The sequence below is a fragment of the Akebia trifoliata genome, chromosome 16 (assembly GCF_017979445.1).
Source record: "Akebia trifoliata isolate Shusen 1 chromosome 16, ASM1797944v1, whole genome shotgun sequence".
Taxonomy (NCBI): Eukaryota; Viridiplantae; Streptophyta; class Magnoliopsida; order Ranunculales; family Lardizabalaceae; genus Akebia; species Akebia trifoliata.
Window position 1 is genome coordinate 30,330,708 of NC_141390.1, and position 125,816 is coordinate 30,456,523.

At 34.3% G+C, this 125,816-nt stretch overlaps 12 protein-coding genes, 2 long non-coding RNA genes and 1 pseudogene across 20 annotated transcripts; 7 read left to right on the plus strand and 8 right to left on the minus strand.

The window, feature by feature from the left end:
• The first annotated feature begins 2,524 nt into the window (after positions 1-2,524).
• Positions 2,525-3,745, plus strand: LOC147383446 (ethylene-responsive transcription factor ERF073-like). The gene is made up of 2 exons (XM_086429285.1): positions 2,525-2,780; positions 2,858-3,745. The coding sequence occupies exons 1-2, from the start codon at positions 2,630-2,632 to the stop codon at positions 3,622-3,624; spliced, it is 918 nt and encodes a 305-aa protein (XP_086285411.1). The 5' UTR covers positions 2,525-2,629; the 3' UTR covers positions 3,625-3,745.
• Positions 3,746-7,020: 3,275 nt separating this feature from the next.
• Positions 7,021-13,423, minus strand: LOC147383447 (enolase (DUF1399)). 4 transcript variants are annotated; one of them, XM_086427583.1, is made up of 8 exons: positions 12,981-13,423; positions 12,778-12,895; positions 12,325-12,705; positions 11,550-11,813; positions 8,785-9,299; positions 8,343-8,467; positions 7,934-8,082; positions 7,021-7,846 (listed from the first exon to the last, which is right to left on the minus strand). In XM_086427583.1, exons 1-8 carry the CDS (start codon positions 13,178-13,180, stop codon positions 7,334-7,336), a joined length of 2,265 nt encoding a protein of 754 aa, XP_086283709.1. In that variant the 5' UTR covers positions 13,181-13,423; the 3' UTR covers positions 7,021-7,333. The 4 variants fall into 4 exon arrangements, with proteins under 4 accessions (XP_086283709.1, XP_086283711.1, XP_086283710.1 ...); XM_086427585.1 differs by having other exon boundaries at positions 11,550-11,810; positions 12,981-13,420; XM_086427584.1 differs by having other exon boundaries at positions 7,021-7,843; positions 12,981-13,418.
• Positions 13,424-20,769: 7,346 nt separating this feature from the next.
• On the minus strand, positions 20,770-22,920 carry LOC147383448 (F-box protein PP2-B15-like). The gene is made up of 3 exons (XM_086429364.1): positions 22,588-22,920; positions 22,118-22,236; positions 20,770-21,425 (listed from the first exon to the last, which is right to left on the minus strand). Exons 1-3 carry the CDS (start codon positions 22,840-22,842, stop codon positions 21,002-21,004), a joined length of 798 nt encoding a protein of 265 aa, XP_086285490.1. The 5' UTR covers positions 22,843-22,920; the 3' UTR covers positions 20,770-21,001.
• Positions 22,921-25,007: 2,087 nt separating this feature from the next.
• On the minus strand, positions 25,008-27,109 carry LOC147383449 (uncharacterized). Of its 2 annotated transcripts, none has more exons than XM_086428871.1 (3): positions 26,262-27,109; positions 25,481-25,653; positions 25,008-25,204 (listed from the first exon to the last, which is right to left on the minus strand). In XM_086428871.1, the coding sequence occupies exons 1-3, from the start codon at positions 26,892-26,894 to the stop codon at positions 25,177-25,179; spliced, it is 834 nt and encodes a 277-aa protein (XP_086284997.1). In that variant the 5' UTR covers positions 26,895-27,109; the 3' UTR covers positions 25,008-25,176. The 2 variants fall into 2 exon arrangements, with proteins under 2 accessions (XP_086284997.1, XP_086284996.1); XM_086428870.1 differs by having other exon boundaries at positions 25,044-25,218; positions 26,262-27,107.
• Positions 27,110-28,879: 1,770 nt separating this feature from the next.
• On the plus strand, positions 28,880-33,010 carry LOC147383450 (large ribosomal subunit protein eL19y-like). Its single transcript, XM_086428212.1, has 5 exons — positions 28,880-29,047; positions 29,893-30,015; positions 30,842-31,155; positions 32,640-32,686; positions 32,789-33,010. Exons 1-5 carry the CDS (start codon positions 28,936-28,938, stop codon positions 32,811-32,813), a joined length of 621 nt encoding a protein of 206 aa, XP_086284338.1. The 5' UTR covers positions 28,880-28,935; the 3' UTR covers positions 32,814-33,010.
• A 4,995-nt stretch (positions 33,011-38,005) lies between these two features.
• Positions 38,006-42,736, plus strand: MDO1 (telomere-capping, CST complex subunit). The gene is made up of 5 exons (XM_086429025.1): positions 38,006-38,164; positions 40,736-40,879; positions 41,109-41,262; positions 41,400-41,538; positions 42,545-42,736. The coding sequence occupies exons 2-4, from the start codon at positions 40,776-40,778 to the stop codon at positions 41,517-41,519; spliced, it is 378 nt and encodes a 125-aa protein (XP_086285151.1). The 5' UTR covers positions 38,006-38,164; positions 40,736-40,775; the 3' UTR covers positions 41,520-41,538; positions 42,545-42,736.
• Positions 42,737-49,732: 6,996 nt separating this feature from the next.
• On the plus strand, positions 49,733-53,081 carry LOC147383452 (Protein phosphatase 2C family protein). Its single transcript, XM_086427533.1, has 6 exons — positions 49,733-49,989; positions 50,346-50,596; positions 50,725-51,033; positions 52,045-52,162; positions 52,254-52,477; positions 52,671-53,081. Exons 2-6 carry the CDS (start codon positions 50,354-50,356, stop codon positions 52,887-52,889), a joined length of 1,113 nt encoding a protein of 370 aa, XP_086283659.1. The 5' UTR covers positions 49,733-49,989; positions 50,346-50,353; the 3' UTR covers positions 52,890-53,081.
• Positions 53,082-56,175: 3,094 nt separating this feature from the next.
• Positions 56,176-61,816, minus strand: LOC147383453 (putative ethylene response sensor 1). Its single transcript, XM_086427532.1, has 6 exons — positions 61,641-61,816; positions 58,750-59,688; positions 57,864-58,232; positions 57,506-57,772; positions 57,135-57,262; positions 56,176-56,639 (listed from the first exon to the last, which is right to left on the minus strand). Exons 2-6 carry the CDS (start codon positions 59,653-59,655, stop codon positions 56,489-56,491), a joined length of 1,821 nt encoding a protein of 606 aa, XP_086283658.1. The 5' UTR covers positions 59,656-59,688; positions 61,641-61,816; the 3' UTR covers positions 56,176-56,488.
• Positions 61,817-69,288: 7,472 nt separating this feature from the next.
• Positions 69,289-70,623, plus strand: LOC147383454 (protein EXORDIUM-like 2). Its single transcript, XM_086428994.1, has one exon. It carries the CDS (start codon positions 69,366-69,368, stop codon positions 70,332-70,334), a length of 969 nt encoding a protein of 322 aa, XP_086285120.1. The 5' UTR covers positions 69,289-69,365; the 3' UTR covers positions 70,335-70,623.
• A 1,633-nt stretch (positions 70,624-72,256) lies between these two features.
• Positions 72,257-74,246, minus strand: LOC147383455 (chaperone protein dnaJ 49-like). The gene is made up of 4 exons (XM_086429149.1): positions 73,933-74,246; positions 73,792-73,843; positions 73,644-73,711; positions 72,257-72,782 (listed from the first exon to the last, which is right to left on the minus strand). Exons 1-4 carry the CDS (start codon positions 74,071-74,073, stop codon positions 72,369-72,371), a joined length of 675 nt encoding a protein of 224 aa, XP_086285275.1. The 5' UTR covers positions 74,074-74,246; the 3' UTR covers positions 72,257-72,368.
• An 8,517-nt stretch (positions 74,247-82,763) lies between these two features.
• LOC147383456 (putative polygalacturonase) lies at positions 82,764-88,218 on the plus strand. Of its 2 annotated transcripts, none has more exons than XM_086428176.1 (7): positions 82,764-82,905; positions 83,107-83,180; positions 84,526-84,843; positions 85,832-85,952; positions 86,043-86,217; positions 86,381-86,451; positions 87,112-88,218. In XM_086428176.1, the coding sequence occupies exons 1-7, from the start codon at positions 82,830-82,832 to the stop codon at positions 87,789-87,791; spliced, it is 1,515 nt and encodes a 504-aa protein (XP_086284302.1). In that variant the 5' UTR covers positions 82,764-82,829; the 3' UTR covers positions 87,792-88,218. The 2 variants fall into 2 exon arrangements, with proteins under 2 accessions (XP_086284302.1, XP_086284303.1); XM_086428177.1 differs by having other exon boundaries at positions 82,834-82,895.
• A 3,555-nt stretch (positions 88,219-91,773) lies between these two features.
• Positions 91,774-95,689, plus strand: LOC147383457 (uncharacterized). 2 transcript variants are annotated; one of them, XR_015173719.1, is made up of 2 exons: positions 91,774-92,253; positions 94,463-95,689. It is a non-coding gene; the product is annotated as an uncharacterized LOC147383457 (long non-coding RNA). The 2 variants fall into 2 exon arrangements; XR_015173718.1 differs by lacking the exon at positions 91,774-92,253 and adding an exon at positions 93,702-93,792.
• Positions 95,690-99,167: 3,478 nt separating this feature from the next.
• Positions 99,168-100,886, minus strand: LOC147383458 (pathogenesis-related protein STH-2 pseudogene; annotated as a pseudogene).
• Positions 100,887-101,090: 204 nt separating this feature from the next.
• Positions 101,091-101,938, minus strand: LOC147383459 (major strawberry allergen Fra a 1-3-like). The gene is made up of 2 exons (XM_086428640.1): positions 101,637-101,938; positions 101,091-101,524 (listed from the first exon to the last, which is right to left on the minus strand). Exons 1-2 carry the CDS (start codon positions 101,818-101,820, stop codon positions 101,229-101,231), a joined length of 480 nt encoding a protein of 159 aa, XP_086284766.1. The 5' UTR covers positions 101,821-101,938; the 3' UTR covers positions 101,091-101,228.
• Positions 101,939-107,034: 5,096 nt separating this feature from the next.
• LOC147383460 (uncharacterized) lies at positions 107,035-110,173 on the minus strand. Its single transcript, XR_015173613.1, has 2 exons — positions 109,032-110,173; positions 107,035-107,470 (listed from the first exon to the last, which is right to left on the minus strand). It is a non-coding gene; the product is annotated as an uncharacterized LOC147383460 (long non-coding RNA).
• Positions 110,174-125,816: the final 15,643 nt, after the last annotated feature.

The window sequence follows — 125,816 nt, forward strand, 5'->3', positions numbered from 1 at the left end:
GAAAAAAACAAGGCCTGTCTCATTTAGTAATGAATTTTGTCAACGTGTGTCCTAAAGTGCTATAAATACACTTTGAAAATTGGATTTTGTACCTAAAATGCCTTTATTTTTTTTTTAATATCAAAATAGCCTATATTTCAATTTACAAAGTGTATTTTTTGCAATTTAACGTGTAGGACGCATGTTAACAGGATCTTTTATTTATTTGTATTTGTGAAATAAACTATAAACAAGCATCGGGAAATGGTGCACGAAATTTTACCCAACACTCTCGTATAAAAAATATTACCTTAAAATTTTGAAAATATTGTAAATGTAAAATTTGATATCTATGAAGTTTCATCTTGCAAAAGTCAAGAGTACGAATTTGTTAAAAAAATTATGTGCTAAGCTGATGAACCAATGCATGACGTCATGTGTATTAAAAAAACAAGTGTGATTGATTGATGGAGAGAAAATTACTAACTGGTTAGGAGTTCAAATAATTTCTTTGGATTTTTAGTATTTTCTTTTTAATACTTGCCATTGATTCATCAACTTAGTATGGAAATTTCTTAAAATTAAATTTGTATTCTTAAAATAGTTCAAATATTTTCATTTGGAATGTGAAATTACTACTTTTTAAGGAGTAAAAAAAATAGAAACACACACTAAAACCTTGAATGCTAATTTGGAGATAGCCTAGGATTTTTGGTTAAAATTAGAGATAAACCCTAAGTTTTTAGATTGATGACATACCCCTTGACTTCAATTGTGCATGAGAGACTAACCCAAAATGACCAAAACACTCATCAACCTCTCATAACAGAACCCTTTATTTTTACTAGGAATCTCATTTTCTTTAATCTCTCAAGTTCAACTTTTTAACCTATGGATATACTCAAATCATGCCCAAACCAAACCTATTTTAATCCCTAGATTAAAATATGTTTCATCACAAAATCATATTTATTTAAGATAATAAATGTTTAAATTACAAAAATCAATAATTTTATCAAAATATATAAAATCTAATTGACTTGATTAAATTTATTTACTATATTTATATTTTTCAAGTAATAGAGGAGTCATCTTGGACCTCAGTCAAGTGTAAATAATTCATTGACTAAATTCCTACAATAAATCAAACATTGCAATTCATTAAAGGGTTTATCATTTTCAAACACAATCTTAATGTTTCAAGATTATTTTGTTTTATTTTATTTTTTGAGATAATTCAATTTCTTATATACGTCAAAAAAAAAAAAAAAAAAAATATATATATATATATATATATATATATATATTCTATTGTCATTTTCAAAATTTGACATTTTAAAATTTATTCGTACAAATAACTATTTGACTGGACAACTTATCGATGAGAAAGATAAAGTTTGACAATATTACAGCACCGACATAACTAAATGTAATTTTCTTATCCTATATATAATATATAACAAAATATTGAAAGAAAATTTTCAAAAAATTAAAATTAAAAAATCGGTCTCTACAAGAATACATGCATGAGAGCACAAGACTTGTTTGTATCGTCCCATTAGCCATGCAAGACCATTGCCAAGTCAATTTTATTGACTAAGTCGATTGGGACTAGATCTAGGTTGGGTGGACCCTCTTTATGTCTTTAGAGATATCTACGCGGAAAACTGGCACCATTGGATGATATATAGGTGGATAGATCGGTCCAAACGTTGATGATTAGATCCAATCCAATTAGGCTTTGGATCGGATCAAGGTTCTCAGGTGCATGCATCTTAATTCGTTATCTAACTCAATTGTAACCAAATCTAAAGTGTTAAAAGGTAAAAATCAATCATATAAGGATCCGATCAAATTCAAGATTGATCTTTATCAAGTCGGATCAGATCTTTATCGAATTGAATTTTTAGTTATTTATTTATCGGAATTCAATATTAAGATTTAGATCCAATCCATTAACAACCAATCAGGCCAACCCCAATACCAAAATAAACTTCTTACGTCCTCAACAGATATATAATATTATTTATATACTTTCTTACATATTATCGAATCAGGACATAATTGATCTAGATCCAACCCAATAAGATATCAGATCGAAATCTTATTGGATTGGATTCTTAATGGGGTCTAAAACATCAATTCAAAATTGAAATTATCGGAACGATCAGATTTTGGATTGGATTTCGAGTTTGATCCTATCCATTGAGAGTCCTACCATGAATTAGAGAGGTTGTGTGTATGTGGGTTCAATGTGGACTGCTATCCACAAACCGACCTTGTGTTGGATCATAAACTTGGATCAAATATAGTAATCGGATTTAGATCACTAGCTAGCTAGAGTCCGATTTCAAAGAGGACAAATACAATTGGATGACAGTTACACTAGATTCTTCTTTAGGGTTGTCGGCCACGTAAGAAAAAGTTTGGTGATTGGTTTGGGGGTAAAAAGCCACACGAACCTTCGAATGCACAGCTGTCACCTCACACGTTTCCAATCCAAAGCAGACTACAAATGCCACCAACTTCGCCTTCTCTTATAAAGCTCAGTACATCTCTCTCTCTCTCTATCATTAATTTATATCGTGTATTTGTCTAATCTCTGTGCACTTGGATTTCCATCTTATAAACAGAAAGTTAAATTGCTACAATGTGTGGTGGTGCGATCATCTCCAATTTCATTCCTCGCAATCGTGGCAGCTGCAATTCAGCTTCAAACCTCTGGCCTAATTCTCAAGTCCACAATTTCGAATCCCAATTCCCAACTTTCAACCATCTCACCAAAAAGACTTCTCCTTTAAGTAAGTAAAAAAAATAAACTTTTTTCTCTCTCTCTCTCTCTCTGTTCTGATTTTCTTTGTGGAATTTATTCAAATAGATGATGGGTCTGATCATGAGAACGCTGGAAAGAGAAAGCGAAAGAATCTCTACAGAGGAATTCGACAAAGACCATGGGGGAAATGGGCTGCTGAAATTCGAGATCCTAGAAAAGGGGTTAGGGTTTGGTTGGGTACCTTCAACACTGCTGAAGAAGCTGCGAGAGCTTACGATAAGGAGGCAAGGAAGATAAGGGGCAAGAAAGCCAAGGTTAATTTCCCCAATGAAGAAGATGAATTGTCGCAGAATAATACCCAGATGCCCACTTATCGAAATCCAACTAATCTTTCTCATCAAGTCTACAGTGGAAATCTCTCCAAAAGTTTGGATTTTTTCGGGTTTTCTAATGATCCCAATTCTATCCCAGCGTTTTCTACTACTGGGTTGTACGGATTTGATGGGGAAATTTCAGGGTCTGGATCAAAGCTTGGAGATTCTGCGATTTGTTCCATGGGTGATGATGATGCTTGTATTGGTCAATCAAAAGTGAAAGAAGAAGAGGAAGAAAAAAAGCATGAAGTAGTAAACAAGGAAGCAGTGGTGGTGGTGGTGACTGAAGAGGAGGAACAGAAGGAAAATGAAGTTGAGAAGCTATCAGAGGAGCTAATGGCGTTCGAATCCTACATGAAGTTCTATCAGATTCCTTATCTTGATGGTGGTGTTGAGCCGTCCATGGCTTCGAATCCTGTTCAGGAGAACATTGTTGGTGGGCCTTTCATGGAGCTCTGGAGCTTCGATGATGTTCCCATGACTTCAGCTGTTCTGTAAATGACGACGGCCATATCTGTTCTTTTCTTCGTTTCGTTTCGTTTTTTTTTTTTTTTTTTGGTGGGATTTGTAAATTTCAAGGGTTTTATTTGCCGATTGATTGTTAATTCATTTTGTTTTTTCAACTTTGTTAAGTGTATCCAATAATCCAGGCTTGAGCAAATTCTTGCCTTTTTTATTTTCTTAATTAGTAAATTTTTTTCCTAATTTTTAGTTTGAATAAATTTTAAAAATCCTATTAACATACCAATTTTACTTGTAACACACCAGTTATTACCCCACACCATTAGTTCAATATCATACACATATATGCTCCTCTTTCCCTCTCCAAAATTCTAATTAGCAATCCTTTATATGCTTCTCCAAACAATCTTTAAGAAGATGAAGTCTGGTACTTATTTCATTTTCTGCTCACCTTTTAATTTATCAAAAATCTCTTTTATTTGTTCATTTTTAAATATTTTTTCTTGAATATTTAATCCTTTCAACTAGTCAAATACTAATCCTAATCAGTTTTTCTAGGTCATCAATGTAGGTTATGAATTAGTGATTGAGTTGAAAAATAATGATTTTGAATTTTAGGATTGAAAAGGTGAATTGTGATTTTAGAAAAAGAAGTTTGGACGATACTTGTTCTATGAATTGGGATGGGTTTCTCTCATCATGTATTTTCCAATGGAAACAATTTGATTTTAACGAGAAAGAATAGAATAGTTTAACAATAATTTCGAGTGTCTCCAATGGTAAAATTATGTTTGCCTCTCAATTTCATGCAAAAATATCATATTTGGCATTTGTCTCTTTAATACTTCATCTATAAAAAAAAAAAAAAAAAGTCATTGATATATTTTAAATGACAATTTGAAAAAAATAATAATTTTTTTTATTTAGATATTAATTTGATAAAAAAATTAATAATAATAATTCAGAAGACACATTATATAACCTAAAAGACACTTAATTTTTTTTTTTAATATATTAAAATTAATGTCCAATATAAAATTGATTTTAGCATATAATATATTAGAGAATCCATGTGAGATGTAAGTTGGAGAATATTTTTTATCATTGATGTATCATAGGGAAAAGTTGGTGTTGTAATAGAAGTTTTCTTATTAAAATTTTACTTCAGCAGAGAATTTGCATAGTTTGGAGAGGATTCCTGAGGGATTAGATTAATTTGTGAGGGGCATATAAGTCAGGAGAATGGTGGACCCTCATGTACCCATTTCCAAGGTTTGTTATTTGCAAGTTGGGATTTTAAATGCATGTATTTAAGCTGCGCCGCTGGTTTTGGATGTATTCTCCAAAAGACCAAACCAGTGGACGGGAAGCGCCCACAGATTTGCAACTGGAGCTCGTACAACATAGTACAAACGCCACATGGGCTTAATTTATGGCTGGTAATGATCCGAAATATATCCGAATCGATCCGATCGCAAAAAAAATAATATAAAAAATTGGAATTTTGAATCTGATTCGAATTGAAATTTTAAGTCCAAAATACTTTTGAATTGGATTCGATTCGGATCTACTCCAATCCGTTACGAAAAAAAACCGACTTGAATATTATTTTTTTTAATAATTTTTTTATTCTTAATTTTATATAAATACATATAGATAAAACGTTTTAATCTTTTTGATTTTTCTTTTGTATTTGTAGTTGGAAAGTAGATTTTATATTTTTAAATTTTTTTGAATATTGATCATTTAAAAATAAGGTATGCGTTCAGATCGATTTCGGATTAAGGATGAAATGAAACGGATCGGATTTAGTTCACATATTCATCAATATGTTCGGATCGAGTACATGTTTAAAATTTTTGGATCAATATTGGAGTGGTATTGATTCGTTACTGATCGATCTGTTGTCAGTCCTAGCTTAATTTACATAAATTTCGAGAGCTATTGCGGTCAAGCCAACTTTTGTTAATGCTACACCAATTCCTATGTAAATCACAAAAAAAAAAAAAAAAAAAAAAAGGGATAAATCTCCATTTCTTGTACTGAATATGACAAATTTAGAGTTTGGTACACTGTTCATTTTAATTCCCAAACATGCATTTGTCATTTTTATAACCTACGAACTCATGAGTTCGTCACTTTTAATATTTACGAATTCGTAGATATATCAGGGAATTCATTGATTATATAAAAGAGATGAATTCACTTGAAATGCATGTTTTGAGAATAAAAATGAATAATGTACCGAAATAAGAATTTGGACGTAAGTTGCACTGGTTTTGGGAAAAAAACCTAAAGAATTGCACATAGTTGAGTGGCGTTAGCAAAAGTTGGTGTGGCAATATGAGCTCTCTACATTTAGAGACAACTAGAGGCAAACTTGGTATGCCACGTCATTCTCCATCCAAAGCCTATCCTCAAACAAAGTTTGTGGCAATAAAACATAAAGTTTCTACCAGATTTGGTTCTATCACCATCTGCCCTTTTGATTGATTATGATTGTTTGATTTCAACTTTGTTATTCTTACGCTTTTGTAATCTAAGAAGTAAAAAAAATAAAAACTGGTAAGAGTAATTGTATAGGATAAACTAAAGAGTTAATCTAAGATGTACACATGCCCTATTTGTGTTGTATGGCTAATTGAGTGTTTCATTCCCTTAATGCATAAATCATATCGTCATGTGGTGTTAAAGTTTATATTTTTCTTAGTCTTGGGTGTATCATACCCCAGTTAAATTCCGTGGCCCTCTTATATTCATGGTTCTCCCCTTCTCCAGTGGATTGGTCTTTTGGATTAGTTAGATGGTTAACATAGTACCAGAGCACTAGGTTCGTATAGGTCACAGGTTCGATTCTTTCCTCTTTTATGGGTAAGAGTGTTAAGTGTAGATTTTCCTCTACTCTCAAAGTGTGTCATACCCCAATTAAGCCCCACGACCCTCTTTTATCCATAGTTCTCCTCTTCTCCAATAGATCGTTCTTTTGGAGTAGTTGATTGGTTAACATAAGGTGTGGAGCTTGTTTATGATATCTTTTCATATGAGAGAGAACTCTAGAATTTTACTAAGGATTTGATTCTATAATCTAGATGGTGGTTGAGTACATCACAACGTGTGACAATGGAATTCAAGGATCATATAAAAATGAATCCATATGATCTCGGAGAGGATTTCCGTGATAATTAAAAGGTGTAATACAAGAAAACTGTCAAACCGAGACATTGAGAGAGAATTACTATTAATAGATGTTGAGTGAAAGTAAAGGAATTTTTTGATCTTTTGATTTGGACACCTTTGATATACAAAGATTAATCCTTTGATCATTGTTTAACTTTGGCATCGGAGTCTCATTGGGAAACACCACATCAATACCATAGATTAGAGACAACAAACAAGTAATAAGGAACCACATCATATCTGATAGTTCAAGAGTGATCTCGAAGCTTAAATAATCAAGGAGAGAAATCACCTCTATAGTAACAAAATTATTTTTAGACAAAATTTTCCACCAAACCTTCCTATAGTTTTTCAAAGTTCTAAGTTGCATACGGCTTTGTCATGCATGTACAATATGTAGGGATTGTAATACATGGATGCTTAGTGTTTCATGGATGATCTTTTTTCAAAGATAATCCCTGTTGTGGGGCTTAATTATGGGTCCCATATCCCAACACCCTCTAATCCTTCAAAAATTAAGAACAAGAAAGATAAGCCCTCTCTACTAGTTATGTATATATGTATATTCTTAGGCTTTTGTTAGTATCCCTCTCTTATACAACTTATCTCCACCCTCAGCTGGTGAATAATTGAAGGTAGATTGCCTTGTAGTACTATCAGTTTCAAGAGAAGCCATCACTGCCTTAGCATTCAAATACCAAGGTTGAACATGAGGAGAACAATAAGTACTAGTAGAGGAAGTTGAAGGATGAAGTACTACTGACCCCCAATCTCTCATCCCAAGCTTTGCTTCCTTCAATCTCCTCCTCACCAACAAACTCCCCACATCTTCCCTCTCCATCTCCGACACGCTTCGAAGTATGGCTATACACACCAAAAGCACTAGCACCGCATCTTCGTCTGGCATCAACTCCACTACTAATAACCTCCAATTCATTAATGCTGTTGCTCTCCCATTTGGGTTCTCCGACGTGTACCGAACGAATGTCACAAACTCCACTTCTTCTTCTTCTTGTCTGCTCCCCGAACCAATTTCGTTTACTTGATACTGCATTTTCCTCCCCTTTAGCAACCTCACCTGCTATCAGTTATGCTCAATTTAGGTGATCAAGTCGTATAAAGTACACGAAAAATATAAAAGATCAATGGAATTAATACTTGGGTTTACCGAGTGAAGTGAGGATTGGTTCTGGAGGTGGAAAGTAAGATCCGATGAGTCCCAATGTATCGTAAGCTCATCTCCAGTCGAAAGAGTCCACGACGCTCTATTCTCTTTCAATTCTTCTTCTTTTGGCGTCGCTGTTCCTACCACCTTCTCTGCAACATCGGTGTTAATTTCTTTGTTTAATTAAGGATATTTGAGCCTAATATACATTCTTGATAAACACTAGCCTCAATTCAGAGTTGAAGCTCTCCATCAGACAAAAGGTTGAGATAAAAATATATCCCTTGAAAAATAATACTATTCCCTAGAAGGACAATACTGATCTCACTAATCAAATTTTGTTTTTCCTCTTAATTATCTCGACATTGTGTTTCATGGAGAGCATCAAACACTAATGAACATACATACATACCAGGAGCTCTACCAATAGAACTAGCAAGATAGGACCATGAACCTTCACGAACTTCAATAATCCTGTCCACCCATTTCACAGGCACAGGAGTTTCACCTCCTCTCCTCCAAATCCCACCTCCTACTCTGCAACCGTATATCCATCGACATAAATAAATAAATAAAAAACAAATCTAATCTAGGAAAAACAAGCATAACAGATTCTCTATTAAAAAAGAGTCGCGATCCAGAGCGGTGTCCCATTCCTATATAACAACATACGGTGTCTACATGGCACATTTGGTTGGAGATTAAACATGTCGGATTGCATGCAATATAGAAAATAGTTTTTTTAGGAGCCTGATGTTTTTTAAACTCCTACTAACACGTGCCACGTAGACGCCGCTCTCAATCCTGATTCTTAAAGAAAATAAAAAAAACTGAAAAGGGTGGGTGTGCATTACCGGATCCTTACAACAAAGCACCCCCTCCCAGCATGGTCGAGCACCGTGCGCGACAACCACCGCCCCTCTTGTGGTCGATACCGATTCATCCTCAATATTACATCCGATATCATTGCTCCTGAATCATCCGTGACCCGATCTGGCACACACTTTAACAGATACGGTACTTGAATTGGTGGCGTTATCGAAGCAATTACTTTCACTTGCTCCCCTAATTCTCTACCAAGCGAAAGAGATGGTGCGCGAAGTAAATCATTCCATAGAAACGTTATCACCCTTTGTGTAGAACTATTTCTTTTGAACCAGCTCCCACCGTGTCTACGAAGCTCAAGCATGAGGCCTTTTGTACTGAATTCACAGTAGAGATGCCATGTCTTTTGCCACGTATGGGATGGCACTGAGGTGATGGGCTTGTCTATTTTAAGCTCCCTGTGACATCGGACGGTCTGAAGGCGTAGAAACTCATCATGATTCTTCTCCTGTGTCTCCCACATTCCTCTTACGAATATGCAGACCTGAGATAGAATCCATCAATCTATAATTTGAACCACATCCCATGTGAGAAAATTATATAACCGTAACTGATGTTGGGGGTGAGATTGGAAGGGTATTCCTATGATTCTAAAAAATTATAAGAAAATCACGGATCCTCATGAAATCAGTGTTCTTCTTTTTAACCAAAAAATTAAATAGTACTTGTGGAGGTATAAAAGTCCCATCCAATTGGAATTGAACACATTTCGTAAGATCATGGGTATAGTGGTGCTCAATCGTATGACAATAAAATAGTGACTACCAAACCAAAAGCGTATACTTGATAATAACCACCTCATGATCATTAGAAACTCCCAAATCAATCCAATCAACTTTACAATAATGGATTAAGTTTATAGATAGAGAATATATGCATGCAATGATTCTCAATAAGTGAAGAACACAGAACAAATAACAAAGTACACGATTGGTAAGTTTAAAGATACTGTTAAAATATATTATAATTATTGACTTAATCGTTGGAGTGTAATCTACAAGATCACCTATAGTAAATTCAGGATTTTCTAGTAAGGATCCAATCAAGAAAGAGTAGAGATCCAGTCAGGTGTCCCGTTACTAACAAAGGTTAGGTGGCACCTCATTTTATGCCACATGGCATTTTTGTGACCCACTAACCATATGGATATGTGGTCCATCCTTTGGTGAATCTACACAGAAAATATCAGTTTGATTGGTGATATGCATTCACTGATAATAGCATTATTTTAAGAATGATTTATAATCTAATAGTTAGACTTAAATTCTTTTTCAAGAGATTAAATCTAGTGGATTCAAGTAATCAAACACTGATCTTCAGTGCATAGTGTTGTAATAATTTAACTATTTTAAGATTTTCAAATACAAAGTGATTTTAGCTGTTTTGGTTAAAAGTCATGTACACTTAGCTTTTATCTATTTTGGTGTTATCAAACACAAAAGTAACTTTTTTACTTGTTTAACCATATTGAGTATATCCAACACACAAGTGATGAGTTTTTAACTTGTTCTCTAAAATATATAGTCCCACATCAACTATGAGAAAGACTAACAATGTCTTTATAGAAAGGATAGGAGGCCCACACGCGCACGGGGGCCCAAGTTATCAAACAATTGATTTTCTACCTTGTTACTTGCATCAAAAAAATGTTGAACACCTATGTTCACCCATACGGTCAAGGTCCCCAAAAATGCCTTGTGGAATAAAATGGAGCGTGGGACATCGGACTCGATCCTTACCCATCAAGAAAAAAGAATTGAACCCCAACTTGTGAGAAAATTGAACAAAGTGAAGAAACGTGGATTAAAAAAAAAACAGCTTCTATGGAGAATATTTCTCAAACAAGTGACACGTGGCAATCTCGATGAATTTTAGCCGAAGGACCGAATTACATGATGACCTAACCGATCATCCGACCTACCAATAAGCCGGTTTGCTAAGCTTCAAAGGTGTGGAGCTCGGAACAAATCCCGTAAAGTAGGGAATATGTAACTGTTTTCACAAAAGTCAAGGCAAATCTCTAAGCGAGCATAACCACTCAGATGAGAATCAAGGAGAAAATCCAGAAAAATATAAGGGCAGAAACCCCTATAAATACAAGGATGCATCAAGCCAAAAAGGTATGCATTTCCCTCTCTGAAAATACTCTACACTACTTGTGCTAGAAATTCTAACTTAGGCGTTGGAGTGATTTTGTTACAGACCCTCTTAGGAGCACAGAAAAAGAAAAGTACTTTATCAGTGAAGATCACGAGGTAGAGCAAATTTTGTCATCTACAACTTCCATAATGCTGAGGTATGTTACACTAAATCAATATGAGACACGAGTAACTAGGTTTATAAACATGGGTGTCACAAACTCACAATGGATCAATAGCAAACTTTCACGTGTTTCTTAAAAAGAAAATGCTGGAATGACACAAACGGAGACACAAGTGTGACGTAAATGATGAGGTGGCACACACATAACCGTAGATGCTTTTTACTTGTATCTCGCAGAAAAGCATCTACGGTAATGTGCAAGACACCACGTCATTGTGTCTCCCCAGCACGACTCTTCTTAAAAAGTAAAAGGAAAATTATGCATTAAAGTCAGATTTTACTTTCGAAGGACACATGGAATTTTACATTGATTTAACAGGCTAATCAATCTCATTTGAAAAATACAAATTCCTACTAGGCTTGACTAATTCGATACGACTAATTAAAGGAAAGAAAAAGAAAAAGAACTGACCTCCAACAAAAACCTTGGTTCCATAGACTTGTATTTGGTGTTGAAGTCATCAACATCACAAACCTCCAAACTTATCGGCTGCTTCAAGTTCAATCCATCAATGGTCGCTCCTGCTTTCTCGTATGGTTGATCAAATATCTCCTCCCATAATTTCTTAGTTGCCTCCACATCTTCATCCTTCACTGTCTCCCAAACATCAACCAATTTCCCCAAATACCCTTCTACCTCCTTCACATCTTCTGCGTATTTCACTGGATAGCTCTGCTTCAAAATTCAATAACAAATCCTCAAACACATATATGATATAAGAGATCGAGAGAAAAAAAAAACTTTTATTAGCATCCCAACTTTTACCTATTACACTCTAATTTCTTAAAATATCTATCACACCCTGATCAATGATTAAAATTCACTGTTTAAACATTATTTCAACATCACATTAGTTTACAATTGGGATTAGGCCTATATAAAATCCTAAATCTACAAGAAATCCGGGGAGAGAGAGAGAGAGTTTCTATTGCCACCCCAACTTTTACCTATTCTAAATCACCGATTTATTTTTTAACTTTTGGATTTTGTTAACATGTACCCTAATTCCACATGTTAAGTTGCATTAAATAGATCATGGGAAGTGATTTTCCTTCCCTTAAATGCTTATTTTGATGGTGTATTTAATGCACCTTGAAGTGAGCGAAATCCTTTATTTTAATTTGGGTGTAATAAGTAAAAGTTTGGGGGTGTTAATAGCAACTCTAAAAAAGAATGAAAAACACACCTGATGAGTCATCCACATTAGTTGAATATCTGAAGTTGGTACAAATCGAGAACACCCATCTCTGCATCTCTGCAATAGATACATGAATCCTCTGTATCTTTGCTTTGCTGCAATTAAATAAACTATTTCCGACACGTAAGGTTCGGAGAATTTATAACATAAAGATTTATGCTTTGAAACCTCAGCGAAAACTTCCTCATTTGTAACAATTTCTTCTGTAAAATCCGAAAATGTTTCAATCTCAAAAGGCTCTGATGGATATCTAAGGCTCCATACATCTCTGCATCTGTTCAAAGCGTACCCTTCGTTCTCATCATCTAAGATCATCGATTTCTCTAAAATCTTTGAGAATCTTGACTCACAATATTGCCTATAATTTACCTGAAATTGGGATTGGTGAAATAATGGCCGAAATTTCGTAAAATTAAGAATTATAATCTGTTTGCTACGTACCGGATTGAGTGTGTGGCAGTGCCAGACCCATTGAATGTCTAAAGGAGGTTGAAGGATTGGTTGCGTTGACTCAACTTTAATTAGATCGGAAATTAAAGGCATCCAGAGCTCATCATACCTGCAAAAAAAATCTGATCTCAAATCTGCACCGTTGGATCAGATTACCTCAATATAATAAGTAAGAGGTTAGAGAATTAGAGGACCTTCGGACGGATTGAAGAAGAGTGGAAGTTTGATGGAGCCACTGTGACTGCGCCACTGTTCTTAGAAAAGCCACGTGTCTTCGGGCTACGGAGACCAGATCTATACTTACAGAAATGATCGCTTCCTCATCCGATATCTCACTAAGGCTTCGTATCGTTGTATCGTTTAGAACTCCGATACCGTTACGATCTAAAGTCATTCTTAGTTTGAGAGAACAAGATATACGACGAGAAAGAATCTCACGACACGGAGCTTGAGACGTTTTACGATTTATTTATACGAGAGAGAGAAAGAGATGTTGGACACGTGGCATGTTGGTTCGAGTTTTGAATGGAGTTTCGTCGTGGACTCGGAAGAGTCCAAGAAAAAGATATTTAACTAATTTAATGATGGCTTTAATTATTAAATTGGATTAAAAGAAAGACTAAATAATGAAAAGGCTTCATCTTATTATGAAGCTGGGCTTATTATGATGCTGGGTGGTGTCTCTGCTCCAAATTTGTTGCGGAAGTGAAAGAGAGGAGGGAGAGAGAGAGAGTGACAGGGAGGAAGAGTAGTTGGCGTGGGCCCCACAGAGGATCATGGATGGTTTCGTATGATGCTACGCTGGTGCGCACTACACACGCGAAAAGAGTTCCTGTGATTCGCGGGCTACCAAAGGAAGCACATGTTCATGACCCAAGCACACTAGAGTCACATTAGTCTGGATTTGAAATCCTACTCATGGTCATTGGGCCCACACGAATTACGACAGTAGCCATACAAACACCACAGCCTTTTAGATTTCATGATAAAATTCAAATTATACGAAGAATGTTATCGTCCAATACCTTATGGGGACATTAACATTTTCCAACATTTTTTTTTTTTTTTTTTCAATAGTACCTATATTCATTTTGTCATTTAGTAAAAAAGACAAAGGGTATATTAATCTTTTTATATAATAAATACTTATTTATTTAATTAATATTTAGAATTAAATATCTTACTGCAATAAATGATTTAGCAATCGTTGTAAAACCTAAGCCTTCACTAAGTCAAAAGTCGAACCTAATCAAGTCCAAATTTAAAATTCAACCCCTTATCTATACCCATACTCGTACGTCGTACCCATGGTGACTACCAATCAAGGTGCATGCAACCCTTAATCATCAAGGGAGACATTTGTCATCACCACTTCTCACCTCTTAAATTCTTTTATTCAACCCCATCATTTTTCTCAAAAAGTAAATCAATTCACACCCATGCCATAATTTACCACCATCCTTCCATAAAAAACAATTCAACCCATGCCCCTTTTTCCTTAATCAATTCACCTAACACACACCCACACCCCTTAATCCCACTTAATATTCAACCCATGTGAGTCAAGAATGACTCATTCCCATCACCTTCTATAAATATCCCTTTCCAACCTCAAAATAACAATCTTTCAATGCTTATACACCCCATTTTTGCATCCGCCTGATTAATTAACTTGTCAACCCGATTGCAATGATTCCCAATGATGGATGTTTATTCCAATGCTTTATTTTGTTACCAGATATGTTTTAGAAATCCGGATGAGGTATCTCGAACTGACAAAACTTTAAAATCACACTACACTAGAAAAATACGACTCCAAAAACATAGAAATCATCATCTTGCAGATCAAAAGGAAGCTTCACGATAAAAATCACTAAAAATGACCAAATTACTAAAATACCCCTAACATCAAAACAACCCTAGAGCCTACGTTACGATTAGAAAAACTCATTAAAACACATAAAATAACAAATCGAAACCAAATAAATCATTTCACCAATTTTCACAGAATTTAACAAAATTACGAAAATGCCCCTCATAAAGTTCATGACCATTTCACATAAAAATTTTCATAAATGACACAAACTAATATTTCTATTGAATTCTTTATGAAAAATCAATTTTAAAACATCCTAGAACATTAAAAACCGACTTAAAACGTGAAAAGTCCTCTCCGGGGGCAAAACGATAATTTCACAATTTTTATAATTAAAAATTTCGAAATTAATAAATAAAACATTAAATAATTAAAGTGAAACATTAATGAAATTAATTTAAAAATTAGAACTAAAAAAATCGATCAATCGGACTCTCATGAAAAATTGTTGAGGGTTCGTGAGATATTTCTTTAAGGACCCCTCCATTTGAGGGTCCAAAGAATTAAATATATAATATAGGAGGGTTCTCCAAAAAATTAAAGTCAATCAAGCAAGACTAAGGTCAAGGTATTAAAGTCAATCAAGTGAGACTAAAGTCAAAATTAAAGTCAATTAAGCAAGACTAAAGTCAAGGTATTAAAGTCAATCAATTAAGACTAAAGTCAAAATCTTAAAGTCAATTAAATAAGACCAAAAGTCAAAACCCTAATAGAGTTCTAATTAAATAATAACTCTATTTAATAGAGTTCTAACTAAAATACAATTCTATCTAAAATACAACTCTACTTAAAACAAGTCTAATTAAAACACAACTCTAATTAAAAGAGCTCTAATTAAACACTAACTCTATCTAAATCAACCCCTAAAAAAATCTATAAATAGATGTCCTCACACCCTATTTTCGTATCAAATCATAAACCCTAAGATAAGTATGTCAAAAAGTCTCCCTAACCTCTCATAAACCTCAATTTTGAAGTCCCAACTCCTTATCTAACACCCATACCTCAATTTTAGTTCAAAAAACACCTAGAAGCTCTTCAAAAACACCTCAAAACCCATAAACAAATCCGAAGAATTCAGATATAAGAAAGAGATACTTTAACTTGGAGATTAGAAATCAGATCCGGTGACAGAATGAAGTGATAAATACTGTACAAGAAGTTGTTCTATCAGATCTGAGGGAAAAAAACCATTGCGTTCGAAAAAGGTAAGTATTTTTTATTTTTTTATTGATTAGGTATTTTTAGCAATGTAGTTCTATTTGGGAATTAGTAGAGACCGACGTTTGCCGGGCGGGGTTGGTGCTTAACACCTTCCAACTCCGTAATGTGATCCTCGGACTTAGTTTCTTATTTTTCGTAGATTATTTTCTTTTGCCTTTTAGAGTCAATGTTTGGTTCCTAGATCGAAAAAAATTAGGTGGCGACTCCCAAACCTCAAGGGTCAAAAGTGGATCCGTGCACCCTGCGGATCGAGGGCGTTTTCAATACCCCATGCCATTAGCCTTCACCTTTGACAATTTTAAGCCCAAAAGCAACTCAAGAAACCTATAAAAAAAATTCTTCCCTCTAAAAAAAACTTCATGCTCTCAAACCTTACAAAATTTAAAAAAAAATCTCTCAATCTCATTTTACTCAACTCACCTTCTCTCTTGTTAACTTCATTTTCTCTATAAAAAAAAGAAATTTATATAAATCTACTAAGGATTTAAGAAGAAGAATGAAGGAAGAAAAGAAGAAGTCAAGGCCTCAAGGAGAGTTAGAGAAATATATCACATCCTTCTCTCCCCCCTTTTCATCTCCCTATTATATTTTCTCCTCTATTACTCTTTTTAATTTTATTTTTAGAAAACCTCTAAGATGTAGTGCCCACCCTCCCCTATCTCCGATAGATTAGACTTCGATTTGGTCGAAAGTGTAAAGGTTATAACCACTTTCAAAAGAAAGTCATTTTAAACCCTATAATACCTTTTGTACACACCTTACTCAGCTCGTTTTGAGGTAATCGATAATTGAACCCTTCTCAATCCATGAGAATGGATCCATGACCATTAGCTAATAATTTTCAAAATAATATTCTTAGGGCAAGATTTGGGTAAGGATAATCTCTTTCAATGAGATGGTCCTTATAAACCAAGTCGATGGCAAATTTCTTGTTTGTAAAGGTACAAATTGTCAATCATTTGACCTTTCTTTTTAATTTTTTTAATATAAAAAATAACTATACTTTTCGAGGTTACCATCATTTGATGGAGAGAGAGGGGTGCCATTCACCTTTCACTCTATCTAATTGAACCCTGACCTAAATCCTAGGTGGATCGGTGTCATAATCTGTACGGAAGTCATTACGATGACAAAACGATATTTTTTCTAAAAATACTTTCTGGGTGACCAGTCACACCTTTTTATTTAAAAAAAATGGTGGGAATTCCAGATCCTCATAGAAGTGATCTTTGAACTCGAAAATCACATATCTACACTTAATACTTATTTAACGATGTAATTGATGAAATGCATTTTTGCATATTTTGAGCCCCTTACAATTAAACTTGTATATAATTTATTTATATCATAAAACATGAACTAAACATGCTATAATCGTCTGTCAATCTGAACATAACACAACCCAACCTATTGGGTCACATGGCTTGTGTTGTGTAATATTTTTGATAAAATTGGCTAGGTTCAAGTTGGGAAAATAAAAAAAAAGAAAAATACCCTAACCTTAACATGACCTGACGCTCCATTACCCCTTATGTTAGGGCTTCTTATCTCAATCTCTCATTCGATTTGGTTCGCATTTGCCTCTGATCATCTCCTTCAATCATCATCACCTAAATCAAGGGGAAAATATTAAGTTTTTTAAAAATAAAAATCAAGGGGAAAATATTAAGTTTTTTAAAAATAAAAATAAAAAGATCAACAATCAGTTATTAATGCAAGTGATGCGATGTATCACCAATTAATGACTAAACATGACATATGATTTAATATTGTACACAATCCATGTTAACCTTTTGATAAATTGATCTTAGGGTTTAGAAATATCAAGATCATGTGATTAGTGATTGATCATTTGTTGCTTGAATGTGATTGGTGTACTTGAGCTCTGCTAATCTTATGAACGAAAGGTCAATGTAATTGAGTCTAGACTTACAAAATACCCTATATTTTTCTGTAGATTCAGATGTGGGAGAAACTGGAATTATTGGTTCGCATACTTCTTCGTATGTTTCGGCGAACTACGCTTCTTCATAAGAAATTGGAGGAATTTGCTTATTTCTTATTTCCACCCCTCAGTTAGGTTGAAAAACCTCTCTAACCCAACCAATAACCTCTTTATAAATAAGAGAAATTGTTGGAACCCGACCGAGCTGAAAAGAAAAAGAAAAAGAAAAAAACCTCCATTGCTTTCTTAATGCATCTTATTCCGTCTTCTATTGCGTTTGTGGAGCACTTTTGATGAGCTTATTTACGAGCCAAGCTGCTCTTTAAGGGAGGGGCCGAAGGAAAATAAGGAAGTCTTATCTCATCTTTAAAGGCAAAAAGGCTAATCATTTATAGTTTAGATGAATTTATTCTTAGAAAAGTTTTTTTAATTCTTAAAATCCCTAACCACGTGAGATTTGTGGTTAATATTAGAGTAATGTTGTTATTAATGATAAATGAATAATAATATGTGATTAAATTAACTGTGATTGGGATTAAAAATCACAGATCTATTTCATTGTTGATCATATGTGATACAAGATCTATGATTGATGTACATGATCTAAATTAATCAAAAAAATTTGATTAATCTTTAATTTCTTCTATATGTCATGTTAGAACTTTAATTAATCTTGAGATTAGTCATAGATCCATGAAATTTGTTGTTTGTTAGTATTTTTACGTATCAGAATGACACACTTAGGTCTAATATTGTACAATACTTCTACATTTTGGACAGCTTTTATATTATTTTTTGTTACTATATTGTCTTATTTAGATGTTAAATACACTGATATGGTTTCTAAAAGGACTCTCTATGGAGTATGGACAGCTTAATATGATAGCTCGTTATGCACTAGATAGTTTTCATGATGAATTGATATGAAATATAAAAATATGATTTATGGGATTTCTTAGTTGGAGGAATCATTTAAAAAACAGAAAAGGCCAAGAAAAATATCATCGGTGGTACTATAGGGTATTTAACCCATTATACCAAAATTTTGATATAAAATAAAATAAAATAATTAATTAAAATTAAAATTAAAACTAAAACTAAAACTAAAACAGCTGCATTTTAATCAAATTTTAGTACCATGAAGTCAAGGATAACTGTTGTGGTGGGGACGGCCATCTTTGTATGAGTTACTTGTTTGGCATTTCTTGCTTCTATTATCATAAATTTGGCAGTTTCATCACCATGAGTTTACATTTCTTGTAATCTATACGACAAGTGGCCAAAGCAATTGAGTGATGGAAAATATTAACCCAACACTTACGCCAATCCAATCAATTTTGATGGGCCGAGCACGAGAAGGAATGGTAATTGGTGACATGACCCAAGAACACATCTCGAAAACGATAGAGAGTTAATGGATTTAGATTAAGGCTCGCTTATTTTATGATTGTGGGACATTTTTTTGTTGTAGAACTTAATTTATGTTTTATGGTACTTTATTTATGTTGATGGACATGGGTTATAATCATTTTTTGGATCATAATCGTGTTCTTTCAGTCTTAATCATATCGTGATTGTTAGCAGGTTAAGCATGTCAATTTGACCAAAACACAATCCAACTTGTTTAGTAAACGGGTTATACGAATCGTATCATGAATGAATTAAGTTCAAGTCGAAGGATTTGAGAAGATTATTAAATAGTCGAGATCGAGTCAAGTAAATTTTCAAAACACCCTAATCTCAACACATGGGTGGAGTTAGTAAGGAGTCTGTTGGGGCAATTGTCCCCACAGAACTTTGAGATAATCTTGTATTTTCAACTATTTAGATGTCCTATTTGGCCCCACCCCTTCACCTTTCTCCAATTTTTGTCCTTTTTCAATTTTTGAAGATGGCATTGTCTCTTGATTGGGTTTTCTATCATAGAAAAATTGACAAAGACCTAAATATCCTTTTCTTCAACATCCAAATAAAAATTTCTAAATTTCTCTTCAAAATCATTCATTTTCAAGTTCTTGAATTCTACCATTAACTATAGTTTGCCCCCACTACAATAAAATCCTAGCTCTGACCCTGCTCAACACATGAACATGATCCAATCAACAAGACCTATTGCCACCTTGAACGAGGGTGGTTAAGCCATGATAAGCCAATCTATGCTCCAAATTCATATATAATTCAATGTTCTATTGATATGGACCATTCATGATAGGGCAACCTATGTAATAAGTATAAATTTGACATGGTAAATCATTTTGAAGGAAGGAAGTATCCATCAAACATGTGACATCTGTATCCAATCAATGTGGTCACTATGTCATTGATAGAGGACAGTTGGACTTTAGACGTGCACGGTTTGTCAAGAAAAAAAAAAAGCATTTTGTAGCCAAAACATCAGGGGACCAGAAATCGTGGTGTCATGGTCATATTATTTTGAGAGTAAGAATTTGTTGTTAAACATTTTTTATGTTAAGCTTATAAACCAATGGCATGATGCCATGTGTACTAAAAAAATACAAACGTGATTGTTCGTTGGATAGAAAATTTAAGGAGAAAACTTATGAGTTCAAATTTTAAGTACTTTTTGAATAAAATCTAGATGGTATGCACCCAAGGTGGAGAGTTTCAATCCTCTACCTTGGATGCATAGGGTCCAGACTCTTTTTTAATACATGTTAAAACATTCTATTGGTTCATCAACTTAGCACAAAAATTTCTTAAAAACAAATTCATAAAAAATTGATTTATTGAAAAATTGTGTTTTTTCCTCAAATCCTAATGGTTAAGATGAACGTTTGCCTCTATCATGGGTTGAGATTAGAAAAATCCATAATTGAGCAACACTTGGTGGTCATGACTTGCAAGTAAGCCAATGGAACTCACATCCAAGCAAAAAAAATAAAATAAAACTTGGAATGCGACACTCGATGAGCAAATATTTGAAAAATAAATTATATTAATAATTTTATCCTTGATAATGATTCAATCACTTTACAATGTAATTTCGAGTGTTTTCAATGTAATTAATAGCTAATAGGACACCTCATTGATGTTTGCTTGAACATTTGCCCATTTCTTAAAAAGGATCCAAATCACGTAAAAGTTCCAAAGAAAGAAACAACAAAATATAGAACAATTAAGCCCAACATTATCACTAACCGTGCTCGCCCTCAATCTTTAGGCCTGACTTCTATTCCTTCGATAATAAGTCCTCCTTTAAGGTGATCACCCTTAACCTCCATTAGACTCATCTTAACCTCCCCATCACCTCCATAATTGAAGAACTCTCCTAATTCAATCTCCATCCATCCATCCTTTCTATTACTTGGTACCCTTTCTCCCCCTTTCCATATCCCATGCGAACAGTCGACTTGTTCCGATGATTGTCGACGTAGATAAGCGTTACTTTTATATTGTAAGTTCTCGGTCTCAACAGAAACAATAGACGGTAGGGTGTCTAGCCCATATGCTCGATTAGCAATTTTCATAATAAGATAAGCTGAATAAGTTGTATTTGAGGATAACATGAGAGTGCTGATTTTTCCATAGATTTGTAACCAACAAATTATTCGAAGTTCGATGATCTCTGAGAACCTATAGGAATGCCATTCAAGCAAGATTAATGATCCTAAATGTGTTGTCGAGCAAATGTACCAACGAGGCCCAAGCCCAACCTGATAAAGTGAAAATGTCTCATTTGGAAACACGGTGTGTTCTGCAAAAGTGTTTCTAAAGACCAAATTGTATAATGATTAATGCTTTTCTGACACCCCCACACCTCCCATCACATAATCATACATCATTTGCCTCAAGAGACAAATGATGTATGCTTCTATGATGGGGGCATATGTCAAAGGGGGTGTCAGATCATCAGACTAATTTTGGATCAACCATGCCCTGATCCAATAGGGACCCGATCCAATAATGTGTTTGCAAATATATATTTCTATGTACTTTTTATCAAAATCAAAATAAATTAAAGTGGGATCAATCGGAACATTTCGATTTTTTGGATTGGAACAAGTCTAACTAGGACTGCTTGAAATTATCTGACCCGATAGACCTGAATCAATTAATTCGATTTTGTCGAATATGGATTCATGTTTAATGAAAGCAAAATAGTTCAGAATGATTTTAACTAGTATGATCCGAGTCAGATCCAAATAAAAAAATTGGATATGGATATGAATATAATCATATCTGACTTGAACCCAACCCTGTTTAAGTCCTAATAGAACCAATAATAAATAGTTTTGAAAAGTGGATGAAAATGAGGAACAACAAACCTTGATTCAGGTGAATATTTCCACGTCCAATACATTGGATCATCTCCCCACGTAATTGAAAGCGCTCTGGCGGACAACAAATAACATTTCTTACCCGTAGATTTCTCTAACGAAAAGATCTGTACCGTTAAAAACAAATTTCGTTATCATTATCTATCATCAAATTTGATGAGCAACTTATTAAGTAGGGTTTTTTTGACCCGGTATTCTGAAAACGGAACGATTTGACCAAATCGGCAATGACCTTTTTTTTTTTCCATTTCGGATACTGCTTTTGATTATTGATCAAAGCATTCAAAGGCAGCTCATCAACTATTTTGACCCGGCGTTTCCAAACAGGACCGAGTCAGCAATGACCTTTAGTAGTTTCCTCGTGATACGAGTCAACTAAGACTAAGAAAATAAATCTCTCTAATGGATGTACTAAAATCGAAGAAGAAAAAAAACACATTGAATTATGAGAAAATTACCATTTTACCCCCATTTATGTGAATTGAGTTACAGAGATGGAAATAAAGCTCTTTCTTTGACGAAAACACTATCGGAGACACTGATCTCGAGAGAATATCCTGATAATCGGACGGTAAGAATCTCTCCCACACGAGGTTAGATTCTGCTGCTGAGCTGAAGATGGAAGATACAAGAGATGATGTACACGCATCTCGAGGAGATGTGTGGGATATGATTTGTGATATACAACCTTCTGGCAAGAAATTAAGCTCCATATCTGGTTGGATTAAACGAAATACAAAATACAGAAATGAAACCTTCACTTCTGATTTCTGTGTCTTCGAAGCCTTTATATAATAACAATAATAATTGATTTTATATTATATTATATTATATTATCTAATTTTAGTGATGAATTTGAAGAAAGTAAACATATGACAACATTTTTGAAGAAACATGAGGACATCCTCTGAAAAGAGATTTGCTGTTTTGAGATGCCACGTGTATTATATTAAAAAAAAGTAAGTAAAATCCAAATACTTAAGAAAGCAATTCCCTTACCAACTTAGTAAGATTTCAAATCGTACAGGGTTTGTTGGGCCCACATGGATTACCACGTAGGCAACGACACTGCCTTTCATATTTCATGGAAAAACTCAGATTTAAAAAAAAAAAATTGAACTTCATCGAGGTGTTGAAAATGGACTCCCAAATTAAAAGGTAAAGTCCACTGGTAAATTTTTATTTTTATTTTTGTAAAATCTTTTTATTCAAAGTTCTTAAAATTTTGTTCTCTTCTAGTTCTCTCTAGCATCGGATCATGTTTTTCAATGCTGCAATGTAAGGTCATGACCCTTAAAAAGATTTAAAATCTCACGAAGTTAATCAGACTAGTCGGACTCATAGTTTAATTGATCATAAATTTTCCCTCCACTAACTAATATGATTTGCATCATTCCATTGGTTCATAAACTTAACACATTACTAATAGAATCGTGATAATCCGATTACCCCACGTTGTACACTCAATCGACTTTTTTGACGTAACAAGTTTGGGAACAGTAGATATGTATGCCTTGGGATACAAACTGCATTTTCCCATAAAAATGTGTATCCCAAGACATACAGATCTAGGTTCCTGAACTTGTCACGCCAGGAGAGTCGATTGAGTGTATCATGTGAGGTAGGCAAATTGTCACGACTCTAACTAATATGTTAGATCCACTGACATATCCTTTGTAGCACGTTTTTCTTGTAGCATTCTATAACTCATGGCCTAAATCAAATTTTTAGGGCTCAAGGCCCTCATTAGATTAGATTTTATGAATTAAAAAAAAAAAATTCATCAAATACCTTGTCAAAATATGTCATTCCATAAACAAGTTTTGTTGTTCGATGTCCAATCTTCTTTAGAGGTTTTTTCCCGATTGTTCTTCTTTTCGTGCTTTGTGTTTTATTGATCTATTAAGACTTCACATGCTTTAGAGGTCTTGCAATACTTGATATTTGGAGGCTGGGCAAGTACGGTCTAACTCTACAGAAGGGGTCGTGAGTCTAGTTTTCTCTAGGGAATGCTTCATTTCCAGAGAATTGCTTTTAATCTTGATATTTCATGAAGATGGAATTCGAGTTTTTCTTGGGAGAAATTATACCAAATAAATCTGGAGAAGAACTTGTGAGCTTCATCGTCTCTAGAACTAGAGTTTGAACTCTTTGAAGAAGAAAAAGATGAAAGACCTTATCTAATGATCCTAACTCACCATTATAAACCATCGGAAGGATAGATTTTTTAATGGGTAAATTCCCAAATAATTACTGAAGTTTTCGACATTTTTGAAATATTGCTAATGTTAATACAACTACCACGTAATATTGATAAAATGTTATCAAATAGTCAATATTAGTAACATTTCAGACATATCGAAAACTTTTGTAATTATTTGAGAATTTACCATTTTTAAATTATGCCATTGACTTAATAGATTTTTGTTAATTTGTGGAAAAGGTCAATTTGATTCTATTCCAATTTTATTCATTTAAGGATTTTTGGTTAGACCCATTCATCTCTTTGGGGGCATGGTGCATGACCCAAGTTATTTTGTTATTGACTCTACCCATTTGTTGTGGATTTGCTAATAAGACATTGGGCCAACACATTTTATTTGGTGTTGGCTCACTCATTGGTTTTGATCATTTGCACGGATATCTTGAGTTTTATGGAAAGTACATCCCAACAGTAGATCTCAAAGTTAGATGTGTGTGGCCGATTTACGATTTCAATCAAAGGGCTTATTTATATTATTTGAGAAAACTAAAATTCCTTTTAGAAGTTTACAATAAGCGAAATTGGAAACATAGAAAATGTAACGTGTCTCCTACATCATTGTGGTTACTTGCTTTGATACCATGTAAAAGCCCATGCACCTAACTCATCCTTACAAAACTGACTTGTAAGGTGACGATTGCCCCAGATTTATATATGGCCGAAGGTCATGATACCCATACGATGTGGGACTATCGCTCACAAAAGACAAATAAGTTATTAGGGTATAGCGTGATGTAGTTGACGTTGTATCCCCTCCTCGGTATCTTGTGTTTCTTCTTTCTCCTCAGTATCCCATAAGAAAGAAGCATATGCTGCAAGTACGTTGCTGCAATTATTCAAATACATATGTATCATCAACAAACAATAACACAAGAAAAAAAAAAAGTTTTCTAGAGCTCAATGTTGTTTTCTCTCTTAGTATGTACTTCCTATTTCTACAGTCACTTATAAGAGCCCACATTGATATCATTACAATGAGTTATTTATGCCATGAAGCCCATCTTCATAAAGAAATCAACATGACATCCATATAGGCCCAACAAGAGAGAGTGCAAATGGGGAGTAAATTGAGATGAGAGTGTTGTCACCTGTTCTCAGGGGAAGCTTGTACTGCGCTCTCAAAGTAGTTGGATGCTGTTTCTTCTTCTCTATTGATTTCCCACCTTAACCTCGCATACTCGGATAAGACTTCACCATCATTTGGATCTGCCAAGACTGCTCTAGAGTAGAATTCCTCTGCTTTCTTGTAATCTCTTTTGTTCTTTTTTTTTCACAATTGAAAAAGTTGGAAGTTAATTGAAGATCTAATGGAAGAAATTTTCATCCAAGTGGGACTAAAAAATGTTCACCTTTTCTACAACAAATTGCTTTTTTTTTTTTTTTTTAATGCATTAAATACTTTTAGTGATGTCATCTGGACCACCCATTACCCTTAATCAAAAAATAATTTTAGTAATAGAAAAATCAATCCGAAATTTCACGGAATCTAGATTGATCAATCATAGGACGCTGCATGTATTGAGGGCATCCTCTATTTATAAAAATATCCACATTAAGGAAGTCCTCGGTACACATGATGTCTTGTGATTGGTCAATTCTGGATTTCATGAAATTCTAGTTAGATTTTTCGTGTGATAATAAAAAATAAAAATCTTTTATGATGGTCTTCATTTTCAATCTCATAAATGAGGGCTCTATGTCCCCTAACTTATTGATAATGGCCCTTAATCTGTTTGAATCGAAGGGCTTAGATCCACGCTGGAGAAATCTCACCCTAATAATCTTTAAATTAGGACATGAGATTGTTTGTTATCAGGTTAATCCCACAATTGCAATGGACTCTTTTACACAGATTAATATGGGTCTCACCTCGTATAGATATCGAGCGTAATTTCTTAATATAAGTGGATTGCATGGATTCTCTTTGACAATCTTCTCGTAATGTTGTTGCATCTGATCATCAGAAAAATTATTTGCCTTGACCATTATTAGGTCAGGATTAATGCCTAACCCCATAGCCATATACAAAGATATAGGCTCCCGTAAATCGTGATCTGATGATTCCGAAAGAGTACCATTGATCCTCTCTGAGAATTCAAACAACTCGAATCCTCCACCAGCTTCCACGGTGTTATCATGACCACTTCCCGATCGAGGGAAGCTAAAATCATTTTTCGTATCATATTCATCCATGTTTTTCACATCTTCGTTGTTTTCCTGATCGACATTCCTATCATGCAATGAGAATGAAGGAATGGGTTCAAGCTTTGCCTTGGACTTGTAGTTGTTACTATACGTCCTTGTAGAAGACACCTCATGGACCTTCCCCGTCCCATTTATATTGCTATCTGAGGAAACACGTCGAATATGGTTCGGTTTGAACGAAGAAGGGCTCGTTGGGAACGATGTTTTATGATGGTTTTTGGCTTTTCTTGATAGGTTTCCTCCATTTTCAAGCTTGGAAGACAATAAGGGGGTAGAGGAGCTTCTTAGTAGCATCATAATTGTTTACAAGTAATTGAGATTAAGGCGTTTTAAAAATCGAAACTTATTTAACACAATTCAAAGTTGTAACAAATCAGATAGGAAAAAGAAACAAGAAATAATCTTCAACACCTTTTGGATTAAACCTTGAAAAGAGATTCAAATTAAAGAGAATCCAAGACAAAGGAAAACCATTTTCAATAATAGGGGGTGGTGGATTATAGATATTTAGTTTAGTTTTTTTATTTGCTTTTTTAAGGTTTAGAATTGGCCAAAATAGTAAAAGATCCTTTCAATGCCATCACAGTTTTCCTCATTATGGTATCATAATAGACATGTCTCCCTTGATTAAAATTAGAGTTTCCTTCCTTGATTTTTGACTTTGACTAATTCAGATTATAAATATCGAATTCCATTAATGAAGACCCTGGGCCATACATGTGGCATTCACAGAGGAAAAAATGGAACCTAATATCTGAAAAAGAATGGCTTTGTTTTGCCATGAAATAGGCGTTTATTATACTTGTGTCATGTTTCTATAGTCAATTATGGTTTCAAAACTCGGACGTCTCGTCCATGGACGAGGCCGAGTTGTCTTGGACTACACAATTCGTCATGGACGAACTAAACCATTTAACTTGATCTAAATAATTTATTCATATATATATATATATATATATATATATATATATATATATATATATATAATTATAAATTTTTTCATATAAAATAAGGTAGACTAATAGTTATTTAGTCATAAAATCATGTTTTATTTATATAATAAATATTTTAATTCTAACAAAATTAATAATTTTAATCAAAATATACAAAATCGCAGTTGACTTAGCTGGGCTTTATTGATTCAACCGAGATTTTTAAATTATAGCTTTTGTCATCTTGTTTATTTTGTGAGATGGTGTGAAGTTTGAGACGTCGTGTAAATCCGTCTTGTTGCTAAATGATATCTAGATGAGTCGAGCGAGTCATCTCAGTCTCAGATGAGATTTAAAATCATGTAGCCAATGCATCACTCTATTGAATCGATGAACTAATTCATATATAACAATATCCAACCAAGCCATGTCAGTGTCACTACAAAGGGAAAAATTGATTTTTCGTGTGACTTTAAAACTAAAAAGGAAATTAAGGTTTTAGGTGCAAATCTACAATTATCAAAATTGGTTAAATAGTTGTACCCAAGAAATTGTTTGCCTGATTTTTGACTTTTGACGTTGGATGTATTAAAGCTGAATGTCAGACTTGGCCCTTAATACTTGCAACCAACAAATGACAAGTTTTTACGACTCCTTGTAATCATTCTTTTAATGAATTATGTATTTGATAATCAATTATTGTCCAATAATTGATCTTTAGAGATGTTATGATATTGTTGGGGTAATAGGAAATAGTAAAATTTTCTATAGAAAAATCAAGGAGTTTCAAAAAGGTTTAGAATGAGATTGAAGATAAGGTTGAGGGATTGGTTCAATGGCAATTTTTGATCAATAAGTGATTAACGCCCGTAGGTCGTGAGTTTGATACCTAATATGAATATTAATTTCTCGAGACCACCTGCGAGGATGCACCCTCACTTACATGGTGCATGTGATGTGCGCGTGTTGCACCTGCTCGAGACTAGTCTTTGGACAAGACCATGGTCTATGGATTGGGCAAAGCCCAGATATGGGCCCAATCCTTAAAATAAGTTTACCATGAAGGTTAAAGAATTTGAGGATGATGCCTTTAAGGGTAAAAAAAATAAGGAATTTTTTTGCTTGAGGTTGAAGATGAGGGCATTAAGGTCATTTAGAAGTAGTTTAAAATACAAGACCAAGGCCAAGGGGCATGTCATGAGTTGCTCGTCTCATGCCTTAGTCAAACATATAAAACACCCTTTTAAGTCTTCAAATTTACATTTATGCCATTACAAACCCTAGCGTGGCCTTAACCCTAAACCTACAAACTAACAAATCGTGTTGATATAAAAGCCTTCTTCTTCTTCCGCCAAAACCCTCTACTTCCGCAGCAGCTCGAAAGAGAGGAGGAGAAGGGACGAGCGATGGTGTCTCTGAAGCTACAGAAGCGGCTTTCCGCTAGCGTCCTCAAGTGTGGGAGAGGGAAGGTTTGGCTTGATCCCAATGAGGTCAACGAGATCTCCATGGCCAACTCCAGTACTTCTCTCTCCCTCTCTCTCTCGCGTTCATTTTCCCCTCATTTTTCTATTATCTGATCTCAATATCTCTAATTGGAACATAGTTTATAAAGATATCTTCTTTATCTCTTTAACAAATAGTCTCGTTAGGTTATAACGTAAGTATCGATTTGTCACAATTTCTGTAGCACATATTGGATCTGTCGAACTGTTTTTTGTTCTGTTTTTCACAGACTTATTGCTTACATTTGTGAGGTTTAATTAAATCGAGAGACCCGAATTGGTAATCTAAATTACTTATCAAGACATGGGTAGATTAAAATCAATCACAAAATGCAAAAATTCTATCACTAGTGCACCAGATTTACAAAAAATTGTTTTAGAAAAAGAGAACAGTCCCATCCCAAAACGGGGTGTGGAATACCCTGCTTTTATCCCAAAAAGGAGAGACATTTATAGAGGCGAATTGGTGGAGGAGTGCAAAGCAGTTAAAAACATGAATGGGTTTGATTTCGATAGCTCAATTATTCGAGGCTCTGTTCGCCAAAAATGAGTTTCCGTAAAAATAGCTTTAACATACACGAGTGAGAAACTCACAGTTGCAGTGTAAGCGTATAACTTCTTACTCAATGTGATATTGCCATCACACAAGGAGAAGAGGAGTTTGATTAGAAAAATGAGGATGTATTTTAACTGTTTTCCTCGTAATTGAACTCGTCTGGCTTATTTTTTTTTCTTTTTAAATTTGTTATGTATTGCCCCTTATATGCACATTCTATTGGAAAGTTGAGCTAAGTGTTTTTATCATTGGGATCTTTTTTTTATATTTCTTTTTGATAGTTGTTCTCTGATTGTCGATTATAGGGCAAAATATAAGAAAGCTGGTGAAAGATGGTTTCATCATCAGGAAACCAACGAAAATTCACTCTCGATCGCGTGCTCGCCGAATGAAGGAGGCTAAGAGGAAGGGACGCCACTCTGGTTATGGTATGTTTATTTTGGAGAGCTGCTATTGGCACCCCAACTTTTATTTATCACACATCAATCAAAGATTAAAACACACCATCCAAACATTACCAAGGTTTGCCTCAAATTATTATCTCAATATTACAAAACATTATTACACTTGTTCAAACAACTTCAATAGTTGTTTACAACTATGATTAGGCTTGTGTAAAATTTAAAACCCAAAAAAAATATTAAAAATAAGGGTCTTGTTAGGGCAAAGCTAAAATTTTAAACCCAAAAAATAGAAGGCTTATGGAAATTGGATTTTTTTTTTACCGAAAATGCTCTTAAAAAATCATTTTTTACTAGAATACCCTCCAATTCCAATTTCCAAAGTGTATTTATTGCACTTTAACGTGTGCCCTAAGTGCACTCGTTAACAAAATTCAAAAAATAAATTTAGCAAAGAAAATGAGAGAGCTTCGATTGGCACCCCAACTTTTACTTCTTCTCAACCATTCAATTATTTTCTTTACTTTTAATTGCAGTGTAATAAGTAAAAGTTTGGAGTGCCAATAGCAGCTCTCTTATTTTGAGAGTTTACAACATTTTGGTTCATATGAATGAAGTTCATGTCTTGGTAAAATTTACTTCATTGAGTCAAGTCATGCGTGCCCATGGATTGATGACCTTGACTAGACTCTGTGTTGTTTTGCATTTGTAACTAGATTCAGTCCCTTGTATCTTTAGCACAAAAAATGGATTAACCTTGTTCAACCTATTGAGTGGCGTGCAGTTCACAACTATGGTTTAAGTCCAATAGCATCTTGTTGGATCTTTATACTGGTTTATGAAATTTTCACAGGTAAACGCAAGGGTACCAGAGAGGCAAGGCTACCAACAAAGATTCTGTGGATGAGGAGGATGCGTGTGCTCAGGCGTTTGCTCCGTAAGTACAGGGAATCAAAGAAGATTGACAAGCACATGTATCATGACATGTACATGAAGGTGAAAGGTAATGTTTTTAAGAACAAGCGTGTGCTTATGGAGAGTATCCACAAGTCAAAGGCAGAGAAGGCAAGAGAGAAGACTTTGTCTGACCAATTTGAGGCTAAGCGGGCGAAGAATAAGGCAAGCAGGGAAAGAAAGAATGCCAGGAGGGAAGAGCGACTGGCCCAGGTGAGAAACCCCACAAATAATTAATTTTAAATTTTAGGATTGCCTACTTTCATCAAATATACTTGATTCTAGGACTAGAGAACAACTTAACATTAATAATTATCATATTTCCTGTCTTATTACCGGAAGCTATTATTTTTTCTTTGATAGGAGCAACTCCAACGCACTCTCCATCCCACTTTCCATCCCCACTCATCTGTTATTTTGGAGAGTGGACTTAAAAATATGTGTCTCTAACGTACTATTCATCCCACTCCAAATGGAGAGTGGGATTTTCACCATCCATTTTGGCTATTAAGTGTGGACTCTTCATCCTTCCCAATTGCTATTTTGCATAGTCATTTTGGATTTTATGGGTGTCCAATGCACTAGCCATCTCCATCTCCATGTCCATTTTGGGTTGAATTAAAAAATATTAAGATATTTTATGAATAGCCATTTTTTATGGCATGGTTGGAGGGCATTCCCCTTGAAATTGAATATTCTAAATGTCTAGCCATTATGGCCAGTCATTTTGGATATTCACTTGGAGTTGCTCTAAGTGTGAAAGTTCATTAAAGCTAGCAAGCGAAAACGTACAAGGAAATTGAGGAGACCTACATGGAGCAACTAGATTTATGAAAAAGACAAGAAAAAAACACTGGCAACAAAATTTTCTCAACATACCATCTCCCACCTGAAATTAAAATTATTAATCTCTAAATTTCTGAACAACTTGCTCAGAAATAAAACAGGACCAAATATATTGATGATCACCTTGTGAGGCAAATAGTTTCTCTCCATAAAAAATGTGCTTATTCATCCCCTAGATATTCCTTCAAATTGCAGATGGGATTAAACTCTATAGAGTTCAATAATGGTCATAGGGCTTAGTCCATCTATTCTTCTTTAGTAATCAAAATCTATATGCCCCTAACAAAGGCACCTTGCTCTTGACAGTCATAAAGGGGTTGGGGACTTGATCCTCGGAGCCAGCAATTTTGCTATAATCTTGGAAGTGTCTCAAATGAGACTAATCAGCCTGAGGTCTAAGATGTCTGCTACTCCTTGACACTTAGGGGTCAACTCAATGCTACAAAAGTATTCTTGGAATAACAATACACTTGTACTGTTGAAATTATTATTGAAACATCATAAATCATCTGCCTCAATTAATCATAAACACTACTTCTGGATTGAACAGAACTCCAAATCTTATTAATATTTTGGTTTTCCTATAAAGCCCCTGCTTGCCCTTCACTCTGACCTTTTTGACCTGAGCCCAACCCTAGAGAGATGGCTTATTTGGGGCATCTACTTACATGGGCCAGGCTCTTGTTTTTGCCAAATTTACTGGAGAATTGGGAAAAATAAGAAAACAGTTATGGCAAGATGTTGTTTAAGAAGAAAGAAAAAAAATTGCAGCAAGATCTTGACACAAGGACATGAGTTATTTTCCTTTATATGGACTTCTGAGATTTTGACTTTGTCACAAACTGTTACAGGGACCTGTAGAGCGAGCACCAGCAGCACCTGCCCCTCAACCTGCCGAGTAAGGAATTTTAAAGTTCATGTTTTATCCACCTATGTAGATCCAAATGAATGCCAAGAGTAATTACCCATTTGATTGTTATTTTGTTTTTCTATCTTGTAGGGGAGCCAAGAAAGCCAAGAAATGAGATACCCAGGTGACGGGCATATAAAGCTTAATGATAATAGTCTATACATCTTGGTAAGTAGAAATGACCTTTGTCCTATTAGAATAGGTTTTTGGAGCCTTTTTGTTTTAATGTTTTTGTGTTTGTTCCTTTATTATACTCTGGATAAAAGGAGGTTTACCATGGAAATTGTTGGACTTAGTTGCGTCTTTTATTTATTTGTGGTCGTGGTGCATGGATGGATTATGTGCATAAATGTGACAGCTTGCTCAGGAGTTTAAACTAATCAAGTTGTGATGTTTAATCTCGAGATCACTGAGTGGGTGATGGCTAGACAATATATGATTATTGATGTGTATTTGATTTCTTTGCGGAGATAAAATTTTTAAGATGGCTAGCCAGGTAGACTCACTTGATTCATTTGTAAGTAGTGCATCAAATATGCACCTTGAAATGGTTCAAAGCAACACTCGATACCCAGGTTTTTAACGAGAATCTGAGGAGAGCAGAATCTTGATGTGGTTGTGTCAGAACCATAGATGCTTTCATCGAGATATTATTCATGTCTCAATGAAAAGCATCTAAGATTCTGAAACATCCATGTCAGAAATGTACATTTCAATGTTACTCCAGCAGATGAACTCTAAATTGTACTACTGATGGAAGTCACAGGAGAAAAACTTAGCTCCCGGCAGTGCAAAGCTTGATCTCCAAATTTTGTAAATCTGAATGGGCAACTACTGCAGGTGCTAAATTACATGTTTGGGAAAGAATAATGATTTTTTGACGCATCCTCTGAAATGCCCCTATCACAGAATTGTAGATCATTTGCCTCCACCACAAATCTTTTTCTTGTGTGTTTCGAGGCAAATGAATGGCTCTGTGATTGGGGTGGAGGGGCGTCAGATTAGCACGACTCTTTCGGAAATGCAACTTGGGTGTTTGGTAAAAGAAAGAATAAAGAACGTTATTAGATTGTGTTTAAATCTTTGTAATTTTTAATGTCTCATAAATTGAAGTACTAGAGCACTACATGTACCACTAGTTTTGATCTTAAAAGGCAAATATTCTTGAATTGGAAAAAATACACACAGATATGGTGAAATAGTTGGAAAAACTAATTTAATTTTGTAGAATCCCCATCCAACAAAATGTGCTATTCTTAAACTCGATTTTTCTGTACCTCTTATCACACTTTCGTGATGTGGGAGTGTGTAGAACCGCAGATGCTTTTTATAGAAGAATCCTCCGATCACAAGAGCCTCCAAAAATTTACTAAAGTATCCGTTGCTAGAGAGACTGAGGACTACGATGAGAAATTCTGTGACCAAAAAATCACTATTGAAAGGATTTGCCGTTAATGTTGATTTTTCATTTTATGTTTATAAACTGATTTAGCATCAAGCTTATTCTAACTGTTTGGTTGTTGGGAGTATTTACGTGTTGTCTTCAGGCAATGTTTCGTCAATGTTTTGTTCAAGGAATGGAAATTGTCTTGACTACTTGACCAATAATCAAAAAGTGTCGTCTTCAGGCAATGTTTTGTTCAAGGAATGGAAATTGTCTTGACTACTTGACCAATAATCAAAAAGTTGAATGTTTCGGGATCAATATTTCATTCCAGCCTAACCCGAAACTTGAAACTAGACTGTTCCGCTGTGTAAAAGATTTTATGATACAAAAAATTTAATCCTATTGGATGATATTATTAGCCATGCCAACCAATTATATTCTTTTTTGAGCAAACAAAAATAAAATGCAAAGGGTCTAGGGATCATGGATTAAGGTCCACATTTGGATCACATGGATTATAACATTGGCCTACAAATTCTTGAGTTTATGATCTAGATTAGATTGAAATTTCATGCTTTGCACCCATGTGACACCAAATCCTTGTTTTTTTTGTTGCCAACTGGACATGCTGTCCATGAAGATAGTTGGTACTTGGTCCGTGTAACCCAATTCCATATATAATTGCACTAAATGGATCTCTACTATAATCTCGTTTTTATAATTTTTTTTTTAAATCAACAGGACTTTTGGCTATATAACTATTTGACATGAATAATTGCATTTTTAAGTTAATCTTATAAATAGTTTAGTTAATTAAGGCCCCGTTTGATTCAGCTGTCTGAATCTGCTGTTAGCTTCTGCTGTCTGAATCTGTTGTCAGAATCTGCTGTCAGAAGCTGAAACATTGAAAAGTTTGTTTGATAGAGTTTTGTAAAAGTGTTGTGTTGTTTATCAGAATCTGATAATTATTGTTTGATACAACTTTTAGAATCTGCTGTATTAGGATAATTTATTGTCCAAAATGCATAAAAATTTACCAGAATACCTTTATAAATATATAATTACATTAAATATATGTAAATATAATAATTTTATATTAAAATTTTATAAAAATAATTATTTTAATTTTAAAAATTTTATAATTCTTTAAAAATTATAAAAAATTTATAATTTTATAGAAATTTCGACAGAATCTCCTATTAAAAATGGACATATGAAATTTTTCTGATAAACAAAATACCTACATAATATGTAATCCAACATAATGCACCCAAATTAGATAATCAAATATAGTTTCGATTTATAGTGTTGAGAGGATACCTGAACGATAACATTCGATTCAATTTATAGTTTTTTTTATATATAAATTTCTAAATTAGATAATCAAATACCTAATAACATGGAAATGGTAATGTGGATTATCCAATCTTTTTTCTATAACCAACCAAAAATAACACTTTCACCGATGAATATTGACCTTTTAATTGTTAAATTATCTAATAGAAAAAATAAATAAACCTACACTCTTTTTCTCCTGTGGAAAAGTTTGTCTAGGTTAAAAGTTGCTACAATGAGAGGGGGTTTAAGTGGCTCCAAACTTGGTCCAACAGGTGGCACTTTGGTTGTGCATCAAGAAACCTGCCTGGCAAGGATTGATGTATGTTGTGTCCCATAGGGTATTGTGTATTGGATTTTATATATTGGGATGCGTGTCTTATGTTTCGAAAACTAACACAAAATTATGGGGGATTTGTGTAAGAATTTAGGAGTGTGACATTGTGCCTCCAAAGCACAAAAATGTAAGTTGATCAAAGTAATGACCTAGCTCACATCTCAATTTATCATCATGATTCCTAGTAGTAGTGGTCGATATGCAGATCACACAAAATTTCATGGGCTAAAATTTCTATATAAGTGGACAAATTTCTTAAAACAAATAAGCAGGAATGAAGTTCATTCCTTAGTGATACCACAAACAAGACCTAGATCAAATGAGTCAATCTATGCATAGTTGGAATATGTATAAACCAGATCAATCTTATTTGTGATCTACTGATTATAAAGGAATTATAGGGCTAACGGGAAAAAAAAAGCTACGAAACATTTCACTAGTTTTTCCTTTTTAATGAATCCATAACCGAAAAAAGAAAGGCGATCATCGATTCATTAAAAAACCAATCTTCCGACATTTAAAAAAAAATGTAAATAAGAAAGAATTAGCAAAAATCCACTCCAGATATTTCATCTTTTAATTTTATTTTTCATTTTTTTAATTGAGCATAAAAGAGATGGAAACTGAACCAACCTCCAACATCTTTAGTGTTAAATACATTTTTTTTTTGGATAAGTTAAATACAGAATTAAAAAAACTATAATCAGTTAAATTGACCTCAGATATCCATCCTTCAATTTAAAAAAAAAAACTTTTTGAGGATAAAAGAGAGGAATACTAATTAAATCCTTGAATATATTTAGAGTTAAATACAGAACTAAAAAAGTTGTAATCAGCAAAATCCACCTCAGATATAATCTTTCAACCAAAATACTAATTTTTTTCTTGTAAGATAAAAAAGAGGAAAATTAAACCAACCCTTGTACATATTTAGAGTTAAACACAGAATTAAAAAGTTTTAATTAGCAAAACCAACTTCAAATATTCAATCTTTTAATTAAAAAAAAACTTTTAAGGATAAAAGATAAGGAAATTGAACCAAACCTTTCTAATGATTAGAACTAAATACATACAGAATAAAATATCTGAAATTAGCAAAACCCATCATAGATATTCAAATTTTCAATAAAAAAAAAAACAACTTTATTTAGGATAAAACCGAGGGAATCCAAACCCACCCTTCAACATCTTTAGAGCTAGATATAGAATTAAAATCTATAATCAGTAAAACCCATCTCAAATCCATCTCAAATACTCAATTTTAAACCATCAAAGAGAAGATAAGACAGAGATGGGAAAAATCTTTTTGAACCTGAGAACCCAGAAAAACGATTCTTTGTCGTAGTAACATGTTGGAGGTATCGAGCTCATCAAATGTGGGAATCTATTGAGAAGAAGAAGGTTGGAGAGATTCCAATCTGTGATTCTTTTGGAGCTTTGGATGGGTTTAATGGAGATAGATTTTCTCTTAATTGATGTTATTGGATTGAAGTGAATTTGGGTGGAGAAACTATGGGTGAAGAAACATGAAGATTGTGAGGGTGCAGTTGACGCCATTAGAGTTGCAGATCTCTCTCTCTCTCTCTCTCAAAAAGAAAACACAATGGTGAAGAAAGGAAGTAGAAGAGACGCAAATGAACGGTTGTCGTCGATCGGAGCTACCAACGAACTGTAATGGCTGCTGTGCGGGTGAGGGTTAGGGTGTGTGAAGCTCTGTTGAGAAGAAAGGGGCAAAAATATGAAATGGATATGATTTGTAAATTGATCGAAGTATGAGGGATATTTTGGTAAATTCGCACGAGCCGTTTTTTCGGTAAAAATTTCTCCCGCAAACGCAGTTTGGAAAAACGGGTAATATTCGCTTTTAATATTTGCGTTTAAAAAAGTGAAAACGTGACGCAATTTTTTATAACTTTTATTATCAAACGGTAATCACGGTAAAAAATGCAGATTATTAATGCAAAAGCGCAAAACGTTGCGTTTTAAAGCGGAAACAAACACCCACTAAGTTTCTTAAAGATTTCATATACTAATAATATCTGAATTCATATGAGGTAAGAACATGGACAATAATATACACATATTATAGAGTCTATAACTACCCAAATTCATTAGATCACATCGTATCAAGTTTGGATCAAGGTGTAGGATCTAATCCAATAAGATACTGGATCAAGGTCACCCAGAAGTCAAAACTCAATCCCACCCAAAGCAAGTTGTTATAAAACCAGGTATTGGGTTGGATCAAATCAAGCAATACGATCCGAAACCAATCCATTGGCAACTCGATCTCTCTTAACGAGACCCCACCCTCGAAACCTCAAGCCCTCGACTGCACTTCCACCAAATCGTTAATCTACGAGAGCCAAAGAGGAGTCTTTTCAGTTTTTAACAGATAACAGAAGAGGTGGGTTTTTCCAATTTTTTTTTAAATTGATCTTGATTTTATAACTCTTCTCCAATATCTATGTGTACATTCTCATACAATTTTTATTTGACTTGGTTTGGTTTGCCTATTATGTTTTCATTACTGATCTTCCTTTAGATGGAGCAAGGCTTTTGGGTTTTTTTTATTTATGTTTAATTCTGTGGGTTGGGTGTTCTTGAGTACTCTTTGTAAGTAGAGCTTGATGGGATCTTTGAATATTGCAAAAGGAATGTTGGGTAGGCTTTACACTCATGAAATTCAAGTGTTTTTTGGATAAATGGATCACATTTTTGAAAAATAATTTATAAAAAAGATTGGAGTATAGAGGGCAGATGAAAAGATAACTATATATATATATTTTCTTTCTTGGTAGGCAAGTGGGTTGGTAGTTACTTTGACGAGGTGAGGAAGCTCATTGACCTTATTAGGCATCGAGCACCTAGTTCTGAAGATCTTTTAATTTGCTGTCTTTGAAGTTCATAGGTAGTTGATGGAGATATTTTTTCGATTTTCATGAGAGCTTAATTCGATAAAATTATGAACTTCACTTTCACGAACTTGGTGGCCTAAAAGTGGATGCTGATGATTCTAAAGACTTCAGATATTAATACATTTTGTGGTTGGTATTTATAGGATTCTTGCTGAATCATTTCTCTGTGGATTTGTGAGGTTTTGGGAGAGTCAAGTGGCTGTCAATGTTGGAATTTTCACTCATGAATGCTTAGTTTAAATTCAAGATATAGAGAAGGAAGACTTGGTATTATTTTTGCCACGTAATTGAGCAATCAAATTACAAAAGGAGATAAAGGGGGAGCGCAAGCTTGACAGTAGTTACGACCAAGTACAAGCCCCCAAAAAAGGGAGCTCAAGCTCTATTACTTACATGTAAAATTAATAAAAACTAATCCCATGTTTTAACAAGGAGCTTATACGGCTAGGCCCGTATTGGATTGCTCCCAAAATATGTTAGCCATCTATTTTTAATGAATGACAAGCTACCCTCGAAAGAAAAACCCAAACGTTTCCCCTTTAAATAGTTTCCCCAAAAATACCTCTATTGGGGCTAACTTATACTTTCTTTCTCTAGTCCCATGCAATGGAACTTGAGCTCATGCATGAAGGATCAAGATTCTATTAGGGCCACCTTGCTGTATAGGAATAGGGAAGTGTGGTATACATTTACACTTATCAAGTAATCTTACACCCATACTTATCACAAGATTGTTCAAATTACACATACAAAATTCTTATAAAACAATGATCCAGATGTGCTTGTTGTGCAAGTCAATATCTTTCTAATTATTTAACATTCCTTTGACAAATTTGTCTTGATTTAAATTACCTGACCAATTACAAACTTTTCAAAACTAGAACATACTCATCTGTTGTCAACAGTGCAAATTTTTTTTTTCTTTTTTTTCCAATAAATATTAAGGACCTATAAATCAAAGTTGAAATACGACAGAGGTGGTTAAGAAGAAACAATGCAACATCAGGTTCATCTAGTAGTAGGCTTTGCAAGATTATTAGTTAATAATATAGTGTTAGTTGATAAAACTAGAGTTGGAATAAATGTAAAATTAGAATTATAAGGGAATGACTAAGGTAAGGGAAGCGAGTGCTGTCTTGACCATAAATAAATTCCCCATGGTGACCACTTTCATTATTTATGTTCAATCATGCACAAATGTACAGAGTTTGGTTAGGATGTAACGTATAGAATTAGTATTAGGTGAATGAAGTGGAGACATGCTTCTAAAGTATCAAGTAACCATCGTATATCATCAAAAGAAAAGAATAAAAAATCTAGAAGAACAATTTTTCTTTGGAGCTGAATATTGGGCAACCAAGAAATGTGTTCATAGAATGAGCATAACAAAGAAAGGAAGAAAGACTATGTACATTTGATGGAACCTAGGAAATTTGTAAGTGGCCTCGGTTTAAGCCCCAAATGGGATCAACATGGCTCTTCTAGTTAAATGGCTTTGAAGGTGGAATGAGAAAAGAAGAAACTTATGGAGGAGGGTGATTGATCTCAACTCTCAACCTGGTAAAGATGAGGAGGGGTGGTAACTCTATCATGTTGTCTTCATATGGAGTAGGGGCTTGGAAAGAGTGGTAATCAATTAAAACCAGCTTAGAAATGGCATTTTTTTTTCATGATGGGCTTTCGACAATTTGATCAAGTTTTGTGGGAGTGTTTGGTGTGAGGGATCATCCTGTTTGAGGAGTGGCTTTCCAACTATTTATTCCCTGTTGGCCATGGTGGAGCTTCTGTTAGTGTATGAAGATGGAAGATTGAGGCTTGTTGTGGGATCTTGGAATCAACATGAATATGATGATGTTGATGAATACTAGGCAGGCATGCGACACTTGTATGGATTACACAGATAAATGTGGTCAAACCTTTTTTACTTCAAAATTGCTTCTTGTTCTTTCTGAAGATGTATCCTGTGTTTGCTCGATTGAGATCGGATGATAGATTCAATTTTCCATGATTCTAATTATTACCCATTTGACTTTGACATGTGATTGATCCTCAATCTGCAGGAGGTTGTGTGATCCTTTTCTGTACGTAAATGGTGGTTCAATGGCATCTTCTGAGATAAAACCTGGTTTATTGGTTTCTCTACAAGAACTACAGCCGTCTTCTCCAATCTTTAAGGAAGGGGCTTCACTTCGAGTTACTGGAAGGTGGTTAACAATAACCTACATTTTTTTCTGTATATTCCACTTACCTGAAGATGGCTATTTTCAGTTGTCTTCATGTGTATTTGTATGCATTTTATTTTCTCTCTTTTGTAATGCTCTCTAATGGCGTCAAATAGAAAAACACTTTGCAAACTTACGTAGATAGGAAATACTTATAAAGTCCAAAACTACAGCAGAGTAGAAAGTTTAATTTTCGTGGTGTTCTTCTTAGGCTACAGGAGTATTCCGTGGAGACTGCCATTGCTATAATAGTTGATGAAAGTTTTAGACTAAAGATTGACACCCAACACCTCAGGGAACTCAATTTTCGGGTAGGTTCCATCTACCAGTTCATCGGTGAACTACTCATTAAACCTGATCATGAGGTAAGGAGTGTATGCTTTCCTTGGCAAGGATTTCTTTGATAGTTTCTCATTTTCCATGGCATTGTTTGGTGGTTTATTTTTATTGATTTTATCGGATCGATGATATTTATCTTCAAACTATCTGTGATGTAATTCAGGCTGTCCTGAAGGCACGGGTGGGGAGGAATGTGGATGGTATTGATCTCAATCTCTATAACCAGTCTCTGCAGCTTCTGAGACAGTTTCAAGCTGATCACATAAATGATCAGACAACCTAATCCAGTATTTGCTGTATTGGTAAGACTCCGCTTTGGAACTTAAGAAAGTATCTATTTGATCTATCTAGATTAGGAGGTTTCAAGTTTATCAGTTGTAGCTTATCTTATGAAGAATTATAATTGATTTTTTCTCTAGTCCCAAAGAAACTTGCACAAGACTCAAAATCTATGGGATTGGATATCGGGTCTGACCCGTTCCATCAATAGCCTTGGTATGGGGATATAAGAACCATACTGAGATGAGAGGGAAAATGCATGGTTTGGTGGTGTATTTTTTTGAAGGGTACAATCTGGCTTAGTTGGTGAAGTCTCTGGGTATTGATACATCTGGGTTATCCAAAATCCGTATTATAATACAGATTGAACAGTCAATATTCTTGGATTCGGGTCTCTCTTTGGTATGAACATAGGATATGACCTTGAAGAAAAAGTGAATTGCTCTGTATGCATTTCTCACATCTTTTTTAAGGTCATATTCTATGTTCATAAGAGCCACGCCACAACCGTGAAGGGGATACCACAGGGGAGCTCCATGTCACCCGTGCTTATGAATATCTTCCTGCACCAGTTTGGTCTGAAAATGATGTTCGTAAGGCCTCCATCAGGTATGCGCCTGTTATGCGGACGACTTACTCATGACTATCAAGCCTGGAAAGTGGTGTGAGTAGTACTAGGCAAGCGTGAAATAAGTTGAGTTCTAGTTACCCCTTCGAGGCTTTAAATGGGCTATGTGTTGCAAATGAAAAAATAATAATTTAAAGTCTTTCAATCCTACGCCTACACTTCTCACATGGCCACCAATGGAAACTAATGAGTGCAGGTAAGCCATGCAAGTTTTGTTTCTTTCCTAGAAAAGCCCACTTCATGCAAGTTTTGTACTTCCATCATGCAAGTTTTGTTTCTAACCAACAATTGTACTTCCAGGAAACGTAGTGGTAGAGGTTATGATGAGTTTTACGGAGTAGGATAGAGTTACGTCCCCTTCCCTTTGCAACCTTATCATTTTCCATGGTATTGTACTGCAGGCACAGGTGCGGGAATGCGGATGACGTTAACCTCAATTTCTATTACTAGTCTCTGCAACTTGTAAGACACTTTCAATCTGACCCACATGAATGACCAAACACCTTAGTCCAGTTTTTTCTGTATTGGTAAAGCTCAGCGTTGGAACTTATAATATCTAGTTGAATTGGAAGCTTTCAATTTCTCGATGAAAAGGAGATTTCGAGTTTAACTTAAAAAGATATCAAATTCTACCTGAAAATAATATAAAAAAGATCCAATTCGATTCAATTATCCTTGATATTTGTATGAAGGACAAACTATCTAACCCTTAGTAGAAAGACTACTGAGCTCGAAATCACAGTCGTTTTCTCCAAGTGGCTTATTTGGTAAAACGCATTGTTTGGTGTCGTAATTTTTTGGAAAAATTACTTAAAGGAACCTGGTGGAGGGATTTTTTTTTCTTACTAGTCCCTAAGTTTTAGGGCTTCTCTTAATAGTCCATTTAGTAAAACTTTTATTTCTAATCAATCCCTGAACCCAACACCACACATCTCTTACGATTGAAATGTTTAAACTGCCTTTATCCATTGAACTCATTATTTTTTGTCCAAAAAAAATTAGATTTCTGGCATCCTATTCGAATTTTGAAGACTTCATTTCAATGGAAAAGATTTGAGAAGAAAAAAAAAAAAACCATTTTCAAGCATTTCAAAGATGTATGTAAAAAGTTGGAATTTTCTTCTTCTTTGTTTTTAGATGAAAATCGATCAAGGATAGTTCTTTTGGTTTGAAATCATCTACACAAGTTGTTATGCCAAGTTTTTTATCGATCTTTCCATTATTTTAGTAAAAAAAACTCAAAAAATGAAAACAGGTGAGTTTTACCAGCGTCGAGCTCACCATTTTTTATTTTTGAGTTCAATATTTTTATTATTGAGTTTGAAATTTTTTATAAAAATTGTCGAACTCAACAATAAAAATTACTCGACAATAAAAATGTTAAACTCGAGAATAAATGAAAAATGATCATCTAGGCACTATATAAATTTTTTTGAATCTCAATTCCGGTCTTCATTTTATATCATAAATCATTGGAAAAAAAAAATACATCTATATGTTCACAATTAAAAATATATTGTTTCCATTCATCATTTACAATAGAAAATTGTTTGAAAAGATTAGAATAATTATTAGAAAATCTAAGTATGTGAAGAAGATGAAAAAAGGGAGTTTGATTACTTCAAAAACATTATAGATGAGGTTGAGAGACCATTAAGAAATAAAAAATTTACTAAATGGACCATCAAATCACCACCCAAAACTGAGGGACTAACTAGAAGAAAAAACTCCATCAGGGTCCTTTAAATAATTTTCTCTTATATTTTTTAGGGGTTAGTTAGCTTATTTGGTAGGCTGGTGGGGTATTGGTATCATAGATTTATGTTCAACCTCTAGCCCCCCACCATAGTTATTGTTCTTGTTCAAATGTTGTTTATGCCTAGTATTTCCATGTCTCTCTTTAGGCAAATAATTTTAGTAAGATTTTTGGGTGAGTGGGGCCAAGATAATTACGGGAACAAAAAAAAAAAAAAATCTTCATAAATAAATAAATAATGAAAATTGCGATATATGATTTTGTCATTTTCATACTAGAGATAAATAATAACCTATGATCAAAAGTAATATTTCTTTGAGAAAATGTACATAAATAGAACTCGAAATTAATCTTGAACTAAGAATCTCGAGGTACATGTTTAAACAGAATGGAATCAGAACCAAAAACTAAGATCTTTGTTATTTTTTTCCACAATTGAAACCATTTTGATTTTACTCGATAGGTACCCATTGGTATACAGTACTTGATTGTATTTTTGTTTAATTTCTTGAATTTAATTAGTGGTAATATTTTATGATTAATGTGCTTTTCAAAGGGAAAACGAGGGACTGGATATTGGAGAGAATTATATTAACATCCTTCGTGTTTTTCATTTGTAATCCCTTTTCTTTCGTAAAAGTTACATATTTATTTCTATAAAGCTTCCATGCACCCAGTAAATGTGCAACAAATTTATAATCATTATCTTTTTTTCTTTTTGATAACGGGGTGTCTGGACTTACATATGAGTTAGGGCAGAGATCCGGAACCAAGGCATATGGGACCCTCCCCCAGGCGAGTGCAATGTTCGTACATCACACACATCAGGTAAGTGAGGGAACGCCATCATGGGTGACTCCGAGAAAATATTGTTCATACTGGGTATCGAAAATACAACCTACGGACTCTCACCGCTTATTGGATTTGAAATTGCCATTGAGCCACCCGCTTTGGGTTAATTTATTATCATTTTCACAATGATTATCATTTGTTGCATATTATTCTAATTTGCATCATGTATAAATGTTGTGAAACTTAATTTATTTTAATCATGAATCATAATGCCTTTAAAAAAGAAAAGAAAATGCCTCTTGGCTGCAACAACCGAAATATCTTAGCATATAAATGTACAAAAGACTCTCAATGCTTGGCTTCAAATGAACCACAATGCACCCCTCTTCTCATATCTCTGGCTTATACTACTTTGACTTGAGCTTAATTTTCTTTATTTCTATGAGCTTTTTCTATTGTTTTCTTATGGTTCAATGTAGGTGTTAATGATTTTTTAGTTTAAATTCCTTCAAATAATAAATAGGACTTTTGTTGATGATTTTCTTTAACATAATGATCACATTGTCTTTTAAATGTTTTGAAGCTTATTGTATCATAAGCATTGTTGGTGCCCATTAACTTCTAAATGGCAATTGAACATGGAAAAATATTGAGTCATGCTACACTTCCGGCATTGGACACTGGGTCTAACACTAAGTTGACCTAGCAATCGTTGATTTTCTTACTTGTGTCTTGAAGAAATAAATCTATGATTATCTATGCACTATTAGGTCAACTCAATGTTGGACCCAATGTCCAACGCAGGTAGTAAAGCATTTTCCAAAAATATTTTTGACTTATTTGAATCTAACTCCCAAAATTTTCTTTCAGAGAGAATTGAAGCTGAAGTGAGGAGGAGCTAGAAAGTGACCTCAAGCTAGATTAACATTTGTGAATCATCATGGAGAAGTGTTAACTTGTGCCCTGAAGTTGAGATTATTATTTGGCAAAAACAACCCCCACTCCTAAATTCAGAAAAAAAAAAATGATCAAAATGCCCTTAGAGTCATTTAGGAAGAAAACATTCTAAGCATCGTTTTGTATTTGAAAAGGGGAAATGGCTAGGCACTAATTTACAAGCTCAAATATTGGGTTTTAGGTCAAATTATCTTCCAATGGTTTAACTGTCTTTGGTTGATTGATTTATTATTTAAAGTTTCAACTGTTCTATTTGAAAAATTTAGATTTTATTAGGTCAATGTTCAATTGTATAGCTTCGATCGAGGTTGAAATAATGATTTGTTATCAACGATCAAGGATTTATGATTGTCAATCAAAATTTGGATTGTTGAAATGAAGATAATGTGTCATAATGAGTTGAATTTTTTTTAAATAAAATAAAATTATAACTTATCTTTGAATGAATAAAAAAAGATGATTAACATACTACAATTCAATAATTTAATGATGATGAGATTTGAACTCAAACTTATTATTCCAATTAAGTTAGTTGACACTTACACATTTCTTCATGAGATCGATAATACAGATACACACAACTCTTTCAAGAAAATCAAAATTGACAAAATGTTAGGATTCCCAATTTTTAGAAGATGGGGCTTGGGAAATAAGGTCATCATGGTCATAGTAATAAAATTTAGATTCGTTATAAAGTTCAGTTAAAAAATTGGAAATTTTACCACGAGTCTACCTAAAATTGTTTGATCCACCACGGTAGGAAATATCATATTTCCACCAAGCGTTCATATGGTTAGTGGGCCCAAATATTATAACACGTGTCATTTAAAGGGTGGTTGAAGCATACTTTTTTCTCAAGACTACGAGTTTTGGCGTTTGTTGTTTGCGACATTACTTTACTAAAATATCATTTTTTAAATATAAATTAAATTAATGATTAAAATGACGTCATCAACGTAGCTGCTGGATGCTTGGATGTCGTTTTCATTGTCGCCGCCCCACATGTGAATGTTTTTCCTTCATCGACATGACGTGGCATCCCATTTGCGAATAATATGCGCGTATGTGGGACCCACTCGACTTAGTAAATTATCTCACCGACATAATCAATGCGTCTGCCAAGTAAATCTGGTCCACATATTTCCTCAGCTAAAACAATATCTAATTAGATTACTGTTTACATATAAGGTTCAGACTTACACGTGCTGTAATTCCACGTGTTTTTTTGCTATCGAAAATATTTGATGATCGAATCTGAAAAACAAAAATATCTCAAAATGGGTTTGCCGTCCATGAGAATCACATGGCACATTGAATTTGAAGTCTTCTCCTCAGTCCTCATTCTTATCAGATTATCCCGAATTTATAAAACAATCCTAACCATCGGATCTACCTTATTTATTTGGATGATTATTTATTATCAGTCATGATGATATGTTGCTCCCTTTTGACACACACTCCCATCACAAAAATGTAGATCATTTGCCTCAAGATGCATAAAATATATATATATATATATAGAACAGCGTTCCTAAGACTCATATTGGGACTCACATTGCGACACACTGTTTTGTCTTATATGGGCAAAAATATTTGGAATAGGCTGATTTTTTGTGAGGATGATCTCTATGGTGAGGAGATCATCATTGCCAAAAATCAGCTCATTATGAAACTTCTAGACCGTCCAATTTTTGTTGAAAAATTATAGATCGTCCAATTTTTGTAAATCAATTTTGATGGGGTTAGAAGTTTTGGAATGAGATGATTTTTTGCCAGGATGATCCCCTCATCACAGAGATCATCCTCACAAAAAATCAGCTCATTCCAAACATTTTTGCCCATATAAGACAAAACGGTGTGTCGCAATGTGAGTCTCAATATGAGTCTTAGGAACGTGACCCATATATATATATTATATATATATATATATTATATATATATATTATATATATATATATATATAATTATACGTATCTCAAGACAAATGATTAATGATTATGTGATGGGAGTGTTAGAAAATCATTATTCTTTTATTATGGAATCAGATAGTATGTATTTAATGGGTTTAGGTAACGATCTAAATATGAATGTTTAATTGAACTTTAATTGATTAAAGTTTCCCAACCACTACCCAAAATAGAGGTCAAGAAGGTGATATTTTAAAAAGTCATTTTGGCCCACCAAACAACTTTTAGGACAATATGTATTGAGTTAAAGATGAAATACTTTAAAATAACTAATGAGTGAGATTTGAATTTATTGTAACAAGTTGAAATCCAATCATACCTAGCTTATAAGGTTGAATACAGACCAATTTCCCACTTTTTGATGAACTTTTCTTCTTATATATACTTCAAATATTCAACCTTTTTTTGTTACAGAATCTAAGACTAGATTTGATCTTTCGAACCTTCTGGATTCAATTTGTCTATGTTAGCTAGCAGCCAATTTTAGTTTCAAAAAAACATGCCAGGATAGTCTAATTAAACCCAATTTGGTCTCTAAAATTTGTGCCCAGTATTAAGCCATGTGTATGGTTGATAACTTTGGAAACCAGCATTGTTTATCTAAATTAAAGACATTAATATAATATGGAGGACAAAGATGTAACTTTGTAAACTATTAACATTTCATTCTATCCAACATTTATTTAATACAAACCACCTTCTTTAACCCAAAAAGGTACAAACATTACCCAATTCTCTGCAATTATTTAGATTTTATTTCAATCCATTAATTAACTGTGGAATCTGGAATCTAATACCACAGTCCTTTGGGAAACCTTTGAAAGAAGCAGCCCGCTTCAAAATTTTGAAGGAACCCTCTCCATTGAATTACACGTGGTATTTTTAAGGATGTATTTCTAATTTTGATGAAAATGGAAGGATGTAAAATAAATTCAAAACACTTTGTGTCTTGTAATGAGAAGGGTTCCTTTACTCCCTTCTTAATTCGTTAAATTAACCAACAAACCAAAATATTTATTAAATTTTGTACACTTCTTTAACTTGGGACCATTTTTCAAGTTGGAGAAGTCCTCTATACTTTAGAAATGGGTCCCGACTTTTCATGGTAAAACGTTCATTAATACTTCCTGTAATCGGGTGTTGAACACGGCATCTTTAATCAATTAATTGACCACAAGTCAATGCAGAGACCCTATTAAATTTAAAATATTGGGTGCCATGCTAATCGAACTTATTTAGAGAGGTCTAGATATAAAAATCATCCCAATAATTATTCTTTTATCAACTTTCTATGTCATGATACCAAGATGACGGTATTTAATTATTTAATTTTATTTTTTTTGTCCATAATACCGCTTACTGAGGAAAAAAAGGATAATTTTGAGGTATTCTAAGCTCTAGTGACATCTGCTTGACTAATATGTCATGAAAAACTAGTAAAAATGATCAAAGATAATTACGAATCCTCTTTTCGTCAAAACACCACCTTCAACCTCTCTAAAAGCCCTATTTTATTCTTGAGATTTGAAGGTTGAATGAGATAAAAATTTGAGGTCAAAGATAATTACGAATTTTTTGAAGATAATGGTTGATTTACGGTGAGAGCAATGGGGACACTTGCTCTATTATTCTTATGTAGGCAAAATCCTAGTTCCACTCGTGGTTGAAGACCAAGGTATTTCGATTAACTTTTAATGAAAGACTAAAGTCAAGGGGTAATTCGGTGATGTAAAAATTGAGGGATTTTCTTTTCTCGAAAAAAAGTCAATCAAAAATTTCAAAGAATTTCTCGACCAAATCACATAAACCCATGTGTATCGAGGGCTATCTTTTTTTCTTTTTTATGAAAAAGAATCTCAAAATTGAGGAAGTATTTTTAATTTTTAAAAGTCGAAGGGGTACCTCAAAGTAACCGAAAACAGAAGAGTTAAAACTAAAAGATCTAAAATGCGACGACCTCGTACACATCTTGAGCGTCGACTCCTTTTCTAATTTTTCCTCTTATATACTAAAAAGGCCTTCATTAAGGTCACATTTGATGAATAAATAAGGGGTTTTATAGTAATTAAAAACTAATATTTTTCTTTTACGATAAGTTTTATATAAACTGTAAAGCTACTTTTATGGATGCAGAGCTAAACGTACCCAGAAACAGCGGTGAGAAGAAGTAGTGTTTTTGTTTTATACTACAAGTTTAAGGAGAAAAAAGAAAAATGGAGTGTAAGAGATCTGGAGCTTTTGAACCTCCGAATCCCAGATCGAATTTCTCGAATTGCTTCAGAATTCGACCGATGCAGAGCTATAACCTACAGATTCATCTGTTTCTAGCTTTGTAAATTCTCATTTTCTGAACTAAAAATCTCAGGAAATTAAGGTTTGTTTCCATCTTTTTCAGTTTTAAGTCTCTGGACTAAAAATGAAAGTTAATTTTGATGAGTTTTGCAATATTTTTTCAAGTAAAATCTTTTTTTGTTGTTGTTGTTGTTGAATCTTTTCTTTTGACTTGAAGCTTTTGATGCTAAAGAAAAAAATGGAGTAAAATGAACATATTTTGTTGAAATTCCATGTATGATTCTACTTCTCGGTTGTTTTGAACAATCAAGATTGAATTTTTTTTTTCTTAAATTTTAAATCATTCAAGTTTATAGCTTTTTTGGGTTTTAAATTCTGAGATTCTGAGCTTTCAAAGTTGGCGAGTCTAATAATTATGTTGTGGGATTTGAATTTCAGAGGAAAAAATGGGACATTTTTCCTGTCTGTTTAATGGGTTAGCGAGCTCTCTTTCGATCAAAAAGCGGAGGAATCATGGGAATGACATAGGGAGAGAGGTCCTCAAATCGATGGCGAAAGAAGCAAAGAAGAATGATTTAATTTTGCGGTCTTCCGGCATCGTTAATGCCGAAGGTTCGAATAATTTTGTATCGGTTTTCTCAAAGAAAGGGAACAAAGGATCAAATCAGGATTGCTGCATTGTGTGGGAGGTAGTTGATTTATCTTTCCTGTTTTGGCAATTTGATAAGATTCTTTTTTAGATTGTTGAATTTTAAAATATGCCCACTTTTCAACTGAGAATTTTGGATTTTTTTCTTTTTTATTTGATTGGATTTAGGAATTTGGATGCCAAGAAGACATGATCTTTTGTGGGGTCTTTGATGGGCATGGTCCTTGGGGCCACTTTGTGGCGAAACAAGTTAGGGAATCGATGCCATTATCTTTGCTATGCAATTGGCAGGAGACTCTGTCTCTAACTTCTCTTGATCCAAATTTCAACTTGGGTTCGGATAAGAATATTAATCGGTTTGATATATGGAAGCAATCCCACTTAAAGACTTGTTATGCCATTGATCATGAGCTCGAGAACCACCGTGGGATCGATTCTTTCTACAGTGGTACCACTTCTTTGACAATTGTCAAACAGGTAATTGGTAGTTCTAATGCTGTAGATTCTCTTTATATATGGAATGTGTTTTGTATTGGTAATTTATTCTTTTGGCTGTTGCATGCGTGTACTTGTATTTGTTAGAGACCGTCTAAGTTTCTCTCTTGACTGAAACATTGACACGAGACGAGATTTTAAAACATGGATGCTTGAATCATGGAAGGCAAGATTAGAAAGTGGTTTCTTTTTGCTCAACATTTAATCAGGTTCAATTTGATGAAAGTGAGAATTTTACATGAAGACTATAGAAAGAGAAATTTAGCATTGTGAACCACTCCTTTCAACCTTAATTGGCTGAAATTAGACCAAATCCAGATACCAAGCCCATTTTGAATTTCTAACCAAATAATGCTGAAGTGACTTCAAGATTGTACCTCACATCGCACATCCTGACATGAAAGTGTATAGGAACCATAGATGCTTTTCATTGAGATATGAGTGAAAAAGCATCTATCGTTCCTATAAACTTTCACATTAGGATGTGAGATATGAGGTACAATTGTGAGATCACTCCAGCACGACTCTTTCTAATCATTTAACTATCCGCTCTATTTTTGCCTTTCAGTAGAGCTCACAAGGGCTATTGGAAATCATCCTCGAAAAATTTAATTTGTTGGGTGATTCATATTGTTTTACTTGAGAGATTTCAAGGTTAGAGCCTATCCAAGAGATCACCTCTGTTGTTTGTGTAGTTTGAATTGGTAGCACTTTTTAATCTATGGATAGCTAATAGTAGACTGTACTACTTATTAAAATGGTATAAGAGACTTTGTGGCTGGTAAGCTTGGAATGTAGCATGACGCTTGCTCTTTTGTTTGAGAATAATATTAGAACCCATGAAGTCTAATCCAATATTCTTAATTTTGTTTAAATGAGATGGTCAATCCTTGTTGGTTTCAATTGCTAGTTCGGGACCTATCACAGCATTTTTAGCTTATTCACATTCAACCTTAACTTTAATGAAGCTTCTTCAAATTGATGTTTTGGTAGGGTGAACTCATGGTCATAGCAAACGTTGGTGACTCTCGTGCTGTGTTGGCTACCACTTCTGACGATGGAAACTTGGTTCCTGTTCAACTTACCCTTGATTTCAAACCAAATTTACCTCGTAAGTTCCTCACCAGTTCTTTTTGACTTCGAGACAAGTTTAGTGTAAGATCATCCATGGCTCTTGACACGTATGTTCATGTTATTCACAGAGGAGGCTGAGCGGATAGTGCAGTGCAAAGGTCGTGTGTTTTGTTTACAAGATGAACCTGGGGTGCATAGGGTGTGGCTACCAGATGGTGAAACACCAGGATTGGCAATGTCGAGAGCTTTTGGGGATTACTGTGTTAAAGACTACGGGCTTATTTCTGTTCCTGAAGTCACACAAAGGACTATAACCAGTAGAGACCAATTTGTTGTGCTGGCTACAGATGGGGTATGTATCTGACTGTCGATAGTGCTTAACTTTTGCACTGCTTCAATACAAATATTTAGTCTATAATTTTTTTGGGGGAAATGAGTTATTATTATGGATATGTTTTTGAAATTTTCAATTGTCTTCTGTTACAACATAAATAAAGGGTAGTTCTGATTATTAATTAAAATTTTATTTTGATTTCATCTTTCAGGTTTGGGATGTTATCTCCAATCAAGAAGCGGTGGAAATTGTTTCTTCAGCAGCAGAAAAGGGAAAAGCAGCTAAATGGCTAGTTGAGTGTGCAGTACGTGCATGGAAACATAAGAGACGAGGCATTGCGCTCGATGATATGTCAGCTATTTGCCTCTTTTTTCATTGTTCCATACCCTCTCAGATGATTGACTCCACTTCATTGCCAAAACTGGCATGAGAAAGTTTTTTTCTGTTTTGAGACATTGCAACCATTTTGATTTGTATGTTAATCAGTTTTCATTTTGCTAGATAAGATGTAAATTTTATTTATAAATAAGCAAAGCCAAAATTAGCTAACAAATTTGTAGAAAAGAATTATCATTCTTGACAAACAAGTCCAACTGCAAACGAAAACAAGTATTAAGTTTTAGCTGTTTGACATCATATTTTTTATTAATGGGGGCTAGTTTTCTCTGTGAATGGTTTGTGCAAATGCTGATAAAAGAGAGATTGCCTCGAAGCAAATCATTTTTCTTGAACAATGAAAAGAGGTGGTTTATTAGTCATCATGAATCATTGGATACAGTTCTTACCTAGAAAGAAAAAATATCAAAACTTCAGAAAGGGGACAATTTATTAAAAATAACAATGGAACTCAACGGGAAATATTATTGAAAATATATATTAAGAAAAATGAATCATATACTAACAAATATTTCTTGAAAAGTTCAAAATAAACCCTTAGATGTTGTATCTGCCTATGTGCATTAATCATGGTTTGAGTGTTTTAAGGCAGCTCTCTTTGAGGTCATGGGTTCAATCCACATGAACCAATTGGAGTCCAAACTTTTCTCCTTGTGATTGATGATCTACTTCTCTGGTCTGTACATGTGCAGATTTTAAGACTCATCACATTATACTCTGTAAATTCATGCCAAGATATTCTATTTGAAGAATGGACAAGAGTTTAATAATGTAGTAGTTAGGATCCCATCCACTATGGGATTTGCTTTTATAACATGGAGAACTCCTGGAGTGGATGGTGGGACCTTGACCCTTCTGCCGTATTCTTCACTTTTATAATGGTGGACAAAAGCTTGTCTTTAAAGTCCCTTATTGTAGACCTTCCCTTAATTGCACTGCCATAAAGACATTAATGTGAAGAATCTTGAACGCCTGCCTTACATTGATCTCCTTTGTTACCCAAAAAATTGAACCCCCAACACAAGCAAAAAAAAAAAAAAAAAAAAACTCACATTCATACCAATTTTACTTGAACATTCTTGGACCAAATTTGTTTTAATTTTTGATTTTTTTGGGGTAAACTACGGTTAAGAAATATTATTTCATTAATTATTAGTATAATGTTGTGACCTTTCTTTACTTTTCCTTCGGTGACAGGTCCATCGAATATCCATGTTTTTGTTCTACTGGAGAAAAAGGATAAGAAAATTCACACTTAACACTATACCAAAAAGCTTATGGGAATGAAAGGATTTATGGGGTGAAATCAAAGAGAGATACTCTTTGTTCTTTACTCATTTTTTTTTCCTCAAGGAATTCCTGTTGTTACAATGGAATTGCAAGAAACATTTAATCTATAAAATTAAAAAAAGAAAAAGAAAAATGGCTGGGTGAACTAAATCTGTTGATAATCTTACTAAAAATGAAGGTTTTTTTTTTTAAACAAATTGCAAAAAATGCTGGATTTATTTTATTTGATCTTTTCCACACTGAACTATATAAAATCAAAAATAAGTTGAACATCAAAATCATGACTTGTTTATTGCTCATGTTTAGGATTACATTTTGGGTAATCAGATAGAAATCCAAAAATGAAGAGAAACAAAAAATTTCACTACTGTACAATGAGTTTGACAGTGAAAATTAAACAATCTCCCAAGTCTTTTTTGACAAAGTTGGAATCAACTGAACAAATCAAACCTGTTCATGTGATAATTAGGCACTCATGTTAGATTACACCTTTAAGATGATTTCGAGTGAAAAAGCATCTATGATTCCTATCCACTTTGACGTCAAGCAGTGAGACATGAGGTTGTAGCTTGAGGTCACTGCAGCACTATTCTTTAGAGAAAGAAGGAATTTTTCTGTCTTTGGACAGGATGCATAATCCATAGGGGTGCAACTTGGTTTAGGTTGGTTCGATTTAGAGCAAATCAGAATCGAACCGACCAAGGTCGGTTCCATTATATAAGAACCAGAATTGAACCGAATTAATCTAGAACTGAACCAACCCAAACCGACCTTAATTCGGGTTGGTTCGGTTCGGTTCCATGGGTTGAGAAAAAAGAAAAAAAAAACTCAAAATCTAACCATAACAATTATCAGAGAATTATAATAATTAGCTTTCCTTTGAAACCCTCAAATGACTAAGAAAGAATTTCAAAACGCAAAATTATTCACAGAAATATTCACATAAATATATTAATCAAAATGCATTCTTTCAAACCCTAACCCATGTCACATTAATATAAAAACCTATAAAAAAATTATGACTCCCTAACCCCGACCACCAAATTTGACATGCAGGCCGCAGCTGTCGCACACCAGCAACCGCACGCCATACAAGTTAACCCTCTATGCAAAACACAATAAAAAAGAGAGAGACAGAGAGAGAGAGGGATGGCCGTTGACACCGACCATCGGAGTTGAGCCCGCAGCCGTACGCTCGCTGCAAGAGGCGAGACAGAGAGAGTAGATGGGGGAAGGGAACCGAATGAACGAAGGGTTTAGGTTTTGTATAAATAAAAAATCAAATATAAAATTTATTTTTAAATAAATATTTATTCGATTTTCGGGTTAGTTCAGTTTTTTATATTGCCTGAACCGAGAATTGAACTGAATTCATTGGTTATTCATTTTTAAGACCTAGAACCGAACTGATATAATTCTAAACTAAACCAAACCAATCCAAATTTTGCAGTTTGGTCCAATGCTCAATTTGAACCAAATTAAGTTGCACCCGTAATTATTAATCCATATAGATTCTTTGAATGTAAAGGATCTATAAGTTTATTATACCACAACTAGAAGTAGATTTATAGTGAGGGCTACAAGGGCACTTGTCTTCACAAGAAATTTTAGAAACTATAAGAATTTTATATTATTGTGGCCAATAACAACGATGGAGAAACAAGGGCGGATTTTACAATGGGAGGCAATAAGGAAATTTGCCCCCACAAGAAATTTTAAAATCTGTAAGGATTTTATGTTACTGTGACAGGTAATAATGGTGGAGAAACTATTGCCCTCACAAGAATTTTTTGTTGCCTTACAAAATACTAATTCCACCCCCCGCAATCAACCTATCATTTTGCCTTATTATATCCTTCATAAACTTCATCCCTACTTTCCAAATTCCAAATTGAACTCGTCATTCTCCAACATCTAATTTGATTGTTCTTTAAGAAATTTATTTAAAAAATTATAAATAAATAAAAATGCTAAAAACCAATTCCATTGGTATCATCCCACAAGAGTCTCAATTAACGCATACTGAAATGTAACCTCTAGCAATTTCCCTAAAATTTCATTTTTAGGTATGAAATACAAACCATTCAAATATATAATAATATTTCAAAATTCTGTTTAATAAGTTAATTTGATATGGTCTGCATGTTCTCTTGATTGTTATAAAGAGAGCAAAGTTTTACAACCTCATTTCCTCTTCAATGACACCATCAAATATTCTTTGGGATCCTACATGACGTCCCATGGTGTCTTAAAGCCAATCTGGTTTTCAAAAGAATGGAAGATGCTACCAGAGTATCTCTCGTCCCCAAGGAGTGGTTTTGGTGCAAGAAGATCTGTTTTTCTTTAATTCGATTGAACTCTAGGAGCAGTTTGTTGCCTGGAAGATTCATTCTGATTGTTGCAGATCCGAAGTTTCACTATGAATGTAGCTGTTGTACCCTTCTCCAGGCCATCACTTTCAATCCAAATATGACCATCCATGAGATTAAGGAACCTGATTGTACATCTTACAAAGGTGAGACAGTATCCATAAACATTCACCAAGAAATCTTAACCAAGCACAGTAAAAAGGTAGTAAACCATACCCAATTGAGTTGGTCTGTACTATCATAAACAGTATAGATGGTGGGTTCCAACACCATGGATTCCTCATGTTTATCTAACATTATAATTTCTGGTTGCTTTGTGTATGAATTTCCACATCAACTTTTACCAACGGCAACCCAAGATGTATGCTAATTCTTTGGTGATTTACATATGAATTGGGGTGGCATTAGCAAAAGTTGGTGTGGCAATAGAATCTCTCTTTAGTAAAGTGATGACTTTGCATTTTATTAGTCAACTCAAATGATAATTGAGTTCTCAGTGAGGGATAGAGGAAATAAACATTAATCATAACTAGCCCGAGCTAGATAGCAAGCAAACACTAAAAGATGATACAAAGGTCTCTCCACAATGATTATAATTACAGGAATTCCGGTTATTATACCTTTTACAGAGAGCGAGTCCAAGTCCTGCACCATCATTACTTCGATTTGTTCCACTACGAGACTCAGTAAATTTGGTGAAAAGATGTGGAATATCTTGTGCACTAATCCCGCAACCAGAATCTTTAACCTGCAGCAAGAGATATGTTAGCATTGTCACCAAACAGGCATCCAAATTATTATCTAATGCTGCCATATGAATCCTGTCCAACATAGCTACAAGGAAACCATGAGGGTAGCAAAGGTGTTAGATCACTCGAGCTACATGAAGTTTAAAGGAGTGCCGCACCATGCCCAGTCTGCTCTCGTAAGTAAAATAGATATAATAAGACCCCACTTAAGCCAAATGAAATAATATCCAATATTCATAAACCTGAACACATAAATAGAAGTGGCCATCACTTGACACGGGATAGAATTCAGGAGCTCGCCCGTCTCTAAGAGATTCTGGTTTAGCAACAGAAGCTATAACTGAAACATAACCTTCCTTTGTAAACTTGACTGCGTTACCCACTACATTCAAGATAATCTGCATAATCCGTTTCTCATCCCCAACAGCACAGAAAGGCAAATCTGGGGCCAACATTAATGTCATTGATAATTTCTTCACAGATGCAATAGGCTTTATTAAATTAATGACCTACAATTTCAAACAGTAAAAGCTGATAAGATAACCAAAGATATATCATGGGTGAGGTGTGAAGGATAAGTCCAAAATCAAAGAGAACTACCTCTTTGAAAACACCATGAAGGTTAAAAGTTTCAATATCTAATTCCAAGCTTCCATCCTCAAGTCTTGAAAGTTCTAGAACATCATTAATGAGAGTTCCCAAGAGGTTACTACTCTTTAGCACAGTCTCTACCATTACCCTTTGTTCTGGAGTTAGTTCTATTTCGAGAAGTAGGGAGGATAAAGCAATAATTGCATTCATTGGTGTCCGCATTTCATGGTTCATGACAGCTAAGAAATCATTGCGAGCACGGATGGCCATCTCTGCTTCTTGCCGAGCTAAATCAAGGGCAATATTCTGCTCCACGAGTAAGTCACGAGCTCGCATAGATTCTTCTAAAATGGCAGCATGTGACAGAGCAACAGCTACCTGGACCAAGAAGAAAAACAATTAATAGAGAACATGTGCTGGTCGGTCTTGAACTGCTCGGTTTTATAGAAATTTATCAAATAAAAACTAAATTACTTGAACTATAGAACAAAAGAAATGAATGCAAATAGAAAAATGATTTGCAATTATGACAGGTTGTGGGAGCTATTTGTATGAAGATTGAAATTGAGAATCAATTCAAAATATAACCCTAATCCGAAGCTTCTAGATAAAATGAATCTCAAAATGTTCATTTATCAAATTTGGGTGTTCAATGGCTGTCCATTTTACAAATCCTTTGCCAAGCTGTTTTTAAAATAAATAAAAAACCTAATCATAACCATGATTGTATATAATTTTTTTTTAAAGCACTTTCTAGAAAAGTTTGGCACTTGCGCCTTGATTCATGGTGGACAAAATCCGTGATAACAGTAATAATATTAATAAAAACAACAACAATAATAACGGAAAATTGCACGATAGGTGGAAAATGACAGAATAAAGAGTCCAGATTAACCTGATCTGCAACCACTTCAACAAGTTCCAATTCATGCTCGTGCCATTTTCTGGCACTATCCATAGGGAGCATCAGAACCATCACAGCATAGCTTTTTGCAGAAAGGTCAGGCCAATCACTAATTTGGAAATTTGAAAGATGTAAAAGTGGTACCCGCACAGCAACAACCTCCGGTGGCACATATCTTCCTGCGGGAGGTCGGATCCTTGCCAATGGGCAAGTGTGTGGAATCCGTATGGCTTCATTGCTGTTAAAGACTTGAGTTACTATGGGAAGGTTAATTGACACAGTAGATCCAACAGGTATTTGGTGGCGTAGGGTGTGAGAAAGCTGAAGTGTCACACCAGTACGTGATGGCATCCACAGTGCACATTCTTCCAAGCCCAAAGTCCTACCCAACTCAACAAGGGTAGTTTTCAGTATAGTATGCCTGTCAAGCGTGCTCCTAATTTCATGAGTCAGCATTCTGACATGTCGTCCAGTTTCTTCTTGGGTACGTATAAGGCCCATCTCTCTATCAAGTTCTTCAGCCTTATTCTTCAGAAATAGCTCCCGTGTTTTAACACTTAGTAGATCGGGAATAATGTGAACAAGCATCAGAGCTGTTGCACATGATACAACAGCAGTAGATATTTTTGCAATTGTCATCACCACTGCAAGAGTTTTTGAGTGCATTGAAAAAGTCCACAAGTTTATAAGATGAGTTGCTCCACAGAGAATAATAAACGCTCCAAACTGCATTAGAACCCATCTGTATGGGAAGAATGCAGATTTCTGTACAAAATAAATAAGCTCCAAAGGAATAGAGAAATACGCGAGAGCAATGAAGAAGTCTGATATATACTGATATTTCACCAACAGTTCGTCAGCGGGCCATTGTGTCTCGATACAGTCACAGGATTCCATGTCCCATCAACCAAATATATTGCCCCTACATTCCTGAAAAGACCATAGAATAGCATAATCAGAATAAACCAGGGTGGGTCACACAAGCGACACACCATGACTCATGATTTGTTTGGAAACCTACAGAGGAATTGTTATTTTGCTTGCTTAAGTCCATGAATTTCATATTATGAGAAGTGATATCAAACAGGTGCTTCACCTGAAGAAAGCCATACACAAAAATTTCTAATGAACTATCTTAGTGTTATGAGCATCTTTTTTTATAAGCAAGTGGGTTAGTGTCTAGTAATTAATAGGTGAAGATGGGTTTTGGACGTCGTGGTATCAACACTTAGTCTTTAACCAAGTTAGAAAGTGTCATGAGCTCTTCTTGAAAATCAATCCAATATCCATAAGGAGGTAAACATTGGGGAGAATGTTGCCCATAGAAGCTCAGTGACTAAAATGTAAATGAGATATGTGCCAGACGAATACCAATTTCTGGTTAATGAGTACAAATATTATTATAAAAGATGAAGAGAAAAACAGAACACATGGATGGAAGGAAAAATAAACAGGAAGGCAAGGTGACCTTCCTGGGTGCACAAGAATCCAAGGAAAAACAGATGACTGCCCCTCTCCACAAATAATTTCCAAGGAATACAAATCCTCCAAAAAAATGGCTGTTACAGTCAGCCAAAATAGAAGTAATATACAAGTACCTTTCCTATGATTTCACCTGTTTTGCCAAGTGCTTTATAAAATATAACAAGACAAAATAAGGTTTTCATAACCCTACCACATAATAGAATTTTAGACCAATCAGAAACATAGCAATTCCATTTTTCAGAGGATTGGTAGCCAACTTCCATGTATTACACAAAAAGCACCTCCTTTGGAAAAATATTTGTGTGTGTGTGTTTTGTTTTGTTTTCCTTCCTAAACCTCACCAACACCAATGAAGCAAGCTTTACATGATTATACTTTGTGTTTCCACAGGAAAACCTATTTTTAAAGAGATTGGTAACTCAAGTGAAACAACCTTTCAAATCCATGTTTGCAGTATTACCATAAAAAAACTTTGCCAACTTAGCAAGCAAGCACCTTTTAAAAATTTAATATGTTTCCACCATGTTAAGGGAACTTCTTTCAAGGGGGGTTAGGATAAGTGCTTGCAATGGGTTTTGAAACCAGGTCTTCTTTTTCCCTTCCTAATAAACCTTCCCAACTAAGAAATATTTTATTGCTTTAAAATTTAGTTGCTTCCACTTTCCACAATGTTAAATCCAATTTTTCCCAAGGTCTTGCCATCCAACTTCCAAGTGGCACACTAAATGCAAATCCTTTCAATAAATACTTGCCAAGGTTTTGACCCCAGCCAACTATTTCCCTACATATAAACCACACCAAGCAAGCTATAACAGGATTAAAAGTAGTAGAAGTTTCCACCATGTTTAGCCCATTTTTTTTCAGGGGCATAACCCTTACTCACCCCCTATGGGATGCTAAATGCACCTCGTTCAAATTCTTGCAAAGGAGTTTTTCTCATTGAATAAGTATTGCTCATAAATGACAAAAAAAAAAATTGTTTCACCCTAACCGTAATTTGCCTAATATCTAGACCCCACAACTCCTCCAAAACACAAAAAACTAGAAACCCTAGTTCCTGAAAGAGTAAAGATGCAATTAGCTCAGTGGGTTGACATATTGCAACACAAATTTGATGTTTTGGGTTCAAATCCAGCTTAACAAACCCCCCCCCCCCCCCCCCCCCCCACCCCCCCCTCCCCACTTCCACACACACACATGCGCGCAAAATCTCATTTTTGATTAATCTAAAAGAACAATCAAGATCATCAGAAACTAAAAAACTAATAAAATGGACGATTGAGTTAAAAGGAACAGTTAAATAAAGCAAAAAGGCCTTCAATTCTTCAAATCGAACATAATATGGAGAAAATTAAGAAAAATAAGAGAAAAGATAGGTAACTAGAGGGAGAGATTACCTAATTACATAAGAAAAAGTAGAGTTTTGGAGTTAATTCGTAGAAATTCTCAACATCTGATCGAAAATACGGAAGAGCTTCGATGCCTTCGTCCATGGTGTCTCTTTCGCATTCCGATCAATCAGCGAATCGAAAAGAATAAAGAGGAAGAAGAGAATCTAAACTTCACGGACAAAAAGCGACACTCATTAAGTAAAAGTCGCACGTGCTTCAACTACTTCGGATCCAACAAGAACCCCACTCCCACGTGAGTGAGTGGATGGATCATCTACATCGCTTAGAAATAAAGCATACAATTGATTCAGTGTTCCCCGGATCACCTATTTAAAAATGTTCCTTCACCTTCTTTGGGCCCACTAAACAAAATTTAATCTTTGTCCTTCCAATCAAAATACGGGAATTCAGTCTGATTGATGTTTTCTAACTCTTGATTTGACCATTTTTATCTTTGATTTAAATCAAATGCTCAGTACTAATTGGGCCAAACCCAATATTCATCAATCGATCAAATCTAATTTCTAAGTTACTAATCAGGGTGGTATTGTGTACATAGGCCCACACAGAGATGGAAAGAAAATTCTCAATTTTTTTTATATATTTTAAATGACACATGGCTGCTTGTGGCGTGAGGGTTTACTGAGATCTATCGACCTAAGGGGTATGAAATCAGTGTATTCTAAATATCTTTGAAATGTCATATCACCATTCCTTTTCTATAATACATCAAAAGTGCACTGTACAGTGTCTCGGTACATGCACCTGTGGATATTGGATAAGGCCCATTCATTGTAAGTGGGCCCGACTGATGGGAAAACTGATTTGGTCAGATGACACTGCATTTTCCCTTTTTTTATTCTTTAATAATTAATTTTAGAAAGAGTTTAGGGAAAAAATAAAATAAAATAAATGAAGGGTGAAAATATAAATCTAGATTTTTCGATCAATTATCAAATGGAAGATAATTAAATCTGGACCCTTGGATCAATTTACCAAATGCAAGGCCCTAAAACTTGCCAAGCTTTGCACCAAGTTTTTACAGTCGTTAAGATATATTGAAATTCAACGGAGGACAACTTGTTTGTAAGTTGTAATCGACTTTTCAATCAATTTGCAACGATTTCAAATTAAAGCCCTTAAAATTAAAAATAACTCTCCCATGATTGTTTATTTTCGTTTTCATTCCCACATTGAGCACATACGACAAAAACTCTCTTTCTCTTTCTCTCTCTCCTCCTTTTCTCTGTTCTTCTTTGTGTTTCTCTCCAACAGAAAGAAGATTGAGAAAAGGGTAAGAAGCTCCTCGCGAACTGTTGAGCGATGAAAAAGACTCTAGATCGAATGATAAAAAGACATAATCAACTTCATCTCGAATAGTTAACTCTCTCTCTCTCTCTCTCTCCAAACCTTAATCCTAACTCTATCTGTCTCAACTCTAACACTTCTCTCTTCTCAACTTCTTAAAGATTTTATATATCCTGAGATAAATGATCTACAATTCTATAATTGGGGTGTATGTTAGAGGGGGTGTCAGAAAATCATTATTCAAAAAATAATTAACTAAGAAAATATTTATTATTGAAAAAAAAGAAGATAGGAGAAAGTCCTCTAAGGAATTCGATGGCCAAGATTCTGTATGTGCATCACGATGATCATCACTGGCTTATATTCTTGCAATGACCTCATCAAAAGCAATAGAGAAATAAAGGAAAAAAAAAAAAAAAAGCAGAAGGAAGCTTCTTAGCCTTAATAATGAATTATTGGTCCAATGTTCTTTTTGACTATAAAGAATAAGGACCAATACAAGTGAACAACGTGGTTTAATTTTTGGCGTTTGGCGCAAAAGATGGAATTATTAGAAGTCGAAAAATACATCTTTTTAAAGTTTGAATCGAGAGTTGCACTGTCCTTTGATACTATTTCTTTATTGTGACATTTGGTGGGCAACTCCATCGAACCTTTCATAGTCCACTAAGGAGCCATTTGTCACAGAACCTGAAACATGAAACATGTCTAGTATCTACTACAACAGAGCCTAGATATTAAAAACTTAAATTTTAAAATGGGCCTAACCCTAGCCCAATCCATTCAAACCAGTTTGACTATGGCCCATGCAGGATATAGCCCATTGATCATTGCAAACACGTGAAAGCCCATAAATACAGTTGGTGCTCATTGGTACTCAAATCAACGTGACTGCCTAGTCTACAAACTTGTTCTCAAAGATTTTTTGTGAGAGTCGTGCTGGAATGACCTCAAGATTGTACCTCTTATCGTATATCTTGATGTGAAAGTGTGTAGAAATTATAGATGCTTTTCATAAAGATACGAGTCAAAAAATCTATGCTTCCTACACACTTTTATGTCAAGATGCAAGATTGCGACATATTTTAATGCAAATAAAAAAAAATCTACCACTATTGTCCCTATAAAATTTCTTTTCACTTTTAATTGCCCCGCAACTACTATTTTCACTCTTAGTTGTCCCTAAAATTTTTTTTACTCTTGGTTGCCCCAACATGGGCAAAATCTTGGCTGGTACAATCTTGAGGTCACTTAGGCAGTAGTTTTGTTTTGTAATAGAACAATAATTTTAATCAAGAGAAACATTTTTCTTACTAACGTAGTAAGATTTTAAGCCATCTTACACTAACTATGTGTTTGGATTGAGAGAAACGGAGAAAAGAGAAGAGAAAATAATGAGAGAGAAGAGGAGAGAATAAAATATGGGCTTTCTTTCTCTCAAAAAGTGGAGAAAAACCCTTTTAAAATATTTTATAATTTCAATTCTGCCATAGATTTTTTTTAAAGATATTTTAAAATTCTAAAACTGTCACAAGTTCTCTCTTGTCAATCCAAACATGATGGAGAGAAATTGAGTTTCTCTTCTCTCCGTTGCTCCTAATCCAAACATAATGCAAGGGTCGTTTTGCTTAGATGGTTTACCACATCTACAATCCAACACCACAGCCCTCTAAGTTTCATTGAAAAATTCAGATTCAAGGTTTTGAAAATGGATAGCTACCAAACTTAAAATTGAAATTCAACGGTATAAAAATAACTTTTTTTGGATTTTTATTTTTTATTTTTTAAAGTTCATAGAATTTTGTCCTCTTCAACCCTGAAGCATCACATAATGTTTTTGAATGCCACAAGGTGAGCCCAAGGACCTTAGTAAGGCGAAATCTTTACTAACTTAGTAAGACTAGTCAGACTCATAATTTTATTTCGAGGTTCCGATAGGGGCTGTTGCAAAAAAAAAAAGAAAGAAAACTTCAAGGATCAAACATGATTTGGTGTAAGAGGGAGTATGCTATGATCCTCTTAAACATCCTAAAATGATAGGCATCAATGTTCAGTTTGCCAATCTGTACCAAGGATTTACATTCAGGTTGCCCTAATCGAACCCAAACCGAATAAATTTTTTTAGATTCGGGTTATTGGGATTCGGTGTTGTTCGGGTTTCAGACTTATTTTCGATCCAGATTTAGGCCAGGTTCCAATTGATGAAATCGAATCCAGACCTACATAAATTGGACTAGGCTCAGTTCAGGTTCGAGCCCAAAATGTGGGTCAGGTCTGGGTCCGGTTTTAGCTCCATTGGTACTATAAGATAAATAGGCACATAAATATACTCGTTACCACACCAGCATGCATGCATTGAAATGTTAAGTATTTTTATGAAAATGAATCTGAATTTTTTTAAAGAAAATTTTCTTCTAAATAGAGAAGCTTTTAAAGAATCTAACACTAGAACTTAAAGGAAATATATTATAACACGTTTGTCAAAAGTGATTATTTTCCAGAATTCATTCACAGCTTACTTACAGCAATCATCAGTGTCAAAATTATACCCCAAGTGTTAGGTGAATTTTGTTAATTTTTATTGATTTACAACCCGTGAAGTGAAATTTACTTGCAATATGTAGAAAAAAGTTCACTTAATAGATGAGAAGTGTTGTTTTTGGGACACATGCCTAGAGCAAATGTGACACAAACGCTCGAAGAGAACTTTCTTGGATGATGAAATACATTGTGTTAATGTGCATGAGATACATTAGATCATTTGTTAATATATCTTATTACAAATGGAAGGTTGTGATGGAAATTGATATATTTAGAATGAATAATGACTTTCTAACACCCACCTCTGACACACTCCCCTTGACGTGACATGAGTTAGAGTTAAAAATTCTTTTTCTCGAGATACACAACTACACATATTTATGGGGGAAAATCTATGGTTCGAACCCATGCCACATCAGAGGGTGTGTGTAAGAGTGTGCATCTGAAAATCACGACTCATTTAAAATATGAAAAATGCTTTAATGCCGATGTTGGACATTGGGTCCAACAAAGTTGACTTGGCAGTGCGTAGAGAATCGTTGATCTTCTAACTTGTATCTCGAGGAAATAAATCTATGATTATTTATTGGACACAATGGAAAAAAAAAAAAAAACCTACATTCTACTTTTTGGAAATTTGATTGGCTGTGTTGGACACACTCAACTATATCTCTCTTTAAAATGGTATGCTTTATGGTGATTTAGACATACATGGGTCCCTACGTTATGTTTTGGTGAATATTTGAATTACGTCTGTACATTTTCAAACTGATGACATAAATCCCTAGAATGAAATCTATCGTAATTTCTTCCCGTGATACTCGATGTACTAGCAGAATTAAACATGACCCAATGTTTTGGATATTTCCTTAGAATATCTGCCAAATTTCATATCTAGGCACACATGTTACCGCATTCATTTTGACAAAAAGTGCTGAATTTTTTTTTTCCAGCATTAAGCACTGAAAAATAACATAAACAAACAGCCTCTTAGCCAAAAGAACTGTGGTTTTGCTTTCTTGAATTGGGTTTGAGTATAAAGTTGTAACTCTACATAAATCACACTCATTTCCCATACTTGCTATTAATTTTTTTTATGCATTTCGGCGCTTCAGATGAGATTTATCTCATGGTCACACACACCGCCCCCTGGAAAAGTCCTACGTGCAACTGGTTGAGTCAATGATCATTCTAACCCTGGAGGGTGGCTCCAAGGACTTCATTACTTCGTGGGGTTTCAAACACTTGACCTACCCTTCTTGAGGAGCTTATCAAGGCTTGGCTTGCCACTAAGCCAACCCCCTGGGGTTCAAAGTTTTGTGATCATATTAATGAACAATTGAGTAAAATTCCACATCTTACCTGAATAATGTCTTTTGGCATTGTTCAATTCCCCCATTGTAAAAAAAAAACATAAAAAAGTCCAATCTCTTGGTTAGGCATAAGCATGCCTACCATCGATGCATCACAATCAACTTCAATGATTATAGAAAAGTACCAGCCTAATAGTTAGATTCTTTAATTTCATCCTCAATTTTCTAGAATTATTGCAATTACTTCTTCAATCCATTCAACAAATCCTTGTTTCATGCAGTATTTGATTGGTGAATCTCCATATCTAATCCTTGAAAAGTTTGCAGTTTGATGAGAATCTGTGGCCATGATTGTTATAAATTTGAGTTTTTACAACAATACCGATTACTGATTATGGTTGAGTAAATACATTATGCTCTTACAAACTTGAACTACTAACAAAGTAACCCATTTATTAAGAAAAAATATTAATTCTATTTCATCTAATTCGTTTGGTAATAAAAATAAATTAAGTAAGATCTCTAAGCAAAAAAATAAAAAAAATAAAAAAATGATCAGGATTACTTTATTCATACTTATCTATTTAAAATTTTAATTTGATAGATCACTATATTTTCCTGTCGAAAGAAAACAAGTGGTACATTTGATTATTAGAATACCAATTTAATCAATGAGGACCCAAAGGTACCTACTAAATGGACCCCATTTAGCATTCTATTAAAACAAAGAAATTAATAGAAACACAAATAATGGCCGCCCCAATGATTGCAAAATAATATCAAGGCATAGTCGTCCCGTCCCATGTCGACAGTCAAAAGTCCACATTAGTTGGTGCCCCATCGCTACAGTTAAGCAAGCCAAATTCTATCTAAATTCATGGATACAGAGTCATACTTGAGCTGTGACGATGGTGATGGTGGTGGTGGTTACAAGTCCCATATATAGGTACAAAGAAAAGAATAACAAAGAGTTATCCTCATATTAACACAATAATTACAAACCAACAATTTAATTTGCTCAAAGTACTTATCCGAAGCATTAATCACATGGAGCCCATGCATGCTTGCATCACGTCGTTGGCCACACGTTCACACCATGATCCATCTATGTCGATATGCATATCTGGTTGGTTCCCATCAATATCGGATTGTCAAACTTTTTTCCAAATAAAAACTTTAGGATTTTGATTGTAAAAAATTCCTGAGCCACACACACACACACAAAAAGTTCCCCATGATCAGAAGAGGCCTGTGGGAGCTTTATGTCCTTGTAACGTCTTTTAAAGGGACCTTAAGCTTGAACAAGTGTGTGTGCATCTTTTGGAGGTTCACATTACTATGACAATAAGTTTATCAGAATAGAGCTATCTTTGCTACCAAACGACTGTTTAGGACTTATCAAGAAACTTACCCCATCACTCAATAATTGGAACTTAAATAGATCAATTTTCTATTAAGGGCAAAAGTAGTTGAAAGGTCAAGCTCTCTAAATGACATTCAATGTTTAATCTTCTACTGATCTGATACCATTCAACCTTGGAAAATATACCTTAAAGAAGAGCCCATCAACGTGGCAGAAGAGAACCCAGTATTGATATTATGGGATAAATAGAAGATTTATAAGATATGGGGAATATAATTGAACTATAATATTCAATTAATAAATATTGGAAAAATTCCATTCTTAACTTTCATGGACTAAAATTGTGTATAATTCAGAGTTGGAACAAAGATTTGCTGTATAGAAATTTTTGTGATACGCTGATGAACCATTGACATGACGCCATGTGTATTAAATCAGCAAGAGTGATTGGTTAGTAGAGAAAATTTAGGAGTAGTTTAAGTGCTTTATTTTAGTTTTTTTTTTTTTTCAATACGCATGGCATCTTGCCATTGGTTCATCAACTTAACCGATAAATTTGGAAAAAACAAATCTATGTTCCTTCAGTTGTGCATCCATTAATTTGGAAAAAAAATATACATGCCCATTGATCCAGATTCAATGTCTGCCTAATTGGTAAAACACAATCATTGGATTCATCGGGTGCTGTTGAATAGTCCAAGGAATTAGCTAGGTCCATTGATTAGATGATTTGGATCATTTGATCCCTTTTGATAGAATGATTTGGATACGTGGTTTTAAAACTTGTTTTGATGTCTCCTCTTGTCCATGAACGAGAATGAATTGTCTCAAACGAGATATCCGATTTATTTGAGTTGTCTCGCACAAGATTTCAAAAAAGGCCTTAGAATTAGAACAAACCATTTCTTTGAGATAACTTGTCAACTCGTCTAGTTGGTGATTGACGGGATTTAAACTATGTTTGGACAAGGAGGTGAACCAATTCGTCTGTATATATATTCTTCCACAGAAAATATTCACTCCGAGAAATTTCATGTAGTTTTCTTACATTAATTTGTTTTACAATCATGAGTGTGAGAGCATCCAAGCTTATTTCCAATAATTATAGGTCCTAAATGTAGTAGGGAGTTACATCCCATCTATAAAAGGGGACCCCTCCTTACAGTCTCCAAGCATTAATCATTCTCACAAAAACAACACAAGAGAATGGCAAACCTATTGAGGTCTCTGGTCTTCCATCTCACAATTACTATTGTCTTGGCTATAGTTCCTTGGTCACAAGGGCTGAACCCAAGAACAAATAAACCTTCTTCCTTAGTCACCCCATCTACCCAACTCATATACCACAAAGGGCCCCTCTTGACTGGACCAAACCCCATCAAAATCTATGTCATCTGGTATGGAGTCTTCTCTCCCACCAGTAAGACCATCATCACCGATTTCTTTGCCTCCTTCAACGAACCCAATCTTCGGCAACAGCCCACCGTCTCAAAATGGTGGAAAACCACCCAATCATACAAAGACCTGAAGGGGAATCCAATTTCCAATACTGTCAAACTAGTCGGCCAAGTCTCGGATGTTACATGTTCTCTAGGGAAGAGTCTCAAGCGTGCCCACATAGCATTCTTAGTCAAAAGGATGATAGTCCATAAATTGTTCCCGTTCGATCCAACTGCAATATACTTAGTGTTGACTGCTCCCGATGTTACAATAGAGCGATTTTGCATGTCATCGTGTGGTTTTCATGATCATATCTTGGTGTCTCCTAAGCAAAAAGTGGTCTACGCTCATGTGGGGGATCCGGGTACCCAGTGTCCGGGCCTTTGTGCGTGGCCATACGCTGTTCCAGCGTACGGTCCCCCTGGCCCACCACTGGTGGCGCCAAATGGTGTTGGCATCGATGGGATGGTTATGAATATTGCAACAATTCTTGCAGGTGCTGTTACCAATCCATTTAAGAATGGGTACTTTCAAGGTGATGCCTTGGCACCATTAGAGGCAGTTACAGCGTGCCCTGGGATATTCGGTGCAGGGGCTTATCCAGGATATCCCGGGATGTTGATCGTGAATAGTAGAAGCAAGGCGAGTTATAACGTGTATGGTGTGCACGGTCGGGTTTTCCTTCTCCCGGCCATGTGGGATCTGTTGAGTATGACTTGCAAGTATGTTGGTTAATTTCAGAGGCCTAGGAGTGGCAAAGTGGCCATATCTACTCAGAATGCTCAAATAGTCAGAAATAGAGTTCTAAAAAAGTGGAATTAGTGATGTTATATCTTTTTATTTGGATGTATTGTATAATTGAGTAGGGCAGATAAGTGCTGCTCATTTAAAAAATAAGCATGTAAAGTGTGCACAAGCAAGCTATGTAAAGAAGGGGAAGTAATTTAGGAAAAAAATATACAAAATTTCAATGTATAATCAGAAGCTTAATGATGAAAAGATGAGAGAATTTCTTTGGTCTTCACTCAATGTTTTAAAAATGGAACCGATGATTGGACCAAAAACTTGTTCAATTGGTTTAACCAGGATCCCTTTGATTCTTAAGAATGACTCATAAAAAAAAGACATGATCCCAACCCTTAATTCCAAATCCAATGGTTGAGATTTATCCTTGGGATAAGTATCTCCGAGAATTGTGTTATCAAAATACTCATAAATCTCAATCATTGGATTTTGTGTTTAAATGATTGGGATCATGTGTTTTTTTTGTTGTAATCAATATGAGTCGTGATATTCTGACTCTGCCACATGGCATACTCAAAATACTCTCCTGACTTAGCATGTCCTATAATAATAGATTTTTGTCTTGGGATACACATATTCATAAATATGTGCAGTTGTGTATCCCGAGGCAAAAGATCTATGATTCTAGCACATGCCACATCATGAGAGTATGTTGACTATGCCATGTGGGGGAGTCAGAAAATCATTAATCAATCAATATACTTTGGAAAAAAAATCAAAACCTTTTTCATATTAAATATATTAGACCAAAGTATCTTATTTTATTTTTAGATGGAATATCGTTTTGAATCTATGGTACTAAGATTTGATTGTTAATTAATATTTCTAGTTTCCGGTAAAAAAAATTAATTTGCTTTACTCAAAACCTTACCCTAAAACATAACTTTCTAAAATTCATTCACAAAATCAACGGATTGATTCAAGACAAAGTTTTGGTCGAGAAATTTTAAAGAAAATCTGTAAGGTTTTTTCAAATGAAATCTGAGTTTCATAATAAACAAAAGTTCCATAAAAGAATTAGTTTTTTCTTCCAAATTCAGTTGACAAATGACAGATTCAATTGATTTGACTGTTGAACCATTGATTTTATCATAATCGATGTTTTTTTTTAAATATCCCAATTTGACTTGAATTGAACCGACAAATTAACAAAATCCGATCATCCCTAGTCAAACCACAAGATCGTCTTGTTTTTAAAATATTGGTTTTACTGTCAACGGATCTGTTCCAATAAATGGAAGAAAACTGATTTTCTGACTTTCCCCTCTACTCTCCCAATGTGGCATGTGATAGAATCGTAGTTTTCTTCCTCAAGATACACAATTACCCATACTGGGTGCACCCTAGGGGGGTGGCCCCTGAGGAATTAATAATGCTCATACTAGGTATCGAACTCACGACCTACAAGCATTAAGTGATCATTTTATATTCCATTATCAACGCTTCTCCTGACTATGATGTTATGACTCATGCCCACAGACATGGGATGAACTTGAGACAAACAAATTATACTATTTATTTTTTATTTTTTTATTTTAGGATAAAGGGTCCGAAGTAAATTCAATCGTGGAGAAGCAAATAATTCTTGGAAACTGGTGATTATAGATTTGCACTTTGTTGATTATGTTAAGTTGGAACAATTTGATTGACTATTTCATTTTAACTTCTAAAATGCTTTTTCCAATCTTTCACTTTAGTTATAGATGATCTCTTTCTTATAGTTCTATTTTATCGGTCATTTATAATGTTTTTTTTTTTTTTTGGAAAACTAGGCAGTTCTATCGATCAAAAAATTAAATAAATGAAGGAACCAATGCAATTCTAATTTCATGAAATAAAATAATTAACAAGGCTTCAACATCTTCACACTCATTAGAAATCCAAATTTAGATATAAAAGATCTTCCCAATCACATTGTGTTTGTTTAACTGCACCACTTGTTAGGAACTGAGACGTGTTGATTTTCTATCGATATGGTCTTGTTTCTGATCCAATTTCAAAAATTGGGGATTCGCACTTTCCTCTTCTGTGATAGTTGTTCCGAATATTTCTTGCTCGCAAGTACCCAATGTCCTCCGGTTTCCTACAAGTTTGATGAGCTCTGTAGTGAGGATAGCCTTGGATCAAATAGGGATCAAAGATTGGAAAATCGTCTATTGAAACTTTATAGGCCTTCAAACATTTCTCTATTATCCTGGCTTCCTCTCTGAGTATGTTTCTAACTTGTCTCAAACGATGCAATATTTTATCCGATCTGGCCTGGTTTGTAGAAAAATTGTAGGTCTCATATGAGATTCTTTTGCACTCATTGCAAACAACATTACGTCTTTCAATGTCGAAAGCTCTTCTCTTTGCTTTATCACTGAGGCATGCATAGGCCTGCAATAAAATTATTTTGGAATCATGAAAAGGATACGCCCTATAAAACAAATATTGGAAATATTGCTATTGGGATTCAATGGAATCAGTTGAGAATGGCTTATAAAGAAAAATCGATCGAGATTATTTTTGACGTGTTCAACAAAGGCTAATAATAATAACATTGTTGGGGCATGGGGTGCAAATGAAGACTCTAAAAAGACGGAAAAAAAGTCGAAAATGACTTGGATGGACATAATAGTGAAAAATATTACTACATGAACCTTAACTAAATTAAGATACGTTTAAGATAGAATCATAGTCACAAAATTTGTGTAAAATTCTCTGAATAAGGGATTAACCAATTAAATCAGAAAATTAACCAATAAATTGGTGATTCATCAATTAACCACAAAGTGATGATATTTTTACCTTTCACCTCCAAAATTTTATTTTCTTCAACATTCAAATGTTAATAACAAGATAAGGTTTTTAGCGAAGTTGAAGAAGATGGGTTTTATTAGGAAACCTGAAAATGGCATTTGCATATTCCCCCATTATTAATTTTTTTGGTTTTGAAAAAAAATCTCAAACTTATGCGAACTAAATGTAGTGAACCCCCAATGAATAATGACCAAATCTGAAATTTGTACTATGGATAGAATGGCTAGTGAAATACGATTCATGTTGCCAACCCCATTATTTGGGATAAGATCTAGACCAAAAAGATGATGAAGACGATAGTGTGTAATTTAGATTTTTAAAAAAATGATCTTTCTATAGTTTTTAAAAGATTCCATTTTTCAAATCTTTTATCAATCTAACTATACTTACAAGTAATGGGTGGTTACAAAATCATCAAGAAATAGAAGAAAATCTCACCTCTGAGACAAGCTTGAATGCAATTTCTGCTTTGGGATGTCTGTTCTTATCTGGATGAATTTGTAAAACTGAAAAAAGACAAAAACTTCTCACCAAATAGCAAACAAAGAGGACTCCAAAACATATATAATTCACCAATGACACATACCAAGTTTACGATATTGCTTGCGAATTATATCGATATGTGCATCTTCTTCAACCTATAGAATCCACAACAAATAATTAAAAAAAAAAGTAAAAAAAGTAAAGAAGGCTTAAGAATCAAGGATTTAAAACATCCAAAACTTACTCGAAGAAGAAGATACCAATCGAAAAAAGGCGATTTGATCGGGTGGTGGAAGCGATGACAAAACATTGATCGTGACGATATTGAGCAAATCTCTACCACTAACTGTGATTTGTAATCAGATTCTTCTCCAACTCTACCCATTTTTATTTTTATTTTTAGAAATCAAAATGTGAGTTAGAGAAGATCAAGAGTGTTGGAAGAAAATTTTAATTTTAATTTTAAATGAGAAAAAGAAGAAGGGTAAATGTGTTATTTTGTTCTGTTTATTTGATCATTAAGAGGAGACTAAGAAGGTGGAGCGGTTAAGGTTTCCAAGAAATAAAGTGCATATTTTGCGGGAGAGATTTTGAAAAAAGCTTTGAGTTTGGTCATTGGTGGGAAGATCAAAGAAGTGGGAGAACGGAGAGGTTACCGTTAGGTTCCACACGTGGCATCTCCTCATATGCTCTCTTACTCTTAAGTCTCACATCCGTTTTATTTATTTTATTCAATCAGGATTTTAATTTTAAATCTTTTTGAAAACTGCTAGACTTCCTTCATAGATGAATCCAGAGCGTCCATTTAAAAGGGCCAATGATGTCATGACCCCCACAAGTATAAGTCATTAAAATACCAACTCCCTCATGGCCTGCAAAGACTACTTACTATCTATGTATCGATCTCTTTGTTCTTAGGTTTGAGAATCCATAGAAATGCACCACGTGGCACATTATTCTGCTCCACTAACGCGGGGATGATTGGTGATTCCAGACCATTGAATTTGATTTTGTTCATTATTGTCTAAGAATCTTGGGTTCAAATTAGAATCGTGCTAGGGTGACACAGAAGGAGACACAAAGGTGACACAATGATGTGGTGGCACGGACATAACCGTTGATGCTTTTTTGTGAGATACTAGTAAAAAGTATTTACAGTTATGTGCGCCCCACCACATCATTTGTATCACTTTGTGTATCCGTTTCTGTCATTCTAGCATTTTCCTTCAAATTAAGTTTCATAATAATGATCAAGTCCAATGACTAGTAATCTTCAATTAAGTTAATTTTTGACATATTAATTTGTTGAGGGATGGGCCAAACATCCAAGAATTAGTGGTGGGGGTGTCAATAGATGCTTGTTTAATTGGGAATCAAATTGGAACCCAAATTGAAAATCTTGATTTTGGATTGTTTTTATTTTTTTGGTTGGACGATGAGTTGTGTTGTTGAAAAGGGAATGTTTTGCAATGATTTATAGAAGTTATTTTCTCCTATTTCTCATATTTTATTATGAAAAAGACTTGCATTTGAAAAAAGTTAAAATCTCATTTTAATTATTGAGAATCAGAATCCACAGGTACCTATGATTCTTGCCGATTACGTTTTGATTCCACTTAAGTATAGAACTGAAACTAGAACACCGCTAAAAACCAAGATTGAAAAAAAAAATATGATGATTACATTTAGAATCGTAATTTTTTGGCTCCCCCTCTACTCTGCCTACATGGCATTCTACATAACCGTAGCGTGCCCTAGGATTAATCCTTGAACAAGACCATGGTCTATAAACTGTGCAAATCCCAGATACGGGCACGACCTACTGTCACTTCAAATTGTTCAAAACTGTATATTCTTTCAAAGTTTTAACTAATTATTAGTATAAAAATGTCACACAAGTTCTTTCATACATGATTCCCTTAAATACCAATTAGTAAACAATATATTAAAATGGGAAAGAAAATTATTTATGATTCAGCAAACTATGTTCATTTAAAAATATTAACCTATTCAAAGTTGTTTTGCAATGTGTTAAACCAACTAAACTATAGGTTTAAGTCCTTATTTTCAAATCATTAATTTATATGAAGTGATAAAACTATTACGAGACATAATTTTTCATCTCTTTTTATTGTTTTAAATTCTTTAAGATGCGGCATAATTTCAAATTATTTTTTTTTAGATATAGGATTAGTGGTTAGCAAATGAAGTTGGATTCAAATGAGTTTGAACATAAGACGTGGGAACAACATTTCACACATCTTACCACTTAGTTAAGCTGAAACTTCATAATTTCAAATTAATTACTTTTTTGGAAGTGTAGTTGACAATTTTTTTTTAAATTTTTTTATATTTATAATGAGATGTTTAATTTGCCAATCAGTGGTAGAAATTTCTTATGAAATTTATTTAATATAAATATGGTGGTTGATTTCCTAAAATGATAAATTGATAATAACTTCCCACATTATCTAATTCTTAAGGTATTATGTTGTGCAATTCTAATAATCTTAACTAGGAATACGGATCACTAGATCGAGTGATATATTCGACAAAAAAAAATCCTAAGTGGTAAGGGTGAGCACGTGAAGGGTGAGTTAGGCGTACATCATGGGTTCGATTCCCCTCTTGGGTTTTTTCATAATTTAAATGGGGGGACCATGGTGGTGAGTTGCTGTGGTAGTCCCCCCGAGATTAGTCGTGGTGCAAGTAAGCTGGTCCGGACACTCGGTTAGCAAAAAAAAAGAAGATATATTTGACAAAAAAAAACAATCAAGAAATAAGAATTCACTCGGTTCGCCCAAGCAGATATTCACTAATTGTGACTGATTAAAATTTACAATCCTAACAAATTATATAATTGTAAGATTCCCAACATTAACTCTTCTAAAAGCCTAAAATTTCATATTTTCTTTTACACCAAATATTTGTTGCACAATATTCATTGGGACCTTAACTCATAACATCTAACAAACCAATAAGAAGGATAATATGCTATTTCAAATTCACAGGTAAGAAATACTCCAAAATAATTATTTTTATTTGTTAGATTTATCTATAAATATAAAAAAATCATGATAATATGATTATAGAATTTCTGTTGATTAAATTCAATATTTAAAAATTTTCAAATTGGGCCTGGTGGGCAAACCCTAGTTCAATTTGGTTGGACCAATTTATATTTATTAAAAATTAAAATAATCATTAGAGAGTAACATTTTCTAAAAACCTGTGGTCCACTAGCCAAATGAATTTTATTAGGGAAAATTACTTAAAGGACCTAGTAGAGAAATTTATTTCTAAATAATCCTTAAGTTTTGCATGGTGACTTGATATGATGCTTAGTAAATTTTTTGTTTCTTAATGGTCTCTCATTATTGACGAACTCACTGTTTTATATACATACATACATATATATATATATATATATATATATATATATATATATGGGCGGTTCAAGGGCCATATGAGAAAACATATGAAAAAACTTTCGTTTTTCAAAATAAGAGTTAGAGGTTTTGGATTGAGCTGATTTTTTGCAAGGATGGTCACTATGATGAAAAGATCATCCTCACAAAAAATCAGCTCAATCAGAAACTTCTAAATCCATCAAAAGTGATTTACAAATTAGTGATAAAAATTGGTAAAAAATCGACGGTCCACATTTTAAATCACTTTTAATGGGGTTAGAAGTTTCAGATTGGGTTGATTTTTTTTTTTTTTTTTTTGGATGATCTTCCCATCATAGAGATCATCCTCACAAAAAATCAGTTCAATCCAAAATTTCTAACCCATATTTTAAAATTTTATTAAAAATGAAAGTTTTTACATAAGTTTATATATATATATATATATATATATGGGTCAGGTTCAAGGACCATATGAGAAAATTTTCGTTTTTCAAAATAAGGGTTAGAGGTTTTGGATTGGGCTGATTTTTTGCAAGGATGGTCACTATGATGAGAAGATCATCCTCACAAAAAATCAGCTCAATCAGAAACTTCTAAATCCATCAAAAGTGATTTACAAATTAGTGATAAAAATTGGTAAAAAATCGATGGTCCACATTCTAAATCACTTTTTATGAGGTTAGAAGTTTCAAATTGGGCTGATTTTTTTTTTTTTTGGATGATCTTCCCATCATAGAGATCATCCTCACAAAAAATCAGCTAATCCAAAATTTCTAACCCATATTTTAAATTTTTTTGAAAAACGAAAGTTTTCTCATATGTTTTCTCATATGGCCCTTGAACCTGACCATATATATATCATTGAGTTCACCACTTTTTATTTATTGTTGATTTTTCATTTAGTGTCGAGTTCACAATTTTTACTATTGACTCACCACTATTTATTGTTGAGCTCGATGCTTTTTATTTATTGTCGAGTTGACCACTTTTATATATAAAAAGTGGTGAACTTGATAATGGTAAATTCATCTATTTAAAATTTTGAGTTTTTTCGACTAAAATACATGGAAACATCGACTAAAAACGGAGAAAATGGCTTGTTTAGACGATTTCAACACAAAAGCACCACTCTTGATCGATTTTCATTCAAAAATTATGAAAAAAAAAAGTGAAAAAATCATAGTTTTTTTACATACATATTCAAAATATTTGAAATACACCCTTGAAAATAGTTTATTCTTCATTCTTAAATCCTTTTTTATGGAATGGAGTCTTTGAAACTCGATTTTGATTCTAAAATCTAAGAGAGTGATTGTAACGATTGGACAGCATTAGTGGTAAATCTCCTTGTCTCACTTGAATCACTTTTCAAGTTTTCGGTTCCTGTCATGTAAGTATCAGAGATTGGCCTGCCTTCCTAGCAATTGCTCGAAGTCGAGCCGCTTTGTTTATCAAGAAGTCTTAGAGTGGAATTTACGGAATTAGCCATAAAATCTCAATGACATCGACCCTCACTTTCTTAGTAGTTTCTTGCTCACTTACACTAAACTACTTTATTATATGGACATTCAATTGTGCGAAATGTGGAAGATGAGGTCTAAGGACTGTTAAGAAAATAAAAATTTACTAAATGAACTATTAAGAGACCGTTGAAAACTTAGAGACTATTTAGACAAAAAACAAAACCCTCCTTTAAGGCTCTTCAAGTAATTTTCTCTATAAAAAAATAAAGATGGAGCTTTAAATATTTAATCGAATGACCTGGGCCTTGGGACAACCTTCCTACTACCATTAAAATTGATGGGCAGTTCACAAGGAATCTGTAGTGCAGCTCTAGAAAACTTTTGCCGAATAACAACTACTATGACTACAACTGCACTGCTGGGATAGACGTAATAAGTGGCAAAGCAGAGTTAAATTAGAAAACCTCCAAAATCCAAAAGGTTTAAAAAAAGCTTCTCAAATTCAATCATTAAAAAATTTTAAACTGTTTAGCTCTAATTTGGTAGTTGCTTTTGGTAAGATTAGGTCATGTCTGAAACTGAAATGTGTCTTTGGCATCTTATGTACCATTATGAAATGTCCAAAATACACCTATCATTAGCAATTAAGATTTAAGTATTGAGTGTATATCGTCCTCTACGACACATGGAGATTTAAGTAGCATCAGTTCTCCATCGTCGACATGATAAAACTTTGGTAAAATTAACTTCATGAGAGGCCTACAACTCAAGGTTATGGCCCCATAGTTCGTGGGGTGGGGGTTACATATGTCAACCCATGGTCATCATCTGTCATCTTTCATCATTACAGAGAAATTCTCTTCTAATTCGACATTTAAAGATATTTAATACAATTAATTCAATTTTTCACTTCTTTTTTATTTTTAAGTACCAGTGTGATATATGTCAAAGAATTTGTAATGTCTAATCCCAATTTCAAAATGTTATCACTTTGAATCTAATAAATCAAACAAGAAATTTGTTGTGGTTTGTGGAGTTTGATAGTATTGGTCAATAAGGAGGTACTGTAAATCAAGCAACACCTTCACTCTAATTAGGTTTCTTGGGTATTTATATTTCTTATTTTTGGGTGAAAGGGTGTAATCTGTAATTGTGAGTTTTTTCTTCATAGTAAAATTGGTATGATATGTGGACAAAATCTCTGTATTTCTTTGTGTAATTGTATTTTGTCTTTGATGTTTCGATTCGTTTTCTTGTTTCGATTGAACCTATTTTTTTAATAAATTCTTACCCATTTTATAAGTCTATTGCATGTCCTCCCTTTAAGGAGTTTCTTCATCCATCTTTACCAATAATACTTTCATCAATTGCGGGCAATTGTGCTTACAAGCTTTCATAATTTACATTTTTAATTATGCATTTTACCCGACACTCTAACCATAATGCCCTAGCTAGATCTTTTTGGGATCCCATTATCCCATCCTCCATGTCAAGACATGACTTTTGACTTTGATCAAATGTAACATTGCTACTAGTTCAAAACCTACTTTCACCTACTAAATGCTAACCACAATTTTTTTTCCTTTGACCCCTTGCATTGAAAGAAAATATTACAAAAAGAGATGACATAATTCAACCTCAGAACTATTTAAAAGTAACATAAAACAATGGGAGTAGAGAATTCAAGTATCGTATATGTCATTTTCTAAGAAAGGAAAGGGGTTAGTGCATGGTTAATGGAGGTGATGAAGGTGGGTTCAATGGGATTTAAACCTAACTCATGTGTTCAATTCTACTCAAATCTTTACCAATTTAGCTAAGCGACACCTTCTACACTGATCTTGTTTGTGTAGCAAAAATAGAAAAAAGGAAAAAAAAAAAAAATACACACACAAATCTTACTATTTCTACTGTAGGTGGTGATTCCACACAATATAATTTAGATTTGCACAATGTGAACTTGAGAAAAGTTTGGTATGACAATAGTAAAAGGTAAATTACCACTTTGTGAGTCGAATATGAAAAAAATCCGATTTTAGCTCATTATTCATTTTAAATCCTAAACCATGAAGTGCGAGATTACATTTGTTTTCAACGTGATAATCTCACTGATATAAAGTAGTGAGATTACTGAATTTTTTTTTTTAAAGTGACAATCTCATTAATTTATGTAGTGATGATCTCACCATCAAACCTATAGAATTATCACTTTGAAAAAAAAAAAAAAATTAGCGATGTCACTATTTTATATCAACGAGATCATTATTTTAAAAAACTTGCAGTCTCACAGATCATAATTTGAGATTTAAAATAAATAGTGAGCTGGAATGAAAATTTTGTCAATTAGTTGATCGTGTTTCTGAAAATTTCTCAAAGTGCAATATTGAGGGGTATTTCATTATATTCAGTAGTTATGTTGCATGGCTTTGTATTTTGTAGAAGACAGAGGTTAAGATGGCACATTTATTTATTTATAAATTTTTTTAATTAATAGGGGCATGTATAATTATCAAAATAGTGAGGGGTAAATTTATATATATATATAAAAGAAAAGTTTACACCTTTCGTTATTCTGGAGAATCTTTCGGTCATTTCTCAGTATCTAAAGCCATATGATTGAAGTCAAACTTGCCACGTTCTATGTTAAGGGCATTTTCGACATTTTAATCTGTGGGGACATGAGTGACAGCAGGACAGAGTTGTTCTGTCAAGAAGGTGTGTGAGTGAGGCCAGCCTAGCATGAGGAACATGATTGGTGTGGGCCCCACCTCCAGTCCTGGCAACCACATGCACTGCCTCAAAACCACATGCACACTCACCTCACTCTCTTTTATTTTGTTCTTCTCCTCCTAGTATTTGTTTCTTCCACTCCCTTTTTTGTTTCTTTCACTCCCAATTTCATTTTTCAACAATTATTAAAAGACAAAACTATCCTTAATTGCCCACTTAAAATTATTTTTTATTTCTTAAATAAATAAAAAAATAAATCATAAGTTCAATTTTGTTAAAAAAAAAAAAGAAGAAGCACAATTTTAGTGTTGAAAAGTATTGAAGGAATCATTTCTTTTAAGAGCTGTTACTGGGTAACACTCCAACTTTTACTTATTGCATTCTAATTTCTTTAATTATCAATCACTCACCAATTAAGAATTAAAACACACTTTGCAAACATTACAAAGGTTTGGCTCAAATTTTAATCTCAACATCACCAAATAATATAATACTTTTTCAAATAATTTTAGTAGTTTTTTACAATTATAATTATGCTCATGTAAAATTCTATTCTAAAAAATTAGGGGCCTCTGTGGATACACCTTTTCGTACAAGAGCAAAAGCTCAATCACTTCCCGCAAGAACAAAAAATCTCTTCGTGGAAAAATAGGTTCTTGGAGCTTCTCAACAAAAAACAAAAAATCTCTCCCCGCAAGAGTAAAAATCTCTTTGCGCAAAAGCAAAAAACCTATCCAAATGTTTGCTAGCTCCCCACAAGAGCAGAAGTAGTCAAGAAGTTCTATCCAAAACATAGTGTAGAAATCTAACAGCGACAGAGAGAGAGAGAGAGGAGAGAGAGAGAGAGAGATTTTTTTATTAGCATCCTAACTTCTATTTATTCTCAATTATTCACTTATTTTTTATTGAGAAAATTTTGGTAAACATATGCAACTCATGACAAAATTCTATTCTTGTACACTGTCCATTTTTATTTTTAGAATAATTTTTCTAGTGAATTTGTCATTTTCATAATCAAATCTCATTGATAAATTACCAGCAAGATCACATGTAATTTTAAAGTGATTTTTATAATCAACAATTTCATTGATAATTAAAATGAACAACAAAATCGTAAATACCCTTGATATTTTTATGACAAGTTCATCAGTATTTTATCAGTGAGGTCACTAATTATAAAAATGATGACTCACTAATTATAAAAATGACGAACTCGCTGGGAAATATGTTTTGGGAATTTAAATAACTAATATGTCAGAACTTGTCGTATTCAACGCAAGAATTAATTTACCCTTCTTTATTTTTTAAGTGGGATGTAATAAATAAAAGTTGGGGGTGCCAATAGAAACTCTCTTAAACTTTTTTTCACCAAAATAAAAAACACATTTTTAATGTTGGAAGTATTGGAGGAATCATTTCTCTTGCCTCATAGGACTTTCAAACAAAATCTAGCCAGTAAAATACATAATAACATAAGTTAGAAATTATAACAAACTCATCATCTCTCTCTCTCTATTACCAGAGGAAGAGACAGAGACATGGAGCCGTTTGAAGAGAATTTATTGTCGGCGCTTATACGTTTCAAAACGATAATTAAAGAGAGGGTAATTTTTGGTAATAAAATATTTGAATTATTATTATTGTCTTTTTAGTTTTTGGTGTACTTTCTAAATTTTAATTTGCTTATGTGCGTGTTGTATAGCTGGCTTTCCATAGTGTTGTTTTCTCTGTCTCCCTGTTTTTTTTTTTCCTTCTATTATTTCTTCTTCTGCTTATACTTCAGTTCTTATTGTTGCTCTTGTCTTTGGGTTACAGCTTCTGGTGGTGTTTCTGTTGTTCTTGTCTTTGGGTTGGCCTTGAAGAAGGACCAAAGGCTCATGAAGAGGCTAGTAAGTACGTTGTTTTAATTTTTTGTTTTTTTATTTAATGTTATTTATTTATTTATTTTTTTCTGTTTGTGAATTTTAAGTACTTGGGGTGTTAAATTTTTTTTATTTTTTGGGTAATGGGTTCGTTTTTTTTTCCTTTGAATTTGATTCTGAGGATCTTAGATTTTACTATTGGGACTGATTTTCTAAGTGGGTATTACATCTCAATTCATGATCTTTTTTTTTTTGTTTTTTGTTTGTGTGTGTGTGTTGTGTGTGTGTGTGTGTGTGTTGGGGGGGGGGGGGGGGGGGCGTTGAAAGCATAATAATTTTTTGGGTCTTGTGGATTTTTTTGATTTATTGATTTTTGTGGAAACTGGAAGAGAATTTTTTAGTGGTACATTTGCTTTGTGGACTACTTTTTTTCTTTTGATTGCGTGTAAATTTTGTTAATCTAGTTATCGTGATTTTAATCAAATTTGTGGTTTTTGTGGCAATTGCGAGAGAATTTTTAAGTGGTTGCATTTGCTTTGTGGGCTTCTTTTTTCTTCTGATTGTGTGTAAATTTTGTTGATATAGTTATCATGATTTTAATCAATTTTGTATTTTTTCTTGTTGTTTGTCTGTGTTCACTTGTTTTCCCCTCTTTTCCTTCTAAACAGATGTGTTTTTCTGTTTGAGGGGTTCTGTTGTTTTTTTTTTCATGAATAATTGAATATGAATCATTAAATGTCTTGTGTTCATCTGGAAACATAATTTTCTGCTTTTGATTTAAGGTGGTAGAAATTTTCATTTTTCTGGTTTTGGTTATCAGGGTGTTCACCTACCATTTTTCTATTCAAATTGACTTGAATTCTTCATAATTATATTAAGTTCTATGCAGATCTTTGGTCGTTCTTCCTCATTTTCCGAGCTAACCAATGTCTTGCATTTTCTATAAAGTATAATTATTGCAAAGATTTTATTCACCATTCAACTCAATCTAGAGCTATATCTTCTATCAATGCACGTGCTTCATATCTTTTCTTACTATCTCAATCCACATCATTTTCAAGCTTCCTCCCTCCTTTTCAGAGCCTTTAATTTACTCCAAAGCGCATTTCGTTATTGGTTTTGTAATTTTGATCTTTTTTATTTAATCCCATCCATCTCAATTAACTTTCCTTCATTTTATCTGTTACGGGTCAATTCAGAGAGATTCTGGGATTCCTAGGAGTTTGTCAGTCTCAAAGCGTTTTGATTTCTCCCATTTTTGATAATTCAACTATAGAATCTTACTCTAATTGTATTTTTCTGGGATTTAGAAATTACAAATTGTACCGATGGATGAGGATCATTTTGTATTGATTTTTTTCCTACTTTTCAGGTGGCATTGCTATTGCTTCTGGCATTAAGCGATGCTGTTAAAATTAATGGAGAAGGGAGTGAGGGAAAGTGCAAATCCAAGACAGGTTTGGAGCCTAGACCTCATAGTGTATCTATCTTGGAGTTTGGAGCCGTCGGGGACGGGAAAACACTGAACAGTATTGCATTTCAGAATGCCATTTTCTATCTCAATTCTTTTGCTGACAAGGGTGGCGCTCAGCTCTATGTGCCACCAGGGAAATGGCTTACAGGAAGTTTTAACCTCACTAGCCACCTCACACTCTTCTTGGAAAGAGGTGCCACCATTCTTGGATCTCAGGTATTATTCTTTTCTCTCTTTTTTGTCTTTTTTTATGGTTAAGCTGGATTTGAACCCACGACCTCAAAGTTGTTTTGCAATGTATCAAACCAATTGAGCTATGGGTCCAAGCCCGTTCTTCTTGTATCTCTATTTATTTCTTTCGTTAAATTGTCTTTGTAAGAAAATGTGGCAGATAAGAATATTTCATTACTAACACATGGTCAGACAATTTATAGAGATTTTGTGAATTATGGACCATAACAAGTTTCAAATTTTGGTATTGATATCCATTCTATCATGTTCCTACACTTGGTGAAAAAAGTGATAAATTTGACGCCAAGGTCCGTCAACTTTGGCTAAATCCAAGCAAATTTGACGGGCCTTGGCATCGAATTTACCCCTTTTTTCACGCGGTGCAAGCTTCAGCGAATGTGTTTAGTGGATCATTTAGGAAAGGAAGGAATTCTTAGAGACGACTTGTATTAAACTACGAGCTTACATTGTGGTGACCTCTTTTCATATTTTTGTCTCTCCTCATGTACCCCGTCATTTCTCTTTCTTGTGTTTTTCATGTTATTTTTGGCTTAGATGTTCCATTGCATCCATTGGGATCTCCCCAGTTATTGTCATTCTCCATGTGGTTGGTTCTCTAGTTCTATATTTGATATTTGTTGGATCTCAAGTGTTGACCCTACCAGCATTTGTTCGATATTCTGATAAGACCCCAAGGTCTCTCTCATATTCTGACTAAGAAAAAAACACCAAATCAAGTTAGTTAGAAATTTTACTTGAAGAAGGGCTCTGCCCTTTTCATGTTCAACTCCTCCAAGGTTATCATCATTGACAATCTTATCCTAATTGTATGATGAGGAGTTCCTTATCAACTTATATTGGCAAAGCTATTATATTATTATTACGGTTTTAAGATCACCATCTTAGTGATACACAATCGATTTTTCACTTGGTTGTTTTCTCATCGAGATACTTCTTTTCCTCACTCTTGCAGGAGCCATCTCACTGGGATGTCATTGAGCCCTTGCCATCGTATGGCCGAGGGATTGAACTCCCAGGGAAGAGATATCGTAGCTTGATTAATGGATATAATTTGACAGATGTCGTGATAACAGGCAAGTACATCTCCATATTTCTAGTTTTTTAATTGACCTTGAGCTCTATCTCTCAGAAAATAACATATATCCATCCGTCAATTGAATCAGGTGATAATGGAACCATTGATGGCCAGGGTTCTGTTTGGTGGGAGTTGTTCAGCAATCACTCCTTAAATTATAGCCGTCCTCACCTCGTAGAATTGATTAGTTCCAAGGATATTATTATTTCAAACTTGACCTTTTTAAATTCCCCTTCCTCCAACATTCATCCGGTCTATTGCAGGTATGTTGGTTAAAACCTGTCGGATGAATTTGCTATTTTTATCAATTTTTTTATAAGTAAATTGACTATTATGTCCTGTTGGTTTACTTGTAACTTATTTTTAAAAAGGGGGGAAAATCTTGACATGAAGAGTTGAATTTAAATTTGTTTCGATGTAATGCAGCGATGTACAAGTTCTGAACACAACGGTCAGTGCTCCATCTGATTTTTCTTATACCAATGGAATAGTCCCAGGTTTGTAACAATCCACTCATTTTCCCATTGTTTTTACACATTCATTTGTCGAAAAATATATTTAACTCATACTTATTAACTGATTGTACCTTCACGGCTTCACCGTTGTTTTAACACTTTTACTTGTAAAAAAATATGTTCAACTCCCTTCTTATGGACATATTGTACGTTAAAGTAAATAAGAAATGTATAGACGTTGTAAATAAGATGGACAGTCCCACCGAATCCATCAATCTTTTCCCAGCAAAACTCATAAAACCCAAACTTCCCATATAAATCAGCTCCATTTTTCTGATACCTTCAAATCTTATCTTTAGCTTTTGAAATTATGGTTCTTACCTCTAAACTATCAGTCAACCCCTCATAAACTTTGATATTGAAAATATCATATAGTCTTGTTGTGTAAATCTTGGACTACATATTGAATGTCTAACCACCAATTTCGCCTAATTTGAGTGCAAGAGACAGAGCATTAATGTAATACATTCACCCATCTCCAAACTGCATAGATAAGAGCCAACTTCAATTGAATTTATTATACAATATTATTTTTAACCATCAATTTCACATAATTTCAGTAGGTTTTTTTTTTTTTTTCAATTATCACCGTACTTTATATAAGACACGCAAGTATTTATTTATTTAATTTTTTTTTTTCAGATTCTTCTGATGCTGTATGCATAGAAAACTGCACCATAAGTGTGGGTCAAGATGCCATTGTACTCAAGAGTGGTTGGGATGAGTATGGCATCGCATATGGCAGACCCACCACAAATGTCCAAATCTATGGGGTCCATCTACAAGCATCTTCGGGTGCTGGCCTTGCATTTGGCAGCGAGATGTCTGGTGGCATCTCTAGTGTACATGTGCGTCGCCTTCATGTCTACAATTCTCTCATTGGTATCGAACTCAAGACTACAAAGGGCAGGGGTGGTTACATAAAAGACATCCTCATATCAGATGTGGAGATTGTAAATGTTCAGGAAGCACTCAGGGCCACAGGTCAATGTGGGTCTCACCCCGACGATAATTACGATCCCGATGCACTACCAGTTGTCGATGGAATCACATTGAAGAACGTTGTTGGTACAAACATTAAGATAGCTGGAAATCTCACTGGAATCCAAGAATCTCCCTTCACCTCCATCTGTTTATCCAATATCTCCTTATCCGTCACTTCGGAACCTTCCACTTCGTGGATCTGTTCGAATGTAATGGGTTCCTCTCAGTCAGTTTTTCCCGAACCTTGTTCCGAACTGCAGAGCTCTAAATCAAATTCTTCGTCGGCTTGTTTTTCTATCCTATATTCTAAAAAAAGTGGTCTTGCGGCAGATTTATGAGATCAAAATCTCACACTACAAAATCAGACTAAAGCTTCAAATTTCCAACTTGAATTCGACAGGATTCTTTTCCAAATAAAATGCAGATCTCAAGCTTTCATTCTTCGGTTTCTAAATTACATTCTCGCATCTTGCACCGAAACTTCAGTGGATTTACATTGCGCCCAATCTACAGCTTTGTGTGTACAGCCTCATTTCTTCATTCATGTGTAAGGAAATTTTTGGTAGTGTGGAACCCCCAAAAGACCTGAGAGATTTGTTTAGTGGTTGTTATTTCTTTCTTGCATTTTCATTATTACATGTATATTATAATATTTGATGTGGACTGCTACATAATGGGTTATCCCTTGATGGGCAAGGGAAAGACGCAGCCACACGATGTCATGTGATTGGAATAAAGAATTTCTTTTGGTCAAGGTTCAAGATAGAGGAGATGTGTTAACAAGATTATTATTTTTTTGGTTGATTAAATGCATGTTTTTGCAATTGTTGCAAACTTCTTTGGCCAAAGCAGAATTCTAGAGAAGAAATTGTTGATTTGTTTTTTCTTTATTGTACAAATAAGATGCCAAACCCCCCCCCCCCTTTCCTTTTTTACATATATTGCTGTAGATCCATTTGTCTATTTATTTTTTGAATAATGCTGAAGTGACCTCAAAAGATTGTACCTCATATCGCACATCCTGACGTTAAAGTGTGTTGGAATCATATATGAGTCAAAAAGCATTTATGGTTCCTACACACTTTCACGTCACGATGTGCAATATGAGGTCACTTCAGCACCACTCTTATTATTTTTTTTGTTAGGTGAGCTGGTCTTGACCCTACAAACTCGAAATTGGATTGTAACATGTCAACCAACTCAGCCATGGGTCCAAGCTCTAAATTTTTTGGTGTTTCCACCAAGTCAGTCTGTTTTTAATGAGGTCGGTAGTTCGGATGAGGCCACGTTTTAAACATAATTTAAATAACAACGTCTGCAAACTATACGAATTAAATTAGTTGGCATTTTCACAATTTGTTTTTTTGGTGTGTCATTGCTATCGGGAAAGTCTGTTTTCAATGTGATCAGTAATTTGTGTGGGGTGAGGTTTGAACCCAGGTATGTAATATCAACATCTACAGAATGTGCATTTGATTGGCTTTTAGTTGCAGGGCAACTGATACGTGGGACCCCAATTCTGGACTAATAATGTGGCATTTTGAGGGTACAATGTGCATTACACACAGTTGGTGTGGCTTTAGCAAAACTTGGTGTGGAAATAGCAACTCTCTAAATAAATTGGCATTGTTGTGGATTGAATTAATAGACTTCCAAACCAAAAACTAAATCAATGAGCAACGATCTTATAAGAGAAAGAAAATGCTTTGTGATGTTTGAAACATAAAAATAAAACCCTAACTCCCTAACATGAGTAAGAATAATTTTATTTTCATATTAATGTTTACAATGGAGTTTAACTTGATCGACAAAGTGACGAAGTTATGCTCTCACATAGCCAGACTTACAATCTGTAAGAAACTACCAATTGTATTGCTACACCAACTTTTACTTAGGGCACCCCAATTCATATGATATCTAATAAGTATTTTTAGTACACATCTTGGGATTATCCCTTGATGGGCAAAGGAAAGACTCATCCATGTGGTGGTCATGTGGTTATAATAAAGAATTTCTTCTGTTCAAGGTTCAAGATAGAAGAGATGACTTTACAGGATTTTTTATTTTATTTTGGTTGATTAGATGCATGTTTTGGAAATTGTTGCAAACTTATTTGGGCAAAACAGAATTCTAGAGAAGAAATAATGGAATTATTTTCTTTATTTGTACACATAAAAGGCCAAACACCCCCCATGTATATCTATTATTGTAGGTCCATTTTTTTCCTGTTAGGTGAGCAGGGCTTGACCATACGAACTCGAAATTGAATAATAACACGTCAACCAACTCAGCCATGCATGGGTCAAGCTCTAATCTTTTTGGTGTTTCCACGAGCTAAATCTGTTTTTAATGAGGTCAATAACTCGGGTGAGACCACATTTTAAACGCAATTTAAATATCAAGTTAGCTGACACTTTTTTTTCCGTGTGTGTGTGTGTGTCGTCGCTATCAGGTAATCCTGTTTTCAATGAGATCGGTAATTCGAGTGGGGTGAGGTTTGAACCCAGGCTTATAATATCACCATCCACAAAATGTACATTTGATTGGCTTTTAGTTACAGTGGATCTGCTGCATGGGACCCCAATTCTGGACTACTAATGTGGAACAAAGTCAACTAATATTGTACAAAATGTTCTAATCTCTTTGAGTAGGAGATTTTAGTGGAATTTATAAATAATAAACTACCCTGGAATGAATAAAATGTAATATTTATGATACATATCTTGATGCATCTCCTCTATTAAATAACTTGGCATTGTAGGATGAGCTAACTAACTCCAACACCCAAAGCTAAATTGACCACCACTGATCCTAGAAGAGAAAATGCACTAACTCACAAAATGCTTTCTAGATCATGATTCTCTTACCGACACTCGATTTTCATTTAAGCATATTTTGATTCTCTTACCCAGTTGCTTTCTAAATCATGATCTAGCCTCTATGTTTCATGAAGAATATTCTTCTCACATGTTTCTTGCAGATATCCCATTTTTATATTATATTTATCTCATATACGTGTAGAGAGAGAGAGAGAGAGAGAGAGAGAGAAGAAAAATGATTCGATACCCTTAAGTGGGTGAAATAAGTAATTTAGGTTGAAGTATTTTTAATAGGTGTGTCCAACTAGTTATGTTAAAGTTAAGGTGGATATCATGGTTTTAAAATTCGTTTTGACGTCTCGTCTCGCCTGTGAATGAGATCGAGTCGTTTCAGATGAGTTTTCTAATCATGGTTTTAAACTTGGTTTCGCGTCTTGTCTCATCTATGCTAGATACTTAGTCATCTCGGATGAGTTTTTTGATACATTTGAGATGTCTTGTTCAAAAATTTGAAAAATGAATGTGGGATTTAAAATCTTGTCCAAAAAATTGATCAAGTTCTATACTGTAATGTATTGTGCCATTTAGCTTATCAGTCCTATTCGGTATAGAAATGGAATTGGGTAATGGGAGGTATTCGGGTAGGGTAGTTGTTCAACTACCTCAATGGTCAAGGGATAGATACGGTGGGGGGTGCCTAGTCATCATGTAATTGAACTCCTTATTTATTAGACTTTCAATAAAATGATGACTATTGCTACCCAGGATATAAGGAAAAGGGGTCCCGTTCAGCACCCTAAGCTTTACCACACATTTTAACAAACGTGTTTTGTCCTACGTGGGTTAGAAGTTTTGGAATGGGCTGATTTTTGGTGAGAATGATCTCTATGGCGAGGAGATCATCCTCACCAAAAATCAGCTCATTCCAAAACTTCTAACCCCCTCAAAAATGGTTTACAAAAAATGGACGGTCCACGAATTTTCAACTTGTAAACATGGGGCTAAACATTTCGGAATGGGCTGATTTTTGGGGAGGATGATCTTCTAATCATAGAGATCATCCTCACAAAAAATCAGCCCATTCGTAAACTTCTAACCCTTGTAGGACAAAAAACGTTTGTTAAAGTATGTGGTAAAGCTTAGGGTGCTGAACATTTCCCAAGGAAAAGATTCTATCAACAAATGATAGAGTTAACTTGGATAGCTTGGAGGACAAATTTTGATTTGTGTGCCGAGTCTGATCTTTTCTTTTGTGTGATGGATGAACTAAGTTTTCCATTGAAAATGAGTGTGACAAATGCGTCGATCCAACCGGTATCAAGAGCTCTAATGATCATGGCGACTTGTCCGTCCATCTCGTCCATGTTTGATACCGAGATGACTTGGGTGACACGTCTCGATTTTGGATGAGTTTTGAAATGTCTCGTTCAACAATGAGAAAATGAACGTGATTTTTAAATCTCATCCAATATATTGACTTGTTGGTCTCGTTGTTGGGTGATTCGTCTTGATCTCGGATGAGTTTTGAAATTAAGATTTGCCAAAAAGTGGGTGCAAATTGCAATTTCGGGATGTACAAATAGACCCAATCGGGGGCAAGTGGTAATTTTGTTCTCGTATATTCTGTTTTCTTTCCTTGTAAAGATAAATTAGGGTTATGTTTTTTCCCCCCAAAACAGTAAAGCTAGGGTTTTAGCATAACAATGGCGAATCGCACGGATCACTCAGCGAGGAGTGTTGGAGGGACGAACCCACATAACCTGGTGCAGAGGATATTGAGGCCAAAGATCTACCAGAAAAAGTACTGGAAGGAGCAATGATTTTGTCTCACTGCAGAGATGCTCGTCTACAAGGCCATGTAGTCGAGTAGCTCGGATGTAGCCGTAGTGGCAACAGTACCGAAAGCCCACACTCTTATGTGCCTGGTCATGAAGATGGTCCAGATTCAGCCCTAGAACGACATCGTCCTCGAGTTCATCAAGTAAAATTTCTTACGAATTCCGTCTGAAAATTCATCTTTGTTAAGATAATTAGGGTTTTCATGGCATTTGTGTCATGTAAATTAAGTAGATTTTGATCGATTTATTTCCCTATATAAGCATATATATGGCTCATTATAACTGAAAATAAACGAAGTTTGTTCATATTATTTGCAAATTAGACGTAGAAGACTTGGTTCATTTTGTATACTAAATGCTAGTAATTTCTGTAGAAGCCTATAATTTGACATGTTGCCTGCTTGTAGTTTGTCAGATTTTCCATTTGATAGCATAGTTTGGGTGTAGTAGAATGAAGAATTTGGCATGTTTTCCTCTTTTGAAGCCATGGTTGCCATGGTTATGGTTGAACGTTATTACTTGGACTTAGATGATACAGCTAATGAAATCCTGACTATCTAGTGCCCCTGTCTCCACCTTACAGAGTGGAATACTCATCTCACTTGGTTCGAATTCAGGTTCGTGGTTCGCCGCTCTTGAATGAACCCGGTTTGTAGAGGTAGTTCGTGGTGGATATTTAAGTCATTTATGTTTATCTCATAGAAGAAAACTCAGGTCAAGGGGCATATCATCAGTTTAAAAACAAAGGGTATCTTTATTATTGACCAAATCTTTGGATTTCTAAAATAAGGGTAATCTCTAATATTGACCAAACCATGGGGGCGTCTCTAATATTCACCAAAACAAAGGGGCTCGTTTGGTTCACTGTTTTTGAAGAACCCACTACAAACCGAACGTCGAACTGGTTCGGTTTGTACCATTTTGCAGTTCGCTATTATATTAGCAAACCCAGTAACATAGGAAAGGAACATGACCCCAATCTTTGGAATAAGGCTTTCCTAATGCCAGACTGTTTGCATGTTATGATGGATCTAAGATATTCTGGTGGCAATGTTGTTTCAATTAGGTAGAATTATGGATCGATCCTGCACTTTTAATTCATCGGAAGCCGGTGTCTGTGCAACTCTCTATTTGATGAGTTATGTTACTACCATGGCATTTAAAGCCTTGTGTAGATTTAAAGCTTCCTACATTCATATGCCATGACTCTGCCAGGTTTCTCTGTACTACTCTGATAAAGCCTTCTTACTAATTTCTAGAATTAGTTTCTTTTTTTCTTTTTTACTATTACTGATTAATTAGTCCTTTTTATGTTGTTTTTATATTCAAAATTTCTTTCTTTGATGTTAAAAAGGGGCAGGAAAAAGGAGAGTTATTTCTTGAGCAATTGAGCTTCAATTTGATTTTTAAGAGCTCACGAGTTAACATGTTAAGCCTTATATACTTACAAATAACTATGTATATTGCATGTCTTGTAAATGCCTTTAAACAAAATTTGTAGATTTTCTATTTTCTGAAAACATGGACTTAAACAGTGTTTGTAAAGCATATATGATTCCCCTCTTGTCAGAGATCAGGATTATGGACAGGAGTGTGGAAGAGGGGGAGGTTGTTGAGCTTCGTCCCATAGCTCAATTTTGTTGACGTTGCAGGTAGGATCAGCATTGCTTGGATGGAAACTGGTGAGGCCCTCAAGATACTAATTAGGATTTGATTTTTTTTTTTTTTGTTTAATTGTTTATGTGAATATATGTTGAAGAGTATGGTTACCTCAATGTTTCTATACAAAGAATGGCTAGAAAGCAAGAATAAGTGAAAAAAGATGTAAGATTGATTAGTGAAAACAGTTGTTTGTGGATAATTTAAAGGCTTAAATGCCTTACAAGTTGAACACTACCACATGCAGTGGCGCATTGAGCATTGAAGAGGAGTCTTCTGTGATATTCAATTATACGTTTTATTGTAGTTAATGAAATCAATACAGACTATTTCATAAGAAATGGACACTACGAATTACTATTCTTCTGCCAGTAGTGCAATGCAGGATCAATTCTTTGTGCACCTTTAAAGATCTCATTCTCTTTTTTGTTAATAGGGTTGAACATGCTTACTAGTTATTCTCTCAACCAAGACTACTATTAGTTTCACTGATTACTCTCCTCATGCTCTCTTTTATCTGCAAAAGGAAGAGCAGAACCAACCTTTTCTCTTCTTACCGATTCCTCGTTTACATTCTAGACTATTCCACATGCATTTGGATTTTCTTCGCTAAACATTGAAGTAACGTTGTTCCCATCACTGTTACAACTGTCATTATAATCCTCACTGTAGTGTTCCATCCTACTATAACAGGTGCATCGAGGAGATTGTTGCGACTCAAAGTTGAAGAAGTAAGGGGATGGTTCATTGCTGCAAGAAATGTTTACGGATGAGTTGGGTTGGAACCCATGACCATTAGGATGATTATTCCAGTGCCCATGAATATTAGGATGATTGTTCCAATAATCATCATATCCATGTTTACAGTTGCTCGAATGGTGATTTACAAGATTAATATCTTCAATATCATTGGGTCCAGTAGGATGCACCAGTTGGATTGCTTCAATGTCAATAGCTACAAGTGATGGTGACACCTCTGGAGGTGGTGGTTCTTGGGGTGTGTCAGCTTCGGCAGGTGGAGGATTTGCGGCATCCTGTACTGGCTCGGTGGGTTCTGTGGCAGGGTCAGTAGGTTCCATGTGGTTGCAGATGGTGGCAGTCTTCCTAACCTTCTTGATGGCTTTGATGATTCTTTCCGGATCTGCCCAGCCTACCACTGTCACTTTTTGTTGAGAGAAATCAATATAGAGATTATGTATACCTGTTGAAGATCAGATTACTTGGAAATTATGTCCTGAAAACAAAGTAGCAAATTAAGGGCAAAAAATTGAAGTACAATGTTATGGTGCACTATTGATTCATTAATTACCTTTAACACCATGCAACGCCTTCTTGATCTTCTGTACGCAACCATTACAGTCCATCCTAACATGTACCTCAGTGACTCGAGATCTCTGTAGAAGCCAAAAACCTTACGGATTATAATGCTTGATCTTACAAGTATACTGGATGGAGTTACAAGTACTATAGGTTGAGCTGGTGCATGGTAATTGATATTCAATTGTTGCTTTATCACCAAAAAGAAAATCAGAGAAATGCTAATCCAAATACTAGGGATATCCTTAGAAGCTATTGATATAAAATATACAAGAGATGAGTTTGGTGCCGTACCTCCAATTCTGGGTCCATGAGTGAGAGAAGACAACGGAGGGAACAAGAGGTGGTTTTAGTATTTGATTAGAGAGATGGAGTATGCGAATGAAGAATCAGAAATGTAAAATTCATGCATCTGAGAAGGGAATATTTGAAAGTTCGAAAGGTGGAAGTTGTGGTTCATGCAGGGAATCTCATTCGAGAGAGGTGTTTTGTTTGTGACCTAAAAGATACTGAACAAATAAAGGGAATTTTGCTATGGAACGGAAGGCCATATATGATTTGGGATGTGTGCTATGGTTCCTTATTTTAAAGTAGCTTTTGGTGGGGAAAAAAAGAATATGGTTCATGTTTCTAAGGAAATTTTGTATTTTACAATTTGAATGGAATATGGGCTTCTTTGACAAACTTTTGTTATACAAAGAAGAATAATGCTGAAGTGACCTGAAGATTGTACCTCATATCGAACATCCTGGCATGAAAGTGTGTAGGAATCATAGATGATTTTCTGCTAGACACGAGGCAAAAAATATCTATAGTTCCTACACACGTTCACCTCAGGATGTGCGATATGAGTTACAATCTTGAGGTCACTCCAGCACGACTCAAAAATAAAAGATCTAAGGAAATGATGCCAATCAAATTGAAAGGGGTTCGACCTGATAAATCCAAAGGGAATCAGTGATGATGACATCTATAAGTTTATGAAAAATACTTTCCGTAGGAAGGAAAATTTCGTGACCGCATCACACATGGAAATGTGGAAGTAGGATGTCATATAGTTATGGTAAAGGAGATCTACCGATGGAAAGAAATACAAATTGACCTAGACAATTTATTAAGGAATAAGGACCCATGGTATACTAGGATATCACACTTCCTATGATATCCGGAGCATGGTCTGTGCCCAACTGCTACAAACCTCACATGAACATTTGATCGCCAATAAAAATGGTTGAGTGGAAATAATGATACATAATGGTTGGGCCAAACCATGAAGTATGAGGAGGGAATAAAAAATTTATTACCGAATTCATGTATAATTCATGAATTATTCGGAGAATTTCTAATTATGGGTGTGATGTAGGTGCAAAACCAGGGAATTATTTTGACATAATTTTTTGTTGATGGTTATACCTTCTTTGAAAGTAGCTGTGGATTTTAAATTAAAATAGATTTAGCCCTCAGAGAAAACTTTGGGTAGTATTCAATTTGAATATATTTCTATGTATATTGAATGCCTTTTTTTTTTTGGTTTGATAACAGGGGTGTTTGAACTTCCGTCCGACTAGGGGGACCGAAAGAGCCAGGGCTGGAGCCAAGGCATTTATGGGTCCCTCCCCCAAGCACGTGCAACATCCGCACATCACACACACCCGGTAAGTGAGGGTGCACTCTCACGGGTGGCCTTGAGGAAATACTGCTCATACTGGGTATCGAACTCACAACCTGAGGACTCTCACTGCTTATTAGATCCGAAGTTGTCATTGAGCCACCCCCTCGGGGTTTGTATATTGAATGCCTTAATACGAGGTTTACAACATCGCAAGATGAAAATTTTACTCGTGACAATCAAGAGAGCCCATGTTATCCAATGCATCGGTATGTTCCTTAAACTTATTACAAGCCAAGTCTTTTTTTGCAATTTGTGGTGATCAACAAAATAAATATGCAGGCATATCTATGGAATAATTGTGGAAATACATGGAGCTCTGTTGTTTCTTAGATCTTCAACAAATGTTTGATGACGATATTATCCATCACCCCGGAGGGTTTATAGGCTTTTGTATTGTAATCTAAGAGGTTATTAAAAGAAAAAGGATTGGAAATTAATGATCGGTTATTAATACACTTCCTCAATTCATTACTAAAATCGAATTTGGATTGATTTTCTTTAAAATTGAATTACAATAAAATAAAGCCCTAGATTTATATCATGATCGGAAAAAAAATTGTAATCCAATGACCTAACATTGTCCGCAGACAAGTCTAATCTAATCTAATCAAATCTAAAGTTAAGTATATATGATCAAATCAAATCAAAACCTTTTAGGCTTTGGTCCTTTTACTTTCCAGCAAGTGCATTTACCGATTATTGTATCAATGTAGTACTGAATTCTTGTTTTATAGAATTCATCACAATCAAATTGAGGGTACCTTGGAAGATATTGCTACACGATACCACCAATTTCTTTTCGTTTTCTTAATTCAATTGTTAGCTTAGCTATGTAAGGGACATCATCTGTTTAGCCATTGTGAAAGGTTCTGTTAATCGTACATTTCAAAATGGCAAAACAGATGAAGTCCTTGGCTATTTCAAAATGCCAAAACATAAGATGTCCTCAGTTATAGAAATATCGCTTGTTTACGTAAGGTGATGCATAAATCAAGAAAACTAAACGTAATAACATAATTGCTGGTATCGTAGCAATGTCCTTCATGGTCCCCTTATAGCATCTATGTTGATGCTGCCCCACTATTTATATCCATCTTCTTTGATTACACATTGGAACCTTCAAATTGAACCAAGAAATGCACTTTTGAAATTATTGGGATGGTGTCTACTAAGCCAACCAAACCTAATGTAATACTGGATGAGGCTCCAATATGAGTTACAATAAGAATTTGTTTTAGTAGATAATTGAGGTTCGGCCTCCGTTATATCCAATAATTCTTATGTTCTCTTTATGAAAATCCCTTCATTATCTTTACTACAATCAAATAGGGTTTTTCATAAACCATGGCGAGTGGTATCAGAACTCGTATTGGGTGGAACAATGCGTTGCTCACACTGCGTAAACTCTCATTGACTAAAGATTAAATATCAGGTCAAAAGCTTAAACTTGAACCCGACACATTTATTAAATAGGTAACCTTATCCAATTTGTGTAACCCTTCAATAAAATTCTAATCTTATTAAGTGAAAAAAATAATTGAGTTACAATGATCCCACTTTATTGATTTCCCCCTCCCCCTTCAGTTTTATTGTTTTTCATCTCCTCCCCTGCCTTCTTCCCTTTTTCAATAATAATACACCTCTAACTTTACTATATTTGTTTTACCCCTTCAATTCCAAATATTTTTTTAATAATACCCTTCTTATTTTAATATTTTTTCTCTTTTACCGCCTTTAACCCCCAAAGGGTTGTGGGCGAACTCTAGCTTATTTATAAGAAATGATGATTGTAGCTAAGTGTTAGATTAAAACAAGGACTGCTATTTCATTTCATATTATATATCTACACTTAAGTGTTTGTTATTAATTTGGTAATCTTACCCAATCCGTGTAACCCATTCTATAAAATTTTAATCTTAAGTGAAAAAATAGGTTCCATTTCCACCATAAAATAAAATAAAATATAGTGCGGTGGATTTAAGTCAAAAACATATTTGTGGTAAAACTGATGCGTAAATGTCTTGTATTTTATTTGGGCTTGGGTTCAAGAGTCAAAACAGGTTAGCTAATGAAAGGAATAAAAAAGCTAGTTATGGGTATAGGATTGAGCTTGAATGTTTGTTAACATAGATTTGGCCAATGGTTAGCTCTTAGATTTTTATTTTCCCACTTTTTATATAAAAACATCTTTCAATAAAATCACTTAATTTGGATTTCCAACAGTTGGCTTATTTTTATTATTAGAAGATCAACTACTATGTAAATTTTGCACAATTAAGTATCAATTACTTTCCATTCCAATATTCAAAGAGGCAATGTTGCCAAAAATATGATGAAAAAATAGGGAAAAAAAGAGAAGTAAGTGACACATGAAATAGAGGAGATCTCTATAATAACTCAACAAAGACACTAAGCATAGACATCGGGGTTTTGTAAGAGGTAGTTGTCAACAACCTTGTACATCACCATTGCCTTATCCTTACCCGCCTTGATTTCTTCTTCATTTATCTCAGCATCAACCTTACTTTGGTACTCACTGATCATCTTACAAACACATCCTCCATTGCCAAAGGCCTCAAACTTAATCTCGTAAGTAATTGATTCAAGATTCTCACCCAATACATCACCTTGGTTCAACGTGTATTTGCAAACAAAGTTATTTTATTTATTAAATTGGTGACATCTACCTTAGTAAATGTTATCTAATTTGGCAAACCTTCGCTGAAATTGATTTGTTTGATGCTTCCTTCCCCTCCATCTCCTTCGATTGTATTGATGCTCTTTATCGCTCGAGGCATAAGTTTGGGAACCAAATTGATTTTTTTTTTTATAATAATTTTGTTGTTGTTTTGTTTGACGTGCTATTTATGTGGGACCCCTTTTAAGTGCCACGTACAGATGAGCGGCTCCATGGTCAACCAAGCTTGCCTTGTGAATTAAGTAGTTGGACCTGTTATGAACCAAAACAATTTGGTCCAATAATGACCTAAGCAACCCACTCCCTATGTGGAATCAAATATTTTCTTAGGACAATTTTTTCAATAAATTGATTTTTTTATATATAGAAAATGTTGTTCTCACTAATCAAAAGCACCCTAAGTTTCTTTGTTTTTTTTATTTTTTATCTTGTTTCTTTAGTAGTAGTCGTAGAGGTTTTGTGAATAATGAGAGGTTTTGTTTTTTAATAAAAGCAATAGAAAAATAACTTGGTAGAAAGAATAATTACCTAGTAAAATACAGAACAGGGAACACAAGACACCACAATTACTGTACTATATGCACTTTTAAAATATTTTGTACATAGGATACATTCCTCATATGGTAATGTAATTTTTATACCAAATAGGATATCAATTGTGAATTCATTTAAATTTACTTTTATATACTTTTTTTTTCTTTTTAAATTCGAAGAAAATGCTAATCTAAATTTATAAAAATAAATTCATGTAAATACAAGGACAATAGGTAGTTAAGTACTATGAGTGATAAAAAAAAAATGCTGAAGTGACCTCGAGATTGTATTGCATATTGCACGTCTTAATGTGAAAGTGTATAGGAACCGTAGATGCTTTTCATCAAGATATGAGTAAAAAAGCATCAATGATTCCTACACATTTTCATATCAAGATGTGCAATATGAGGTACAATTTGAGGTCACTCTAGCACAACTCTAATTAAAAAAAATTTCATTATCTAACAAGGGATATTCCTTATATGCTAAATATTTTAAAAATGTTTGATATGATAATTGCTTATCCCATTTAATAAAGCACCCTAGCCACATTACTTTCATAATATACATTAAAATTTTAAGGATATTACCGGCTTTTAATAAAAGTATATATTAAATTAAAATTTATGTTAATGGCCCATTTGCATCAACATCATTGATCATGAGCGATCCATATATGCTCCAAATGTTAAATAATTTCCTTATTATTTTTTGATCAGTGGTTTTTTTGTTTTGTTAACAAGAGAGTCACAAGGGGGACCGGATAAGCCACAGACATAATCAAGGCATATGGGACGTCTTTTGAGAACGTGCAACGCCCGCACATCACACGCATCAGGTAAGTGAGGGAAAGCCCTTGCGGGTGGCCTAGAGGAAGTATTGCTCATATTGGGCATCGAACGCACAACCTACGAACTCTCACTACTTATTGGATTTGAAATTGCCATTGAGCCACCCCCTCGGGATTAAACCATTAACCAATGATAAAGAAACCTTTAATTTGATGATTTCAAGGTTTTATTTCATTAGAATCTCTCCATATCTAAAGCATGATAGGATCCCACAAGAGAATGAAAAATGGGATACAATTGATCACTTAATTCTCCAAATTTTAATTAATATAATTCCAATCAAACACATAAACCAAATCCCCATACGAAGACTGCATAGAAGCCAAAATGAGTCTCATATAATACAGTAAAAAAAGATTAATCAAAATTCAACAAATAGGAATCAAATTAAACATATGCCTTAGGATGTGCCATTAGATAAGCTTCCACAATTTCATACATCCCAATGGCTCTGTCCTTCCCAGCTTCAATCTCCTCTTCTTTCACCTCAACATCACCCTTTGTATGATACTCGCTCGATATTTTTAAAACGCATCCCCTCCCGAAAGATTCGAACTTAACCTCATAAACAATCGATTCCAGCTTTTCTCCCATTATATCTCCTTCAATTAAAGTGAATTTGCACATGCAATTCTCTTTATCTAATGCCTCGATTCTGTGCTTCACATATTTCAAAGGACTCGCTGCATTAAACAAAAATACATGCTTTTGTTAGTTAATAATTCGACCTCCACAAACCAATTTCTATATTAATTCTTATCAAATACTTTAAAAAAAATGAGGAGAACGACTAACCGTCAGTGAAATTGATTTGTTTGATGCTTCCAACGTCTCCTTCTCCTTCAAGATATTCGATGCTTTTAATTGACGAGAACATGAGCGTGGGGCATAGATTGTGGGAGTCGAGGATCAAGGCTTTGAACATCCTGCTTGAAGCTATTGGTGTCCTAAATTGTTGATTAAGTTTAATGACACCCATGTTGCCTAGACTAAGATCTTGATTTGAGAAAAGAAAGAAGGATGAATTATTGATTTAACAGGGAGTTTTGAGAGGTGAGTGGGACAAGACGTTCAAGGCAATTTTTTTTCTTCTTTTTGTTTTTTTGGGTGATTTATTTGTTGAGATTGAGAATTTGAGATAGATTAGACTGGATAGCATTCAAAGGCCCACTGCATTATTGTTTCATGGACTTAATGACCTTCAACGCTTTTGAAAGAGTTGTGGGACCCTGTTTTGTTTTAAAGAACGCCAACTTGGAACTTTCTATAGGCTGGGCGAGGATTAAACATTGGACCTAGCCAAGCCTAGATATGTATGGTGACAAAGTAAGGGTTGGGAAATAATTTGACAAGGGAAGCTTGAAAAAGTCAGAAAACATTGAATAAATTGAAAAATAAAAGTATTATTTTTATTATTAAAATGTAAGAATATATATTTTATGTATATTATTAAAAAATAACACTTAAAAAATGCTAAAATAATAATAATGTTTTTTTTTTCTTTCAAAAAACGATTGATTTAATCATGATTTTTTGAAAAATCAGCTTTTTTTTTTTATTTAAATTTTGTGATTTAATTGACACTAAAATTGTGATTTTAAAAAGTAGCAATTTTTGTCACCATGTTGATATGCAATGGTGTGGCCAAGATCATGGTCTACTTTTGGGTAATATAAATTATAAACTTATGCCATGGGCTAGTAAACTTGTTCAGGTCAAAACGTTGCTAGAAAAATGTTTATGATTTTTGGGTTAAGAAAATATGAAAAGTAAATAATTTTCATGTTGTGGTGTCTGATAGTACTGGTCAACAAGGAGGTACTATATATCGGGCCACAAGTTTATGTCGTTTGAGCTCGCTAGGAGTTGTGAGATGGGCTAACGGTCCCCTTGGTGGGATTCAGGAGTAGTGCCCTTAAAAGAAATTTTCCCAAGAGTATTTTCATAATTTTATTAATATTATGTAAAATCCTAATTAGATTTTTTGAGATATTTATATTTCTCATTTTTGACAGAAAGGAGGTAATTGTAACTACGAGTTTTCTTTTTATAGTGGAATCAGTGTGATCCGTGGACATATCTCAATCTCTAGGGAATCAGGTAAAAATCTATGTTTCTGAGTGTGATTTGTATTTTGTTTCGATTGTCCCTATTTTCTCAATAACTCAGTGGTAACCATGGTAGGTATGGTCCAAGCTATCTTACTTGACAATAATACTTGAACATTTCAATGACAAATGTATTAGGCCAAGGGCCTGACGAGTTTGTTGAAAATAAAATCTTTTAGGTCTATGTGGGCCTCTCCGGTTTGTTGTCAAGGCAGATTATAATCGCAAGAATACCAGGGAAAGGTGCACATTTTACAACCTAACCTAAACTGCGTTTAAGAAAATTCTTTGAAGTTGAACCCGGTCCATATAATCAGAATATTTTGGGTTGGGTGACCCATCATTTTAAGCAGATTTATAACTCAAAACTTGACTCAAGGACCATGGGCTAACTTTGTGTCCCCGTGATTTGTTAATTTGAATAAAATTAAAATTTAATTCTTCAGATTTTTTTTTTACCCTTTTGGAATGTATTTGTATATAGCAATCTTTTTTGTTGTTGTTGTTATTTATTGCTTTGGGAGAAAATAAAATGGGGGTTAAATAGCAAAATTCTTCTAGAGTGGTCAGAAATATTTCTTCATTAAAAAAAAATCAATCCTGGACTAAACTATCCAAGAAAAAGGAAATTAAGCCTTGCTTTTGAATAAAATTTGACTCTGAACTCAACTGTCCATTAATATTCATTGTTAACGTTTAAATGGAAGGGTTCTACATGGATCCTTTGAAAGTAATACAATAATAAAATATTCGGTCAAATTAAGAAATTTAGAAACAACTAAGAAAATGGATCAATTAGATGGTTAAAAAATTCTTGAAAATTGAATACGAAGTCATGATATAATGTATCATTTATTGAAGACTACCTGTTATGCGTTAATTTCACAATTGTAAATTAAAGAGAAGAAGACTTGGTAATATATTACTTCTAGACAACATCATCTATGTGTGATCTTCAACTAGTGGGCCCAGGGGCGGAGCCAGGATTTTCTTGTAGTGGGGGCAAACTATGGTTAGTTGTATAGTTGAAGAACTTGAAGATGAATGGTTTTAAGGATAAATTCAGAAAATTTTGGTTAGAGATTGAAGAAAAGGATATTTAGATCATTTCCAATTAGTATATGAGAAAGGCCGGTCAAGAGGCAATGTCATCAACAAAAAATTGAAAGGAAGAGGGGCTAACGGTCCCGAAGTCAAGTGCTTTAAAAAAATTGTCTAGAAGAAATAACAGTTCAGAATTGTGACCGCCATCGAACATGACCACCGTTGAAACTGAATTAATTTAGTTTTGAGAGCTGCTATTGGCACCCCAATTTTTACTTATTATACTTCAATGTCTTAAATTATTTATCACCTCCTAATTAAAGTTTAAAACACTCTCTTCAAACATTACAAAGGTTTGTCTCAAATTATAATCGCAACATTACAAAACATTCTAATACTTTATTTGAACAATTTTAATATTTGTTTGCAATTATGATTAGGATCATATAAAATCATGTAACCAAAAAATAAAAATCTAGCCAAAAAAAGAAAAAGAAAAGAAAAGAAAGAGAGAGATTCTATTGACATCCCAACTTTTCTTTATTATTAATCGTTCACTTAATTTTTTTATATTTTATAATTGGGGTATAATAAGGAAAAGTTATGGTGCCAATTGTAGCTCTCTTAATTTTTCCAAGAAGGTTTTTCTCTGGTGTACAATGCTCTTGGATGCTTTTGTGAACAAGTATAAATGAGATAAAAATGCTAGGCACATTAGTATCGTTCATATCTTCCAATCATTTTCTTTTGAGACGTGATAATCTGACTCCCCCACATGACATACTCAAAATACTCTCTTGATGTGGCATGTGCTAAAACCATAGATTTTCTGCATCAGCCGGGAAACACATCTGCACATCCCCATAAATATATGTGCAGTTGTGTATCTCGAGGCAAAAAGATCTAGGATTCTAGCACATTGAAGATGATGGTTCGATCGAAGACAAAATTGACTAGTTTAAAAATAATTTACGTACCTTTGAGGGTAATAGTTTAAAGATGACGGGTTTCTCAAGTAAACTCATCTTTCAATCTTGAGATTCTATCTCCTTCAGCCTACAAATCTCAAAAGCAATATAGAAGTAGGGTGATGGAGTTTTGGATAGAAAAATCAAAGATTTTCTACAAGACATTGAATGCAATGGATTGTGAACAAAATTGAATCAGTTAAATATAGTTTAACCTAGAAATTAATACTTTGAAGATGGCATGTTTTTCTGGGAGAAAAATCATGGGACTTTGGTGAAAGATCGAATTTCAAGGGCCTTAATTTGGCAATTTTACTTTTGTATCTTAGACAAAACATAGGTGAAGGAGAGGGCATATTATCAATTTGAAAACACATAATATTTTGATCAAAACATGGAGCAGTATCCCTAAAAAAAATGAGAAAAATTGAGGGGGGAGGAGGCAACAAACACAAGCATATCTCTAATATTGTTCAAAAACTGGAGGTGAACTCTGAAAAAATTGAGAGGGGGGCAGAAAACACAATGGGTATCTTTATTATTCATTAATCATAAAGGGATACTTAAAAGACATTGAGTTACAACCATAATTATAATAAATGCACAAGTTGAATGTTCTCAAGGAGTAGGAGAAAGAAGCAAAAGAATAAGAATGAAGATAATTGAAATGGATTTGAAAATACTTTCACGAAAATATGACATGGCACTAGAAAAAGTAAAAATAAGGAAGAACAAGATTCATTAACCCAACCTAAAATCTTTGGGAGAAGGCTTTTACGATGAATATGATAATATGTATTTCGTTTGTATATAACTTAGAACATTTTAACACAATGATTATACTTGTAACTTGCTTACGTGCAATAATTATATGTGAAAACAAAGAAAACTAGTAAACAAAAATAAATCGAAGTAAGCCCGCCTGTAGCAGGAACATCCTCTATGTGGTTAAATGGATAAAAGAGGAAATATAATAAAATTAGAGCGGTACTATAGAAAAAGGGGCTAAAAAAAAATATAGTAAAATTGAAGGGGATATAATGTTGAAAAATTTTGAAACGGTAGATACCCGAGAATGAACAAAATGAAAGTTTGACCGAGGCTTGTGTTGAACACAATGTCCTTAAGACAATTTTGTTCCCGCAACTTGGTGCACACGGATCAATGAACAATTGTCTCCCAGGATACAACGATCACACGTGTAGAGGCAGCACTACAATCTACACGTCTAGCGAACCGAACGCTACTGTTTATACTCTCAAAGAATGCAGAAGGAAAACAGAATGCTTGCACGTTTAAACAGCAAAGAAGAAGAGAAATTTTTTGAGTGAATAAAACTGAGGTCGAGATGACCTATTTATAGAAATTTAAGAGACAAGGTGTCTCTTAGGAAAAGCTATGAATTTCTTGGGGCCACTCTCCAAGGTCATGTTGACCCTTGACTTAACATGTTGCAGGTAGGACTTTTCAAGGGTGGAGCTTGTGACCGTGGTATTAGTCCCACTTGAAAGATTGGGATACCCACAATATCAAATAAAAAGAAGAAAGAAGAACATAATGAAGTTATAGAATTTATTGAGCAATAAAGAAATAAGTTTCAAGGAATGACACTTTCTTTGGATCAGACTTTGAATTATGATAGATGTATTTTGGAATGTTCATTTACTATTCAAAGAAGTACAATGATTTAGCTCCATCTGAATTATTGTGTACATGACTATGATGGTTCTAATGATCCCGACCGCCCAATTAATGTACTTCAACTGATTCTATGGTTTTGCCCTTGATTGGTTTCAAATACCAAGTTTGTTATTAATAATTTCTTATTAATTTGTTTTGTTATTAGAAAAAGAAATAGAGAAATTTTCAAAATAAGAAAATTTTCTAATACAAATATATATTTTGCAACATAAGATCTCGATCATTTCATTAGTTATCCATTATTAATTTTAAGTTCTTTCTTGCATCTTGGAATCTTTTCAAGTAATAAAAAACTTGCGCACAATTAAACAGAATTATACATCAACTCTTCATTTAAATTAAACCTTTGAACAAAACCCCTTTTAAAAGGAATATCAAAACACAGGTTTCTTATTACTAAGACAAACACTATTTGGGACATTGTATGGTACAAGTGATAGCGTTACGTAAGATAGACAAGACACCCTTACCATAATTTATTGGGGTAAAAAAAAGGAGACACTAAATTTCGGCGTCATGGTTTTGGCTAGGTAGGCCTCGACAACCTTGTACTTGGCCATGAATTTACTCTTGATAGCCTTAATTCCCTCTTCGTTGATTTCAACACCATCCTTGTGATGGTAATGACTCACTTGTTTACAAATGCATCCTCCATTGCCAGATTCCTCAATCTTATCCTCGACAACTACTTTTTCCAGGCCGTCTGGAAATTTATCACCTTCGAAAATAGTGTATTTGCAGTAGAAGTTCTCTTTATCAAGTATTTCGATCCTTATCTTCACATGTTTCAAGTCTTTCAAGTCACCAGCTGCATAGAATCATATCTAAGTTAGTATTTGTTGACAAAAAAAAAAAAAATAATAATAATAATAATAAATATATTGAAGTGTTCGGAGAGTGAATCTAGTGCTTTTAATATCTGAAATCATTTTGGGAGTTCATAGCACTTCCTACTTTTCAAACCAACTTTCCATGTCCAACGTTTTTGACAATCAAACAAAACTAAGAGTATGTTTGACTACAAATGGAAAATATGGTGGAAAGCTATTTACCATGGAAATGGCATTTTTCGAATGTTTGATTGCATTTTTAAATGAAAAATAATTTTCCACCCTCCTTCAAAAGTCTTACAAAATTTGAATTTCATTTTCCCATCCACACCTTTGAGAAAATGAAATTCACCCTTATTTTTCATTTCCAAATCAAAATCCTAACTTCATCCATTTTTCTTCTTGCCACCATAGCCACCCGTCACATTCAACCCTTCATTGTCGTTGCCGCCAGCCACCACCCTCTCTCTCTCTCTCTCTCTCTCTCTCTCTCTCTCTTCTTCTTCTTCTCCTTATTCTTCCTCCTCCCTCCATCCCAACCCTCTCCCTCTCCTCTCTTCTTCTTCTTCTTTCTCCTCCTCCTCCCTCTACCCGACCCTCTATCTCTTCTCCACCTCCTCCATTTCTACTTCTTCTCATATATATTTTTTAATGATTTTTTCTAGATAAAATCAAACAATGGAACTTGGTATTCCAACTCCACTAATTTTCCACAACTATTTTTCCATAGATTTCAAAGTTCATGGAAAATCATTTTCCATACAATTAAACATATACTTAAAGTTATGGATATATTTTTGTTTACAATGTACATTTATTTTAGCTAATAACTAAAATACCCTTCATTTGTTTCAAAAATTATTTAATTACTAAAATACCCTTCATCATATCTTTAAGATATTAATTATTAAAGACAAAAGGACCACAACTTATGGTTTTAAATCTCATCGCACACCGTCTCAATATCATCCATGAACGAAACGGATAGACAAATCATCTCACATTTGCAAAATCTAGCAAGACAAATTAGATGACTTGGATGATATTTTGAAAATCTCATCCAAGTCACTAAAACTCATCCAATCAATCAGGAATCTGTATGTTTTAAATAAAATAAATAATTTTTTTAAATTTAAATATTATTAAATGGTTAAACATCTTCTAATCTATACCTTATTTTATAAAAATAATTATAATCATTTTTATATAAATATATATGAATAAATAATTATAAAAAGAGTAAAAGGGTTTATCTCGTCTGAGATGAGTTAGAATCATCCAAGACAATTCAATCTCGCCCATGAACGAGATGATATGTCAAAACGAGTTTTGAACCATGACACAACTCTTAACATAATCACCAAAATAATGTCCAAAGAACAGTTCTCCAAATAAACACCTCTTGAAAATTGGTATCAATTATCAATTGAACAAAAGAGCTTCAATCAAAAGTAGACGCAATTTTGCAAAACTTCCCAAAAATATGTATGTGTGAGAGTGTGTGTAACCTTACTAGGTAATTCATGTTTTGTAACTTACTTTCACTGAAGCTGATTAGTTTGATGGTTCCAGCCCCTCCATCACCTTCGATTATATCGATGCTCCTAAACACATCAGGCACGAGCTTGGGAAAAAGGTCATGGTCAACATACAAGGCATCGAACAACTTAACTGGAGAGATGAAGCAATTCGACTCATGGCTATAACTGGTGATACCCATCTCCACCTCCGGTTTTAATGAAATAAGATCATGATTAAAGGAAGATGAAGAAGAAAAAGAAGAAGAGAGAGAATAGAGATGAAGATGGTGAGGAGCATTGATGGTATTTATAGACTTTGATCAGGATAGGAAAAGTGGATCTCTAGTCCAAGTTCAATTCCTGGCTACTATTCAATTATATATTCAATGAATCCGAAGTTATATATCAAAAATCTCTTTCAAAGACTTGAAATATTATATAATAACGAGGTTGGGACCGTCAACAACACTAAAACGCGGACTAAGAAATTACTCTCTTTGGTCGATACTACTCAATATCAAGGACTTTCCTTGCTAATGCCAAAATTTTCTTCATTAGGTTAAATGTGAAGACTGATTGACATGGTCCCTGCATATTTTACTTTGACAAACTTTAAAATAAGAGGACTTCATTAGTAAAAGATTTATCCTCTCTTTGAATTGTTCTATGAGATAGTGATTTGTAATGTCATTCTCTAGGATCATCAATCCTCTTCAACAAGATAGGTGTCTTTTGAATTTGAAGTACCCAAATTTGTATTATTTATATTAGAAATTTAAATCCAATCAATCAACCATGTGAGATCTACGGGCCAATTCTTTCTGTGATCATGGCATAGGTGATAGAATCAAATGACTCTTACTGTCTAATTAGTTTACTTAATCCCCCTAATTCTATTTGGCTTTGCCCTTAATTCTTCTCAATTTCTGTTTTTGTTACTAAAATTATACACACCACAGTGATTAGTTTTAAACAAGAATCGTGATAATCTGTCTCCCTTTTTTGTACGCTCCCTTAACAGAGCCGTAGATCCTTTGTTTTGGGATACATAAGTAAAAAAATATACATGTTTCTCTGAATTGCTAGGTTAGGAAATGTACAAAAAAGGGATTCAGATTATCAATAGTCTTTAAACAATTACGAGCTTGTTTAAATAGAAAGTAGTTAAAGATTTTTATTATTTAAAAGTAATTTTTTAACATGAATGTAAACAAACTTTAAACAAATTTATCACTCTTCTTTTAAATAAAAAACATTAGAACAAAGCCCCCTTTGAAAGCAAAATCATAATAAGGGGTTTCTTATTAATTATTGAACCAACTGCAAGTAGTGTTGGCAAAGGTACATAGAATAAATTTTTTCCTTACCTAGGATAGAAGAAGGCATACAGCATTTACTCAACAAAGATAGAATTTGAATGATTTATTGGGCAAAACATAAAAAGACACTAAGCATAGGCATTGGGGTTTTCGGTGAGGTAGGTCTCAACAACCTTGTACATGTCCATGGCCATGTCCTTGCCAGCCTTGATTTCCTCTTCTTTGATCTCAACACCTTCATTGGAATGGTAATAGCTCGTCATCTTACATTTGCATCCTCCATGGCCAGATGCCTTGAACTTATTCTCATAAACGATCGATTCTGGGCTGCCTCTCAGTAATCACCTTCAAACAAAGTGTACTTGCAATAGAAGCTCTCTTTATCAAGTACATCGATCTTGTGCTTCAGATATTTCAAGTGACGTTCTGCATAACAGGCAAATCATAAAAATACAAGCTTATGTTAGTATTTGTAGAAATATATATTATTATGTGACTTCATAAGACCATTCATGTTTGATAACTTACTTTCACTGAAGTTTGAGTTGTTTGATGGTTCCAGCCCCTCCATCTCCGTGGAGTACCTCAACGCTCTTAATCGTGTGGGGCATGAGCTTCGGAATGAGGTCATGATCAAGGAACATTGCCTTGAACAACGTACCTAGAAGCAGAGACGGAGCGGTCCAATTCGTGTGTATAAGTGGTGAGACCCATCTTCACTTTTAGAGAAATAGAAGATGATAGAAGGAGATTGAATTGGCTTAGGAGAGAGTCTATTTTCAAGTTGTGAAGATTGGTGAAGGGCATTTGTAGTATTTATAGATTTATTAGATCATCATGCCTTGGATGTGAACTGTTTATGGTCAATGTTCAATTCCAGGCTGCTATATTTATAAAAATATGAACCCCCAATAAGGAGGCTTCATATTTCCTTAAGATTTGGGTCCCTCTCTGAATTCTTGAAATTCAACTTGATAGAGATTTGAGAGGATTTGTGGTATATGTGTACTTAGCTATATCATTTAAGCCCGGCACATCTTCTAGATGTATTCAAATACCTGGAAGTCAGAAATATCCATCTCCTGACATTTGTGACGGTGGTACGTTGAAGTATTCTAAAATTTTATTTAATTATGCTGGAGTGACCTCAAGATTGGACCTCACATGTCACCCTCTGACATGAAAGTGTATGAGAACCATGTCAAGATGTGCGATATGAGGTCCAAGCTTGAGATCACTCCAGCACGACTCAAATTTATTTCACTTTATTTTTATTTTTAATGTCTACCTGTCCATTCCACCACGGTTCCATCTCCTCACATAGTTTAATATTTTAAAAATAAAAATAAAAATAAAAACGTTCTCCCAGAATCAGTTATAGTAATTTCTTCTTAATTAACATTTATTTTCGACTTTAAGATTCTACTTTCTTCAACTTACAAACAAGATAAAATTTTTGGAAAAGTAGAAAGATGGGATTTTAAATCAAAGGTTTATACTAGACATTGAAGATGATGGATCAAACACAAAGTTGACAAAGTTTAAAAATAATTTATGTACCTGTGAGGTTAAAAGCTCAAAGATGATGGATTTCTCAAGTAAACTTGTCTTTCAATCTTAAGATTCTATTTCGTACAACATCCAAATCTAAAAAGCAATATAGAAAGTAGAACAATGGAGTTTTGGATAGAAATATCAAAGATTTTCTTCAGGACATTGAATGCAATGGATTGTTGACAAAAATTGAATCAGTTAAATATGTGGTTTACCATAGAAATTAATAGTTCGAAGGTGACATTTTTTCTGGGAGAAAAATCATGGGATTTCGACAAAGGGTCAAATTTATATGGCCTTAATTAGGTCATTTTACTTTTGTATATCAAACAAAACCTAGGTGAAGGGGAGGCGTATCATCAGTTTCAAAACACATGGGTTATATCTAATATTTAGATCAACACGTGGAGCGGTACCAGTAACAAAATGAGAAAAATTGAGGGGGGCAGAAAACACATGGGGTATCTTTATTATTGATTAACCATGGAGGGATAACAAAAAAAATTGAGTTAAAATTATAATTATAATAAATGCTCCAGTTGAATGTTCTGAAAAAAAAAGTAAGAGGAAGAAGCAAAAGAATAAGAATGGAGCTAATCAAAATAGATACGAAAACACTTTCAAGAAAATATGACATGACAATAGAAAAAGTAGAAATAAGGAAGCAAGATTCATTAATAAGCCAACCCAAAATCTTTGGGAGAAGGCTTTTACAATGAATATGATAATATGTATCTCATTTGTATATAGCTTAGAACTTTTTAACACTATGCTTATACTTGTAACTTGCTTATGTGCAATAATTACAAATAAAATTGGACAGAACTAGCGAACAAAAGAAAATCAAACTAAGGCCCACCTTTGGCACGAGTATCTTCTTTGGGCTTAAAGGGTTAAGTGAGGAAAGATAATAAAGTTGGAGATGGGTTAAAAAAGGAAAGATAGTAAAGTTAGAGAAGTATTATTGAAACATGGGTGTAGATACACGAGCTTCGAAACCTTTGGAGAGGTTTTGAGCTCATTTACATAGGTTTAGGAGTCGTCGCCATTCAATTAAGGTGTGAATTGACACTATAAAAAGGTTTTAAAAAATTCTATTTTTTGATTTGTAGTGACTCGCATATCTATAAGGTAAGAAGGTTCCATTGAGGGACAAGGAAGGTGTTAGACACCTTGTCCCTCCCATCCTAAGATGATTCCCAATAAATGACTATAGGTGAAGATTAGAATTTTTATTTTTATTTTTTTAAGACAAAAAAAACTATAGAAAATTAAGAAAAATTAACCATAATTATATTTTCAAAAATGAATAAATTAATATGATGAGCAAACCCCTACTAGAAGTAAGTGCTTGTAGGATTTTTTTTGTGATCTTGGGACTTTGATGGAAACCTACTTGGATTTCATCATTTGAAATCATAAAGCTTCAAAACATGTTTATGTGCTCATTACACTATGTGAAAATATCATAAATTCGACGGCCCAAAGCCGTCGAATTATGTAACAATTCGTCAGCCTCGACCGTCGAATTGGTCTGTCGAATTTGAGTTTGTCGAAAAAAAATTCGACGGTTTAAAACCATAGAAATTTCATTAATTCGACGACTTAAGACCATCGAATAACATATTTAAAAAAAAAAAAAAAATTAGAGCTTTAGCTGCGGTCACGGCCGTGGCTATAATAGCTTTTGAAAAAAAAAAAAAAAGAATTTTACACCTGCCCCCCTCACATGTTACTAAATATTGGAGATACCCCTATATTTTAAAATTAATGACCTTGACCCCAACTAGCAACATGAAAAGACCCAAATGCCCCTCGTCTTCAACTAGAATATGCGAAGAACACACCCATTAACCAAACTTCTCCCATCAACGGCAACGAAAAACACAATCTGCATGTGAAATTTGAACTATTTAAGTGAAAATCAATTTGAAAATAATATAAAAAATGCACCCACAATACAATCAATCGAACAATCCCACATTCATTTTGAAACCCCAAGAAGAAAAATGGAAGAATTTCATTCGTCAACCGAATTTTGAGTTATTTTCAGAAAATCAACAATACTAAGATATGAAATTCTATCAAATATAACAATTAATTTGTTGGGCTTATATGTGGGTTTTGGACCGCCCAAAATAAACGTGAGACTTGGGCTGCCGAATTTAACGCTATATTAATAACGAATTTTAGCTTTTTTGACGTAGTGTTAGGGAGACATTATTTATTAGTTTGATCCCTTGATGAGGTTCATGATTTGAAGTACACCACATAAGAATCAAGACTACATGCATAAGATTATGTCTATTTTTGAACTGTTTTTGTTAGCTCTAAAGGTTGAATATAGGTTCATATGGACCTACACTCTTACTTATAATCATTTTAGAAATGAATGTGTGCAAAATGTATATATGTAATGGATTTATCAAGAGAAAATTGCCTCCAAGGAGGGTTTACTCTCTAACTTTATTGCCATCAAAGTAAACAAAATAAAAGATAATTATTTTAGAATTGAAATTACAAGGAATTGAAAGGATTTATGTTATAGAAATTAAATTGCATAAGAGTAAATGAAAGTAAAGTTACCTAATCTAATGTTCTCAAAGAGTTTATTGAGGACTTATCGGGGGAGATTATCTCAAAGAGGGATGATTCTCTCTCCCCAAGCCTCTAAATTAAAGATCTAGGATATTACAATAAAAAATATGAAATTAAACTTGCAAATATGAAAAGTGCTTAAAATAAAGAAGGGGTAATAAGAAAAGAAAGAGTAAAGGGGGAGAATGGATGGTTTAACCCCACCTTAATTTTTTTCTTTTTTTCCTTCTTATTCTAGTTCTTGGGTTGAGCTTTTAGAAATTTTTAGAGAGGTTTAGAAAGAATAGGAAGGCTTAGAGAGGTTTGGGCAGAATTTTAAATCATCAAAATGAGCTCATCCATTTGCCTTGGAAGGGTCTCATATTTGTAATGGATAAATTGGTCATAATTCTTCTAGTTCCTAATAATTTCACTATAACTTTAATGAAAAGCATCACTTCCACCTTCTAACCTTGGCCTTAATGATCTTTATCTTCTTATTAGGTCTTACCAATCTCGATCATCAATGAGTATGATGGTAAAAATCTAAAAATTCTAAAGAATTCTAAATGGAGGTTAGAATGATCCTAAGACCTTGACCTTGAGTCAATTGTAAATGAACTAAGCCAAATGACATATAATTAGATGATAAGTTTTTAGCCTCTTTGATTACTTCTCTTGAGAGAATCTCTAACAAACTAAGGATAGATTGGTCATTAGGCACAAATTCTAAAGAATTTTTTAGGAAGGACAAAGTAGTCATGGACTTTAGAAATTAGTCAAATTACATTGAATGTCATGGAAACTCTTTGAGTTTTGAAGAATATGGGAGGGGTAGAAGAAGGATTTATCTTTGATGAGTTTCAACAAATCAAGGTTAGTAGAGGTAATTGGCCTTAAGTGAAGATCAAACAAGATTAAAAGTCTTTATCGAAAGAAAAAGAAAATTTACAAGAAGACCATGATGGTGAGTTTATTGAAGATTAAAGGATGGGCAAAAGAGTAAAATGATGAGACTTTCTTGGAAAAAAATTTATTAAGGGGTGGGTTAAAAGGTAATTATCTCTAACCAAATTCGAGCATAGATAGGTTTGTAACAAAATTGATCTTAGGTGATGATCGATGCTATGTAGATTGAACAAATATTATAATAGAACTTGGGAAAGTAGGATTCGTTCCACAGGGACAATCGTGATTCAAGTTTCCTTTTGAATTTGAAACCAAAATAGATTTTTAAGACAAAATTGAAAATTGCAGCTAATAAATAAAATTGAAGCTAGAATAGAAACTTAAAACAATGTAAAAGAGTTTAGAGAGCTCAAATCAACATTTGCAAGTCATCCTATTGCTGAATAATTTTCATTGTAACTCAATCCACATAACAAATCATTGTTCGTGGATTGGAAGATAAATTGATTAACACTATAAGGTAACTAGAAAATATCAATTGTGAATCCCAAATTTAGATTAGATTATCTAACTTATATGTCAAATTCATCACAAATCATGATTAAGCTTAAACTAATCTAAGCAATAATTATCAAAGTTAGAATTGGAAATACAAAGTGGATGATCTCACCTTAAGAGACTTCATAAGAACACAATTAAAACAGAAATAATGAAATTTAAATAACAATAATAAGATGAACTCGTTCCGACATCATTGACATCTCTAAGGAGAGTCTAGCCGTTCATCGCAAGGAACAAGTTGCAACAATAGTAAAACAAGTAAAATCTGGAAGAGAAGAAGATGAATTATGTTGTACTTTGATTCCTCTTTGATAATCTTACAATAAAACTACAAATAGAAGTAAAGAACAAAGATGAAAGAAACACGTTTGAGGCTCTCACTACAATCAAGAACTCTCTCTTTAAAAGAAAAACTAGAAAATTACAGAGAATTAGCAAGAAGAAGATGGACAAGAGAGACAAGAGGGACCCATTCTCTAGAGATTGAGATTCTATTTATAGAGAAAAAAGTGTATAGAAGAGTCCAAAAGTAGCCTCCAATTTTTTTTTTTTTTTTTTTTGCATAAGAGGACAAAAGAAGATAACATGAGTTAAGGATTAGGGGATTCCAAAGTGGGCCAAAATGTTTTTGCTTTGAGATTTGGACTCCAAAATACTGATTTTAGCTCGAATATTGAGGTATAATTCCTCGAAAAGGCCGAGGCGGGGTAGGGTGATGCCGCGATGCGGTAACGTAACAAATTTTGCAACTCAGTTTTGGCTGGTTGCTCCCTTTTTACTCACATATTATAATAAAAATTGTTGGCTTCTAGATATGCCCTTTTTACCTGCAAATAATAAGAAATCTCTATTAGCTTCATTAATTCGGTAGTTTAATATAATTCACTATTATTTAAAAGGAACTAACACTTATACGTTGATAATCTTTGTGGAATTATTGTTCCAAAATTGGTTTACTGGGACCTTATTAGGTAAATCAAGGCCTGAACAAATTGGTTGTTCCCTTTTTACTCACATATTATAACAAAAATTGTTGGCTTCTAAATATGCCATTTTTTCCTGCAAATAGTAAGAAATCCCTATTACCTTCATTAATTCGGTAGTTTAATATAATTCACTATTATTTAAAAGGAACTAACACTTATACGTTGATAATCTTTGTGAAAATATGGTTTCAAAATTGGTTTATTGGGACCTTATTAAGTAAATCAAGGCCTAAACAAAAATTATGCCTAGCCGTGGGTTATTCTTGGATTAAGTAAAAATATTCTTAGATATGAGTTGTATTTGACCAGACAAACAATTAAGCTTAACCAAGGGTTAGATATGGTCAGGCTTAAACCAAAATCTTGAAAAATGGTCCTCCGACCTAGTGGTTGCTTGAAATGGGATTTTTGAATCCTCTTGGAAACTGCCTTGAATCAAGCCCCTTCTTAAAAGGTTTTTAATGCTCTCGGGCTCGACCTAAGCAAAAATAGGATGTCTACAAGGGGTAAAAGAAAAAAGATAGTAAAATTAGAGGATATTATTAAAAAAAAATTGGGGGGGAGGAGGGGGGGGGGGGGGAGGAGGAGATGAAAGATAATAAAGTTAAAGGAGGTGAAGAATAAAAGTAATAAAGTGAGGTAATGTTAACTCCACTCCGCTATAGCTAGAATGGGACATTTATACCCCCAATAAAATTGTAGTTGGATTGGGATTCACCATTGTAATTTATTATATAGATTGATGATGGTACTAATCTTGAAAATATAGATACTAAAGAAAAGCGTAATGAAGTTATACAGTTTATTGAATATTAAAGAAATAAGTTCCAAGGAATAACACTTTCTTTGGATCAAACTTTGAATTATGATAGATGTATTTTGATTGTTCATTTACTATTGAAAGAAGCATAATGATTTAACTCCATCTGAATTATCGTGTACATGCATGGCTATGATGGTTCTAATGATCTTGACCACCCAATTAATGTACTCCTATTGATTCTATGGTTTTGCCCTTGATTGTTCGCATCAACTACCAAGTTTGTCATTAATTATTTCTTATTAATTTGTTTTGTCATTCATCGGAACATATGGTAGAACAAGAAACAAAAGAGTTTTCAAAAAAGAAAATTTTCTAATACATATATATATATATATAATATATATATATATATATATGTATAGGGTCCCGTTCGCCACCCTTATTTTACCACACACTTTAACAAACGCGTTTTGTCTTACATGGGTTAGAAGTTTCGGAATGAGCTGATTTTTGGTGAGGATGATCTCTATGGTGAGGAGATCATCCTCACCAAAAATCAGCTCATTCCAAAACTTCTAACCCATCAAAATTGATTTACAAAAAATGGACGGTCCACGATTTTTCAACGTGTAAACATGGGGCTAAACATTTCGGAATGGGCTGATTTTTGGGGAGGATGATCTTCTAATCATAGAGATCATTCTCACCAAAAATCAACTCATTCCAAAACTTCTAACCCATGTAGGACAAAAAACGTTTGTTAAAGTGTGTGGTAAAACTTAGGGTGCTGAACATTTCCCATATATATATATATATATATATATATATATATATATATATATAAGGGGAGCGTTCAAGGGCCAACTTTTTAGCAAACTTTTTGGCAAAACATTTTTCAAAACATGGGTTAGAGGTTTTGGAATGGGCTGATTTTTGGTGAGGATGATCTCTACGGTGAGGAGATCATCATCACCAAAAATCAGCCCATTCCAAAACTTCTAACCCCATTAAAAACAGTTTATAAAAAATTGACGGTCCACGATTTTTCAACTTGTAAACTGGGGCTAGAAGTTTTGGAATGGGCTGATTTTTGGTGAGGATGATCTCCTCACCGTAGAGATCATCCTCACCAAAAATCAGCCCATTCCAAAACCTCTAACCCATGTTTTGAAAAATGTTTTGCCAAAAAGTTTGCTAAAAAGTTGGCCCTTGAACGCCACCCATATATATATATATATATATATATAGGGAAATGTTCAGCAACAAACTTTTGACAAACATTTTGGCAAAACATTTTTGAAAATATGGGTTACAGGTTTTGGAATGGGCTGATTTTTGGTGAGGATGATCTCTACAGGGAATAGATCATCATCACCAAAAATCAGCCCATTCCAAAACTTCTAACCCATCAAAAATGGTTTACAAAAAAAGGACGGTCCACGATTTTTCAACCTTTAACATGGGGCTAGAAGTTTTGGAATGGGCTGATTTTTTATGAGGATGATCTCCTCACCGTAGAGATCATCCTCACCAAAAATCAGCCCATTCCAAAACCTCTAACCCATGTTTTGAAAAATGTTTTGCCAAAATGTTTGTCAAAATGTTTGTTGCTGAAAGGGACCCATATATATATATGGGGACGGTTCAGCAGCCCTAAAGTTTGCCAAGTTTGGTGCCAAACATTTTTCAAAATATGAGTTAGAAGCATTGGAATGAGCTGATTTTTTGTGAGGATGATCTCTATAATGAGGAGATCATCCTCACCAAAAATCAGCCTAGTCCAAAACTTCTAACTCCATCAAAAGTGATTTATAAAAATTGGACGGTCCACGATTCTTCAACTTGTAAACTATGGTTAGAAGTTTCAAAATGAGCTGATTTTTTGTGATGATGATCTTTTTACCGTAGAGATCATCCTCACAAAAAATCAACCTATTCCAAAACTTCTAACCCCATCATAAGTGATTTACAAAAAATGTTTGGCACCAAACTTGGCAAACTTTAGGACTGCCGAACCGCTCCCGTGTATATATATATGTATGGGTCCCGTTCAGCAACAAACATTTTGACAAACATTTTGGCAGAACATTTTTCAAAACATGGGTTAGAGGTTTTGGAATGGGCTGATTTTTGGTGAGGATGATCTCTACGGTGAGGAGACCATCCTCACCAAAAATCAGCCCATTCCAAAACTTCTAGCCCCATGTTTACAAGTTGAAAAATCGTGGACCGTCCATTTTTTGTAAACCATTTTTGATGGGGTTAGAAGTTTTGGAATGGGCTGATTTTTGGTGATGATGATCTCCTCATCGCAGAGATCATCCTCACCAAAAATCAGCCCATTCCAAAACCTTTAACCCATGTTTTGAAAAATGTTTTGCCAAAATGTTTGTTGCTGAACATTTCCCGATATGTATATATACATATATGGGTCCCATTCCTTGGCTAACGTTTTGCCAACCGTTTACCAAACTTATATCAACCGTTCAATCTATCGCGATTTGACGGACGCGTTTTAATTCCGTCGTTTTATAAACTTATACAAATATTACAATGCAATCCCTCATAATATATTAATATTATTGTGACGTCCCTCTTCTCTTTAAACCAAACCGAACAGAATAGAGAGTTCTGTCTCTCTTCGAAGAGAACTCTACGAACTCTCTGTAGGTCTCTCTCTTCGAAGAGAACTCTACGAACGCTCTCTAGGTCTCTCTCTTCTCAATTTCTGTCTAAATTCATGATTGTTTGTCTCAAATTTCAGATCTCTCTTTGTTTTCTCCCCTTTTAACTCCTTATTTCATCCTCAAAACCCTAACAACAGTTTTAACAGATCTACGATGTTTTAGTTCCTCTCTCGGTCTCTTATCTTTTTAGATTTGAAAAAAAAAAAAAACCTCTAGAATCCAAATTTAGATCCAGTCAACAATGAAGAGCTCGAGCCATTTCTTCACGATCAGGCTCGTAACGACTTGGTACTCTTCGAACATTGGGGTTTTGTACTCAACAAGTATCTCCTTAGCAATTATGGATTCAAGTATCCGATCTTCCTCACTATGTGCCACATGACAACTTCTTCTCTCTTGAGCTACGTCTCAATCTCTATATATAAATATATATATATATATATATATATATATATATATATATATATATATATAATATATGGGGGGCGTTCAATGGCCAACTTTTTAGCAAACTTTTTGGCAAAACATTTTTCAAAACATGAGTTAGAGGTTTTGGAATGGGCTGATTTTTGGTGAGGATGATCTCTACGGTGAGGAGATTATCATCACCAAAAATAAGCACATTCCAAAATTTCTAACCCCATCAAAAACAGTTTACAAAAAGTGGACGGTTCACAATTTTTCAGCTTGTAAGCATGGGTTAGAAGTTTTGGAATGGGCTGATTTTTGGTGAGGATGATCTCCTCACCGTAGAGATCATCCTCACAAAAAATCAGCCCATTCCAAAACCTCTAACCCATGTTTTGAAAAATGTTTTGCCAAAAAGTTTGCCCTTGAACGCTACCCTATATATATATATATATATATATATGGGTCCCTATCCGTGGCCAACAGTTTGGCAAAACATTTTGGCAACACTTTTTCAAAACATGGGTTAGAGGTCTTGGAATGGGCTGATTTTTGATGAGGATGATCTCTACGGTGAGGAGATCATCCTCACCAAAAATCAGTTCATTCCAAAACTTCTAGCCCCATTTTACAAGTTGAAAAATCGTGAACCGTCCATTTTTTGTAAACCATTTTTGATGAGGTTAGAAGTTTTGGAATGGCTGATTTTTGGTGATGATGATCTCCTCACCATAGAGATCATCCTCACCAAAAATCAGCCCATTCCAAGACCTCTAACCCATGTTTTGAAAAATGTGTTTGCCAAAATGTTTTGCCAAACTGTTGGCCATTGAACGCTACTCTATAAACTGTTGGCCATTGAACGCTACTCTCTCTCTCTCTCTCTCTCTCTCTATATATATATATATATATAGGGTGGCGTTCAATGGCCAACTTTTTGGCAAAACATTTTTCAAAACATGAGTTAGAGGTTTTGGAATGGGCTGATTTTTGGTGAGGATGATCTCTATGGTGAGGATATCATCATCACCAAAAATCAGCCCATTCCAAAACTTCCAACCTCATCAAAAACAGTTTACAAAAAATGGACGGTCCACGATTTTTCAACTGGTAAACATGGGTTAGAAGTTTTGGAATGGGCTGAGTTTTGGTGAGGATGATCTACTCACCGTAGAGATCATCCTCACCAAAAATCAGCCCATTCCAAAACCTCTAACCCATGTTTTGAAAAATGTTTTGCCAAAAAGTTTGCTAAAAAGTTTGCCCTTGAACACTACCCATATATATATGGGGACGGTTCAGCAGCCCTAAAGTTTGCCAAGTTTGGTGCCAAACTTTTTTCAAAATATGGGTTAGAAGCTTTGGAATGAGCTGATTTTTTGTGAGGATGATCTCTATGATGAGGAGATCATTATCACAAAAAATCAGCCTATTCCAAACTTCTAACCCCATCAAAAGTTATTTACAAAAATTGGACGGTCCACGATTCTTCAACTTGTAAACTAGGGTTAGAAGTTTCAAAATGAGCTGATTTTTTGTGAGGATGATCTCTTTACCGTAGAGATCATCTTCACAAAAAAGCAGTCTATTCCAAACTTCTAACCCCATCAAAAGTGATTTACAAATAATGTTTGGCACCAAACTTGGCAAACTTTAGGGCTACCGAACCGCTCCCTATATATATATATATATATATATATATATATATATATATATATTATATATATATAATTTCCATGCCAAGTTTTTTCAACCGTTAGATCTCCACGCATCCGACGGTTCAGCGGTAAAAACACAGTTTTAATTTAAATCAAACTAATTACAAGCTGCCCCCTATTTAATTTCTAATTCTTTATTAAATCCTCATCTTCTTCGGCAGAACCCTCTTTTCTTCTTCGCACTCTCTTTCCCACTTCTTACACAGAACCCTCTACTCTTACACAGTACTTTGAAATTAAGATTGTTATCATGTTTGGAAACGGATTTTTTTTTTTCCTTTTATAGATCAATGCAACACTGTAAACTCCAAGAGCCCAACAACTAAAGAACCAAGCAAGGGAAAAGTGCTTCGAGAAATCACCCATGATCGAATTATTATTATTTTGGAGACACATGGTTGAAGCTAAGCTAGATCTGGCAGGCAAACAAGACAAGGTCACTTACCACTGGATCTGGGGCATCGTCTTCCTTGCACATCACCCATGGGACACCAGTACCCAATCCGACGGTCATATTTGCAGCCCAAGTCAAGTATGCATGGCCAGCAGCCCCAAATACCTTACTTGATGGTTCATACTCATTCTCAATCTGCATAAAATTGGATGGGAACAACTAAGCCAATAAAATTTCAAGAACTAATATTTGCACCCCGAAAGAGAGAGAGAGAGAGAGAGAGAGAGAGAGAGGAGAGAGAGAGAGATCAGCTTATAGTGGGAAAGAGAGTGCCGAAGAAGAAAAGAGGTTTCGCCGAAGCAAGAAGAGAGAGGGTTCTGTCGAAGAAGAGGAGGGATTTATGAAAGAATTAGAAATTAAATATAGGGTAGCTTGTAATTAGTTTGATTTTAAATTAAAACCGTATTTTTATCGCTGAACCGTTGGATGCGTGGAGATCTAACGGTTGAAAAAACTTAGCATGGAACTTGTTTAACTTTAGGGCCCCTGAATAACTCCCATATCTATATCTATATCTATATCTATAGGGAAATGTTCAGCACCCTAAGTTTTACCACACACTTTAACAAACGTTTTTTGTCCTACATGGGTTAGAAGTTTTGGAATGGGCTGATTTTTGGTGAGGATGATCTCTATGATTAGAAGATCATCCTCCCCAAAAATCAGCCCATTCCGAAATGTTTGCCCCAGTTTACACGTTGAAAAATCGTGGACCGTCCATTTCTTGTAAATCAATTTTGATGGGGTTAGAAGTTTTGGAATGAGCTGATTTTTGGTGAGGATGATCTCCTCACCATAGAGATCATCCTCACCAAAAATCAGCCCATTCCGAAACTTCTAACCCATGTAAGACAAAACGCGTTTGTTAAAGTGTGTGGTAAAACTTAGGGTGCCGAACGGGACCATATATATATATATAGGGAACGGTTCGGCAGCCCTAAAGTTTGCCAAGTTTGGTGCCAAACATTTTTTGTAAATCACTTTTGATGGGGTTAGAAGTTTTGGAATAGGCTGATTTTTTGTGAGGATGATCTCTACGGTGAAGAGATCATGCTCACAAAAACATCAGCTCATTTGAACTTCTAACCCTAGTTTACATGTTGAAGAATCGTGGACCGTCAAATTTTTGTAAATCACTTTTGATGGGGTTAGAAGTTTTGGAGTAGCCTGATTTTTGGTGAGAATGATCTCCTCATCATAGAGATCATCCTCACAAAAAATCAGCTCATTCCAAAGCTTCTAACCCATATTTTGAAAAATGTTTGGCACCAAACTTGGCAAACTTTAGGGCTGCTGAACCGTTCCCATATATATATATATAGGGTCCCGTTCGGCACCCTAAGTTTTACCACACACTTTAACAAACGCGTTTTATTATATATATATATATATATATATATCTATATAGGGTCCCGTTCGGCACCCTAAGTTTTACCACACACTTTAACAAACGCGTTTTGTCTTACATGGGTTAGAAGTTTCGGAATGGGCTGATTTTTGGTGAAGATGATCTCTATGGTGAGGAGATCCTCCTCACCAAAACTCAGCTCATTCCAAAACTTCTAACCCCATCAAAATTGATTTACAAGAAATGGACGGTCCACGATTTTTCAACGTGTAAACATGGGGCTAAACATTTTGGAATGGACTGATTTTTGGGGAGGATGATCTTCTAATCATAGAGATCATCCTCACCAAAAATCAGCTCATTCCAAAACTTCTAACCCATGTAGGACAAAAAACGTTGTTAAAGTGTGTGGTAAAACTTAGGGTGCTGAACATTCCCATATATATATAATATATATATATATATATATATAGGGTCCCGTTCAGCAACAAACATTTTGGCAAAACATTTTTCAAAACATATGGGAAATGTTCAGCACCCTAAGTTTTACCACACACTTTAACAAACATTTTTTGTCCTACATGGGTTAGAAGTTTTGAATGAGCTGATTTTTGGTGAGGATGATCTCTATGATTAGAAGATCATTCTCCCCAAAAATCAGTCCATTCGAAATGTTTAGCCCCATGTTTACACGTTGAAAAATCGTGGACCGTCCATTTCTTGTAAATCAATTTTGATGGGGTTAGAAGTTTTGGAATGAGCTGAGTTTTGGTGAGGATGATCTCCTCACCATAGAGATCATCTTCACCAAAAATCAGCTCATTCCGAAACTTCTAACCCATGTAGGACAAAAAACGTTTGTTAAAGTGTGTGGTAAAACTTAGGGTGCCGAACGGGACCCTATATATATCTATTATTATATTATATTATTATATATATATATATATATATATATCTATATATATATATATATATATATATATATATATATATATCTCGGGTGGCGTTCAAGGGCCAACTTTTTAGCAAACTTTTTGGCAAAACATTTTTCAAAACATAGGTTAGAGGTTTTGGAATGGGCTGATTTTTGGTGAGGATGATCTCTACGGTGAGGAGATCATCCTCACAAAAAATCAGCTCATTCCAAAATTTCTAACCCATGTTTACAATTTGAAAAATCGTGGACTGTCCATTTTTTATAAACTGTTTTTGATGGGGTTAGAAGTTTTGAAATGGGCTGATTTTTGGTGATGATGATCTCCGCACCGTAGAGATCATCTCACCAAAAATCAGCCCATTCCAAAACCTCTAACCTATGTTTTGAAAAACTGTTTGCCAAAAAGTTTGCTAAAAAGTTGGCCCTTGAACGCCCCCCATATATATTATATATGGGAGCGGTTCGGCAGCCCTAAAGTTTGCCAAGTTTTGTGCCAAACAATTTTGTAAATCACTTTTGATGAGATTAGAAGTTTTGGAATAGGCTGATTTTTTGTAAGGATGATCTCTACGGTGAAGAGATC

Coding starts and splice junctions, on each gene's coding strand:
- LOC147383448 (XM_086429364.1), bottom strand. CDS start 22,842: ATGGAGCTTAATTTCTTGCCAGAAGGTTGTATATCACAAATCATATCC. Junction 22,237..22,587: donor ACATAAATGGGGGTAAAATG/GTAATTTTCTCA, acceptor TTAACGGTACAG/ATCTTTTCGTTAGAGAAATC. Junction 21,426..22,117: donor AAATATTCACCTGAATCAAG/GTTTGTTGTTCC, acceptor GCATTCCTATAG/GTTCTCAGAGATCATCGAAC.
- LOC147383456 (XM_086428176.1), top strand. CDS start 82,830: ATGGAGCCGTTTGAAGAGAATTTATTGTCGGCGCTTATACGTTTCAAA. Junction 82,906..83,106: donor TAAAGAGAGGGTAATTTTTG/GTAATAAAATAT, acceptor TTTGGGTTACAG/CTTCTGGTGGTGTTTCTGTT. Junction 83,181..84,525: donor AAAGGCTCATGAAGAGGCTA/GTAAGTACGTTG, acceptor CCTACTTTTCAG/GTGGCATTGCTATTGCTTCT.
- LOC147383450 (XM_086428212.1), top strand. CDS start 28,936: ATGGTGTCTCTGAAGCTACAGAAGCGGCTTTCCGCTAGCGTCCTCAAG. Junction 29,048..29,892: donor GATCTCCATGGCCAACTCCA/GTACTTCTCTCT, acceptor TGTCGATTATAG/GGCAAAATATAAGAAAGCTG. Junction 31,156..32,639: donor GGGAAGAGCGACTGGCCCAG/GTGAGAAACCCC, acceptor AAACTGTTACAG/GGACCTGTAGAGCGAGCACC.
- LOC147383454 (XM_086428994.1), top strand. CDS start 69,366: ATGGCAAACCTATTGAGGTCTCTGGTCTTCCATCTCACAATTACTATT.
- LOC147383446 (XM_086429285.1), top strand. CDS start 2,630: ATGTGTGGTGGTGCGATCATCTCCAATTTCATTCCTCGCAATCGTGGC. Junction 2,781..2,857: donor CAAAAAGACTTCTCCTTTAA/GTAAGTAAAAAA, acceptor TTATTCAAATAG/ATGATGGGTCTGATCATGAG.
- LOC147383452 (XM_086427533.1), top strand. CDS start 50,354: ATGGGACATTTTTCCTGTCTGTTTAATGGGTTAGCGAGCTCTCTTTCG. Junction 51,034..52,044: donor CTTTGACAATTGTCAAACAG/GTAATTGGTAGT, acceptor ATGTTTTGGTAG/GGTGAACTCATGGTCATAGC. Junction 52,478..52,670: donor TTGTGCTGGCTACAGATGGG/GTATGTATCTGA, acceptor TTCATCTTTCAG/GTTTGGGATGTTATCTCCAA.
- LOC147383459 (XM_086428640.1), bottom strand. CDS start 101,820: ATGGGTGTCATTAAACTTAATCAACAATTTAGGACACCAATAGCTTCA. Junction 101,525..101,636: donor ACAAATCAATTTCACTGACG/GTTAGTCGTTCT, acceptor TGTTTAATGCAG/CGAGTCCTTTGAAATATGTG.
- LOC147383453 (XM_086427532.1), bottom strand. CDS start 59,655: ATGGAATCCTGTGACTGTATCGAGACACAATGGCCCGCTGACGAACTG. Junction 58,233..58,749: donor TTGAAGTGGTTGCAGATCAG/GTTAATCTGGAC, acceptor TTCTTGGTCCAG/GTAGCTGTTGCTCTGTCACA. Junction 56,640..57,134: donor GGACTCGCTCTCTGTAAAAG/GTATAATAACCG, acceptor ATGTACAATCAG/GTTCCTTAATCTCATGGATG.
- LOC147383447 (XM_086427583.1), bottom strand. CDS start 13,180: ATGACTTTAGATCGTAACGGTATCGGAGTTCTAAACGATACAACGATA. Junction 8,468..8,784: donor TGCTTTGTTGTAAGGATCCG/GTAATGCACACC, acceptor ATACGGTTGCAG/AGTAGGAGGTGGGATTTGGA. Junction 8,083..8,342: donor TTCTATTGGTAGAGCTCCTG/GTATGTATGTAT, acceptor CCGATGTTGCAG/AGAAGGTGGTAGGAACAGCG.
- LOC147383455 (XM_086429149.1), bottom strand. CDS start 74,073: ATGGGTAGAGTTGGAGAAGAATCTGATTACAAATCACAGTTAGTGGTA. Junction 73,844..73,932: donor ATTGGTATCTTCTTCTTCGA/GTAAGTTTTGGA, acceptor TGGATTCTATAG/GTTGAAGAAGATGCACATAT. Junction 73,712..73,791: donor CAAGCAATATCGTAAACTTG/GTATGTGTCATT, acceptor GTCTTTTTTCAG/TTTTACAAATTCATCCAGAT.
- LOC147383449 (XM_086428870.1), bottom strand. CDS start 26,894: ATGATGCTACTAAGAAGCTCCTCTACCCCCTTATTGTCTTCCAAGCTT. Junction 25,654..26,261: donor ACGCTCGATATCTATACGAG/GTGAGACCCATA, acceptor TGAAAAAAAAAG/AACAAAAGAGATTACAAGAA. Junction 25,219..25,480: donor CAAGCTTCCCCTGAGAACAG/GTGACAACACTC, acceptor GAATAATTGCAG/CAACGTACTTGCAGCATATG.
- MDO1 (XM_086429025.1), top strand. CDS start 40,776: ATGGCATCTTCTGAGATAAAACCTGGTTTATTGGTTTCTCTACAAGAA. Junction 40,880..41,108: donor TCACTTCGAGTTACTGGAAG/GTGGTTAACAAT, acceptor TGTTCTTCTTAG/GCTACAGGAGTATTCCGTGG. Junction 41,263..41,399: donor TCATTAAACCTGATCATGAG/GTAAGGAGTGTA, acceptor GATGTAATTCAG/GCTGTCCTGAAGGCACGGGT.